Here is a 144,179-nt window from a genome sequence, read left to right on the forward strand (position 1 = left end):
AAATGAAACCATCACGTAGAAACTCAGTTCAAAACAGCGTGTTTATTCGGTCCGTGGCCTGCAAATGACGCTTGGCCGTGCCTTTTGAAATTTGATTGCTGGTAGTGGCGGTATGCATGCAGTAATTGCAAGCTTTCAGATACTGACTGCTGCGGTCGGACTGTCCGGAAAAGCGTGTTACAAAGGGGGCTGGAAACAACGAAAACGTCATGTAAAGACGTATTTATTATACTAGTAGTTCGCCCCGAACTGAGAACTCGCGGTTCACCAGAAAGATAGATCAATTAAATGCACCTACGTAGTCGGAAATGGATCGAAAACCGCATGCGATTTATTGCAAGGTCTGTAGAGACCTTGACTGATCGATTTGCCATAATAGAGATGAAAATAAACTGTATCTTTCTAGTCAAATGTCAAATACTTACATATATTATTCAGTATTCAGTCATTTATTGCCTTCATAGGTATTACATAAGAATTTTGATGAGCTATGAACCCTGTAAGGGCACTGCATCTTAATACTCTTCTTCTTCATAATACTTACCTACGTAGTAAGTAATTATATTTATTTCATTTCGTATTTATCTTGATAATTATTTTAAAAACGTAAATTGAAAAAATATTATAAATGTGTACACCGAGCACTTCCATTTGATACCAAACTCGCATACTTTTTTGCAAATAAGATGCAGAATAGCAAGCCCCCTCACTAATAGCTTTTTGGCCTTCTAGGCTTTTCTAGCTCCATAACCCCTTGATCGAGCCTGCTCATAATTTAATGACTAAAATATAATGCCCTCAACTACACGTTTACCGAATTTCATTTAAGTTACTATCCTCTGATAGTTCAGCTTGAAAACATCGAAATGCCGGGACGTGCTAACCTGTGCTGGCTAGGGAGCCAGCTGCTGTGAGTTCCAAGTTAAATGTAAGAACTTCGCTTCGCTCGCTCATTCGACAAACATGTGTGAGAGAAACAATTTCAGATGCACGAGGGAAACGTGTTTTACAACGAGGCAAGGTGTTCTACACGTATAGCACACAAATTCATGAAAACATGAGGTAGAAACTCAGTCCCAAACAGCGTGTTTATTCGGTCCGTGGCCTGCAAGTGACGCCTCACCGTGCCTTTTGTAATTTGATTACTGTTAGAGACGGTAGGTATGCATGCACTAGTAATAGCAGGTTTTCAGATACTAACTGCTGCAGTCGGACTGTCCGGGCGTGTTACAAAGGGGGCCGGAAAACAATGAAAACGAAATGAAGAAATAACGGTCATTCACATTTTGTTGTATGCACTGGATCGTGTCTTTTCTGTAGACATCGCAAAGTTAAGAAAATCAAAAGCTCATTTTTGAACTGCACTTTTATAGGCGGGATACATTTTTAGCAGACAAAACTAGGTCGTTTTTTTTTTACTTTTGATAAAAAACAATTACAGGTCATATTTTTCTGACATCTGTGTGAAACCAGAAACGAGTGTCGATGTTATAAAACGCGAGCGGATGAGTGTTTTACAACAACAGTTTTGAATTCCTTTATATATTTGCAACTATTTGTAACGCATTATGCGACTTGAATAAAATTATGTATAAAAACAGCGTTCGCCACAAATTTGTGTGAGTTTTTCTTATTAATAAGCACGTGAACAAGACACGACATTTTTCTACTACGAGTAATTTGTGTGTCGAGTTTTCATTAGCAAGATCGAAATTGTTCAAGATTAATCTAAATAAATATACTACTCGTAAGTTCTTAAAAAAACACGTTTTATAAAGTCACTTGAATTATTTTTAAAATAAAATACTTATGTACTTTCGAGTAGGGTATTTATAGAGAATGTAGAAATAAATTACCTCGTCTATCTCATTAACCTCCAACTCATTTTGAAAGTATTTTTGTCTTCATTTGTATTTTACGAGTTGGTTTCTAATAATTAGACTTTTAACTGGCTATTTTCATCCAATTACGTAAATTAAAATGTATTAGGTTTGGAGTGGAATTCTATCAGGATTGAATATTAAATAAAAAAAATATTTGTTGCACAGTAAAACTAGATGTATATTCATTTGTTACCAAAACGAAAAAATATAAATTTTTACTACACAATATTCGCCAGCTAATGGCATTGGATTTAAAACCTGTTTGGTTTATATGTTCTAACACTTACCCTTAATATTGTCTTCGGTTACCGCGATAGTTACTCATGAAATAAAATTATGAAAACGGATTATATCGCGTATATTGAACCCTTAAACCAAATAGTAGTATTTTGAACTTACCCTTAAACCAAATAGTTTGAACAGAGATTAGAAACACAATTAAAATGTTTGTCCTTGCCTAGAGGCTTTGTCAAAACATCCGGAGGCATTTGATCAGTAGACAAGTATTCTAAGTTAATAATTTTATCACTTGTCGGGATCAGTCTGTTCTCCCTTTTCAAATTTCAAGCCAGTCTCTAAGGTGTGTTCACAGGCTTGCAGTCCGCCATATTAAATTGTTCTTATACTTTCTGTATATATGTAATTATTCTGATCAAGAGTAATTTTATTTTTATCTCGAGTCAATCTCATGCCCTATACATGCGAAGCACGACCAAGATCCTTCATTTCAAATATTCTCATCAGTTCTTCCTTCAGCTTTTTCTTCTTTGGTGTATCTTTACTGAAAATCAGAATGTCATAACATATAATGCTAATATAATGATGTTACCATTATCATCAGATTTTATGTAAACACAGGGCTCGCTGAGTGATTTTCTGACCTTGAGAACCTTCAGGGCATTATCAATTTTATCATACCAGCCGGGCTAGCACATGATTGGCGCGAGAGTATCTCGCCGCGACATAGACTACCCGTCTTTAATTCATACAGTTAGTAAAAGACGGGTAGTCTATCTCGCGGCGAGATACTGTCGCGCCAATCATGTGCTCGGGCTACAGGCCTTAGATGCCTGTTTCACTCCATAAACTGCTTTGTTGTTTGAATACGTAGTTTTCTTTACCATTTACTTTATACCAGCCAGATGGCTGTTCCATATTAAATCACCATTAAGAAAGGGTGTCTTCACCATGAACGCTGTAAAGGGTTTGAAACGTTGGGGTGTATTATAAATTCAATATACGCGATATAATCCGTTTTTATAGTTTTATTTCATGAGTAACTATGTCTTGGGAAGCTATATATTATATGAATCTCAACCTAAAAATCATGCAAGCATACGAAAATCACACAGAAAAGTAGACTCAATTCCCATTCCACTAACGTCCGCTTTCAATTAAAACAAGTTCAAGGGATAAGTGTGGAGAATACGTATGCAAGTTTTCACCTTATTCCTAAACAATAGGGTATAATTTTGTAAACATAACTTTGAAGTCAACTTGCGAAGTTGGACGGTGAGCTTTAAAAGACGGTAAGTGCTAAGAAAAAGGGTTTAATTTCCTGTGCAAGATGGAAGTTATAAGGCATTTCCGGCTGTTAATTGAATAAAGTGTGGTTGGATTTTGTCGCTTTTTTGCTCCACTCACAGATCATTAACCAATTAGACAGAGCATAAAGGTAACATTCTAATTGCGTCAGTATTGCAGTGCAGAGTAATTGCCGATTGCGTAGCACTTCTTCTTAATTTTTTTGCAGGCAGCAAGAAATGTAAACTATCCAAGACGTGGCCATTGAAATTCACAGTCACAATTAACTACTGGTTACCATACTTGTTTAGTATATTTCAGTATTGGAGTGCAACGTTTACAGCTTATTGACGCAAATTTCAAGTATATGCCAAAAATCGTCTTCTAGAGAGCAATATGGGTTCTTATTCAACTGGGAAATATAATTCAAGTATATTATTACAGTACAATATAATACAAGTAGAATAAATTTTCACATGCAAAATAAGAATAGGGTTCCGTACTTTTTAGTATTTGTTGTTATAGCGGCAACAGAAATACATCATCCGTGAAAATTTCAACTGTCTAGCTATCACGGTTCCTGAGATACAGCCTGGCGACAGACAGACGGACAGCGGAGTCTTAGTAATAGGGTCCCGTTTTTACCCTTTGGGTACGGAACCCTAAAAACTAGTGCTAATACAGAGAAAATGCATCAGGAGGTTTTACCGCTATTAAATAATGTACTCTTCCACAAAATTTTGTGACCTTACGAAGTACGTTTGCTGCTAGTTTTCGTGATCGTACATAACATGCGTTGTCTAGAGAGGTAGTCTAAGTCTCCACCATAATTACTTCAGAGTGCTGATGATATCAAAGGGTTTTGTTTTAAAGGAACTCGTTAATTTCTGTACATTTAGGGGTGTTTCTTCAAAAACGTTTCACTTAACAGGTGTTTGGGAAGGCAATGGGCAGTACTTTGTTTTAGAAAATTGAATTGCAGATAATCTGGTTTAAAATTAACCCTTTATAAGGCATGGGTGTCAGAAATTATACAAAAAAGAACCCTATCACTTTAAAATAATTTTCAAAATCATGTGGGAAAAATATTCCCTCTGTCTTACAAACAGTTTAGTCCCCGGCAAGCTCGGTTCTCCATACAAACGTAGTTACGCTCTCATTTTAAAACGACTAGCTATAGGTAGATTGCTCTGAAACTTTGTACTTAGAATAAGATAAGGTATATTATCTACTTCTTCTTCTTTAAAAAAATACAGCGAATTTAAGTATTTCATACAAAACTTGTTTTTGCTCTATTTGGTTTGTTTTGTAAACTGGAGCTATATAAACTAATTACAGACCTAGATTTACCTCATGTCATTGTATGTGCAAAGTTTCGTTACAATCCAACACGTAGTTTTAAAATGAGAACGAAACTCCAATTGTATGGGTAGGTGAAATTCGGCCAAACTTGCCGGGGACTCTTAAGTATGTCGGTATCACTTAACAAGGACTACCTTATACTATCCAGTAAAATCAGCCTCAATACAACTCCTTATCAAATATAATAAATTACCATAGTCCGTGAATGAGAGCAACCGCGGGTCTGTGTTACTACGCGTGTTTGCCACAGGTTCATGAATAACGTCTCGTCACAAAAATCTGTTAATAAAATTTGAACTTACTGTCAAAATGAAAAGTCATTTAAATGACAAATTTTAGAGGATGGATTATTTTCGCTAAAGCGTCTCTGATTCATAAGAGCTGTCGCAAGATTTGAACTGAACTGTCAAACAAGCTCAATTGCTCATATAAAATCCGCGCCAACATTCATGAATCAGTATTTGATTCGTAATGCGAGAGAACAATCTCACACCTGACGATGCCGAAGACCGGGCAAAGTGGAGAAGATTGAGTAGGAAAGCGGACCCTGGCGCTGGGCCGGGAAAACGCTAGGTCGAAGAAGAAGAAGAAAATGTGTCCATGCAATTTTGCGGCTCGCTGTACTTAAATAAACCATCAGGCAATCGTGCGAGCTACCTCAAAACGATTTGTTATCATGAAGCTAATTTGAGAGAAAATTCTTTGGCGCCATAATAAATCCACCTCCTTAAATGAGTGACAATTTCATGATAATTGAAAACGATAAAACATATTTCAATTCGTTTTTCCATGTATTTTTAACACCCCTCGCATAAAGAAGGATGTTATAAGTTAGAGATCGACCGCTGTGTTTGGGTCTGTCTGTGACACCGTAGCTCTTAAACGGGTAAACTGATTTCGAAGTTTTTATTAAAATTTGAAAGCAGGTTTTCTAGTGCTGGTTCCTATACCTACATGTTACATCAAAATCGGTTCATTCGTTTTATTGCGTTGGGAGTTTTTCAAATTGTTGATTTATATGAAGTTATTTAAAGATTAATTGACCGCTGTGAAACAGTTAGTTTTGAAATGAAACCTGAAAGCTTGTATATTCTACCCGACTGCAGCCTATAAACGGTCGGCCGGTTATTGGCAATTTACCCCGCCGTTTGAAGCGACAGGATATCCTAGTTTGTTTTTAGCGCGTTAATGCGTACATTACCTCGGTAAGGAGGAAGCGGAGCCGACCCGCCCGTACCAAGACGTGGAGGTCAATATATATGTACTGCAACTGATATTAAGAATGAGGAACCAAAAAAGTTTATTGTGGGCGTATGTGTGTTTGTGTTTCATTTTAGATTCTTGCACCACTAGTTGACTTTTGATATTAAGTTCTTCATTTCCTGGTACCCAAAGGTCCTAATTATAATAATATTATTTTTAATTTATTTGTAATTTTACATATGAGATGTAATATTATCGGTACAATAATAGTACATCACGATACAAGTGCGAAAAATAGGAAATCCGCAACGAGTGGCGATAAATTAAAACACGACCGAAGGGAGTGTTTTAAATCGACACGAGTTGCGAATTACCTATTCGCACATATATCGTACAACGTTTTACAGTACATATGGCCCTTTAAATTTTCGCCATAGTTACGTAATGTGCTAATTATCGCACTAGTGCGCTAAAGTAGCACCATATGTACTGTAAAAAATATTAACTTACTTATATAGATAAATTAGAAAAAGATTGTACATTTGCAACATTGATATTTTTTTATAGAGGGATTTGTATAGCCGTGACCTACCAGTTTTTAGGTACAAACAGCAACACTCGTAACTGTATATCGGTGGACCTTATTACAAAAGGCATCCTTATCCACGCTCCACGATGACGCTTGGTTTAAGACACTCGCAACTCTCGCAAGTAGAGCCAAGCGTCACCAGCGCGACATCTGTTCGCCACGGGCACACTACACCTGCCTGTCTTGCGGTCGTGGTTGCCGCTCCCGTATTGCCTTATACAGCCATGAGAAACGAAATGTTTGTATACTCTGCAATAGGACTGAAAGGGTTATGATGATGATGAAGGTCTACCGATGTACAGTTAACGGTGTGGGCGATGGTACATCAACAAAAATTAGTGTTATTTTCTTATCGATTGAAACGCCTTCTGAGATTTGTGTTTGAATGTTTACCGTAATTAGAAAGGGTGAATAACGATTTTTGTCTGTAATTCTATTCGTAGAGTACCGATTAGAATATTATCAATGATTAAACTGTATCTTTATCGCGTGCATCGTTCGAATGTGGCTAAAATTCTATAGGTAATTTTGTACCTATGTACATGAGAGTTATAATATATATTACACTCATGGAAAAATATACAAATGTAAAAAAAAGTTTAACTACTATTTTTAAACTACTTTAACTAAGTATTTTTTTTTATTTGCGTTCCTCTAAATTTGTCCATGAGTATAGAACCAATCCTATGATTTGAGTTTAGAAGTTTTTGTATGGTTGGGACAGTGTTCGTTTCGTCTTAAGTCGACTGCTCCACAACGACCTTGAGAATCGAGGTGGTTGCCCTCGCACGTTGACATTAGATATTTCGGGTTAAAGTTTTCAAAATCGTAAACGTACAGATTGAAGATAAATCAATTACCAATATTTTCTCAAAGGAGTCGAGAAAATATAGCTTTAAGATTAAGCCTAAGGGAATTTAATGCTAATAATTTTTTTTTTTTGTAATAGCGTACTTTAGTGTCCCACTGCTGAGAAAAGGCCTCCCCTCGTTTCCTCCACTCGACCCTGTCGTTTGTAGTGTCCCGCCAATTCGGATAAAATGCGTCCAAGTCGTCCCGCCATCTCCTTTTCGGCCTGCCTGCACCCCGGCCAGCACCATCTATGGTGTTCCGTGGGTCCCACTCGGTAACCATTTTGGCCCACCTTTCAGGGTGCATGCGGCAGACATGCCCAGCCCAGTCCCACTTAAGCTTAGCGGTCTGGACACCTACATCTACAACTCGAGTTCTGGAGCGCAGTTCCGTGTTTCTGATTCTATCAGTTCTGCGAACACCTAGTATACTGCGCTCCATCGCTCGCTGGCAAACCTCGAGTTTGGACTTTAACGCCTCAGTTAATGCTAATAATTATGTTGTATTTAATATGTTTAAAAGCTTTGATAGAATTTTTAAACATATTACCTATCAAAGATATAAGCACCGGAGGTTGTACCTATATACATTTTAAAACGTTTAAGGCAAGCTCAATAGTTTTAGGGAATTTTCATACTGTTTCTCTTGCCCCGAGCAACATAAACTATATTCCTCTTACCCGAAATGACTTCAGTACGAGTACAATACACATTACACAGTACGAGTACACCTGTATTCGTCACTAAGGAAGTCAATTTTGAGTTCTATCATCACAATACATTTTGTATTAAATCACATTTAGAAACGGGTCTATCGCGAATTTATTTTGTTACCTTTATTTACCGACGTTTCGACACAGGTTTCACTGGTCGTGGTCGCGGCTAACTGACGTCCCAGCAGAATGTCAAAACAGAGATTTGTGTGACTATCCCACGAAAAGTGCATTTATTCGTGGGGTAGTCACAAAAAGTGTGTTGTTTTTGGCTGTTTGTTTCCCAAAGGTTTAAATAAATAAATAAATAAATAAAACTTGTCAAAAATAGATGAAAACCTCGGGTAAAAATAAAAAATAAAAAATTAATTACCTCCAATCACTTTTTAACTTTTCAGAAAGAGACAGGCACTGTCATTATCATGCTGTCACGTAGAAAAGAGGGACCATCGTAACTGTACAAGTCTCAATATTCACTTTTAATAACGAAGCAACAATGTTAGCCTTAAATTGAATTAGTAGTCACTGAACGCTGTCGCAAAGTAATAAAGCTCCTCATAAAAAGTAATCTATCCGAAGAAGTATAGTTTCTTGAGTGTTGATTAGCGATTGCTGCTCAGTGTCGTCTTTACGACTCTAACAGTACAAGGGGTACTAGTCGCAGAGAAAACAAAAAAACCGGCCAGGTGCGAGTCAGACTCGCGTTCCAAGGGTTCTGTACATTACACAATTTAAACAATGTATTTTGTATGTGAAACGTGTGTGAAATGTCTTTAAAAAACCCGTAGGGGTCGGATCAAAAACTAAGTAATTAAGTCCGACTCACGCTTGACTGCAGTTTCTAATAAGTTTTCCTGTAATCTATAGATAAAGATCTATTTTGTGTATTTTTTTCAAACTTTTTGACCCAGTAGTTTCGGAGATAAAGGGGGTGAATGGTCATTTTTTGCCTATTTTCTTGAATAACTTCTAAATTGTTTATCCTAAAATTATAAAAAAATATATATTTGAGATTCTCACAATGAGCTCTTTCATTTAATATATAACATGATATAGTTTGAAAAACTTTATTTTTTAATTTTCTCATTTACCCCCCAAAATTGGCCCCCATGTTTAAAATTCATTTGTTTACGGTACATGTCCGTCTTTGGGTCACACACTTACATATGCAAACCAAATTTCAACTTAATTGGTCCAGTAGTTTCGCAAAAAATAAGCTGTGACAGACAGACAGACAGACAGACGCACGAGTGATCCTATAAGGGTTCCGTTTTTTCCTTTTGAAGTACGGAACCCTAAAAAACCGGCCAGGTGCGAGTCGGACTCACCCACCCCGTACAAATTTAACGATTTTTTTACAAATTGACAATTTTCAGATTTTATCCTTGTATTTTTAGTATTAGACGATATTATTGCCAAATTTCATAGTTCTAGGCCAACTGGAAGTACCCTATTAATTTTGATTCCCTTGACAGTGTCGAAATATACGTTTTTTGTGGCATAACCGGCCTCCTCAGTACTTTTTTTACTGAGACTCCCTGAAATACGAGTAGCATAGCACGTTCGTTTCTGTAAAAAAAGCATGGGAAAGAATTATGCACTACATCTGTAGTATACCCAATTATGCGATAAAATATTCAGAAAGATTTTTTTTATAATATTTTCCTAGCAACTTAGGTGACCAGAGGGCTGGCAGCTACCTCGGCCAGAGAAAAAGCCATAAGGCAACCTTAAAGGTAACGCTGTCAGTGCACCATAACGCATGACCCGGGGAGCATTTGTTTATTTATAGGTTTATTTTAAGATTTATTTGTCCTATATATTTTAAAGTAATTTATTTTGTTAAATAAAATATTTTCACGATTTCTCATGAAAAATTATAAACAGATTTATAATATATCTAATCTTTTAGTTATTATTCATTTTAGATTTTACTTTATTAAACTACTAAAAACGGCAACATTTAGATTGCTGTTATATTATGTTCTATTGATAAAATAATCTTAACAATTATGGAAAATCTAAACAAACTACAATAGTACTGTTCCTATTTTCTAAAATTACGTGCCTATCTAGCTTTTTTCACGCTCAGGTTAAGGTTGCTTATAAAAAAAATACAGGTACTTTTTAATGTTAAGACGGCATCAAAAAGACAAAAAAAAAACTTTTTTGTACAAGAGTCAATATCCCTTGTAAAATGTATAGTGATTTCAATTTAAAAATCGACGGTTTTACTAACGGTACAGAGTAATGACATTTTCTAGATCACAAAGCACAGTGCGAGCAGTGCCGCCGAGGTGTTCATTACATTAATCTGTCCGAATGACGCACCGTTCTTACATTGTCATGGAACTTATGGACTCCTAAACGTAAATAAGTTATGTGTGTATTTGTAATAAATCCGTTCTAGTGTTTAAACTACACAAATTGTCGCTGAAAAGAGAACGAGAGAGAGAGAACAAAAGTGGAAGAAATAAATATAGGTACATAATTACAGCGTGTATTTTTGATACGAGCACATATTCGAAGGGTTAACCCAGGCTCAATTCACTGCGGCTCAAAATGTTGCTTACTTTCAACCAAAGAGGATATAATAAGATAGAGCGGTACTGTCATATAGATATAGTAGACAAAATAACCTTCGCAGTTTACCCAATGAACCTAATTTCATGACTACTAAGAATAATAATGTATATGGTAATAGGACTTGGTCCTCATACGTGCCAAAAATTCTAAACAGCTTTCCCAGAGATGTAATTGAAGATATAATTAAGAAACCTAGTAATATTAAGGCTATTGTTAAAAAAGCGCTGATAAACATAAATGTATAAATATGTAAAATATTTAATTAAAATTTAATAATGTAAGCAGGGGTTGCATCCCCATATCCCTTAGCCCATATAATCTAAAAAATATAAGATTGGAGCTAGGAATGTTGTAATTCTTGTTCTTTATAAAAAATAAAGCTAAAATTTTTTTTTTTCATAGTAAATTTTGTAACCACAGTAAATTCACTGCCATCTATCGACGCACTTTTAAACTAAAAATGAAGATTTATAAAAATACGATAAAATGTATTTAAATATGGATAAATGTTTTTTTTTATTTGCATTAATTGTTTTTATGATTTTGACCATTCTTTCACTGATATGCGTATAATTGTTAAATAACAAACGAAACAGTCAACGCACTCTATACGAGAGTAGGCCAAAGGTAGTGGCGCCATCTGATCGAGAATCAAATTTTCGTGATTTTCGAGGCACGTTTTTTCCTTAGACTGTATCCATCTATTACGGAGTTATATCTATCTTTGCTTTCAACTAAGTATGTGGCGCTGTAATAGGTCTTCAGGCCTTCTAGCTGGTTTTGCCCGCAATTCTAATGTCAGAATATGACATGAATAATACAAAAATATTACTTTGTTAATCCGCAAAAAGATAACGTGCTAGTCAGTCAGTGCTAACTCGTTATACTTACTTGCGTATTTTTACAATTAATGTTCCCACCCTCCCACCGCAAAAATAAATACGCAAATAAATTTAACAAACAACCACCAAAAGAACAATACTCGACACGTGTTTCGCCTCTACGAAGCATCCTCAGATGCTGGAGATGTTGACAGTCTGACGCCCGGCAACAGAATGACTGAGTAAGCCAAATGCTAAGTAAAGTAGTAAAGTACCTTAGATATATAATCTGTGCTACTACGCCGTACATTTTCTATGCAGAAAACAAATTAGCGTTGTGTTCCATATTATTTCTTGTGGGTAGTACTTCAAAGTTAAATAAGAAATAAGCAGTTTTGACTTATTTACAATATTAGTGGTGGTAATTGCTATAACTGTTTCAAATTTTAGGTATCTATGTCAAACGGTCTCTGAGAAAAACGCATTTAACTGATTTGCAAGACCGAAGTGATCCCATAAGTGTTCCGTTTGTCAAAACAAAGTTTTGCACGGAACACTAAAAAACGAACTATAGGTGTCTCTTGACGCAGGTATTTTTTACTTAAAAAGAGGCACCAACCTGATTCCTGTAAAATAACTTGTGCTACTGAATAAATCATTTTTAATTTTTTAATTTTAATAGTTAGACCTAGACCAAACTAATACGCTTACTTACCCCCAATAACGTGTAAAACATGTTAAAAACCGCAGATACAAGTAAATAGACACACTATGAGGAAACCATCTCTCTAATTATGAAGAAAATGATTTACGTATTTCCCGTCTCCGACACTCCGACAGCATTATTATTATAACGAATGATGGGAAAAGGTCTCGCAGGAAAAGCTTAAATATGTATCCGGCTATTTTTGTTACGGAATAGATGGTATTAAATTATCTCCTTAGACCGACGTCTCCGTCACCGACGTGAGGAATGTATTTTTATTTTATTTTATTTCATTTTACCTGTCCTGAGGCTGGCGTACAAATATGTAGCCATTTTCTAACGGTTGTACTGCACACGCATAACAGCCGTAACCTCTGAAACCGTAATCGTAAAGCGTAAGCCGTAATCTGAAATAGCTGTACTACTTGTCTTAAGGGGCTCACTGATTATCAGTCCGCCGGACAATATATAGTTAGAATTTAGAACAAAAATTTGACAGTTCCGAACAACTGACAGGCTGATATCGTCCGGTTGACTGGTAATTTAGGCTGTGAGTAAAGAAGTTGCGCGGTTGGTAATTAAATAGTGGCTCACGCTATGGAATATTCACAAAAAATCCCTAAACAAATCTGTGCCTATATTTATATTCCCTTGATTCCCGTCCGAACAATGATAAATGAATCTGTCAAGAAGCGAAAACAATTCCCCATACAAATTTTCACCCCCTTTTCACCCCCTAGGGACTAAAAATTTCAAGTTTTTGAATTTTTTGTTGTTTTACGCAAACAAAAAAAAAGAAGTAAGACTATCTTACATACCAAATTTCAGCTTGCTGGGACTTCGGGAAGTACCCTAAAGGTTTTGATGATCATCAGTGAGTGAGTTTAAATATTGAATAATCATTTCTCAGCATTACTGTTTGCTATTTAATCAATCCTCATTTAATAAGCACACCATAATGAACACACCGTTCATTTACTGGTTTGAGAACATTTGATAAGCCAGTAATGGAACTATAAAAAATAAAGACTTAATCTCGGAAAAAGCCAACAAAATGTACATTTATAGAAGTTTAACTTTTAATCTAACCAAATAACAAAACTCTAAAGGTAAACATTAAATAAGCACTTCAAATTATGTTGCTCCAAACACTGTTCTTACTTGGGATCTAATTTTTCCATACAAAACCTCAAAACCAGCACGTAAACTTCAAACGCCAGTCATATTCGAACTGGTCGAAAATAAATTTATCACGTGTTGCTATTGCGTAGGAAACAGAGTTGTTATTAAGAAAACAAAAATACGACAAGTGATAGAAATGGCTATATTTCTTATTTAGACCAAAAACGTGATTTTGTTCATTCACTGGGGGGTGTTCATTCACTGAAGGGTTTACCCTACCACGGTTTCCCGCGGCGATTCGTTCGGTAATCTCCATCAGGAATAACCCCGGATCAACGCCACGAACTGACACGACCGGTTTTATTCAGCCTAGATCGTTAATTATTTTCAAAACACCCTTTGAAATTTGAAAACCTCATTAAGATACGCACGAGCCGCGCCACATAAAGGGTTTTAGAATAATACAAAAGGTAATTTTCGCTTATTCATTAACGTAATTAAAAGGGGGGAACGGTAATGATGAAAGCTCCGCGAAATTAATAGAAAAGTTTCGGTGATCGAATGTTTTACGATTTTGTCGCGTAGCCTCAGCTTATTGTGATTTCAGTCATATACCTACATCATCATTGGCCACATCATCTGTTGTAGATGCTTGTTGCGGCGCTTGTGGGTTTATGGGGTCCTGCATCGCCGTTGATGGCTGTAAAGTCCTATCGCAGCGCGGCATTTCTTGCCACATCGATCGCACACAAAACGCGAGTCCGCAGGAGGTGGTAGAGCACGACGAAGACTTTTCTGCTTAAGGTTCTCCAGCCAGTCATCGTCGTGCTTTGATGTTCCGACCTTAATGTCGTGACGCCATTCCGGTCTCATTTCAGCACGTTTCTCCCAACTGTCGGTCCGAATGCCAAAACTGTCCATGTCCCGCTTACAGGAGTCCTTAAACCGTAGAGCTGGACGCCCAACAGGTCTTTTTACGTCCGCTATCTGACCCAGCATAACTTGGCGTGGTAGTCTCTCAGGGTCCATGCGATGTACGTGACCGAGCCAGCGAAGTCTTCTCTGCTTTAACATAGCAGTTAGGCTGCAACAATGCGTTCTTGAGAGCACTACCTCGTTGCTAATCTTATCTTGCCAACTAACTCCAAGAATAGTCCTCAGGCAGCGCATGTGGAAAGCGTTGAGATTGCGTTCTTGTTTCGCGTATGTAGTCCATGTTTCCGATGCGTACAGCAATACACTTAGTACGCAGGTCTGGTATACAAGGACTTTGGTGTAAGTAGTGAGCATACGGTTTCTCCATACGCGCGCAAAAAGCTTCCCAAAAACAGTTGATGCTCTGCCTGTCCGAGTATCAATCTCCTTGTCGCTAGATAGAGACTGCGTGGTAGTAGAGCCAAGATAGCAGAAATGGTCCACAGCATCGAGTACAGCACCGTCGAGTATGATCCTCGGAGATTGGCTTACGCCTTGCACCATGATGACAGTCTTATACCTACACAAGTACAATTATAACGGGTACATTACCAGGAAAAATAGACCGTCCCGACTTCTATAGTAATTCTAGTTTGGCACGTGTCGTGCTTAATTTTTGCCGTAGGTACATACATCTGCTATACAGATTTGACCAACAGATGATCTCCATATATATTGTGTCTAGTCAGGTGGTAAACGAATCAATTGACAAATTATTATTCTTAATTAAAATGGACTAATCTCGACGCAACGGTGGAACACATAACACAAATGCAAAATGATTCTGATCTTGATTTAATCGGCTCAAAACACGAACACAACGTAATCTTAATTTTCTTAGTATTTTTAAAAGAAAATCTCGTCGGAGTGTCACGGCACAAATAAAGATTTAAGTGTATGAGGAGTAATAGCCTCCCCAACGAGTAAATATTGCCAAATAAATGTAGCTTAGAAATTCTTTACCTTAGTCTATTTATTGTAAGCGCATCGTAGGTAAAGTAATGTCTAGTACAACGATGCGCGCAAAACAGCGACGGAATATATATAAATGATGATCTCAATACATTTTCTGAAACTGTCCACATGACTGACGCTTATCTGAGACATGTTACTTAAATGTATCCTTTCTCATAAATATACTCGGCCGCAGCTTTGTATATTGCCCAAGCCAAATACATAATTTACCGCCATTAAAAACAGTTAGGAAATTACAATAAGTTTTGATTGGCTACAATAAATTGAACCTCTTGCGCGGCATTACAATACAATATTTACCTATTTGACGTTTTCAACTCTCGAACGGTATTAGTCTAGTAGTGTGTTTCCATGGTAACCCATACGATTTGACAGTTCGTGGACTGTTATTATAAAGGCTGGCGTCCACTAGACTCGCCGAGGCGAATCAAATCGAATCGCAATAATTCGCCTTCTATACATTTACTATGAATGGTAAATTCGATTCGACGCGCCGCGGCTCTTCGTCAATAGATGCAGATTCATAGTAAATGTATAGAACGCGAATTATTGCGATTCGCCTCGGCGAGCCTAGTGGACGCCAGTCTAATACCGTTTGAAAAACGCCCAGTTCAGTCACAGTCGCGGCCTTAGAGGATATAATCAAACGGAGACGCCTTGTCTGTAATTTTCTGTACAAAACAGTCTGCCGAGTTTGGCGCGGGAGGGGCACGTCAAATGTATACGTAACGTAAAAATAGCCATGTCAGATAAACGTCAGTTCATACATTGTGTATGACCATTGGCCGCCTATTTTCGACAGAGGGGAACGCCTGTTAATGGCTACTCCGTTTGGTTATATCCTCTAAGCTTGCGGGACAATCTCAAGGAGGGGAGGGTCGAGGGGGTGGGAAAATGATTCATAATGACTAAAGTCACGTTAGACGTCAGACTTCTAGCTTCATAGTGCAAAAATTTAGATGACACAATCTTATTTATAGAACCGTAAGATATATTTTTGCAAGGTTTGCAGGTGACTGTACAAATTCCGTTGGGAACAACAGTCTTGTTATTTCTTTTAGCAATACAAGTTAATCTTACTGTAAGTCTAAGGAGTAATTTCTTATTTATAGGTGACTTCTGCAATTTTCGCTTTTGAATAATATACCTTATGTAATTTACCTTTACTTTTTAAGGTCTGTAAAAGATCTCTAAGAGCAAATGTTGACACCATAATCGTCATTATATTGACCGACACACGTCTATTTATAGAAAAAAGGCTTTTAAGGATGTGCACGATGACGGACCGTGTGCCATCCATCAAATGGTTTCTTTGCAATTTTGACCATAATTATGGTCGGTCTACCTTATTGGTGACTTTTTCTTTTTTCTTTTTTTAGAACTAAGTGCCGGGGTGCAGGTAGGCCGAAAAGGAGATGGCGGGACGACTTGGACGCATTTTATCCGGATTGGCGGGAAACTACAAACGACAGGGTCGAGTGGAGGAAGCGAGGGGAGGCCTTGGTCCAGCAGTGGGACACTAAACTAGGCTAGTCAAAAAAAAGAACTAAGTACTTAAGTGAAACTACGTAGAATCATCTCAAATAGTACAAAGTGCTTGATAGAGGGTTGGGTAAAGGATGACTCACGTTAAACAGCCGTGTGTCTCAACGATCTAAACAGTCGTGTTAAATATTTGGGAGGATTATCAGAAGGTAATGATTATGATAAATCGTGATCGCACGCAGTCTCGGCCTCTTGACTAGATGGTCAGCCCGATGTGTTGTGTTCAAAAATATTCAACATCACCAACCTGTGGAACGCGGATTCACAGGCCTCCTATTATTTATGAGAGGCCTTTAGACTCCAAGTCCAAACTACTGTCCAATGCTTCACGCGTCTCCGCTTAACACGTGGGTCAGCCAAGCTTCTAACTCTACAGGCCATTTTGTTACATAAACAATAATTTATAGTGAATACATTTTTCACCTTCCGCCCATGTGACACTTGTGACAGTAGCGAAACGGCTAAGCCACATATTTTAACTAAGGTGTAGAGTTTGTGAAGTTAGGCCCTGTAGAGTTAGAAGCTTGGCTCTACAAAAGATCTGATAACTTTTTGACAGTGCGAGCCTTATGGTTTCGTCTTGGCAACATTTTACATGAAATGTTTTTGGTGGGATATTATGATGTTCTAATAGTCTCAATCAATGATTTTTGATACAGTGGAAAACCTCACGCCTTTGGGCTAAATTCGAACTCTCGTTTCTGAAACTCCCGGTCTACTACTCCACCAATTAAGCTACCGAGGCTTACCCGATTACAGCAAATATATTCATGATGTTACTCAGGAGTCGCTACCTTACTTCACAGCTCCCGTTGCTTCAACGCAATGATATGCAAATATAACATCTCTTAATGTACAAATACAACTTATCAACAAAAACAACCTTTTATTTATCATAAAGGTAGTTTTTAATAGCCACTTAAAAACTTATGGGACTACGATAACGAGAGACATCCCTTTTAGCGTTACAAAATATGCACCAAACCAATGCAAGCGCCATGCGAATTGCAACCGTATCACGAAGAAATAAGGTTCGCAGAGAAAATTTTATAAGTACTAGCGCACACTAGCTAGGTCTTAAGTGTAGTCTGTGAATGCCGACTTCTCATTAACTTGTCTGGTGGTTTTAGAGTAGTGTAGCCACAATTAAAAAAATACGGGATAATGTAAACATGGTTTCGTCGTGGTTGTTTTGTATGTTTGAGAAATAATAGGTTTGTTTATTTCATTTTGAAACACCAATTACCGTAAAACCACCAAACTATAGTCCAAATCTCTGAAATACGGTCCAAAATTAAACTCGAATATTTTAATCTGGGTGTGACTATTATTTGAATGACGCATTTCTTAGCCAAATTTTTTCATCAATGAGATAAATAAATCGGAAAATACGAAAAAGAGCATTCACTTTGATAATTTATAAATAAATATTAAAATAAATAAAAAAGCCTTCTTTCTAAACAATAAACCATAAATTTAAACTTTACAATACATACTTAACTATATAATATTTCAATTAGGTAGAAGTCGCCTCAGCGGCGTAGGCCTCCCCCATTTCTTTCCACAATTGCCTTTCTTTGGCCTTTCGCATCTATCCTGGCCCAACCCGTAATGTAAAAATGGTTCGCCATCTTTTCCTTTGGTCTCCCCCTTTTCTTTTCCCGTCTCTAGATATCCATTCGCATACTTTTTTCGTCCACCTGGTATTATGCATTCTACAAATGTGTCCGGCCCAGTTCAGTTCCTCAAATGGAACTGGTTTTGATACTTACTTGTGGGCCATAGCCTGTAGTATTGAACTAAGTTGGGTTGCTCTAAGAACAAATCGCCTCTATACTTACTCAACCTCGTAACTGCAACACTCATTTGATGACAAAAACACCCGTATTCCGAATAAAAGAAAAGCGACATTTCCATCAAATGATTGTTGCAGATATGAGGTTGAGTAAGTATAGCGACGAAATTAAATTACTTTCTTATGAAAATATTTTATTTATTTCGTTTAAGTTGGGTTGTTTTACGGTAACGGATGAACGGTATCAAAATACAGAGTCCAACCTCCAAACAAATATGTAGCAGTAATACCGCCAATCATTTATCTCTAAATGGCTTGCATTGTGAACGAAAAGACAGATTAAGGCAATAAATTCCTTTGCTTGGTATAATTTTTTCCCGAATTATTGGATTACATCTGAGACATGAGTAGCAAAGAAACCACAAACAATTTATTCATTGAGAAATTGACAAAGTCCATTATTTCTGTTTCTTTCGTATATTTTAAATATTTGCACATCGTAAGTATCGTAACCACCAGTGTTTACATTCATAAATTGTTGTTATTTTTTTGTAATTTGTTGTGTGTTTTTGGATTGTTTGTTTCTCCTTGCACCATCTTTTAGTGTTTCTGTTTGGCCCTATGGTTGATTGATAGAGAATGCCTTTTGGAATTAAGTCCGCCATTTGTACATAATTGTATATCTTTGTGCAATAAAATTTTAATAAATAAATTAATAAATGTCAATAATACGTATGTAAAACTTGTGTCGATGGACTTCCGTTTGCGTTTTAATAATCCCTTTATTACCCACTAAAGGATGACTTCTGGGATAAAAACTACGTCCTTCCCCGGGACTCAAACCATCTCTATACCAAATTTCAACTAAATCGGTTCAGCGGTTTAAGCGTGAAAAGGTAACAGACAGACCCACTTTCGCATTTATAATATTAAATATGGATCGTGGTTTTGAAAGAGTTTTTGCCTTACGAGTGATATGTGGAAACCCTACATTAAGGGCTCTTACCAAACACGAGCTTTAATGTGACACTCGGCTTGCAATCCGCTAAAGAATTGTAGATCCAATTAAATAGTGAATGTGTCTACCCTCGAAATTTAGACGCCACTGTGGAATGCAATTTCTCTTAGATTACATTCCGTTATCTGAGGTGACAAAGTGTAAATTCAAACTTTTACTTTTAAGTTTTAAGGCCAAAACACATAAGAATGTAGTACGGTTCCAGTTCGGATATTGGTTGCCGTTATTGACATGATAAATGATGATGATTATTGAAATTTAACGATAGATATGTATTTAAAAAAGGGGACCGCTACGTACTGAATACATTATAATAGTTTTTATGTTGCTGGATTCGTCAATTTATGCGTCCAAAGTTAAAACGGTCATTTCTGTTTTGAGTTCATAGATCGACGAATCCAGCAACATAAAAACTAGTTTGATATATTCAAAAGGTAAATACAAAATACAGTACGTAGCGGCCCCCTTTTTTAAATATCTATCGTTAAATTTAAATAATCACAATTATTAAGCAGTGGCGCTAGTGAGCACGTTAATGGGTTCTTAAGGCAATGAAATTATATCGCGGTAGACCCTTTGTATAATTAAATATGTATACAAAACGTGAGAGTTTAAAGTCTTATATGATAGTCGTGATTTGGATATTTAGCTAAAGGCCAATTCTTATTTAACAATTTGTTACGGTTTTCATCTTGTTTTGATACTACCGTGACGATAGCTCACGCTGATTGAAAGTCGTGTCACTAGACATCTTGCTCGCGCTTATTGATGAGCGTAAGATGCACTATAAGTCGTGTCAAGGTCGTAACATAATAAGATCAAAACTATATTAAATTGGTAAAGAATCGGCCTCCGAGTCAACAGTGAATTAGCTTTAGACTACAATTATTGTAGTCTAAAGCTGACTCATTATAGCTCCAGTACTGAGCAGCTGGGCTATACTTCTGTTCTAACTGATTTCCGACCAGCAGCCGTCCGTTCAGTAGGGAACCGAATCAGAGGGCCCAGCCAAGGTGATAATCGTTGTTTGAAAACTTAGTCCTTCGTAGCGTCTGTCATCCTGGTATATTATGTCTTTTCGTTTGGCGTTAGTCGATGTACGATTTTCATCATAGTTAGGCCAGGCAGGTACAGTGGAAACAAAAAAATTGAGCAACGCTTTATTCGAAAAGTATTTTGTTACCTATACAAATATTTTTTTTAATCAACATTTTCAACGTCGGTCGATTTTTTCCCTTCCTGATCTTTCTTGTGTTCGAAGTAGAGCCATCTGAAAATAATAGAACTTTTGTATACCAATATGAATAGGATAATAATATTTAATTGGCGTAAATTAATAATAGTACATTGTAATACAAGTGTGCTAAGTTGGTCATTACACACGAGGCGATATTGTGCGCACGAGCTGTAAGTGAGCGCGCAATAAGAAAGCCGATGGGTGTAATGACCAATGCACACGCGTTTCATACGACGTTTTTTAACACACTTTTGCAAGGAAAAAAAAGAAACTTTCATATTAAACAAATTTTAATTGTTAAGGCGGTTCCCTGAGCCAGAAGGCGAAAAACCTCCTTATATGATCATGTTTTTCTAAGAGGCGTTGATATTAGGAGACGTGGAAAAAATATATGTAGTTCTTGGCTATATTATCTTTAACAACATAGCTTCGGATACACGAATTATGACACTTCGCTCGATACAATTAATTCCCAAAGTAACCTCTAACTCGGACTTTTAATCCGACTTTACTCGGTTATTTATTATGTGATACTGTAAACAAAAAAAGAAGAAAAAAACAATCTTAACTTAAATAGTAATTTCATAACAGTTAGTAAAAGTTTAAAATCTGTCATCGCGGGCGGCGGGCGGGTCGGCCGGGACGCGGCAGGCGATCGGGCGCACCGGTGCCCGCCAGTCCGACCAATATTAAGAAGGCTCCGTTTCCATGCATAATTATTAGCAATCAGTTACCTTCTTAACTCAGTCGGATAATATAATTAAAAAGCACGAGTGTTATAATATACTGAAAAAGCACGCGTGTTTAATATCTAGGATTATGAGCCAAAAATCGGTGGAATAAAAACGTTGTTTTGAGCAAGTGTGTTGAAAAATAATATTATGTATTTTTTTATACTGAAAACTTAATTTCACTTGTGATTATTATTTTTTCTGTTACAAATCATATAGGTACAAACCTAAAATAATTTATTTAATAAACATATAAACCATATTAACTAAACTATGTAAATAAGTTAAAAGGATAAGAATATTAGTGAAGTTGGTAAATATGTCACACATAAATCGTAAAACAAAAGTTATATTATCTCGTGGACATAATTTACCAGTTTGTGTGCATACTTATAAGTAAATAAAGCTATTACACAGCTTCGAGACCTCTATATATTATTTGTATATCTGTCTGTCATGTGATATTAACGCGACTGGGTATAATATTGAAAATACTAACGTAGGTATAGTTGCTGAGCAATTTGAAGTATCGATTTTACGTCAACTAACATTTCCAACGAACTAGCTAAACAAGTAGAAGTCTGACGCTGCGCCTTACGTAAGCGAACAACTCGCGAACGCGAAGCGAAGCGGCGCGGCGGGCCCTCGTCGTTGGCGTTCGCAACGAGATCGCCCATGTAGGACATTTCTATAGGTATCAAAGGATGGTTCACCCCGCGCGGCACCGCTCTTCGCGTTCGCGTGTTGTTCGCCTACATAGTACGCTGCGTGACTTTCTGAGTCTGAAATTTATGGAGAAGGGATAATTGTCAGCGGTACTTAGCCAATGTCATTGGCATGTTACGTGCCCAAAAAAAACGTATTCCGCAAATCCGCATTTTCATTTAAAAATCCGCGTTTTGAAAGCGCAGCTCCCGCTTTTTGTATTCCGGCATCTGGCAACACTGGCCAATGATGATGTGTCTATGATTTCACAGAGTGCTTACCCAAATATGGCGATCGAAGGTAGTGTGAGGACAGCGCCGAGCAGGAACACAGCTCCTGGTAGAATGTTCAGCGTGGCCATGTATACGCGGGAGTAGAGCGGTCCGTACACTAGCGGCATTATGGCTTCTGCTAGCCCGAAGAGGGAGTTCATTTTGCCTGCAAATGTAAAAGTAATGTAAGGAATGAAAAGGATGGACTAGTAAGGCGCCTAAGACGGCCCGATTCTTAAACTTGCCTTCTTACAAAATTTTATACTTTTTTAAGTTCCAATTTTGCGTCCATTTTCGGTAGAACCAGACAAAACTGCAAGTTCATATTGAAAATAAGAATGACAAGGCGCCAGTAAGTACCTTACTCAGTTTAAAACAATGGAGCATTCCACGGGCTGTCCCGTACATACGCATTTTATGTCGTGTGTTGCGACTTTTTTTTTGGCATTTAAAGCAGGCGAAAAGGAAACTTATACCTGCAATTCTTCAGAAAATTCGCGTTCGTACGGGATAACGGTAGACAATTTCATGAAATGCTCCAATGCATTTCGATAAAAATCAATAAAATGTTGTTATTCCACTACGCTGGTTCGAAACATGATAAAAAAAGCAAAAGCTTGATAAAAATAGTTATTTACAATACAAGTGCGGAAAAGAGGAAATTCGAAACGAGTGGCGATAAATTAAAACACGACCGCAGGGAGTGTTTTAAATCGACACGAGTTGCGAATTACCTATTCGCACGTGTATCGTACAACGTTTTACAGTACATATGGCCCTTTAAACTTTCGACATATGCACGAAAAGTGCTCTTTACGCACTAGTGCGAGAAAGTAGCACCATATGTACTGTAAAGCATATTTTAACCGATATAATGTGTAATTGTATACCGACTGACGTATGAAATGTAAAATTTTATAAATAAATTGAAATTGAAATTGATGTTTTATAAACAGCCCTAAAAATCAGAATATCTAGATGCGCGGCAGAGAGTCAAGCCAAGTTCAAAAGCGGAGAACTGGCGACTTATCGGCCGTGTGTTAGATTACACGCACCATTTGCAGCCACGTTTGACCCCTACGTAAGTCAAAATTTATTTAACATAGCTCAACCGGTTATTAAGATACGAACATCTAAAAAAATTCTCACTGACTGAATGACTCACCTAACATCAAAAACCTAACTCACTTCCAGATGACCTAGCAAGTTGATTGGCACCCAGCTGGGCAATTGTGTGGTTACAAACCTAAGCTAAAGAAACAGTGTTTTTTTTTACCATTTTTAATATTTTCCAAAAAAACAGTTTTTATTAATAGACTAAGCGCTGAATTTGTAATAACAAAAATAAATTTCAGTTTCGAAATCAACAATGATGATGAATACTCATAATTTCTGTACAAACAGTAATGATATTCCATCAAAAACATAAATGTGAAACAATCTCTGGTGTTGCAGGCGTCCATAGGCTACGGTGACTGCTTACCATCAGGCGGGTCGTATGCTTGTTTGCCACCGTCGTGGTATAAAAAAACTAAATTTTAGAAAAATAACATCTTAGACAAATATGTATAACATAACCTTGTACGTAAAAACTAGCCAAGTTCATAGTGGGTCATAAAATTGAGCACCTTCAAATATTTATTAAGGAAACTAATTTTAACATGAAATTTTATTATCACGCATATTGTAAATGACCGTTTGTTTCTGAATAAAAAAATAATTATTTCCCCACGGTTATAAATACTAAATAAGAACTAAGTCATATGATTGCCATTTTTAAATCGCCAATTAAATCATATTGGTCATATGTCATATAATGTATTTAAAATAATTATAAGCAAACCTGGGATAACTCGGGGCACATTCTAGGGATTTGATGTCGATAAATAAGATGTCAAATTGTCGATATATATATATATATATATACATGTGCTCACCTAAAAATCATCGATTACTAAAAAGAGGTTCGATATCATGTCTGATAAAGAGCCTCAAATTATACCGATGTAATTTAATTTCCATCAAAATATTCACACTATGAAATCAATTTTAAAATAAAAAAATAATACACGTTTTAATTTGATGTGTATTTATTTTAAAATCCAGATAAAATAATAATATATATTTGTGTTGAATAACATCTAGATGATTCGATATATTTAATTGTCACAAAAATATTTTGCTGCGTCACTTTAGTATAAGTGCCCCGAGTTATCCCAGGTACGATTATAAGTGTAAATTCTTGGTCTGACGTCTAGTCAAGTTCTCTAAGGCCACTTACCGAATTCTTCCCCGCTCACGAGTTTCGTGGCGATCGAGCGCATGGCAATAAACGAAGTTCCGTTCAGGATCTCCAGCAACGGCGCTGTAATGGAAACCAATTCAATGCATTAGGAATTTCGCAAACTCAAAACTGATTTAAACTTTCAGGATTGTTACACATTATTATTTACGAAAACGGGACTTGATCGCTTATAGTAAGTTTTAAAATTACCTCTGACGTTTCGAGGACGGCATTGTCCCCGTGGACTTGAAGAAGACCCTTCAAAAGGTCGGAGATAATTTAAAACTTAATTACAAGCGATTTAGGGTCCCCGGCAAGCTCGGTTCTCCATACAAACGTAGTTACTCTCTCATTTAAAACGACTAGCTAGTTTTCTCTGAAACTTTGTACTTACAATAGGATAAGGTATATCTATGTCTCTAATTAGTTTATATAGCTTCAGATACTATAGTTAAAAAAATACAGCGAATTTAAGTTTTTAATAATGAACTTGTTTTTGCTTTATTTCGTTTGTTTTATAAACAGGAACTAACTATATTATTATAATCGAATTACAGATACCTCATGTATGTGCTAAGTTTCATTACAATCCAACCCATAGTTTTAAAATGTGAACAAAACGCCGTTTGTATGGGAAGGTTAAATTCCGCCGAGCTTGCCGGGGACTCGTCCCGTTTTCGTGGCAAATATGTAATGTCAAAACTCAAACTCAAACGTATATTGAGTTAATAGGCCACAAGGGCACTTTTACCCGTCAAGTTATTTCACAAGCAATAAAAATAAATTATCAACAGAATACAACAAGTATCAATTCAATGAAATATATTAATTACTTAGAGATACACGCACTTGTGTGAAAATCTTCATGTTTTGCCTCCTTACTTTACTAGTAATCCTCTTACCTAAATATATTTCCAAGTCGTTCCTAGCAAACGCATAAGCAAACGCAGCTACAATTTTGCTCACATTGGAAATGATGCCCAGGATCGTGTCATCCAAGTTCATATATTTGCTAAACAGGCTGATTGAGAATATTGTACCTGAAAACCACAGCTAACAAATAAAACGACAGAAAAATATACGACTATATTTATAAATAAACAATAAATAATAAAACTTGAGCAAAATGTTACGATTAGATTAATTTATGCTGTAAAGATAAGAAAACGGCCAAGTGCGAGTCGGAGTCGAGTTACCATGTAACCACTGTCTCGAGTCGTTTTACGTTTAATGGTAAAATACAATATATTCTTTTTTACTTGACTTGAGTACAGCTATCTATGTGGAACCGTTGTACGTAGAAATAATTTTTTTTTCCCCTTTGAGCCCTCCGCTATAAACAATTTTTTTTTGCAGTTTTTACATTAAGACATTTATGTCATTGAAGTTCCCTTATGTTTGCCCTTACATTAAACATATATTTAAATTTTCCACTTACCTAGCAAATTAGTTACAATACTGTATGTCGACCAAATACTGAATTGCATTTCATCCCAGTTGAATCTGTATCTCGTAAAAAGGTACATTATGGTATATTCACCTATAAAAAAAGTACAATCCGTCATCGAGAAGTCTGTGAGAGAGCTATTTTGTGACGTCATAAATATAATTGTCTCTCGCAAATTGGCGAATCAAAACTTTTAGACGGTCTCTGGAGTTACCAATTTAACATTTGTCTCAATGTTAGATCTAGTATAGAGCAAATCGCTTTTTTTAATGTATAACATAAAATGATAAAAAAGTAAGTTATATATTTATGTAAGTTACAAACGTTCAAGTTAATAAACAAGGCCAACCGGGTAGTTCGAAAAACTCGCGCGCCTAGAATATGTTGATGTCAACTTTAGCCAGTTTCTCCGAGACCACGGGGACAACGCCGTCCTCGAAACGTCGGAGGTAAATTTAAAACTTAATTTTACGCGTTTAAGTCCCGTCGTTGTGAATAATATAAGTTATATATTATTTATAATCAAAATTCTAAAAGTTGATTAGCCCAAATATGTCATTAGTTACTGTAAAATACAAAACCGTATAATTATGAATGTTAATTTTGTTGAGTAGGTATTAACATGTTTTTATTTATTACAGTCCTTTCGAAATGTGATGTTTACCTTTCCTTGTGATCTGATAGTTCATTTTTATATGGGGTAGCTATCATGTAAAAAGTTTGTTATGATTTTTTGGAAGTCTAGCATATTAATATGGTAAAAACATATTTTATCGATTATTTTAAAATTAATCCCAACCAAAAGACACTTGAGGCAACTGTAATAGGGACCATCATTCAACGCGAGAGGCATCTTATCTTATCTTATGGTTTTCGGGGGCCCTTGCGGATACACTTCGACCCGTAGGGATCTTTTGTGCGGTTACCCCCTAGGAAAGATCCGTCCGCTACTCAAGAGCTTTTCCCACCATCTCCATGTGCCGGATGATGGAGCTCATGTGTAGCATTTTGAATTCCTTTGGTTCCAGATAGCCTGTTCCAAAGTCCTTCTCTCTTTGTCTGGCGAGGGCGTGTCATTCACACATCACGTGTTCTACTGTCTCTTCCTCTTCGCCAAACATACGACAATCGGTGTTGTCAGCGTGTCCCATCTTGGCCAGTAAACACCCCCGTTATTATTTACGCGAGAGGCATAGTATCCTAAATATAAACAAGATGTAAACCATTGGTAAGCCTATTATTAATAAAATAAAAACATGTTCAGTAATCTTTACACAACTTACCGTGCATTGGACCAAATATGACGCAGACAACGATAAGCAGTAGACAGACTCGAAGCCGTCTGTTGCCAGCTCCCTGCTTGAACACAACTCTAAACGTTTCGGACACCAGTCTCACGTCGAAGAATTCAGTCACATGTTCTTTACAACTTTTTGGTTTCTGGAAATTTTAGTTATCATTCTGAACATTCCGTTTTCAAAATCTTTTTGAAATATTTTTTGATATTTTTTTTGGGCAAGCTTTCAACTTTTTAATTAAGGACAAACAAGTTTAGTTAATTTAATATAATATACTAGTTTCTGTCCGCGACTTTGTCTGCGTGGGACGATGATAATGATTCACTACCTCCACTTTTACGTCCACGTTTGTCCTTAAACTATCTCCATACTAAATCTGACTTAAATTGGTTCAGCGGTTTAAGTGTGAAAAGGTAACAAACTGACAGAGTTACCTTCGCATTTAAAATATATTATACATATAATAAATAAATATTATAGGACATTCTTACACAGATTGACACGATCTCTCTGCTTTGCCTTATGGTTGACTGGTAGAGAATGCTTTTGGCATTAAGTCCACCTTTTGTACGATAAGTTTTTCTTTTGTAGAATAAAGATTAGTTAAATAAATAAATGGATTGACTAAGTCCCACGGTAAGCCCAAGGAGGCTTGTGTTATACATAATAGTATACAGGTATGTTACATATAGTAGGGATTAATAGGAATTACATGTGTCAAAATGTGTTCAAGTGGAAATCTTTACCTTTTTCTCTTGATTTTCCCTTTTCACGTCTTCCAAATAGTAGTATCCATAAACAAGGCTAAATAAATAGAGTAAGGCTGATATTGAAAACACCCCATAGTAGCCTACCCAAGTTAACAATACACCACTTAACGCACTAGCGATAGGATAGCCCAGTGACATACAAAGATTCACAATTCCGACTCTGTATGTTCTGTTTTCTACCGAAGTTATATCACCTATATAGCTGAAGACACCTATGAAATTAGTGAACCACCCTCCAGTGATAGCAGGAAATATAGCCTCCGTCAACGCCGCCGCTTCCACAGGCAATTCATAAAAGTAGTATGTGTTTACCATGAATCCTATACAAGTTAGAAGCTCGCCTACTATGGGCAAAAGTATGCATGGCTTCCTTTTACCAGTTTTGTCGCTCCAAGCACCGACGAATAAGATTAATAATACTGGCAAAGCTGTCTGTATCACGTTCTTCCAAGCTTGCACACTTGCTGTTAACTTCTGGACTTCTTCTTCATAGTATGTGTAATTTTCTGTTTGTCGTAAATACAAGGCGTCACAAATTTCATCAGTAAAATTCAAATTTACACGACAAGCTTTCTCTAAATTTAAATTTTGTGTTGCTAATGAAGCTAATACACTTGGCATTACATAGCAGGCCATCACTGGCTCAACTGTTGTGTTATCTTTTATTAATTTTAGCCTTTGTCGAAACGTTAGTTTTTTTTTTGTTTTGGATGCATTTTTACTTTTATCTTCTGAATCAATTTTAAGAGGTGATGTTTCATTAGATTCGTTTTTATTGCCAATTTCGCTGTTATGTTCTTCTATTTCTTTTATTTTTTTATCCATTTTGGAGTCTGTTATGTACTGTTTGTCACTATTGCGAACAATCTCGACTAAATGAAATAATTAAATTTTCCTCAATTATCTTTGTTTGTATAATATTAATCTGTAATACCTATAAATGTCAGTATAATTCAATATTGACATAATAGCGTTTATATAGCGAGATAAGAGAGATTTCTTAGTATTTGTGTACACGAACAGTTATAGGACTGTATTATTTAATTGTTCAAGTCCCTTGTCTCAGATGATAACTGTTCTTTGTTGAGTGGTATGCATTTACTATCAAGGTGAACAAATAAATATTGATATCGTCTGATATTTTTTATATTTATAATAAAATTTAAGTCCAATTTTTATAATTTTTAGATGTATTCTTCAAAAAGATTTAGATGTATTCAAAATAGGACAACATCATGAGCTCTTTTTTGTACAACAAAACGCATCAGTCTTTTTCAATCTGTCAAAAATATGCAAACAACGCCAACCTTAAATAAACCTTATTTCGTTGAAACAAGTGTTACAATGGTCAGTTATCAATCTGTTCAATCTGTATATTGACTTCCGAAGAAGATCAAAATATAACTTTTTAATGATTAATGTATAATATACGATTTCAGTTTCATTTACATGGCAGATTTCGTCTATTTCCTTTTAAAAATCCGCATAAATTTTATAGAATACTCGTAGTGTGCGCTTTATTTATACAGGTTTTTCTTGTCAGGTTCTAGTTTTTATCGCAGGGTTTCACAAAATTCCCGTTATATTTAGTGATTCTGTTTTCATCTTAATAATCTGGTCACTATAACGACGTATGTATATTGTATATTTACGTCCGATTTCATGGAGCGGGCCCAATCACATGTTCTTATAATTATACGAGTATTATTATCGTACACTGGCTAACATTGATGATTTATCTTAACCTATTTATTATTACCTTTTTGCTTCGATCCCACGACGTGGATCCCACTCCCACTTTGACCTTGGCGAAATCATAAACAGTATCAATGTAGTTATAATACATACTCAGATTGATTAATTAAATACAATATGTATCCACAAAACTTCCTCGTTTCAGGTTGCTTTAAATTCGAGACTAATAAACACTTAACTTTGTCCAGATTTAACTAATTCATGTTCAAAATTAAACCATAAGATATCCATAACTTAAGTGCAACTGCGCTAAAGTTCCGAGTTTGGACTTAATGTTTTCGGCAAGTGAGCTTAGCTTAGGTATAAAGTCCGCTATCCATTATATACTGACATTTATAGCTTTAAAATCCCTTTAAACGCTAAGGTTTGGGTCACAATTTCACAAATTGTATGGAGACGTGTATTTATTATGTTTTGAAATAAGAAACATGAAATTGCATATACCTCATATGTCGCCATTTAAATTAAATTAGGTGTTTCCGGAAATTAATAATTCAATTGCGTTAAGTATTTTTTTGTACACACAAGGCAAGTTAAGTGGCGCTATGGGATCAAAATTATTTTGATATCTGAAAACTTGCTTAAATATTCCTTGATGGAAACCTAAACGATTTGGCAGTTCGTGTAATATCTGACTATGATGAAATTCGAATGGCAACTGCACCTGCATTACTTTGTACCAGAACGGCAATGATGCAGCCGCTGTCACTGAACATTTTCTTTGATAAAATTAATGAAGGATTGAACGTTACATAAAGTAGATACTGCGGCAACGAACGTCACTCCATGTATCAGGGACATTGACAGTAAATGCCGCAGCAGTAACGTTACAACAGTAATGTAGCTGCAGTTGCCATTCGAATATCATCTTTAGTCAAATATTATACGAAATGCCAAATCGTTTAGGTTTCATTAAAGGAAAAGGTTACGCCAGGAGTTTATGAAGCTTTTAAAAACGTAAAAACTTACCTGGAATTTTAAGCACAGTTTTTTTTATAAAATGGGAAATATAGCTTTCTACTGCTCCTATTAGGGTGACTCTTTTGTTATTATGTCTCTGTAGCTGATGGTTACTTTCATGGTAATTGAAATCCCAAAAGAAGAATCCCGCAAAACTCTTTCTTTTCTTTGTCTCTACGAAGAACATATTCAATAGGTAAATAAAATTCTCTTCAAGTTCATCATCTACAATCTCCAGTCTGATCACAAAATTATTGCTATGGTCACATAATAATTAATGGTGTTTCATACAGAACGGACATGTTCTACCCGGTTATGCATGGCGAAACCTCACCCCACGGCAGCAGATTCTCAGATTGACAGAATGTCCGTTCTATTAGCAATGCGATGACGGGAAGTACCAAATGCAAAAGTTCATACTTGCACCCACCCACCCATGCAAATATGTGCTTGTCAATGGCAGGTAAATAACAGTCATGGTTACGTCGAAACATTGTCAACTGACTGCGCCACAGAGCTTTTACACACAATTTGATGCATGTCGTGTACACATACATGCGTATAGTATAGTCTAACGTCCTGCCTCCAATGAAATATGAATCACCATTTTATAGAATAAAGATGCTTTAGTTTTGTTTCATTCAATTTTAAAACAAAATTTAATTCTATATTCTAACGTAAATACTGGAGCCACTAGAAGTTAAATAGGTATATACTAAGGTTTTCGCCGTGTGCTAAATATAATGGCGTATAGTGGACTGTGGTCCTAAATGCCGCATAACTAACAGCGCTAATCTCCCTGGGTTGAGCAGAAGTCGGACTGACAGTTTCTGACGGGATTTAAACTGTGCTCTTCAGCTAAAACTTTTAGATTTACCCGATCGGTTACTTTTAACTCTTACTCGCAGCAAAAATTGGGTTCTAGATTTATGCGTCGAATAACAACAACAACATCTTAAATTATTTTTATTTTATTCTATTTCTATTCAAAGAAAATGTTTGTGGTTGTTAAAATATTTTTGAATTTCCAATATTTATTTTGTGTTCATTTGTGTTTGTGTCTGCAGTTGCCATTCGAAACATGACGTGTGATTATTTATTTTATTTATGTACATAATGAACATTTGACTTTCAAATAACATTTCTACAACATAAGTATTTGTTCTATATGTCATTTAACTTTTCAACAAGCTTCATGATTATCTTTATTTAAAGGTATTGCTACGGCACCATTCAGAGGTTCTGTAACCCCATTTTCTTCTCTTTTTAACCGACGTAGTTCTCTTCTGTGTTCATAAAATAGCCAGCTGAAAATAGAGAATTAAAGTTAAAATTTTGTAATACTCACGAGTCAGTTTTCTTACTTAGTTATGTGTGTGATATTTAGTTCTTACTTAGTTATGTGTGTGAGATTAGGTTAGTTTAATTTTGGTTAAGATTTTTATGTTCATAGCTTGATAGCTATTACCACAGTATAACATTTAGAACTTTAGCGTTTTGAACACATATTAATCATTATTATTTACAACGACGGGACTTAATCGCGTAAAATAAGTGTTAACTTTACCTCCGACTTTTAAAACACGTTAATCACATTTAAAATCGGGTCTATCGCGAATTTATTTTGTTACCTTTATTTACCGACGTTTCGACACAGGTTTCAATGTCTGTGAAGTTGGCATAACAAAGTCTAGCAGATCACGTTTTTATTGGAGTTCTATTAGCATGCACCACAGTTCTAGAGTTCCTAATACTTTTTAGCAATAGTTCTGGCGTTTTAATCGTAAAAAGCAACACTATGGAATTTCACAAAATGATATGCTAAGTTCACACACTAGCATATCATTTTGTTACAAATGGGATAAAAAAAATATCCTAGCCTATACACATGGTAAAAAAGAGTTCTTGACACAAAAAAGGCATCTCTGAGAACATTCACTATTTTTTTTATCTATTATTGTAATTATATGATATATGGTCGTGGTCGCGGCTAACAGTTAGCCCGAATTTAAATGTGATTAATATATTACCACAGTGATCTGCGTATTAAAGATATTCATTATTATGTTAGTTATGTATAAACAATGTAATTATACAGGGTGGAAAGACACGACGATCCTTCTCGCAAAGGGGGGTTAGTTTAAGTGATGGAGGATCGATTCGTAATGTTTAGATTTTTGTTACGAACAATTAGTAAAAATATTAAAATTAATTAATCTTCTTCTTAGTGACAACCCTACTACTACTACGTACTATCAACCTACATGTAAGTGTAATTTGACACTTATGTTTACAAAAATATTTGACATAAAATTGACATACGGCTAGTTGGGTGTGGTGGAGGATATCTTTGTCTGTAGCGTCGTAACGTCTCGGCGGCATTATAATTACACTCCCCGTATAACATAAGCAAATTGAGGTAATCGCAGGCTCCCAAGGGCATTTTGAAAATAGGTTTTTTCGCGTAATTTGCAATTTATTTGCGTCACGGTTTTATCACGGGTAAATGTGACAGTCCATTTCCAACCGCAGCTGCATTACTGCTCCGACACTACTGCAGCGGCCTGAACGCGTCGGTGTTATTGTCAATTTCCATAGTAAAATGAATGACTATATCGACTGCACGTATGGTGATTTTAACGTTTTCCCGACCGCAGCTGCACTACTGCTCCGACACGTCGGTGTTATTGTCAATTTCCATAGTAAAATTAATGACAAGGCCGACTGCACGTAGCATGGCCATTTTTGCGTATATAGTGTATTATTGCAACTGCGGCTGCAGACCGAACGTCAAATCTGTCACCTGCACTGAATTGTCTTTGGTTCACAGATACTAGTAGTTCTAAGCAAAGAGGATATTACCATATATGTTACTGAACCTAATGAGGGTTGTCACTTGCAGTATTTTGCATTAAAAGTTAACTGCCTATAACTTCAAAACGGTTACAAATATGAGCCTAGTTTCTTTAGAGGAAATACAGTACTAAATCCAAACCCTTTTGCGGAAAGGATCGTCGTGCCTTTCCACCCTGTATACACGGTGTTACTTGAGCCACTGAAAACCTGAGACACCCCAACAGATTTCTTGGACTCATCTTTAATCCGATAAATATTAAAAAAAATCGGTGTTTAGTTTTCTTAACAATCCTATTCGACTGGTCCTTCGTCGTTTCAGTGACTTCAAACAATTGCTAGTTACCATCGTAAACACTGTTAACTGACCATTTGCATACTAAGGTACTGCAACGAGATAAAGTTTACCAATGGCCAGTTGTTAAGGGTGTTGCTCATTGACAAATAACGTGTCTAATGCTAGTTATTGATATTGTTGCATTACAAACTTGTAGACTGGGCATGCAAAAATATTCGAATTTAAACTTTTGTGAGACATACTAACATTAATCATTAATTAACATGTCGCGCGAGTGACTAAAACAAGTGAGTCTAAACCGTAAAATGATTTAATGCAAGAATATTTAAAAAAATTACCCCCATTAAAATATAGCGCATTCGATTCTCCTATCGATACTGAACAACCGGTTTTAAAGGTTTTCAGTGGGTCATGAAACACCTGTATATTACATAAGCATGATACAATTATTGTGTTACAGTGAAATTACATTTGTGTCAAAAAATAAATAAAGACAGGTAGGTACTTATTATAGTTTTTGTCTTATATAGGTACGTTCCCTAAAGGGGTGAATAGTGTGTAAAAATCCGTTCCTCTGTTTAATGATTTGTTCGCGGAAAAGTTATGGAAAAAAGCAATGAAAAAGGTAGCAATACACGGAGTTTCTTTCCATGTGACCCACTTTCATTCCTCGTGCAAACTTTCGGCAAAATGTGGTATTATTTTAAGCTAAAAACTAGATTTTTGATCGTGCTCGACCCGCTTCTATCAACTTACAAGAAAACAGCGACTGCTGGTACAGACAGGGTAGTTCCCATGAGGAATATAGCGCCTGGCAGTACTTCCATGGTGTGGGTATACACGGTGGTGTATAGAGGCACGTAGATCAAAGGCATTAGGTTCTCCGTCAGCCCAAATATGGAGTTCACTTTACCTGTAGGAATTACATATATTACAGGAGGGTCATAAACAACAAACGCAAATGTTTATGCTCATTTAGGATCGTGACTGTACCTGAAGAGGGCTATTCGAGCAATGTATGAAATGAATCATATTGCTACTTTTTCGAATAGACTGAGTTCTGCAGCTTTTGCAGTGAGCAAAATCCCTCAGTTAACTGATTTGAAAACAGCTCGATTGGTATGTTTTAGTTACTTCCATAGCATTATGTCTATAACTTATCTTTCTCTTTAATTAAATTAATAAGATTTTTGGTGTACCAAAAAGGATATCGCCTATTGTTTACCGACTTCGTAATAGGTACATGCTTATCAATGACATCTTGCAGTTTTTTGTAAAAAATGTTCGTCATTTCGTTCACATCAGTTAAAGGTGGAATCCCAATCGATGTTATTTATTTAACTTTGCATTTATCATGTCGTAGTCCGCTTTAAAGAAGTTAAGTTTTTTAATAATGGTAAAACCTATTACATATTTCTCAAATTTATGTTTCACATGCAATCTCTATCTTATGTAGTTCCTAATTAGGTCCATTTCACCCTGAAAGGCGTCAAATATTATGTCCAAGGTAGATTCCCTTTTCCGACCAGAATTACCATATTGTACAGAAATTACAGAATATTTGGTTATAGGTATTATAACAAACACCTAGCCTCTCCATAAGCAATTACGAGAGCGAACTTACGTACAAATTAAAGCAAGACATGCAAATCTCACGCTAAACCGGTGTATTTGAACGAGGCTAGCATGATGAGTAATCAAAACAATCATAATAATTTTGATTTAATACACGATCTACTTAGTGCTGGTCAATCCTAATTTTAACCTAATCAGTTGAGAATTTTTTACAGCAAATTTTAGCTGCAACTATCTCGACAAAGTAAGTATCTATTATGAAGAAGTAAGTAAGTATTTTTGAGCACCTTCGCCGCTCCTATTACAGCTTCACCTCCACTTCCATCAAAAGTGTAATATGTATTTCGTCTCTCTACGAGGCACCCTTGATGCTGGAGATATTAACGGACTGGAGTCCGGCAACGGAGGCGGAAGAGTTCGGCTATGGCGGTTATCACACTGGATATGATTCGCACGTCGCTCCGATGTGCGAGCGGGGTGTTGCTATAATACGCGCATAGAGTTGTCTCGCTCAAACATCGGAGCCTTGAAAAACATTATATTGATGACCAAAATAATACCAAACTAATAGTAGGCCAGGCAATGAATGCTCAAAAAAGAGGGAAATGCTAGGAACACAATTTTTGACTTCATAACTTTGTCCCTAACTTTGTCCATAACTCCCTTCCTGGCTCAAGGGCTACGGCCGAGGACTTGATATGTTCACCTAACTAGTCCAAAAAAGTTACTAACTCCAAAATTGTATTCCAAGCATTTCCCTCTATACCTTTTCGTTGCCTTGGCAATTTCCCAAAAAAAATTTTCTCGTCAATCTTCTGCCAATTACTTTCGAACCTAACCTAATGGTCCCGCCCTCTCCATATTTGTGCGTTCTCTTCTACCTGGTGGCGTAATTGTCGCGCGCGCCACCCCACATCTGCCTAAAACTGACCGATATGACCGCGACATTCGGCTTGCGCCGCCCCGCCCCTCGTAGCGCTTAACCTCGGGCCGTGGCACTTTTTGGCCCCAGGGTAAATAGCCCCAGCTGCTTCCGGTTATTTAATATATACACCTACTGCTTCCCAACCTTTTTTAAGCATGCTAGCCACGCTTCCCGTAATCTGCCTTCCAAATATCTATCTCAACCCCCAAAGATATCCACAATCAGGGATCCAACAACAAATCTTGAGTTTTAGCAATTACCATGTAAATTTGAGAAGTTGGCGAAATAATTTAAGCCGGATTCAACAACCAATTTATATGTTAATAATTCTGGAGGTGTGGGCCGGAGTGAATTAGTCGACTTGCGAGATCGCAGGGCAGGCATTCTGTACTTTATACTTGAAGTAATAAATAAGGTTAGGTGGGTTAAGAGAAAGGGGGTGGTCTGTGAGAGAAACTATGGGACAAGAGAAACACTTGCAGGGAAAATATAAACAGTCAGAGATACTTAAATATTAAAAAACCGGCCAAGTGCGAGTCGGACTCGCCCACCGAGGGTTCCGTACTTTTTTAGTATTTGTTGTTATAGCGGCAACAGAAATACATCATCTGTGAAAATTTCAACTGTCTAGCTATCACGGTTCATGAGATACAGCCTGGTAACAGACAGACGGACAGACGGACAGTGGAGTCTTAGTAATAGGGTCCCGTTTCTACCCTTTGGGTACGGAACCCTAAAAACTAAATTAAATGATAATACTACAAGTAAACGTAATGCATAAATAAAATTAACTTAAAAATACTTACATAAAAGGACTTTCCTCATACGGTTTATCTTGCCCCGAGCAAAATAAACTATGTTTCTGTTTAACCCACCGACCTTACATCTAAAACCTTAGTTTACCATATTTATGTAGGTACCTACAATTTTAAGTCCAGTCAGTTTTCTTATCTTTATCAACATTTTCCAAGTGCCACAAAATGGTCATAGACAAAGAATACAAGTCCAAATTCAAGAAATACATATACCACGTCCTACTTTCAACGAAAATAATATTAATTATAATAAGCACACTTTAAACTCAACAAAAACATTTAATAAAAGATACGTCACCGTGTCCAACAAATCAAGTCGTACTTAACGATCTCATTTTGTGATTGTTTCTTGTAAAAGAAAAAATGCCCTATGTGGAATTACAAGCATCTAAGTATCGGTTCTCCATATCACGCCAATATTGTTCTGCTAGTAACTCTAGTAAGCGTCAAATATTCGGTTTTAGTGGGTTAATTTATTTAAAAGTTTCAGTTCTTAAACACACTGTACACACTCGTCGAGAGACACCGAGACAGGCCGAGAACGAGTATGTACATGCTGCTCCCTCCTCGTCTCGCTCTTTCTTATCTCCTCTCGCGCTTCTCCGACTGGATCGGAGCGGTGCCGAGAGTCTCGGTGAAAGGCTCTCGATGAGTGTACAGCCGACATAACACATGTGACCATTTTGTTCTTTATTAAGGCCCACAACAGCAGCCAGTTCGTCCACAAAAAGACGAAGACTGACCTCCCCACATCGGTGGGAAGCGACCCGCAACAGCCATCGCAGCCGGAAGGCGGACACGGCCTCTCATACCTACCTTTGGGGAGGTATCGAATGACATCCAGTCCAGTCTTTATAAAGGACTCGAGATCCCAATCTTTGAACACCTTGGCCGCTACGATGTGTTGATAGCGATAGGACTAGACTAGGTGGATACACACGAAACACTTGCACAGCTTTATATGTTAAAGCCTGCGCAAATAGTTTGGAAGCTCAGACTGAGCAGGGCTCTTAAGACTATCCATTGGAAATACTTGCAGTAATCCGGTAGATTTGGATTTGGGCATGCGTGGCATCTTACGAACGTGACCTTGCTGAGACATCTAAATATACCTAAAATAATATATCACATATAATAAACTTAATTTTACAATATGTTTTTAAATGCAAGTATATAAGGAAGATTTTCTCAAGAGCCTTTGGCGCAGCACATCCCACACAATATTGATTTAAGCGTGGGAATATCCCTGTTTACTGAATAAATGTGGCTATGGTCTCCAGTTTTTGTCTATAGTCTTGGATGGATAGTTGTTTCTAGAAGTCTTATGATCTTGCTAATTGGTGTGTTGTTACAGTCACTGCCTCTGCACATTATAACCAAACACTTTTCTTAAAATCAGCGAGTTTTTGGTGAACGTTTTGTAGGACCCGTACCGTTGTTCCGTGGTGTATTATGTTAGTTGAGAAATCATAATCATTCCTTCTTAATTTGGAGAGGGGACGCAGTACGTCTGATCCGTGGTAATCGGACAAGAGCTTCAGCTTGTGTGTATCTGGCTTCTTAAAGGTATTTTATTTATTAATACGTTTTCTTCTTCTTCTTGCAGATTATTTTGGTCAGGTGACGGGCGATGTTTTGTCAGATCTGGGTGGTATTTTTTTTACATTATGATCTGTACTGGGAAAATCCTAGAACTTTCTTTATTTTGAATAGAAAACTACAATGAGGCTGGGACGTTTATTATTTGTATTTATAAAAGGTCACTTAATCGAATACAGCTCGATATTTCAATCCGTTTCGGAGATCTTATTCATTTGTGGTAGGTGTAAGGCTGCGGCATTTTTTTTTATAATTCTTTAAAAGCGGGGAGCGCTGCTATTCTATAACCATTACTCCTAAATTGCTGATGGATTAGAAAAAAGGTACTAAAATTATCAAGTAAACAACAGAAACGAGCGAACCTTTATTGATCAAAGTTAATTCTATCAATTCGTCGTTAGTAATTTCATTATTAAATCCCTCCTAAACCATTCTGAAAGACTGCCCCTAAGGTCCGACCTAATTGCATAAATATGCTTTGAATTTTAAATGCCTGGTAAGGTTTTTCAAAGGTAAATTTATATTATTCTTTCATTATCAACTTTGGCCATTAGTTCCCGCTGGGAATGCCCGGATTGGACTGAGGGACGTTACCAAAATCTCTCATACCAAATTAGACAATTTTATTGTTATTCGATACAAGCTTTATTTTGATTCACGTTTTGTATTGTTTATGTTTTTCCTATTGCGTAATTAATATGTGATTTGCTAGACAACTTTCTTTCTAGGTACAGCGAGCTGCAGAATTGCATGGATACAATATGAATAGAATTCATTTACAAAGTGGCCATGCCCTTTTGCAGCTGGGTGTACAGGCAGAAACCTGCTGCTACTTAACGGAATAATTATTATACGTGCTATTTAATTTTGAATGGTGATTAAAGTGGTGGACAGTAACAGTCATCAGTATGTGTGGATGTGTAGAACGTTGAATGGGGCTTGGGCTTCTACTTTGTTTCTTTCAGTAGAGTAAAGAAACTGTAGCTGGTTTTTATTATCTGAAACAATATTATACACGCTTTATAACTTCATAATATTAAGCTTGGAATGGAAAGCGCAATTATTTGATAATGTAAAACAATATTTTCGTCTTTCAGATGGATTTTGTTTTAAGTAGGGTAGGACGGGAACTATTGAAACACGTTATGATTGAAACAAGTAAAATTTCTTGAAAATTATAATACCTATGCATGTGACGCAATACTCAGGCTATGCAGTCAGTCATTCTTAAGTCCCCGGCGAGATCGGCCGAATTGCACCTTCCCATTCAAACGTAGTTTTGCTCTCATTGTAAAACTACGTGTTGGATTGCAATGAAACTTTGCACATACAATGACATGAGGTATATCTAGGTCTGTAATTAGTTTATATAGCCCCAGTTTATAAAACAAACGAAATAGAGCAAAAACAAGTTTTGTGTGAAAAACTTAAATTAGCTGTATTTTTTAACTATGGTATCTGAAGCTACATAATTACAGACATAGATATACCTTATCCTATTGTAATTACAATTTTTCAGAGCAATGTAGCTAGTCGTTTTAAAATGAGAGTGGAACTACGTTTGTATGGAGAACCGAGCTTGCCGGGGACCCTTAAAAATGATTAAAATGTGTCACATGCATAGGTATTAAATTTTCAATAAATTTGACTTATTCAAATCATAACGTGTTTCAATTGTGCCCGTCCTACCCTACTTCCTGGTATAATTTAAAGTTTTTTTTACTTACTGCAATAAAGGTGCTAAGAGACATGTCATTACATGGTCCGGCTTTGAAACAAAGCCGTTTGGACGTGGTGTATTGCAGCAAAGCTACTTCCTTTTGTGTTTTCGCATCCATGATTATCCATTTGCTTTCAAATATACCGGAGCTAACTGATAAACTCTGTAAATAATTGTGAAAAAAAAAACGATTAACGGATTAATATCTTGTGCCCAGCTCTCGAAACAGTCGTATTTGGTCCTTCATAAAGGACGGTCGGTGCTTTACATTTTTTTGCATTTCCCTATAATTATGTCCCGTTTCAACTGGCGTGGTATTTAATCCTTTGTAAAGGCCTGCGCAAACCGGCGGACGCTAGGGGAGATCATCGAAGAGGATTTCTTCCGTGCAACGCACACTGACGAGGGAACATCCCCCACGATACCGCGAGCGCCCGCCACGCCACCGCGAGGCCGGCAGCCGGCGCGCTCGGGAGGACTCCGGCGCATGCATACTGGGTGATGCCGTGGCATGCCGGCGCCCACCGCCGCGTTATCGTCTATCAAACGGTATTTTTTGTGTTTGTGATCCGTGTGCGAGTGTCCGCTGTGTTGCGCTAAGCCTTCCCCTCCCGAGGCCCCGCTACCCCGGCGCACTCGGGAGACTCCGGCGCATATCGATGAATACCGAGATTTCCGAGGCATGCTGGCGCCTACCGCCGCGGGCCGCGGTATTGTCTAACATGCTCCTCAATGCCGCAAAGAGAAATCCTCCGTGATTCGTCAACGTTGGCATTAAAATTTATACCTTATTGTAATTAAAATAGCAGAAAATATACATTGATAAAAAAAAAATATCCTCTGCGCTCCCGTCCGCTGGTTTGCCCAGACTTAAGGCCACAGGATTGACAGGATGCCTCGAGAGGTACCTATGAAGAGTATTAAAACTAGTTCAATTATATATGTTTTTACTAACACAATTTATTATTTATTTATTACTAACCTCTTCTGTAACTTCATTGCTGAACCAATAGAATATCAAAAGTTGGACTAAAATGCCAAATACGAATAGCATGGCTGCCATCATTGCTGGTAAATCGCCTGACGCCTGAAATGATAAAAAAACTATTAAATTATATTACGTTTGTGTTTGGAATAGGTAAATAAGTAAGAAGATAGGTAAGGTTCGCTGTCGCCACTCAAGAATCTTTCTGCCCCATGTGCAATGCGTCCCGCCCACTACCACTTAAGTGGCAACTTCTTCTTGATCTCCTCGTTTCACATTCGTTCTTGCAGAGAAACCCCGAAGCATTGAGAGACCACGTCTTTGTTCCGCAACACACACTGGTTGAAAACCTTCTTTTTTAGTCTTTATATCCAGTTATAAACGACATTTAAAAATCAAAACTATCAAACCTTAATTTACACACATCTGCGAGCTGCGAGTATAGAAGCTAAAGATAATGTAAGTAGGTACACAAATAGCGAGTGGGTTATTTTATTCTGCGTAGACTATGATACCCGCAGCACAAAATGTGTGTGCACGAAACGATTAAGATTGTAGGCACTTACATTTGAGATATCTATGATGCTGGATCCTAGGTTGATTGATACCGCAATTAGGTATATAAACATCACGGATGATATCAATTTCTGGAATAATTTCTGGTGTCTGCAAATAAATGTGACGGAGACAAGAAAAGTTACAGGGCGTTGTCATTTTTCTAACGAAAGCTAACTACTGTAGCAGCAATAGCAACATAATCATGGCTACTTTATTAGAAACTATTGGCCATTATGACCTAGCAAATAAGACAGCACAGCAAGTTGGCAGCAAGAGTAGAAGGCAAGCAAGAGTACAGGAATAGGTATCTCTAAAATATCTCTTATAAGACTATAAACAGTTTTGGCTTTGTAATTCATTACTATGTAAGTACTATGAATAAGCATGCTTAATAAAATTATATCTTACTTAATGAGAGTCGTGTGGAAACGGTGACATTCTATAATATTCTGGTGACTTCGCTCTTTGCTCTCAGGGTCTATAGCTTTGGTACAATAGACGCGAGAAATCTTGAGTTGACCGGCGAAAAATATTAAAGTAGGCATTACCAACGAGTCCCAAGAGATGACGTATGAACTCATTATATTACCTACAATTGTCTGAAGAACCATAGAATAATAGTATCCTGGAGGAACCTCTTGGTTGAAAGGAACGTAAAAATGGAAAACCGGTACGTAAGTATCCGTTCCATTCTCCACAACTTGATTTTTCTGGTACGGCTCAGTGAACAAACTTATATTGCAACAGATAGCCATTAACCAAAATAGATAAATGACTCTTCTACTCTTCCTAATATACTCGTCCATAACGTCGATAACTTCTTCATCTTCGTCAGAGAGCTGTCGCCGCTCTGTGCGTGATATATAGTCAATCAGTTTCTGCCAGAGATGATGGTCCTTTCGGAAATAGATGCTCTTAGGTGTGCCCATGTGAAATGGGAGGGTTTTTAGAATGAAAAGGAGAGCACTTAGACTTAACCCGATCACACACTTTAAATACTGGCTGAAGAAAAAGGTCATGGTAATGTAAAATACCAACTGTTTGAACTGAGTGGATTTTAATTCCATGTTCGGGTGCCAGTTTCCCGTGAGGTTTATAAAGCGGAGAAACGGACCCATTGACGGGTGTTCAGGGTCTTCAAGACACTTCAGCATGTTTTGAAGTGAATAACGCGATGATTTTTTACTTCTTATTCGTTTATATCCCTCTATCGACATTTTTTAACGTTGGATGGCTTCCAAAGATAAGTCTAATGCTGTCTGAACCTATCGAATAAATGAACAACTGTCCGATCAAATATATTGAAAATTGGCGTGAGAATTCTAGTAGTGAATTGCAATACCCTTGCATGTTTGATGGCGAATATTTCAGGCATGTGATTTGTATTACGTATAATAGCAGTGCAAGACTTCTCTGATTGTAATTGTACTTGAATATTTAATTGCTATAATTTCCTTTGCCTTCTACAAAGATTATTAATCTTCATGTACAGTTAGTTGTAAATGGGTGTGCAATGCTTAATATAATTATAAAAGAACTCTCATACATTTGTTATAACGCCATTTGATATATTATTATATGTTATAATGTAATTTTTATTGTTTGTTATATTGTGATTTCATCTAAATGGTTATTAATATAATGCCTATTGTAGTACAATTTTTAAATAGTATAAAGACATGTCTTATAGTAAATTAATATCGTTTTCAAATGTTGTCTGGTGTTTTTAATGTAATACTACTCATAGAATATGTATTTCGGTATATCAAAAAACATTTTTTCCTTTTTAAATTTACAGAGGTGCAGGTATAGAAATGAAATGTTCAAATAGGTTAGCATGTAACAGATAACAAGTTCTGAGTAATGACATTCAGTTGTTTTGCTACAGTGACTTCAGCGTCACCATCTAGGAGCTACATAATTTATTGCTAGATTAAGATAAACTGCGAACAAATGATGATGGGGATTGCCATTGTAATGCTATTTTAGGTTATCTTTTGTTATTCATGTATAATATTTAATTTTATTTTCAGTCTAGATATAAAGAATGAGATAATCTTAGTTGCTAGTTTTTGTTTAGGAGATATTTAATTATCTATCATTATACTTTTCATGACTTGACCGTTGATTGGCGTTGAAACAATCATACAAACTAAGTATAGTATAGCAAAATTGAAGTAAGTAAAATCAAAGTTAAAACAAGTCGTCAATCGATTTGTTTCCAATCTCAATTCTATTAGGGGCAAAATATCGAAAAAAAATACTTAATTGCTTGTTTCCACCTTATTTTGTTGTGTCTTTTTTTAAATAGGAATCGTGCCAAAATAGTAAAACCACAGACATAAAGGAACCCCATTCTATTAAAATTGCTACTCACCCAATTCTTCTGGAGCCACTACTTTTGACATGATGGATCTCATGGCTAGAAGAGACGTTCCATTTAATATCTCCACCAAAGGAGCTGTGAATAAAATCATTTTATTAAAAAAATCCTTCACATGCTCCTCTTATGAGCGATAGGGCTTGGGCTATAGTCCTCACGTGGGCCCAATTAGGTTGGGGGACTACACATACACCTTTGAATTTCTTCGCAGATATATGCAGATTTCCTGACGATGTTTTCCTTCACCGAAAAGCTAGTGGTAAATATCAAATGATATCGTTTTATTAAGAAGATCAGTTTTGTCTGTCCGTATTTCACAGTCATTACTAAAAGTAAAAATAAAACAAGTAAAATCGACGTGATCTAATGATGCCAATTAGAGATAGGTCTTTAAAAATACTTTGTTTGTTAAGAACGGTTTGAGCATTATCGGATGAGTCATAAATGGGTTTATGTAAGTGCTCCGAAGATACGCCTGTTTGCTTGCAGGTACATGTCTTTTTGTATTATACATATTAAAGTACGGAATCCTTCATTATGCGTGGGCGGCCACGCCGTTGGCTGCGGCTTTTCTTATTTACATCTTATTGTAAACAACATACCTAAATATAGCTATCTAAAGTGGAGTTTAGTAGAAAAGACAAATAATGTAAACAAATATGACAGATTTTATTAGCATTTGACGTTTTAGCTTAAAGTTTTACGATAGTTGTTTTCATTGAAATATTATTAAGTAACATATATTTTAAATAGTAATTGTTATAAATGAAAGGTACAGAAACTCGCACTTAAACTATCGTGAGACATATTTCAAAATATTTATCAGTACGGTTTTTACTCACTATTATTTTTAGTCGCTTTTGGCGACATGTTTCGGATTCTTTGGGAATCCATCCTCAGGCACGAGTGTCCGCGGCGGTTGTTCGTCATGCACTGCCCGCGCCGCCCGCCTCGTCGCTCGTTGCGCACGCGCTGATGGGGCGGGGGCGGGGGGCGCGGGGCAGTCCGCAGATGGAGTCGTCAAGTGAAGGTCTGGTAGGGCGGCTGTATCGAACGAAGTCAAGCACACTGCACTCACTATGTCCCCGCGATCGTCACAACACACTTGCCGCTTGACCCTAGGTATTATAGGCTTCCATGCAGGTGGCAACATCCAGCCTCCGTCCCGATTGAAATTAGGGCGGCGTGAAATTTCAATCGCCTCGCGAATCTTACGCGGCACAAAACATTTCTCCCGTACCAGTAATCTCGCTTTATCGAAACGAATGAAATGGGACGCGCCTATATCGTTCGCATGCTCTGCCACAGCTGAGTTCCTGGTGTCCATGTTCTTTACGCTGCGTATGTGTTCCGACAACCTAGTGGAGACATTCCTTCCGGTCTCACCGACATACGCCCTACCACAATCGCAAGGTATCTCGTATACCCCCGGGCTCCCCAGCGGGTCCTTGTCCTTTGGAGAGCGCAGCAACTGCCTGACTTTGGTATGGGGTCGGAAGATTGTCCTAATGCTAAAACTTCGGCGTAATAGGCGTCCAATTCTATCCGTTATCCCCTTAATAAAAGGCAAGACGACAGGTGCTCTCTCGACCGTTTGTACTTGCCTTAATGTACCCGTACTTGCTGCTCGCTGACTCTGTCTCCAATTGTACCCATTGCTCTCTAATACCTGCCTTACATGCTGCAGCTCCTCTTGCACGTACTGCGGGTCACATAGCCGTAAAGCCCTATTGATGAGCGCGCGTGGAACCGAAGACAAATGTGCGGGGTGATGGTGTGAGTCAGCTTGCAGGTACCGCTCAGTGTGTGTGGGCTTCCGATACACTTTATGAGTCAACCGGCCATGCTCGTCCCGCTGCACCAAGACATCCAGAAACGGGAGTGCCCCATTGCACTCCCTCTCAATGGTGAACTTAATCTTGGCATGCCGCGCGTTCAGATGTTCGAGTAACGGGTCCAGATCCTTGTGTGGCACCACAGCAAACACGTCGTCCACATATCGCAGCCACAGTCTGGGTCTATGTGGGCAACTCTCCAAAGCCCTTTGCTCAAAATCCTCCATAAAAATATTGGCCACCACTGGTGCTATCGGAGAACCCATTGCTACCCCTTCTATTTGCAGGTAGTGTTCCCCCCGCCACACAAAGTATCCACTGGTGAGGCAAAACTCGATCAGCCTCATGTACTCGGCGAGTGAGTCGTCGCGGCTTGCCATTCGTTTTATAATCTCAATCGTTTCCGCTACCGGCACATTCGTAAATAAGGAGGCTACATCGAAACTCACCATCAACTCGTCCTCTTGCAACGTAACGCCTTCAAGTAGCTGCACAAAATGTGTAGAGTTTCGTACGAAACTGGACGTTTTACCCGTTAGAGGTTGCAAGAGTCCCGACAAGAAACGGGACGCCTTGTACGTGGGTGAATCTATCTGGCTCACAATGGGTCTCAGGGGCCAGTCGTTTTTATGGATCTTAGGTAGCCCATAAATCTTTGGGGTGGTGGGGTTTAACTGACGCAGCATTTTAGTCTGATCCTTGGCCGATATCGCACCGACTAAACTGTTGAGCCTCGATGTTACACGCGCTGTAGGGTTATACGATACTTTCTTATAAGTGTTTGGATCTCCTACTAGCTGTGTAACCTTCTCCTCGTAGACCACTGTGTCCACGACTACAGTAGCATTCCCCTTATCCGCCGGCAACACCAGAATATCCTCATTCTTTCGCAGTACTGAGAGTGCTAATTTCTCTTGCTTACTGATGTTGGGCTTAGGCAGCTTACTTCGTCGCAACAGCGAAGATACATCCTGTCGGAGGCACTCAGCTTCCCTATTCGGCACTCTATTGCGACTAAAAATAATAGTGAGTAAAAACCGTACTGATAAATATTTTGGTACAGAAACTGTTGATAAAATTATGGTTGTCCACAAAAATTGCGCGATTACGAAGAAATGAAGGTAAATTGGTTTGCCTACATTATTTGTCTTTTCTATTGAACTCCACTTTACAACAATTATTGCATCGTATGAAGGTTAAAATTATTTGTATAATTTCTTGTTCCTGGTACAAGAGGAAACATAATTTGCAAGTAAACATAGTTGCAGATAACCGACTAAACATGGATTTCTCAGTTTTTAAAGCTTAAATAATATTTTGAAACATAATTATTTCCTCATAGGTGATGTGAAAAGCAGTATTTGTCACATGGTAGCAAGATTATTTCCATCTTGGGCGTTAACACTTGAATCCCTCACTGCGTTCATGGTTCTATTAGAGTATCTCTCGCTACCGTTCAGGATTCAATGTACGCCCACGCCGTAAATATGTCATTTTGCTCACTTGTGACACAATCTACTATTACACACCCATGTAGAATATCGTTGCCGTGGCCGCAAAGCAGTATACGAAGGAGCCAAAGACCTTGCTGATCGTTGAAATGATTCCCAGCAAAGAATCGTGCCATTTCAATATCTTGCTGAATACAACGAGGGAGAACACCGTACCTGAAACAGTTGTGCCATTTCAAGCAAAAGGGTACTTATTGTCGCTTGTCATTAAGGCGTTATTTCCATATAGCTTCAATTAGAAATCAACCTTATCAACAATCGACAATGTGGTACCTTTTGGTTGAAAACGTCACAGTTATTGAGTTGAAGGCCAATTCAAACTTACATTTTGATGTCAGAATTTTGTATTTTTGACACGTACGAACGTCGAACAAGTGCGAGCCAAATGCACGCGAGAATTATAACAAAATGACATCGTCTGGATATCAAAGTGCCTGTTCGAATGGGCCTCCTGGATACACAAGTTGAATTTTATAACATTACCTAGTTAAATGAATGGAAGATGAGCAATTAGTGGGAATAATAAATTCATCAGTCATCACCTAAAAATACAATTTTCTGATTTGTGTTTTTTGAGGTTGACATAATACCACTTTATTATTTATAAAAGATCACTTACATGACATAATTTTTTTTGTTTCAGCCTATATACGTCCCACTGCTGGGCACATGCCTCCTCTCATGCGCGAGAGGGATTGGGCTATAGACATTAAATACTAAATAAATAATAATCATACGTCAATTAATCAATCTTTAAGTAGTATGGCTCCATCGGTACTGTCGATGATTTCGCCAACGTCAAAGTGGGATCCACGTGGGATCGAATTAATATTTCTAGATTTTCTTCAGCCAGTGTACGGTAAATAAAATTATGGGCCTCTAGGGCTCTAGCCAGACGCGGTTAGAGGTAGAAATACCAAATGCTCTTAGAGCACGACGCTGTTCGGTAGTTCGTTGTTGTTGTCTCGTAAAACCGATAGCTGGATTTTACGAGAAGCACGTAGCCTACCGGCCGTTGACTCCAAAATGGTGGTTAAACACGCTTTGAGATTAATTCTCCATTCACTGCACACTACCAAATTAGATTACTGTTTAATAAAGCTATCGATATTACACTTTAAACAATATTAATGAACAAAAAATAAAGGAATTAATCACGAGGCTACTATCAAGATGGCGTTCGAACCGGAAGTCTAATCATACGTCGCACTACAGCGGGCATTTTGCGGGTGTCACTTCGTAAGGTTCACAAATCAATTTTCGAGTTGTCAGAATAAAGTATTTGTACTTAGTATTTGGTACCTAGTATTTGTAATGTGCAAAGTTGTAAGTTGTGGACTAAAGTTACCTGAGTTTACTGTACTGATAACGTGATATGATATCAGTCTGTTAAATGCATGTTGAGTACATTATCATTTCACAATGTCACTTCGCAATGACTTTATAATGATGTCTGTAATGACGATACCTGTTTGCTGATTTATGGTTGTACCCACCTGACGAAGCCTAAGTTGCGGATTTGACTTTGTCAACCTTGTAAATTACTTAATTAGCTCCCATGCATGAATTTATTTTTATTTTTAGATTCATAATTTATATCGTTGGAACACCGGAAATGATAAAAATACTTTTGTAAACCTTAACATTATTTTATTAAAAAATATTTAAAATGTTGAAAATTTTTGAGCGGTTGAAACGCTCATAATTTTTGGCGCGAATTCGACAGAGCGTGATGACGTCACACGTTGGGCGGCCCAACTGACGTTTGCTACTAATGACACTAATCTGTCGAACGCGTGACGTCACGTGGCGTTTCGAGCGTTTCGCTCACTAGCTTTTCGCGGGCAAATTTTTGTACTTTTTATTTATAATTTTAAGTAATTAAATGGTAATTTAAAAACGGAAATGCATTTGTAACATGATATAACGGTAACAAAAATCCGAATAAAACATATTTCGTTCAAATATAAACTTCATGCATAAGGCTAATTGTAATGCTGTTTCGTAAACTGATTGTAAATATTAATGGATTTTGAGTCGCCAAGGTCATTGTACTTTTAATAGGACTGAATATATCGAACAAGTGTCCAATCTTATCTAACAAACATTGATCAGGAATTAAGTAGCTAAGTCCTTTTTGTTTAAATATGAAAATTATATAAGTGAGAACCTGCTAAACGTGTGCGAACTGTGTCATATTATTAACTAGCTGTGCCCGCGGCTTCGCCTGCGTGGAATTCGGTCTGTTTCAGTAAGCGGCTAATTCACCCCTAATTTATCTCCCTGTCCCCTGGAGACAGAACTTAAAGTAAAGTTGACAGATGGATACGCTAGAGGACTGTAGTCCAGATAAAATATTTTACAATTAGGTACCTACCACCAAAGATAGATATAACTCCGTAATAGATGGATACAGTCTAAGGAAAAAACGTGCCTCGAAAATCACGAAAATTTGATTCTCGATCAGATGTCGCTACTACCTTTTGCCTACTCTCGTATAGAGGGCGTTGACGGTTTCGTTTGTTATTATCTAACAATTTTAACGCATATCAGTGAAAGAACATGGGTCAAAATAAAAAAATTATTAATGCAAATAAAAAAGATCATTTATCCATATTTAAATACATTTTATCGTATTTTAATAAATCTTCATTTTTAGCTTTAAAGTGTGTCGATAGATGGCAGTGAATTTACTGTGGTTACAAAATTTACTATGACAGTACCGTTCTATAATATTATATCCTCTTTGCTACCACTAAATAAAATTACACTACAAAATGAATATTTTTTTGCCCTTATTCAAATTATATTATTTTATTTCGAACGATACAGTACCATTTTTGTTTAACGTCCTTGACTGTACCTATGCAAATCGGGTACACTACATAATTCCGAAATTTTTTATTTCGAATTTTAGAATGTCGAATTTTATCATTCCGATTTTTAAATGCTCGACCCATCAAAATTCCGACTGTCATAATTACGAATGATGAAAATCACGAAGATTTATATTTCCGAAAACCCAAAAAGCCGAATATTATAAATTCCGAACTACATAATTCCGACTATAACAATTCCGATGGTGGCAAACACCGAATTTAACATTTACGATTTTCAAAATCACGAATTCGGAATTGCCCTTATTCCGAATTAACGTGATTCCTATTTTAAATATCCCAATTTTTAAATTTCCACTTTTCTGGCAACAGTTCGTTTTCTTGGGGGTCGCAGTTCTAACCTAACCTAACCCACTTTTCTGGCAACAGTTCGTTTTCTTGGGGGTCGCAATTCTAACCTAACCTAACCCACTTCTGGCAACAGTTCGTTTTCTTTGGGGTCGCAGTTCTAACCTAACCTAACCCACTTCTAGCAACAGTTCAGGTTCGCAGGTTCGCAGTTCTGTCTAATTTATTTATGCCGAATTTTTATGCCAAACATATTTTATGCCGAATTTAACATGATGCGGCACGACAGGTACCCGTAATAATTACTAAAACGTGAGTCTTCATTTGAATATCACGGATTTCATTTTTCCGATCTTGTAAAAAACCGAATTTCTGAATACCGAATTATTTTATTTCCGATCGGACAATGATTTTTCAGAATTTAGGAATTCGGAAAAAAAAATATTTTCGGAAAAGTGTAAAATCGGAACTTTAAGCTTTCTATCAAGTGACAATCGGATTTTAAGTTTTCGGAAATAGCACATTCGTGATTTTATTCCATCGTGTTTTTAAAAATCGTAATTTTGATATTTCGGACTTATAAATAATCGGGATTATGAAAGTCGTGGTTATAAAAATCGGAAAAACATATTTCGGAATATGTGGGTGTTCCCATCAAAATCATGTCATCCAAATCGGTCCTCCAGTCAAATCAGTCAAATGACGCCGGCGGCGGGCAGCGTCTGCCCCTTTTTTTTTTCGTTTGAAATGCATCTGCCCCTACGACTTGTTGATGGTCATAGCGAAGCAGACGCTCACGGGGACCTGTAGGCGCTTGAAGCGGAACGGGAAGTTGCTCGGAATGAGAAGGATACGCGGGATGAACACGGCTTCTCCGGCGCCACACTCCGTCAGGATCTGCGCCTACATATGTATTACGTACGATATATTTGGGATCACAATCGAACTCGCGCAGGCTTGCCGTTTCAGCCGAAAGCGAAGCGACCTGCCTGGCTAGAGCGCCACTGAGTCTCTCACCGTGGTTTTTCTCAGTCTCCTGAGACCGTGCCCCTTGTGGCCGCAATGCATTGCGAGACTTTTGCGAAAGATTCGATTTTTTTCGGCAAGGCATGGTAACGCGTTTAAGTCCCAAATCGTTTGACATTTACTGAAAAATGATTTTTTTAAAGTACCCACCTTCGTGACCATTATTAAGAGGAAAGGGCACGGCCGCTTCTCCATGCCAACGCAGTCTCCATTTTTTTGGTTAAAAACTACCCTATGTTCTTCCACGGGACTCAAACTATCTCTATACCAAATTTTATCTAAATCGGTTTAGCGGTTTAAGCGTAAAGAGAAATTAAAAAAAGTTTTTTTATATTTTTTGTGTTTTCACTCGGGAATGGTGTCATTTTGATATCATAAATGAATTCGGCATACCCGATTTATACAAAATCGATACCTAACTTGGCCTAGTAGCTAAAATGATATAGTTATCAAGATAAAGTTTTTAACCGCTTTTTCACCACCATGGGGGATGAATTTTTAAAAACGCTGAAAGTAATTTTCTTGCTTTTTAATATAATAACGTTTTGCAAAGTTTTAAGTTCCTAGCTTAAAATAAAATTTGCACCCCAAGACAAACTTTCATCCCCTTTTCAACCCCTTGAGGGGTTAAATTTCCAAAAACGTCAAAATTAGTTTTTTTGTAATCGTCTATCATACCTTTCTAAGAAGTTTCAAAGCATTTGTAATGGATTCAAACTTTCAACCCCCTTTTAACCCTGTTAGGGGACGAATTCTTGAAAACGCTAAAATCACTTTTCCTGTATTATAATAATATGCTCATTATACAAAGTTTCAAGTAACGCACTCAAAAAAAAATTGATCTCCATACAAACTTTCAACCTCTATTTCACCTCCTTAGGGGATGAATTTTCAAAAACGCTGAAATTAGTTTTCTTGTATTTCAATAATATATCTTCTTACGAAGTTTCAAATTGCTAGCTTAAAATAAATCTTGAACCCCATACAAACTTTCATCCCCTTTTTAACCCCCTTAGGGGTAAAATTTCTCAAATTTTTATAGCCTAAAACCTGGCCGTGGATTTTTTCGACAGATTAGTAAAGTTTGCATCAAAATCCGTTCAGCCGTTTTCATTTGTAGCGCGGTCAAATAAACAGACAAACAGATAAACAGATAAACAGACAAACAGATAAACAGACAAAAATTCTAAAAACTGTTGGAATGTGTTCTGTTATCGATTCTAAGTATCCCCAGGCAATTTTTTTTCGAATATCTTCCATGTACAGACTTTCGACCCTCTTCCGCTTTATTATATGTATAGATAATAATAATATTCTTTATTGTGCACAATGAAACATGACAAATACAGCAAATTAACATAAAAAACTAACCAGCAACAGGCGGTCTTATCGCTTAAAAGCGATCTCTTCCAGACATTATTATGAATTAATTAACTAATAATAGCATAAAAGCATACCATCTCCACGTTGAATTGTAATAACTTCAATTTTCACAAAAGAAGAATTTTATTTTGACAAATAACTCTTTATAACTAAATATGAATCGACTAATTATATGTGAAGCATCATCACTATTTTAGCTTGCCCCCAAACTGAGCGTTAGATAACGGGGTTTAGAGTAATAACTTACTTACCAAGGGTATGAGTGACAAAATTGTATGTCTGGTAGATGCTGAACTGCAATTCATCCCACCCGAACCGATACCTCGTTGACATGTATATTACGGATAGTTCGCCTGTATTTAAAAAATGTTATTTATATTGATAGCAAGGGGCCTAGCCAAGATGTCAATCGTATATCGACAAACGCCAAACGATAAAATGTATCGGGATGACAGATGCTGCGAAAAGTCACGTGACTATTTTCGTACATTATTCAAGTTTCAATTGGCGTTTTCAACGATTGTCATGTTGGCTAGGCCCCCAGTATTCTGAACGTAGTCTAGCTGACAGCGCGGCTGTCATCGGTGCGAGCGGCCAAGAGTGCTCGCGCCAACAGTACTCTCGGTCGATTGCATTAAACTTAAAAATAAATAATTTACCCACGACACTGCATTAACTGTTATTTAAACTTATAATTTTATAAACGTAGGTATATTATACGTAGTCGCCGCTTACTAATCGATATGATTCACTGCTAAAAATGTAAGGTTCAATTAATCTTTGCACTCTAGATACTGCGACTATCGAAAAAAAAAAAACAGAATAGGAATAGTAGAATGTTATCTTGTTCGTTTAAAATATCTATTGAGACCCGTTTCTGATTTGCGCGTTTATTATGTTTTGTTATTTTATTTTCCTTTCAAAATGTATGAAATAAGACCCCAATTATATAATTATTGATTTAAACTTTCACGATTTTTATTCATTATTATTCACAACGACGGGACTTAGTCGCGTAAAATAAGTTACGCGAGTTAGTTATTAGTTACTTATTTTACGCGATTAAGTCCCGCCGTTGTGAATAATATATAATATATAATTATTGTACAGAAAATGAAGAAAATTGAATACAGAAATTTCTTTTCATATAGATTATAAAACAATTGAGTATAAATATCATAGGCTCACCATACGCAGGTCCAAATAGGACGCTTACTATGGCCAACATGACGCAAATGCGTATGCGCCGATTATTCGGTCCCTTCTTAAACACGACGCGCACCGTCTCCCTGATGTTTGTGAAGTCAAAGAAGAGGCGGATGAAGTAGACGAATCCTCGGCCGTCATGCTGGAATCAGTTTGGTTACATTAAATCTTTATCGTTGGAAACTGATAGCATTTCATGTAAAAGTTAAAAGTATTCGGTAGGTGCCTTTTCTCTGCAGCGGACTGTACTTCATTAGTTGGCATAATAATACATATTCTTGTCTACTTATAATACATAAAGCCACTATTAAAAATTTCAACCATTCTGATGATGCCTGGTATACGCCAAATAACAGTTAGGATTTACTGTAATCATAGATTTATTCAATTAAATGGTTAATTTAATGACATATTCACAATTAAATTACGCTTTGTCGAAAAACAGGTACTTTATTAGTAGAAACCGGCTTTGCAACTATCTGTGTACCTACTTTTACAGAGTGCTGAATCAAGCTTTTCAATCTCGTACCTTACTTAAGCAACTCAGCAAGCTCCGTTGCTTAAACACGGTACTCGACTGAAAAGCTCTCTATTATATCACGATTGTATAAAATACTATTTGGATTTTAGGATTACTAGAATATAAAGATACTTTTAATTTAAATAATTATCAGGTTTTTTATTATTACATTTTCTGTAGGAGTGATAGGCAGCTTTTTCCTTGCGCATTCAGGGACAGCTTTTTACGGAACTGTTTTTCATATTTGCCTGCACCATCCCAACACCTGCTCGAGTAGTAAAAGTTTTTTGGCTGTTTTATCCTTCTCTTTTAATAGACTTTTGATTTGAGCGCATTAATAGTCGAGAGAACGGCACGGCAGGCAGGACGTATGGTGGTCTTACTTTGCTCACCGTCTATTACAAAATGCAACTTTTTGTACGAAGGAAATTGTATGATTTTCGACTTGGCCTAGAAATTAATAACGCAAATTTTCGGTTACTTTAGCTATACTAACTTTTTTACGAATACTATGTTTGTTTATAGTTCGTTTCACTTTAGCCGCATATGTACCCGAATTTTTCACGATAAATATGACGGACATACGGGGGCGGGGGGCGAGCGCAAAAGTGTGTGTTAATATATTTTCTTTTTTTATTGTGGAACGTACCACATTATTACAGTCTATAAATTATATATACAGATGTCAATCACAATGAAAAAATCAACGATGATCAACTCTGGTCAACGTGGGACTCGAACCCACATCCTTGGATTGCCGGTCCAATGCGTAGATCATCGTTGATTTTAAGTGTATCGAAAGCAAGCATGGAGGATGTTGAAAATTTTCTTGCCATTTGGAAAAGTCAAAATTTCAGTGATCTCTTCTATTTACCGGTGTAACGTCGCATAGCGTAAAACAAGAACTATTTATATTGGAATATTTAATTGAATAATATGACTTTTAACTGCTGTAAGAAAGCCGTCGTCGTCTTGCTTAGGAATAAAATTACAGCCGTTTGAAATTTACAGTTTTTTTTTCGGCACAGGCCTTTTTGTAAAGCTATTAACGAATCGGTAGTATATTTTTGAGCCGTAGTCTCAGCCGATACTTGTGTTATGTTTGCACAATCAATCAATGTGTACCGGATTTATTACATTATGATGGGTGGAATTGACTTTATACACGTTGTAAACTACTACCTAGTTCGGCCTGGCCAGCCACATTCGAGCCTATAATAGCTGAGGTCGCCGTCATCGAAACCGATGAGGAGGACTATATATATAAACTACTACCTAATTTAGAATGTTACCTGTTTCTGTTCAATACTTCTTTTCGCTTCTTTGATCCAATACAAGTTGTACATAAAATTGATGAGATTTAAACATCCAGACAAACTGTAGCACCAGTAATAACCATAATGTTTCAGCAAGGGGCCACCAATCGCCAGACCCACTGGAATAGCTACTGAGTGAGAAAAGTACAACAGACCGATCCTAAACGTTCTCTCTTCTACGCTCGTCACTTTTGCCACGTAAGAAAAGGCTGTCATCAGCACACACGCGTATCCTCCTCCCAAGCCTTCCAACAAAGCTTCAGCCATCACGAATCGATACAGGCCAGTTTCTCTCATAAAATAAACTTGCACCAAATTATTCACGCATATGAGCATCTGTGCCACTATTTGGATCATTGGTATAATCTTTCTATATCCAGTGTTATCACTGAAAAAACCTGTCAAAAGTAGCAGGATGCACGGTACACTAAGTATCGTGTACGTTCGCAGGGTGACACTGGGTGCTACGTATTTCTGCAGAATTTCTTCGTGATGTTTGAGGTTTTCACTTTGGTTTTGAAGTCTGAGAGAGGTACAAATATCGTCACCAAGGTTTAAGTTCACTCTGCATGCTTTCTCTAACATCACATTTTGGGAAGTTGCTAATGTTATCATGTAACACACTTGATATAAAAATACCACAGGTTCGTATGTGGCAGTCTTCAAATTCCATCGACATTTTTTTAATCCAGCAATTTTCTTTTTTTTAAGTTGACAATTTTCGGAATTATCTGACTCATTATGGTGTGACTTTACAAGATGTTCCGCCATGTATGTTCACTTTACACTTGCACAAACAGTACTGGCAAAAAATGTTATAGTAGGTTCTTAATGAATTCATGGTCACGCTTATGTAATGGAATGAAATAACGGCATATTGCGTTTATCTATTTATCTACACACAACCCTCTATGATGCGTTCAAAAACCGCAAATTACTTACATTACCTTACCTTAAATAAATAAATTTGAAACTATTGTTAAAACATTTTTTTATACTTAGGTACGTTATAATTTTATTATTGCATAATAATAACGTCTATATCGATGTAATAATAACATTCAAATTTCTAACATTCCTGTAAAACAAAGGAATTTGATTTGATCTCATTTCTACCCAGTAGCCAGGTAGCAAAGTGACGTCAGCGACGTACAAGTGACGTATTAGTCGAGATGACGTTTTATTCAGAATGAAATGTTAACTGCACAGTGTAATCAAGTGCCGCATTGGCGGTCGTAACATTGTTGATAAAACAGTGTATGTAACTGTACATAATTCAGCTCGTTTCATAAACCTACGCGTATTTTAATGCCTTTAATTATAAGTACTTAAACTACTATTACCTTTTTTCCGTGATAATAAAAAGGCAATAAAGGCACTGACGTGATAACGCCAACTCTCTATAAGTAATAATAAACAAAAAACCGGCCAAGTACGAGTCGGACTCGCGCACGAAGCGTTCCGTACCGTTACGGAAAAAACAGCAAAAAAATCACGTTGGTTGTATGGGAGCTCCATTTAAATATTTATATTATTCTGTTTTTACTATTTGTTGTTATAGCGGCAACAGGAATACATCATCTGTGAAAATTTCAACTGTCTAGCTATCACGGTTCATGAGATACAGCCTGGTGACAGACAGACGGACAGACGGACAGACGGACAGACGGACGGACGGACGGACAGACGGACAGCGGAGTCTTAGTAATAGGGTCCCGTTTTTACCCTTTGGGTACGGAACCCTAAAAATAACGTACTACAGAGTACCCATCAATAAATAATTTCACATTGAATTTTTAAACAATTTATTTATTTATTTTAACATGTTTACATGACATTACAGTGTAAAACTAATGCGCCTGGAAAGTTAGTTACATTTAAATTACAACTAGTATTATGATACATTTATAAGACCAAAGATAGATATAACTCCGTAATAGATGGATACAAGTCTAAGGAAAAAACGTGCCTCGAAAATCACGAAAATTTGATTCTCTATCAGAAGGCGCCACTAGTTTTGGCCTTCTCTCGTATAGAGGGCGTTGACGGTTTCGTTTGTTATTTATCATTTTAACGCATATCCGTTGAAGAACATGGGTCAAAATCATATAAAAATAATTAATGCAAATAAAAAAAATCATTTATCCATATTTAAATACATTTGAACGTATTTTTATAAATCTTCATTTTTAGTTTTAAAGTATGTCGATAGATTGCAGTGAATTTACAGTGGTTACAAAATTTACTATGACAGTACCGCTGTATCTTATTATATCCTCTTTGATAAGACTAAATTATTACAGTTGAACAGTTGAACACCTATCATCAATCCTCTCACAAAACCTCAGACTTTCACTGCACACAGCCGTCCACCGCCACGCAAACATATCGCAGTCAGTAGCTGATGTCTGGTGCGCAGTCAACAGTATGAGAGCACGAAGAAATGGCGAGTCCTACGTGGCGTCTGGATGACTGCTTTTATGTTTGACACGGCGTCGAAAAGGTTAAACTAACGTAAATAGTTACATCCAAACTTATTAATTTATTTACATAAAACCTACTATTGTCTTTTTATGTTAGGTCTCTACACTGGTTATAATTGCGAATATTCAGTATTCAGTAGGTACTCAGTAGACAGCTATATGATAAAAAATAAAATATATTTTATTAAAAACTGTAATGGATGTCATATATTAAAGAAAAAGTGACGAAGCCCTCCAGTGGTGAAGGCTGGATTCGAACCGGCGTCTTTAGCTATCGCGGCTAACGCCATGAACCCCTAGGCCACCCCGCCACGGACGTATATATCTCGGGCGGTTATATATTTTATTATTACTATTTATTCGTTTCAAAACTTAAGTACCTACGTCTTTCATTCAAATAATAATCCAACAATATTATTCTATATGGCACTTAGCTAACTAGTTTCAGTATTAACTATATTTAAAGGGATTTCCACGGCCCCGTTAAGAGGCTTTGTAACCCCATTTTCTTCTTTTTTTGTCCGACGCACTCCTTTTCTGTGTTCATATAATAGCCAGCTGAAAAAAAAAGTTTTGAAATAGGTACTACAGTCGAGTTCACAAACACATTTACAAGCCAACATTCCAAAAATATATACGCCTCTAATACACGGACAATATAAGGTCATGTAAATATATTTTCAACACACTTGCTCGTAACGTTTAAGTTATCGAACCGCTTTTGGGCTCATAATCTGCCGCTTTTAGGCTATATTCAACACGCGTGCTTTTTCATTATATTATAGCACGTGTGTAATGTATGATAATCCGACTGAGTTAACAAGGTAACCAATTGCTAATAACATGTATAGAAATGGAGCCTTCTTAATTGGTCGAGTAATATTTTATAAAAGCGGTTTTAGAAGTTCAGAAGTTTTATCTCGCAAAGCATAATTTATATATAACATTCTCTCGTAAATTATATTAATGAATAAACAAAACTTTTGTAGTGTTCCGTACAAAACTTTGTTAACGGAACACTTATGGGATCACTTCGGTCTTGCAAATCGGTTAAATGCTTTTTCTCAGACCGTTGACGTAGTTAGCTAAAATTTGCAACTGTTATAGAAATTACCACCACTAATAATGCATTAAAAGTTGCAAGTTTTCATACAAAAAAAAATCCTCTGCCCTGGCGATTTTCGCAAAAACTATAGCTAACAGGAAGCTGGCCAGACAATCACCAACTAAAACGAGCATGGAGATGGCGGGAAAATTATCTAGATAACCTTATATTTAATAGCTTTCTGACTGCAGCCTGATCTTAGGTCACTTACCGAATCAATACTAAGTAAGTCACTACTTTACAGTGGTTGTCCTCGCTTCGCGCACAATATCGCCTCGTGTGTAATGACCTCGTGTGTAGCACACTTGTATCATAATGTACTATTTTGGAACGATACTCACAAGAAGACAGCGATCGCTGGTATGGACATGCAAGCACCCATGAGGAACACAGCGCCCGGCAATATCTCCATGGTGTGAGTGTACACGGTGGTGTATAGCGGTACGTAGATCAAAGGCATCAGGTTCTCAGTTAGCCCAAATATTGAGTTTACTTTACCTGTAAAAAAGGTTCGGCATTTTAAAAACCAGGCTAATTTATCGAACACTTATATCCAAGGAAAACCTGAATAGTTATTTGATTTATTAGAAGGCAGAGTCGTTGTTTAACTCCTCGTGCCAATTGATGCTCAACTCAAGCAATCGGAAAGGAGAATCTTGAGCATTGCCCTCGCAATGCAATTTTTTTTGCAATAATTACGTGTCTATCTATAAAATTAAAACAGTTATAAAAATATTCAACATCCCTATTATTTCACTCCGTGGCGACAGATTGACAGAATCTTAGCTATATTAGCAGCGCAATTGACGGCTTTTTTCGACCTCATATTGTTTTACACTGTTCGTACAAAATTTTAAAAAGCTTAATAAAAAACTAAAGACAGAACAGGTAGGAACGTTACAATGAGCTAAGAACCCCACACTACTCAAATTTTTAGTTATTACTCAATACTCACCCAATTCATCAGGAGCCACCAGTTTTGACATGATGGATCTCACCGCTAGAAGAGACGTTCCATTTAATATTTCCACCAAAGGAGCTGTGAAATAAAACCATTTATAAAACACTTGACATTTTTTTATTAATAGGGCGTCCTTGAAAGCTTATCATCTAACTTTACACAATTTAATATAAGTGCATATAATAAATTAGTGCATTTTTTTGCATTTTTCGATGGCGATTTTTCTGCTTTATACGGCACGACTGAGGGGTCATTAAAACAAATTATAGAATGAACTACTACTACTATTATGGTATCATTAATTCCTCATGTTATAGCGATTAGAATTTAAGTATAGAAAAAAAAATACCATCCATGAAAAAAATATATAACCAAAAATGTGTGCCCCATTTTTGGCGTGTTCAACCTTTAAAGCTACAATGTTTATATTTAAATAAATAAACGTCACAGCGACGTAGTTAGTAGAAAAATACATAATGTACGGAGCTTTATAGCGCCATCTACATTGGCTGTCACATTCGGAGCACGTACAAGTCTAATATAATCAAGAAAATTAAAATTTGAACACATACTCTCACATTTACAATCAGGACTATCGCGAATTTATTTTGTTACCTTTATTTTCTGACGTTTCGACACTTTTTCACACACTTTTCGTGGGGTAGTCACACAAATCTTTGTTTTGACATTTTGCTGAGACGTCAGTTAGGCGCGTCCACGACCAGTGAACCTGTGTCGAAACGTCGGTAAATAAAGGTAACAAAATAAATTCGCGATAGAGCCGATTGTAAATGTTAGAGCCGATTGTGATTTAATTGTTCAAAACGGGAATTTAATATTAGGCATAAAACAGGATCATTTTTGGATATTTAGCCATTCACCATTATCCAAAGAGAGAAGGTCGGCATCGGATGGGTCATTTCTACTTATGCGTTCACAACTCCTCCACAAAAATAAAGGTACATATTTATATAAGTATAGGTGTACGGATCAATGGTAAACAAGCTATGATGGATTTGCCACCACATCATTAATCGTTTAATGCGTGAAATAACGATTATCTGATAAGTGATTCAATTCAGTATAAAGTCGCGAGGATAAGGTATAAGTGCAATAAATTCAATAAATACCTATTGACAATGATAAATGCATATAAATATTACAGCTTAGCTAGTAACTCTCGTCTGTCTGTATATCACAGAAAAACATAGTTTCTGATAACAAACTGAAGAAATAAGTATTTTTCTCACCGTTGCAGCGTTCGATTAAGCTTATCATCACCCAATGAACTACGATAAAACAATCAAAGTCTAGCCGTCAAAAGTCGACTATATAATATTCATATTTAAATAAACAATATATCTAATTATCCAACAAACGTTGCCATTTACCGTCTAGCGCTGTCAAAGTGGACAAAGCGGTATGAATGCTATAAAACGGTATACATCTAGACAAGTGTAATTCCTATCATTTAACATCCACTTATTAACTAAGTTTAAGTCAGAAATGTAGACAAATGACATATTATCCAACGACCATATTATGCAGTAAATCGTTTAACGACTATCGCTGTCGACGTCAAATAAAAAAAACTGGATAAAATGTTAGTTATATTATCATTTATATAACCATATCATTTATAAAATCGACCATCATAGCCCTGCTGGAGACCTTAAAATAGCCGACTACATAAAATAAACTAAAATGATTTATAAATAAATATAACGTGACTTGGCACGTGTGAAAAAATTAGGTAAATAAAGATGGATATGTGGTTGGTGAGATAGTGAAAGCACACAATTTAATTGAATACCTAATTCTTATGTAAATATCAGTGGTGATGCGTCAATAATAAACGAAGGCAAGCCGGATATAATTTGACATTTTTCTTGTGGAGATGTAAGAAAAATGCTGTATCTGAAAACTAGGCAAGCTGGTGGAAATCGAATTCGAAGGACGCTCCGCCACTAGTAATTATAAAAAAACGTCTAGGTATACCTACTTCTTCAATTAACACACTTATTACCAGATGCATGAATTACAAAGATATTATAGACTTTTCATTTCTATACGACACTGCGTTTTCATATTCACAAAACTAAAATGCAAACATAATAATTAAGACATCTACCATCAATCATAAGTCACCAGCCAGTATGGAGATTAAAAGTATTTGTATAATTTCTTGTTTATGCTATTAGAGGAAATGCTTGAAGCCTAAAGTTAGTAAACGTAGTTCTAGATACCTACCTACTAAGAATTTAAAGAATTCAGTGGGTTCCTAACGTTTTTAATTACCAAAACATCACAGAAGACCATTATGACTATCAACCGTTCCATTTGACAAGCACTTTGAAGAGCCTGCCCTACCACGCTTAAACAATTCAATGTGTTCCATTGCGGTTAAGGCTGTTTTGCGTCGTGGATCAGAAGTAGCATAAGTGGTATTTTGCATCGCAGAGGCCTTGTGAATTAAAATATGATATAATGAATAATAATTTACTAACCGATGTAGAATATCGTTGGCGTAGGCGCAAAGCAGTATATAAAGGAGCCAAAGAGCTTGCTAGTCGTAGAAATGATGCCCAGCATCGAATCGTGCCATTTCAATATCTTGCTGAATACGACGAGAGAGAACACCGTACCTGTAATAATTGTTGGATTGGTGACACATGTTTATTATACTCTACCCCTAACACTAGCATAACCTAGTTAAAAAGTTTTTGGTACCACAAGCTATGGCAACTAATACTCATCGAGATAATTCTATAAACCCCAAAACCAATTAGGTTGCGTTGTTTTATCACAGAGTTCCTATGGCCACCTCCTGTCTCCATCATCAAATCAGCTCGATGGTACCATAATATTACATTGTCACCCAATTTACATATGTATGCAAAATTTCAGCTCAATCGGAAACCGGGAAGTGGGTCAAATTTAACTTACAAGTTTTGATTACAGACGCACAGACAACGGGACAGGTGAAACTAAATAAAAGATTGTAATTTATGAAAAATTGCAAGCAAAATCTAATGAAAAAGAACGTTTTTTTATTTCCACTTTATAATAAAGTGGAAATATAAAGCGTTCTTGTGTACTGATAATGTGATATATGTATATTCAAACACGTGAGAATGATTATTATTCGTAGTAGATTATCATTTTGCATTGTCATTTTACAACGTTCGATGAATAGGCAAATTATCGACTAAAGGAGTTTGGACTCCATAATTATTAATTATTACCTATGCTCTTTTTTTATTTTATGTACGTGTATTTTTAAGCATCTACGCCGTGAGTTTGTTTCTGGTGTTCCTTTACACGGGGAGGCGGTTTGATCAAATACATTTACATTCTTGTAATTAGATGGTTTTAGAAAGAAGACTGACTGGTACTGAAGGCTGTCAGGTTGACGAATAATGACGAAAATAATGATGATGATGAAATTTAATGATTAAAGAAGACCACGGACTGTCAGGTAGATATGTACAGTCTGGACGGGCCGTCAGGATAATAAGTAGATTATATGGTTAAAATCCGTGTCAGTTTTCGTTAATCGACCTGGCACCTGGCACTCGACTATAACACAAAAAAAGCTGTGTATGCAACAGTTTCCCGAGTAATAGCAACGTTTAACTTACCAATGGTGTGAGTGACAAAGTTGTATGTCTGGTAGATGCTGAACTGTAGCTCATCCCAACCGAATCGGTATCTCGTTGACATGTACAGTACGGCTATTTCACCTGGAATGAACAAAAAGCACGTTTTAAATAAAATGGTACCGCGGGACCAAAACGTGAACATAAAATTTTTATGTTCACGTTTTTTTTCCATTTCATTTAATGTGTGTGGTTTCGCATCTTTTAGTCAGGATCGCTAGAATGCAAATCAAGTTATTTTAGTCACGATTAAACGACAACTTGTAAATAGGTTTTCGACTGTGGTCGTAGTTAAGCGACAAATAAGTACGAGTACATATCAAAACTAGTGGCTTTGTGAGCTAAAGACTTCACGAGTCACGAGCCCCCATGGCTCTGCAATTTTTAAAACTTTCAACTTGAATTGACAAAAAAATTCAATATAAAATTTCACGAGAATTAGATCAAAAATGGGACATGTACACAGGGAGGAACAGGAGGACATAGGGATCGTGCATGACTGCGAAGTATAATGCCATGTTTAACTTTTGCGTGAACTGTAGGAAGCAGCATTTAATTCTTAAAATGGGCAGTTGCAGGTGGCAGAACCTCCGAAAGCTTTTTTGTCCAAGCTGGAACGGAGACGCCTCGGGCTGTCTTGGTCATGGAAAATTTTAACAGATTAAGGACAAGTATCGCCAATCAAAATATCCTAGACTCACCATACATAGGTCCAAACAGGATGCTCACAGTGCCCAGCAGGATGCAGATGCGCATGCGTCGATTGTTCGGTCCGTTCTTAAACACAACGCGCACCGTCTCCTTGATGTTCGTGAAGTCGAAGAAGAGCCGAAGGAAGTAGAAGAAACCTCGTCCATCGTGCTGAAACCAGTTTGTTTAAGTTAAAGTAGTGTCCACAAAAAATACAGCTCTGCTTTTTATCTGCGACAAGGTCAAAGACTTGACAACCGAAACGATTTCAGGTATATTTGGTATAAAAATGTACCGTAAAAAAATACCGTAAATTAAACGACGTTGTGATATAATTTTCATAACTAAAAATTGTTAGAGCACAAATATTATAATTGTCTCAGTGGGGAGCAAAGTAGGTACATTTTACGGCACTTACTGGTAGCAGTAAAAATAAAGAAATCTAGGAGTAGATAGTTACAACAAATTACACTGTTCGGCAAACGCAAAGAAGGAAGACCTAACATTACATGCGATAGTCGTACGACATTGCTAAAATTGCTGGCCCAAAGTGGACTCTAACAGTACAAGATAGATCTATCTGGCTCTCTCTGGAGGAGATATTCAACCCGGAAGGGGTTCTTGCTTCGTAGAAATATACTTAGTGTTATGAATCCAATTTTTTATTTTATTTAGTTCATGTAAAAATTATGACATTTAAATTATTTTTACTATCATATGTACCCATATTCCATATTCATATCAATTTCATAAATCAGAAATAAAACGGCTTTTTATTTTATTATGACTATGATTATTAAGAAGTGTCCCAGCTGTCTTAGGGCTAACTGTAATAATTGTTATAAGATGCACTTTGGTCGTAAATAATTTTAATAGCATCTTAAACTGTAAAACTGTAGAAAAATACTAATTTATGTTGTCTATAATTATAATTTTTGCATAAACATTAAAAAAATATCGAAAGTAAACGTTCAGAGACTGAACGAATCTAATTTCATTAAGAATCAAATTTAATTTTTTTTTTAACAATAAACACAATTTCACAGAGGCACATTGCAGTGAACCCCGCACTAGGCATGGCCTAAGCTGTATCGCGGTGGTCAAGGTCATCACGAGTTACCAATATTATATTTATGTATATTAAGCATAAGGATAGGAAAAAAAGAGGAGTGTGAACTTGTATGTGTGTAGTGTAAGCTTGTTGTAAGGAGGGAGTGAAATGTGTCTGTGTGAATTCCAAAAGTGTAACGTAATGTAAAAGTTTGTTTGGATTTAATTGTGTTCGAGCGTTATAAAAAAGTGAATAGAAGAACTCGAAAAGGAACGAAGAATTAATCCTATCAATACGTAGTGTAAGGAATCTCTTGGGAAGGTTTCAGAATTTCTTCTGATTCCTCGTAGTTCCACGACTTTAGCACTGATTTAATTTAATGTTATTTTATGATATAATTTTATTGAATTTTAAAAGTCAGCTCGTGCAATTGTATCTTTACCTAGTAAAGCTTTTAAAACTACTTCGAAAGGCATCCATTATAAGAATGAAGTAACGTCTTAGTTTACATACCTTTTTCTGTTCTTTTGTTCGATTTGGATCTTTAATTTTGTAAATAAAATATATTGTATTTAAAATATGCATGGTTATTGAAGTGAAGTATACTGCATAATAACCATATCTCTTCAAAAACACTCCAGAGAGACTCAGGCCAATCTCATTCACGCAGAGGGATATTCGGCCAGACGGCATTCCAGCACTTGTGCTTAAGCAGTGTGCTCCTGAGTTATGTTCCGTGTTGGCGCGTCTTTTCACACTCTCTAGCAACAAACGGCATGTTCCATCTTCGTGGAAGACGGCCCTTGTGCACCCTGTGCCTAAAAAGGGTGATAGATCGGATCCATCGAATTACAGGCCTATCGCTATTACCTCCCTTCTCTCTAAGATCATAGAGCGTATAATCAACGCAAAGCTCCTGAGATTCCTAGAAGAACACGACCTGATCAGCGACCGTCAGTTTGGTTTTCGCCACGGTCGCTCGACTGGTGATCTTCTAGTGTATCTCACTCACCGCTGGGCCATTGAGAGTCAAGGTGAGGCATTGGCAGTTAGCCTAGATATAGCGAAGGCGTTCGATCGGGTCTGGCATCGGGGTCTCCTGTCGAAGTTACCATCTTAAGGATTGCCTTCTGTGGTGCTGGAGAGTCGTGAAAAGCTTGTGTCGGATATTGAGGGCACTCTATCCAGAGTTTCGGTGTGGGGCCGGGACAATTTAGTGCGATTCAACCCCACCAAGACACAAGTTTGCGCGTTTACCGCTAAGAAAACCCCATTTACTGTGGTCCCACAGTTCGAAGGTACGGCCCTTACCATGTCAGGGAGTATTGGGATCCTCGGTGTCGACATCCAATTCTGTAGCCACTTGGAAGGGAAGGCTGATCTGGCATCCAAAAAACTCGGTGTGCTCAATAAAGCACGGCGATACTTTACTCCGGGGCAAAGACTGCTGCTATATAAATCGCAAGTCAGACCCCATATGGAGTACTGCTGTTACCTTTGGGCAGGAGCACCTGGATGCCAGCTTGGACCCTTCGACTCAGTCCAAAGGCGCGCTGTACGAATCGTCGACGATCCCAAACTCACAAGCGGTATTGAACCTTTAAGTCTAAGGAGAGACTTCGCCTCCTTATGCGTGTTCTACCGCTTGTACAATGGGCTGTGCTCTGAAGAATTGTTTGACATGATGCCAACGGCCGCTTTCTATCACCGCACCGCTCGCCATCGGCAGGGTGTTCATCCTCACACCCTAGCACCTAAATGGTCGCGTACTGTGCGGTTTAAGAGGAATTGCCTCCCTCGTACGCTTCGGCTGTGGAATGAGCTCCCTGCCGAGGTTTTCCCGAGGGGCTACAGTATGGGGTTCTTCAAAAAAGGAGTGTACAGGTTTTTAAAGGATCGGCAACGCGCGTGTAATATCTCCGGTGTTGCAGGCGTCCATAGGCTACAACTGCTTACCATCAGGCGGGCCGTATGCTTGATTGCCACCGACGTGGTATTAAAAAAAAAAACTGCACAGGACAGGACCAGTGGCGAACTGTCGTGTTGGAGGCCAAGACACACTTTGGGTCGCTGCGCCAGAGGAGTAAGTAAGTAAGTAAGTATTGCCACGGCTCAAAAAAATATTGATAAGATAGCCGAAAGATCTGATTTCGCCAGCGTAAAGTCTGAAGTTCAAAGTAACTGTGGTCATGACAATCTTCTTCTTTTTCTTCTTTTTCTAGGGGCTATGTAAGGCTCCAGAGCCTATGTATCACTGCGACCATCTCTGGTCTATTGTGATCGCCACCTACTACAACTCTCGATCCAAACCTGCAACTTCAAACAGCTGCAGGATTTTTTTGGTTTCGAGAGACTTTAACTCCTCCGGGCGCAATATATGTCCACCAAGGATCAAGTCACGAGTGCGCATTAGGCAGGTGCACTCTGTGAGGATGTGTAGGGGCGTCTCCTCTGCCTCCATAGAGTCTGCACCGCCCCATGTCACGTTTCCCCATAGTGTGCATGTGCTTATTCAGGCCGCAGTGCCCGGTAAGCACCCTAACCAAGTTGCGCAGTTGGTTCCTAGGCAGCGCCAAGGCGCTCGAAGACGCCTTTTTGCTGAAGGCCTTGATAAGCGCTTTGGAATGGTTCAAACCTGGTTTTTCCCTCCAGAGTTGAATGGTTTTGTAGTGACAGTAGGTCTTTAGGGTGAGCCGCGTTAGGCTTCTGGGAATCCCACAAAACGGCTCAGGACTGTAGTTCTTCCCCTTAGCCCCTGCTCGCGCGAGGTCGTCGGCCTTTTCGTTTCCAACGATACCCGCATGCCCCGGGACCCAACGTAGAACAACCTTGTTCCTGGCTCCAAGGTTGTTCAATAATTGCCTGCAGTTCACAACCAGCCTCGATGTGGTGACATCAGAGGTTAGGGCTAAGAGTGCCGCCTGGCTATCCGAATGGATATAGATAGTATGGTTGCCGTAGTTGCTTTGCAGATTGATTGACGCACATTCAATAATGGCGTATACCCTGCCTGGAATATAGAGTAAAAACGCCCTAGGTTTAAGCTGATGCTTTTCCTGGGCGCTTCACCATATACTCCGCAGCCTACTTCAGATCCGGATTTGGAGCCATCAGTGTACCACCTCAGGCTTCCTTCTTTCCACTTAATTTGACTGTTTGACCAGTCCTCCCTTTTGGGGAGTTCCACTGAGTAGAGTTTGAGTGGACAAAATTTGGGTGCCATAGTGTCGGACGGCATCCCAAGAACAGGAATATCGTACACTGATTCCTTAAACAGTCTCAGAGTTTGCGATAACCAATTACCTCTCCTCGCGCCCGCTATTCTAAGCATACTAGATCTCGCCTCCAATTCCAGATGCAGGTGAAGGGGCGGTAGATTTAGTATGGCCTCTAGGGCTGCCGTCGGGGAGGATGACATGGCTCCAGTGACGATGACACAGGCAGTTCTTTGCAGGCTGCCAAGCCTCGTCACTGTTGCCTTCTGCGTCGTTTTCCTGTACCATGCTACGGAGGCGTAAGACACTATCGGCCTCACTATAGCTGTGTACAGCCACAAGGCAATTTTGGGTTTTAGACCCCATCGGTTGCCTGCTAAACGACAGTACATGCCAATACATGCAACGGTATAATTTTCGTTTGCCTGTGATTAATATCGCTAGTTTAGATGGTTCGTATTTTAAGTCGCAGTTTGTGTGTCACTCATTCACAGTTCCGACAGTGTCAAGCCGATTCACAAATTTCACTATTTGAACTCTTATTTGGACGGTGAAGCGGCTCAGGTGATTAGTAACTTAGAAGTGTCGGACAATAATTACGCTGAGGTTCTGGTTGTCGTCGAATATGACCGTGTCGTGCTCAAATCAGATACTCTTACCTATTGCGTATATTGACATATATAGCCCGGCTGACACCTGACAGAACTGGCGAACTTATAAAGATGAAACGTGGAATCCACTGTCACCGAAATTGAATCGTAGTCTCGACGAGTTTCTTATTTAGGTAATTATAACAATAACCGCGGTTTATAAATTTCTGAAGTATAGTTTTAAGTATTAGTTTGTCAATGCCATTTATTTATTTTCAATATCTTCGTATAAATGTTAGATATAGAGATACATGTTTAATATGTTCGTATAGAGTACTTGTTATTATTAGACAGTACTTGTAGGTACATATTCACTTACCTTTTTTTGTTCATGTGTTCGTTCTGGATCCTTGAGTTTGAATGTAACATAGACCATATTACATATATGCATAATCAATGCAATGCTGTACACTGCATAATACCCAAATCTCTTCAAAACAACTCCGGAAAATCCCAAGCCTAAAGGCATGCCGATAAACGTGAAAAACTGCACAAATCCCAAGCGATGAGTTCTGTTCTCTTCCGTAGTGATGTCTCCTATGTAACAAAATAGGCCTAGAAATAAAGTGGCCCAGCCTCCGGCCAAGCCCACTAAAATGACGTCTGAAAAAATTTGGACTTCCACAGGCAGTTCGTAGAAAAAGAAAACGTTTACGATGTTACTTATGCAGTGTAAAATCTCTCCTATCATAGGCACTGCTATTATAATGATTCTTCTTCCAGTTTTGTCACTCCATGCACCGATGAACACAAGCGTAAGACATGGTAATACAGACTGGATAATACTTTTCCACGCCAGTCTCCGAGCTACGTATTGCTGTACTTGCTTCTCATACATACTGTTGTTAGCCGAGTCTTGATTTCTGAGTGAAGTACATATTTCATCTCCAAGTTTTAGGTTTACTCGACAGGTTTTCTCCAACTGAAGTGTTTGAGAGCAAGTCGCCACAAAGACACAGGCACAAAGAAAGATGGCACCAGTTGGTTCAACTGTAATGTATTTGAATACTTTGAAGAAATTACTTATACGTTTGTAACCATTATCATGCGTTTTTACTTGCTTTCCAGCCTTTAAAGGTTCACATTCCTGAGCACTGGGATCAGCCATGTTATTTTTTATTATTATTATTTTATATCCGACATTGATAATTGGTTATTGATTACATTAACCAGTGTTTCGATCCACGCGCCCTATTTATCACTAAGTAGCATTGTATTTTGAATCATGCGCCGAAATTATCACATGATTAAGTGTAATCAGTGACTATCTTTTCATTGACATGCCACTCGTTAAATGAACGTATCTATCAGTAATATATTATTACTAATAATATACGGTGCACGAGTATTTAATTGAGAACGGCTGTCCTAGATGTAGCATTATCATTATAGCGCTTACTTACAAATTATCGATTGATTTTCTTATGAGGGTAAAATAAACCAATTACTTACAAAACTTACCGAGGAGATTAATGATCTCTTCTTCTTTGTCGTGACCTCATGGCTGATGGACGTGACGAGTGTGGACACTCTTCACCAGTGCTCTCCAGGCCGCTCTGTCTTGGGCCCAGTGCATGCCACACTGCAGGCTAGCATGCACTGGGCCCAAGACAGAGCGGCCTGGAGATTAATGATATCGATGGGGAAATATATAGTTGATGAAATATAAGTAATTTGCACTGAATGGTCGTAAAACTTTATTTTTACGAATACAAAAGGATAAAAGAGTGGCAAAGCACGTCACATCTACATATATAGATAGTACGAATATATAACTACTATTTTTATATAAACCAACCCTTTCTTAGACACAGGTCATATTTATTTTATTTGAAATGAATATCTCAGACATCTCAGTTTTGCAATAGAATTAATTCCATTTTGGTACTAATAAAACGAAATAAATTAGATATAGTACTTATTTAGACCTAATATTTAACCACGTGACGTTGGTTTCTAGATGATTCTGACTCATGTTTCTTTAGATTAAATCTTTCACTTAATTTAACAGACCATGAATTGAAAAGTTGGAAAACTAGGAAAGAAAAGCTTACTTTTTAAGGAGGAAGGATTAAAATTGTTTAGCTCAAGTACCTATACTTTAAGCTAAACCGTACTAAGTAATTGTTTTACCGGGCGCTAAGTAATTGTTCTATTGTAAAAGAGCCATTAGCGATAACATTGATCGGTGCAAATATTATTTTCCCTCACTAGCTCGGAAAGTTGTCTTTTAACCTTGAAAACAAGCGGGGAAAAACGCGTTTTATCCACTAGTGGGGGAAGTAATTTGACCTTGGATGGAGCGTGTTTAAGTAGCTTGACAGATAACAAAACGTAAAACGCTCATGATAATTCGTTCGATATTAATTATCATTAAATAAATGGTTTGAGAATCTAATAAAAAATATCAAGTTTAGCTTTATTTAATGATTTTAAGTCATAAACCTTAAAATTCCATAAGAACCGTTTGTTTTTTATAATGATGTTAAATATAATTCTGAACGCACAAGTTGAGTCGATGCAATTTCAAAACGCATCGTTGACATTTCATATGTCAGAAATGTTAACATTCTCAACAAATTTTTAACTTAAAAACTTTTCTCACCGACTCGCGTAAAAATACACAACTTCCAGAGTTTTCTGTTATATCGTAAAAAAAAATTAGTGATTCCAGTGATGGAGATGATCTAATTCCTGTGGATAAAAAATAGATTTAAACTTAGAAAATGTCGGCGTGGGATAGAGACGACTGACGAATATATTAAACAATATTTTCATCTCATACAAAGTTTAAATACATTTTTTTGGTTTACTGATGTTTCGGCGAAAATTACTTGACAAACTTTCAGTTCCCAAACTATTTATCCCATATTTTTAGTTGGGCGAAATTTCATTTCGCAAATTTACATAATCCAACATAACCTATCCCAACCTAGTACGTCATTTTCATTTCGCAAGTATGGGGTTGGGAAATGAAATGGTTGCGAAGTAAGGTTATGCCAACGATTGGTTTGCCAAATGAAACTTTGGCGAAAAGTTGATTGCCAAGTAAAATTTGGCGAAATAAATTTTGCCAAAAAGGAAGTACACCCATTTTTTATAGTAAGTAGATGTAAAAAGAAAGTAAATGTTTCCCGCCAAACATTTTCTATGGAAATATATTTAAAAAGAGTATATGTGATAGGCCTCCTCTTTGTTTCATATTTGTCTATTGCAAAACTTATCATTTTAGTGTTCTATGACTGTACTGTGTATGGACCGGGCCGGGCTGCAATGCTCTTGGCCCAATAACTTTTTGCGATTGGCATTGAAAAAAAATTCAGTATTGTTGATTTGTAATTTATGTAGACTTATTTGAGTTAACACATCATAATTAGTAAGACAAAATAAAACGAAATCCACGAAAAAGGTTTCTCAAACGTTTAATTTATAACTTATGACAATAACATAATAACGCACATTTTGTGTGACAAATTTTGAAAACATGATCATACTCGTAATAGGAACATTTTTGCTTAATTTTAACCACCTCACTTTTGTGAAAACCATTTTGTAATTATTAAAAAACGCAGTAAGTTTTGCTGACAATTTGGGTTCTCTGGCAGAAGTATAGGGTACTAAAAACCCAACAAAATTAATAGTTAATTCGGCCACAAAAGTGAGACGGTTGAAATCCATATTCTAATGATCTATTCAAAACCAAGAAAAAAACTACAAAAATACTTTTGAATACTCTCAATATCAGTCTTCGAAATAATTGAAGCCAATTCTTCTACTTTACATTCAGGTCGAGATTAAAAATGAATTATTTAATAGTTTTGTTTTACAAGGCGGCAAAGTTGTTGTTTAACCTCTTGTGATAATATTGATTTGATACCCGAGCAAGCGAAAGATTGTAAAATTAAACCACGAGCGTAGCGAGTGGTTAGAAAAGTGGAATCTTGAGCGTTGTGAGGGTCAAGGCACGAGGGTTAAACAAAATTTTGCCACCGAGTGAAACACAAAATTTTTTTCACCACACCGATGCTACGCAAGGACAATCATCATTTAAAAATCAAATCTATCAGCCAACATAATGAAACAAATCAAAATGTGCATTTGATTACTTTGCCACACATGTGGATAAAATGCAACTATCTCATCAGTTTTCGGACAATCAAGAGAGCCTTTATCAGCTGGTGTGGTGAAAAAAATATTCTTACATAATACTATTCTCACATTCTTATTCTTACAATACCTAAATAAATATGATTTTTTGCCAAATAGCCAAATTGGCCATATTTTATATCGGCACACATCCATTATTTCTATGGTAACAAAGGTATTTTACGTTACTCGAAGCTTCCTGTACTAATAAAGCCAAAGGGTTAAGCTATTGTTGTTTAAATCACCATGGCTACAGGTAATTGATTAATTGCTTCTCATGTGGCAATGATTTCTTGTTTCAATTCGTTCATAGGTCCCTTAATATTTTAAATATTGGTAAATAGTTTTGACAGCAGACTATAGCAGATGCTATGATTAACAATGGTACAGCATGAAATGTTTTGTACAAATAAATAAATAAATATTATAGGACATTCTTACACAGATTGACTAAGTCCCATGGTAAGCTCAAGAAGGCTGTGTTGTGGGTACTCAGACAACGATATATATAATATACAAAACCATAGAAAACATCCAAGACTCAGGAACAAATATCTGTGCTCATCACACAAATAAATGCCCTTACCGGGATTCGAACCCAGGACCATCGGCTTAACAGGCAGGGTAGTGACCCTAGGCCAGACCAGTCGTGAAAAAACAACAAACAAACAACAACAACAAACAGGCGGGGTGGCCTAGGGGTTCATGGCGTTAGCCGCGATAGCTAAAGACGCCGGTTCGAATCCGGCCTTCACCACTGGAGGGCTTCGTCAGTTTTTCTTTATTATATGACATCTATTACAGTTTATAATAACAAACAAATTCTTATATAATATTGATTTAAACTGAAAACAATATCTTATACTTAATAAAAAAAGTTGATCAAGCACTAAACTGAACATACTGCTACCTATATGCCATATATTAACAGTATCTGCAGTTTTAACGTTCATGTTAACATTTTAACTGTTCTTGACAGTAACATTTGCATCTCTATTAACATGTTTAAAATCAATCTATTCAAACAAAACTGTCCATATTTTGCCCAATCACTTCTTAAAATGTGCGAGTTAAACCCAAAGTAGTTACTTTATAACTTCTGCATTTTCAATTGGTTCTATATTGGGCCTCAAGAAGTCCAGAGGCTCTGTTTTTTTCTCTTCAGCATCTCTTTTCTCTTGTGATTCGAAAGCAATTTTTCTTGCACTCTTAGATTCCATCTTTATCTTGACATAGAACATTCTGAAAATAAAAACTATCAATGTAAGATTTTCCTATAAGCGCCTACGCAAATTACAATGTTAAGAGGAAACGTGACTAAGTTGTTCTCATACTTTAAGTCCCCGGCAAGCTCGGTTCTCCATACAAACATAGTTACGCTCTCATTTTAAAACGAGTAGCTAGTTTGCTCTGAAACTTTGTACTTACAATAGGATAATATGGTATATCTATGTCTGTAATTAGTTTATATAGCTTCAGATACCAAAGGTATAAAAATACAGCGAATTTAAATTTTACTTACAAAAGTTGTTTTTGCTCTATTTCGTTTGTTTTAGATATACCTACCTCATTTCATTGTATGTGCAAAGTTAATTACAATCCAACACGTAGTTTTAAAATGAGGACTAAATTCCGTTTGTATGGGAAGGTGAAATTCGGCCGAGCTTGCCGGGGGCTTAAAGTCTGCTTCGGTCTAAATTTAATAGGACCTCAAAATCGATGCTTTAACATGAATAAAGACCCTGTCTTGCATTTCGGCTTAATACAATACAATAAAACGAATGATTTTTTCTAGGTATGAGTCGAAGTTGATAGTTACGCTTACGAGTTTATTTGTTTTGCTTTGCTCTTGTAACGAATTTTCTATATGGTTGCGTTCGTTATATATGAATCAACACTTAGCTTATTAATATTATAATATAATAATACATTTATAAGTAAGATACTACGGTAAAGGTGTCAAGTAGTCTTCAAACCGATTTCACCATTAGTAAGCCAATTTAGTCAATATTACCTTTTCCGCTGGAGCTATTTTAAGCTGACCTTCTCATTCAAGATACTGCTCCTACTAGCCACTTTTGCTAAAAGTGGCGAAGTTTAAGTGTTGACGATTAAATATAAGTTAAGTATCTAGAGAAAGATAAAATCTGTCACTAGTACAAGGAAAATGTATACAAGTGATTTTAATTCATTAATATATTTTTACAACGTAGGTAACACGGTCATTTTAATTTAAGCACGCTTATGTTCGCGTCAGTTTATTCCCTGATTTTGGATACAATTTGTTACCGATTAAATTTAGATACAAAGCAAATTTTGTTACATTTTTAAATATAAGTTGCGGTACTTTAGAGATTATCATCAATATACATATGGGTAAACTGTAATTACTTTGATTCGTGGGACAATTATTGATCAACTATATACTTCATATACTTGGGTCATCCTCTGAGAATATGTTTGCGGTTGCGTCTAATTGCCACGACGATTTTGTATTGGACGGTATGGGTCGCGGAAATTAGAGCATATTTACCATATATTTTTTTTGAATGACCAACTTAAACTTTAAAAATCGATGATCAAAGTAAGGCTCAAGTCAACGTGCCTACCCAGCGCCTGCCTGCCTGGCGTGCCTGGCGTGTGTACCTAAATTATATATTGCCATAATTTTTTCTTGATCGATTAAAAATTGAGGAGCTCACAAGACAGACATTGACGTACCTAATACCTTTTATATTAGGGTCATTCTCTAAGAATATGACTGCGGTTGCGTCTAATTGCCACGACTCTTTTTATACATTTGGTATGAAAATATATGGGTTTATCGGATACAGCAAACGTGATTTTTTTGCCGTTTTTTGCGTAATGGTACGGAACTCTTCGTGCGAGAGTCCGACTCGCACTTGTTTTATTTATCTAACGTAAAATTGATAATTATAGTGACGTATTGATAATTAATTGAAATTACTTATAGATAATGATTAGACCAAGGTCTTTTACTACCTTGATAACCTTAATTTCATTTCATTAGGTACTTTATGCCCGCATCGCGCACGATATCAATATTTTTATACTTGTCATAAAAGTGGCTAATATTTTTTTTAATTAAAAAAAATTCTTTAACAGCTATTATTTGCTTATATTATCGCGCAAGAATTGCAAAAATATTATTTAATTGTAGTTTTGGTGGAGTAAATTATTAATTAATTATACCAATGAAATCGTTAGGTATTTGTTGTTCAGTTCGCCTTGAAAATTATTTGTGTCTCCTCTAGTTTTGTGAATGAATAATGATAACATTTTTTTACAAGTATGTTCCACTAGCTAGAATTATTTTCTCTAATTTATTTATCAGCCACACGTGTCCACTAGTGAACAAGTGAACATAGCGTTCCCCATCTATCGCTACTAATAGGCCAATTCGAAGGTACACTGATATCCAAATGAGGTCATTAGTTACATGTATTGGCGCAAGCGAGACGCACGATAGCTAAATGACATCATTCTGATATCAGTGTACGTTCGAATTGGCCTGAAAGTGTAATCCTGTGGTCCGTATCTACCGGCTATTCGGCTTCCGACCAACATGTAAATTTTGTATTTTTTAAAAGAGCGACCTTTAAAAAAGCTGTACAATATCGTTAGAGCAATCACTAAAAACGAAAATAACAAGCTTATTAGCATTTTAGAAATAAATAAATAAAGGAAAAAGATGATCCACGTGGAATGGTGGAATGCTCCTACTATAAGTGTGTTGTTCCATTTTCTAATGGAGTCAGTCCATTAGAAAATGGAACAGCACACTTGCAGCAGGACGATAATAGCGGGTATGATGAACGCCGCATTCATGATGAAGACTGATCCTGGGAACACGTTCAAAGTCCGCATGTAGCTCCATGTTGAATACTTACAGAAGACTTCATTAGAAAATGGAACAACACACTTACAGCAGGACGATAACAGCGGGTATGATGAACGCCATACTCGTGATGAAGACTGTTCCTGGGAACACGTTCAGTCCGCATGTAGATCCTCGTGGATTACTCGTACTTACAGAAGACTATTAGAGAATGGAACAAAACACTTACAGCAGCACGATAACAGTGGATATGATGAACGCAGCACTTATGACGAAGACGGTTCCTGGGAACACGTTCAGAGTCCGCATATAGATCCATGTGGAATACATACAGAATACTCCATTAGAAAATGGAAAAAAAACACTTACAGCAGCACAATAACAGCTGGTATAATGAACGCAGCACTCATGATGAAGACGGTTCCTGGGAACACGTTCAGAGTCCGCATGTAGATCCACGTGTAGAGCGGATGGAACACTAGCGCGGCTACTGTCTCCGTGAGGGAGAACAGCGAGTTTACTTTCGCTGGAAGTTAAAATAAGTTTTTAGGACAATAGCAAATTTTAAACAGTAAGTATTTAAGGTCAGCATTGAGTAATGTTATGTTGTTGATATGATACAAAATGCGATATGATGCGCTTGTTGGCGCGAGATGCCCTGCGTGTGTTGTTAAGTTCGTATATGAATAACAAACAAGTTGGGATCTTTAAAGTTCGTACAGGATTCGAGCAAGGAAAAGAGCCGGGAGGTGAGAGTACCCCCCCCCCCCATAATGGGCCCACCTCAGATCAGGAGGACGATGCGTAACAGCATTCCCACACTGACAAAAAAAGGCTTCGAGCAAGGAGTTATTGATTATAATAGAGAGCTTAAGCCTAAGAAACAAATGTGCCCCCTTGTTTGCCAGCCGAACCAGATGGCGCTGTACTACGCCATATGTTCCGTGGTCACTGATTTGTCAAACGTCAACTTTTGAGAACTAAAGTTACCATATAATGAAACTATTAATGAACGGAGCCCTACATGGCCATCTACATCACCTGTCAAATTCGAAGCACGAATTTGTCTTAAATTTTCCACATCTTCCACAATCAATGGATCATTGCCTCAATATGTTTGCATCTTTTGACATCGGTATTAAATCAGATATGCAAAATGTTTAATTTTTGAAACATTTTGCATATCTGATTTAATTTAACAGCAGTAGCGGTAATTGGTGTCTTGATTTTTTTTAATCATACCGATGTACGAGTCAACAGTGAATGATGCAAGCTATAGGAATATGGTATGACCATTTGTATGTATACCTGTCTCATCCTTTTCAACCAATTTTGAAATAATTGACCGCAGCGATGTGAAGGTACTCGCATTAAAAAACTCGACGACAGGAACTGTAACATATAAGCAACGAATTTAAGATTTAAAAGCAATCTCTGGAAGTATAAGCACATTATGCATGCAATTTATAAAGGATTATCAAAATTACACAAAAAAAAATTACAGACAAGGCACGGTTTCAAAACTCCAGAACGGTGTTTTTGAATATGTTGGCAAGGGGCAAAGCCTTAGAAAAATAAATAAAAAGAAAAGTTAGGAGGTGGCGAAAACTGCTTTCGTTTAAAGTGAGGGACAAAAATTATTGTCAAGGGAGTTAGTTATTGCACAATACACATAGGGTGAATTGCAGAAAATATGTACCTTTTAGCGTTTTTAGTGTCCCGTGAAAACACGGAGGATTTAAAAATATATTTTGAGGTTAAGACACATCGGAGTTATGTTAATTTAATAAACATCGTCACATTGAATTTTTAAACAATTTATTTATTTATTTTAACATGTTTACATGACATTACAGTGTAAAACTAATGCGCCTGGAAAGTTAGTTACATTTAAATTACAACTAGTATTATGATACATTTATAAGACCAAAGATAGATATAACTCCGTAATAGATGGATACAAGTCTAAGGAAAAAACGTGCCTCGAAAATCACGAAAATTTGATTCTCTATCAGAAGGCGCCACTAGTTTTGGCCTTCTCTCGTATAGAGGGCGTTGACTGTTTTGTTTGTTATTTATAATTTTAACGCATACCAGTGAAAGAACATGGGTCAAAATCATATAAAAATAATTAATGCAAATAAAAAAATCATTTATCCATATTTAAATACATTTTATCGTATTTTTATAAATAATTATTTTTAGTTTTAAAGTGTGTCGACAGATGGCAGTGAATTTACTGGGGTTACAAAATTTACTATGACAGTACCGCTCTAGTATAAGTTACTCTATGACTACAATATAATCATGTCCCAATGTCCAGCGTATTTCTATCAAGGAAGTTTGTTACGATTTATATTAGTTTCTTAAAAGTTTAATTGTAAATTATTCAGTCCTTATAAGTTCTTCTTTATGCTCAGTACAAATATATTTCCTTTTATTAGGAATTATTATGTCATTTTGGTATTAATACATATTGTCCCAACTTATAGAACTTTCGTCACTAAGGGTTAGTTACGGAGGATTAATCCCAAAGATTGTTTAAAATATTAGTAGAATTACTTCTCATTATTCTGGCAACACAGTGGCACAACTGTCAAAACGTTAAACACAGCGACAGCCTTTTTTTTAACGAAGTGGCTCATGGACACAGAATAAGTAATAATATGTCATCGATGGATGCGTGGTGTCAGTGGTTTAAAAATCTCAGGGTGATTAACGGCGAGTTTCCCTGGTAATAGTTTGATTATCGTACACAGTTTTATTCATAAACGATTGTTTTTACTCTGCTTCCTACAAAATTACAAGGTTTTAAAACAATATATGACACGTTTGACGATAAATATTTTTTGAGGGTATGATTTCTCATATATCCTTCTCAGTTTCGTTATTTTTCGTTACGTAACGACACTGATAAAATATAAGGCTTAGTCCATACAGTTAAACTTTGTGTCCTACCTACCTACTTAATTTAAAACAAAACACGATTAAAGTTGTAAATTTATAATAAATATTGTTGATTGGAATTACAATGTTTCATTAATCATTATTTTCTATTTTTATGAAACCAGGCAAAAGATTTTTTTTGCTTACAAACAAGCCGCCGTCTGCTCGCCTCGCGTATCATAAAAAAAACTTTATTTTACTTACCCAGATACATCTCAATATCTGTAGTCACGAAAGCAATCCAAATGGAGCCGACGAACTTGCTCGTGATGGAGATGGTGCACAGCAACGAGTCTTCGACCTGAAGCTTCCTGCTGAGTACTGTTATTGTGAACATTGCACCTGGGAACAATAAACATTAAATAAATATTATAGGACATTCTTACACAGAATGACTAAGTCCCACGGTAAGCCCAAGGAGGCGTGTGTTATGGGTACTCTAGACGATATATATATTTATATATGCAATGCTGAGTGGAGACCATTTCAGTCTCACGTCTTTATCTTTATCTGTGTTTTGTATACTCCTTCTTTCACATTTTTCTTTAAATGCATCTTGTAATGTAACTAATGATGTGTTGCCTGAATAAACATTATTCTATTCTATTCTATTCTATGTAAATACTTAAATACATAGAAAACACCCATGACTCAGGAACGAATATCTGTGCTCCCCACACTAATAAATGCCCTTACTGGGATTCGAACCCAGAACCATCGGCTTCGCAGGCAGGGTCACTACCCATGCTCATGGCCGCCAACGTGTTAATTCAAGTATTGAAGTGAGTGAGATTATACTAACCAATAGAATGTAATACGATGGAGTAACTGGTAAAGACCCCGTATTTCACCATGTCCCAGTTGAGTTGGTTTCTCAGGTACAGGTAAAATACTGAGTGTTCCGCTGAAAACAAGAAATGTATCATCATTAGTTTCAATAAAACAAATCGAATTTGCCTCCTGTTCCTGCAGGTTTTTGAAGAGTAATGAAGAGTTAACCTGAATTTACATTAAGAGTCCCCGGCAAGCTCGGCCGAATTGCACCTTCCCATACAAACGGAGTTTCGTTCTCATTTAAAAACGACTTGTTGGATTGTAATGAAACTTTGCACATTCAATGACATGAGGTATATCTAGGTCTGTAATTATAGCTCTGTATATATAGCTCCAGCTTATAAAACAAACGAATTAGAGCAAAAACAACTTTTGTAAGTAAAATTTGAATTCGCTGTATTTTTATACATTTGGTATCTGAAGCTATATAAACTAATTATAGACATAGATATACCTTATCCTATTGTAAGTACAAAGTTTCAGAGCAAACTAGCTAGTCGTTTTAAAATGCGAGCGTTACTACGTTTTTATGGAGAACCGAGCTTGTCGGGGACCCTTAAGCTACTTGTTTGTGCCTTATTTGCTCAGCCTATGATTTTTTTTTTAATGATTTTACTTACACATGCTAGGTCCGTAAAGTATGAATACGCAGAACAAAGTGAGTAGTACTTTCGTTCTTCCGTTGCCTTCGCGTTGCCGATAGGCCACAACCACTGTGTCAGAAACATGCGTTACATCGAAGAAGGACACGTTTTCTTGCTTTTCTCGTTCAATCTGTTGGAAATAAAAAAATGGAGTTTAAAACGAGTTATGTGTAGATTTTTACGCGGCACCTATATTCAACTAACTTTTACCAAGTACTCGTCAATTTAACGATAGTGATTTATTGCATATACTTGTAAGACACAGTAACTTTATACATTTAGTTCTGATTTTTTGCAGACCTGTTTATGATGTTGGCCCAAAGAATAGGTAATCCAAGTTTGAGACCTCGAGCGCCGAACGCAACTTTGTCAAAAATCGAAAAAACCGCGACAATTTTTTTTTAGATTTGGCCGATTATAACCCTAAAGGATTAGTTTTTGATAGTATCTTCTCAAGACGTTTTTAAAGTAGACTAAATTTTCTACAATACTTGACTAGAATTGTCTCTGTAGATTTAATAGATTCCGGGATAAAGCCTTTCAAAATGTATAATTTTTTGAACTTGAATTTCTTTCTACTCTTAGCAACTAGGGCAAGTTTTATATATTTTAATTTTTATTTAACATTAATCGAATAATTTGATATATCCCGTGGTATTTCAGACATTTTGTTTTAATTATGACTAAAACTCGACTAATTATTAACGTATTTTTTCCGAATACGTTATGAATCAAAAGGCGCCAATAATATGAATTAATAATTATAGTTAGAAATAATACACAAAATAGGGAATATTACGCGAAACTCTTCGTAGGGGGCGCCGCTACCACAATCTAAGGGTCTATCGCGAAACAAGAAAATCGAAATTGTGTTATCTAACATCTCTGTCACTCTTGCATATTCGAGCGATAAAGAGGCACATAGCGAAGTTTCGTATTCGCGTTTCCCGGTAGGTCCTTTGTAAACAAACCGGCTTGATGCATCAATGTCATATTTTATTATCTCTGAAAACTTGTCAAAGACTGTTAAAGGCACAGTATGTATAAGTTACTCTATGGTTTACTAAAGAGGCTAGTGCGCCACTCTGGTGGCAGAACATTGCAGTAATACTCCCTATTATCAATCTAATGTCATTAAACTCATTAAACAACATAAATGCACAGTCATTGGCGTAACAGACAAATATGTAATAGCTATCTAAAGTAAATACTCGTCTATGACAATTGTTTATTTCCTCAAATTTGATTTGTAACTGCTAAGTTTACTCCTACAGTCAAACCAAGAAAAGTATGCAAAGATTTTGATAGCACAAGCAGTGCAGGTGTTATTTTAAACGTCAAACTTTTATGAAATTGTGACGTATAAATATCACCGGCACTGCGTGTGCTGTCAAAATCTCTGCAGACTTTTCTTGGTCTAACTCTAACTAGGAAGGTATAGTCCATAAATGGTGCTTAAAATACATTAAACAAAAAAAAAACGTGCCTTTAATATTCGCTAATAACTGATATGTTTCACGCGGTGCCAGTCTGGAACTAAAGGTATAAAATAATATATCGATAACCTTCTCCTTTTTAAGAATTCGGTTAAAAACAACGCGACTCAGATGTTCAGGTAAGTAATTAAATAGTTCCAAAGTTATTAAATCTTTTGCCATGGCGATATAACCTAGTCATTAACGCATAGGACAAATGTCCATGTGTAAAATATATAGAATATTAATCCCCAAGAAAAACACAGTCACCTTATCAAATCATTTCTATTGGTGTTTTAAGGAAACAATAAAAATCAATCACTTATACTTATATTTAGTGTCCTCTAGACGTCATTATCGTACGTATAGGTTATTGATGTTAATGTAATTTAATTACTGTTAATACCTTCAATTGTTTTTAAGATAACAACACTACTAACCCCTTTTTAAATTCCGACAATCTCATTATGCGCCTGTATTGTGTTTAGGTACTTAAACAACATAAGACCAACGAGTGGCTATTGAACCTGAAAGTAGGTAGTAGTAATAGCTAGTGGGTAAAAAACTGCCTATTTAATTTACTCCCTAGTATAATAAAACTTTGTGGGTTCCCACCAGGAAAGTCCTTCCTATCTCTTATAAAATCTTTGTAAACTTATTTTGGGTTAGTCTGTAGATAATGAATGTAGGTACGGTATATACAACATCACTTACCACAGGAAGGCCTTTGTCTCGTAACCACTCTTCCGGCTCTTTTAAGCAAAAACATCCGTATGCAAGAATTACAATGAACGCCACCAAAGTCACACTGAAAATACCGTAGTATCCCATATTCTTCAATAGATATCCACTTATACCGATCCCAAGAGGGAGACCAGCTGTCATACAGAAGTTAACAAGACCCACTCGAAAAGTCCTCGTTTCCACTGAAGTGATATCACTGATATAACTGAATACGCCAAGAAACATAGTCACCCAACTGCCGGTAAATGCTGGGAATATAGTCTCCATCAAAACAGTAATTTCAACCGGGATTTCGTAGAAGAAGTATACATTGATCAGGTTGCTGATAGACGTCAGTATTTCTCCGAGAATGGGAAGCAATATACATATTTTCCGTTTTCCTGTTCTGTCACTCCACGCTCCTAAAAATATTATGATCATACACGGAATCGCTGTTTGCACCAGTCCTCTCCAAATGTCGATAGACGAGATCAGTTTCTGAACTTCTTGTTCGTAAAATGTGTAGTTATTGCTGGTTTTCTTTACCAAAGCGTCACAGATTTCGTCACCGAACCCTTTATTGACTCTGCAAGCTTTGTCTAAATTAAAATTTCCCATTGCAAACCTGGAGATCACGCTTGGTATAATAAGTCCTGCTAGCATAGGTTCAACGGTTATGTTGTCTTTGATATATGCAAGCTTTTCTTGGAATGTTTTGTCTTTGAACTGTTCATTTTGTGGCTCGCGTAATGGATCATCTTCTAATTTTTCTGTAGATTTATTCTTTTCTTCCGCCATCGTGTTTCGCCAACTGCTTATTATCTATCACTACTCTTTTGAGTGTTGCATTGTGTGCTGGCACATTATTGACTGATTAGCTAGTTCGATATCAATTACCTCAAAGTCGGAGATAATTATAGTTCTCCCTTTGATAGCAAGATTTGTTTTACAAATAATCGTACGCTACTTACTAATGATAATTATGAACGCTTTATTGATAATGTTGTTACCCTTTGTATTTAACAATACATTGCAGCCTTTTGTGTCATTAGATAATGAATGCACGTGTTTAGTATTTGCCAAGTAGTGAAGTGTTGTTTGTTTTGTTATTATAATGTTCGCTTTCCTTGTTGAATTAAATACATGTCAATATTATATAATTATCTGAAACAAACAAATAAAGCCAAATTAATAACGCTAATCTAATCGCACACAAATTCTATACAAGTAACTTGTTTACAAAATTCACGTTGTTCTTAATTAAAATTTCAATAGGTAATTAGGCTAAAAATAAGCGATTAAATGTATTTTTGTTATCAGGAACTGGAAACTGCTGCCTAATTAGTGATGGCATGGTACCTACAAGGAAACAAGATCTGTTGTTCCCGTGACATCACGTAACCAATACTTCTTGTTTCTTGTCAAGTCCTATTCGAATTGTATGTTTTCGACGTGTTTATTTAAAGATACTGACTCTTGTTGATGGTAAAATGTTGCCAGTGTTAAAGAACGGATGTTAAATTACTTATTTTAAAGGATTTGAGGCTTACGTCTCATTAATGGTGCCAACTCGTTACTCGTAATAGGGGTGTTTATTTAGGTACTAACACAATAAAGTGAGAGTTAAAATTCGATGCTGCCTCCTCTTTACTCTAGCTATTTAGGAAGAAAATAAAATGATGGTTAGTTAGACTGTTTTGTGACATATATTTTTTTGTTAGAAATTATATTTACGTTTACTTTATTATAATAAAAAGTTTCTCAACCGTGTAACTGCGCATGTCAGTTGCAACTGTATTCCTGACCGTTGCTGTCTCATTACATATCATTAAACTGTGCATCCAACTAAAACGTTCGTATCATGACGAGGACGTACCTGAACTGTAGTTGCAGTTGGTTTGGTAACAAAGCGCAAGTCAGCCGAACGGTCAGAGGGCCTACCGCGAACCACGTTCGACGTGTTGCCTCTGTCGCACTTGTAAATTCGTAAGTAAGTGTGACACGGAGGCAACACGTTGAACGTGGTTCGCAGTAGGCCCTCAGGAACGGAATTTGACCGATGTGTCTTTTAGTGACCAATCCAACTGTTTTTAACAGCGGGAAATTGTATATTGGGTAATATGGGTGCTATTACCCTATTCCGGGTCCATGCTGTTACAATTAAAATGATTATAACACCTATATATACCATGGATTGCAGTAAATAAATAAAATGAAATGAAATATCGAAAGCTGCGGGCGGGGTAGGTATGGAGAAAGGATAACAGTCAGTGATACGCGTTAGATAAGTGTATGTCATGTGGACCGTTTTTGGAACATAAAACTTCGTCTATTCTGTCGCTGCTCTACTCAAAATGTCATTTGAAAATTTCATTCCATTCCAATCACATATAATATTATACTCTTTTTATTCATATTCAATGGCAATGTCATTCTCACTGATTGCCATGCCTGCAATACCTACGCGATAGTTGGTCCAATTGTCGTAAAGCAGTCAAATATAATCTAGTCCTTTGTGTGGGACCTTTTGTATGCGCAACTAACTCGTTTTACTATTATAGGTAGGTCTCGGTCAATAGAACATCTCACGTGGCAGCTATTCTAGAAATCTATCTGTATGTCTTATGAATATGGTTAGTGTGAGTTAGACATTCGGATGGCAGCTACTCCCATGACTGCTGCGGTATTGACGTGGGTGGTCACTGTAAATTTCTAAGATAAAATGAGTGACAGATTGAACGTTCTAATCACGGCAGTAATGCGGCGACGAAGAACTATTTAAAGTGTAGGTTATTTCAGCGTGACGTCACTTTTTCTGTTTGATAATGTATAGATTCTGTAGTGGCTAATCGTTTTGATAGTTCGAAAAAAGAAACTAATTTAAATAGTCAGTCAAATACCCTATTGTTATAATAATGGGTTTATTTGGATATAATCGTAATATAATTTTTCAAAAAAAAATTGCCATTTTTTTCTGTTAGAATCTTCGTTGTTCTAAGTAAAAATTATACTTATAAAAAAATCCAAATAAAAAAGATGTGGACAACTTGACCTAAATATCAGTCTAATTTTCAAAAAACTAATAATCGGATGGAACTGCATTTTTTTTTAAATGACATGAATTATGTATTTAAAATATGCCTTTGTGTCGTATGGAATGATGCTTGGTGCTTGGTGCAGCAAGGTAAAAGTACAAAATTTATGAAAACTCTCTGTAAACAATAGCATTGTATTGACAAGTGTTGCCTCTGAATTGATATTTAATTTATCTGTATAAACTTTAATTTTTTTATGACTATAATTTATTATTGTGTAAATTATCTACACCAGTAAATGACAATGTACTTATGATTACCTACTTGATACCTATAATCTTTCGCTGGATGCACGTCTCTACATAATGCATTTATTACGCTTTTGCGTCTGCATCTATTATTGGCAAAGGTCATAAATAAATTAAAGTAGGGTAGGACGGGGACAATTGAAACACGTCATGATTGGAACAAGTAAAACTTCTTGAAAATTACAATACCTATGCATGTGACGCAATACTCAGGCTATGCGGTCAGTCATTCTTAAATCCTGGACCAATAGCGCTCGAGCGCGCGAGCAACGCAGTAGTCTTGAGGAGCCGTTCAAAAATTTCGCGGTATAAAGTAAAGGACCTAGTGCTCGCTTACTTTTAATTATGTATCATGTGATGCATATGAGTCGCTTTTCGGTGAATGAACACAGCGTGAGGACTAATCTAAAAAAAAAACGTTTAGTTTCCCTTCTGAGTTGATAGGACAGATGTCAGTCACTTTTATAAAGTATGTCTACGCCAATTCTTGGGATTAGTTGCCAAAAGTTACAATATACAACATAGCCTGTCAAAAATCTGAAGCGCGACCAAAATCGGAAAGTTGTCTAGTGTGATTGGAAGTAATGACTTCAGAATTAATTTGTGCGCGTATTTTTTTTTCTAGCAGTATTTTCCAAGATATTTAACCATCCACCGTATCTCATAAATGCAATACGAGCGACAGCGTGCCTGCTCGACGCTAATACCGACCGCCATACATTTGTTTAAAAAAAAAATCATTTTCAACACATTCCTTTTAGTATGGCATCTATTAAAGGAATGTGTTTATTTGTTTGTTTATTTTTTTAACTATTATACTTGACATTTTTTTTATGGAGTAAATAACAAAAAAACTTTTTTTTTTTCATTATATTTTCTATACATTTTGGCGCAACCGTGCCTGTGACAACACAGGCCTTACGATTTTTGTATGTGTCGTTTTTACTCGTAATGCGCGTGCGCGTGCACGCAACAAATTTCTGGGGCACAATATTATGTCTAGTTAAATAGGAATATTTGAATCTTACGTGTAATTGAATCGATTGACATGTTTCAAAAAAATCATGCATGTAGCTAATTTTAAATTAAGGACGATCAAATAAATCTATAGCTTGAAACTCCACCTGTGCAGTCGATCTCAAAGTAACTGAAATACTTAATGTAATACAAAATAAGTATATACCTACCTACGTATATATTATACGGAGCAGCATTCGAGTCTTATAAATTTGTTCATGATTTGACATCGTTAATTTGTTATGCATCTCGCGCCCACTTAATATAAGTGGCCGCTGATTGCAAAAATAACACTCTTTGTGCTGTCATTTAGACGGTATTTATCACTAATAGCGAAAACCGCATACTTCCGTCTGTAGCATAAAAACAACTTCTAAAATACTATGTTATTAAGTTTTTTTCGCCATTTCATATCCTGTTTTTGCAGAATTTACATGTGTGACAAATTATTATAATCAAGAGAAATGAATAGCGGTCATAGAAAAATACCAATTGTTATTACTTATCAGTGTAATTTTGACCACTTTTAAACTAAATGCACCATATAAATAAATATTATAGGACATTCTTACACAGATTGACTAAGTCCCACGGTAAGCCCAAGGAGGCTTGTGATATGGGTACTGAGACAACGATATGTAATATATAAATACTTAAATACATTGAAAACACCCATGACTCAGGAACAAATAAAAGCTTAACGCGGTCACTTTTACAACAATTCTGCCATAAGAGATTGGCATCCTTTCTATACCATCCATTTCAGCTGTAAATAATAGTTCCTAGTCTCTCCGGTGGCGCTAGTTAGGCTCTGGGACATGAGTATAACATGAACCATGTAAGGCAACAAATAACCCGACCAAATTACGTAGGTTGTTTTTGGTAGTATTTCGGTGTATGGTGGCGCCGCCTAATTACTGTTTTTTGATGGACACTTTTCATACATAGAGATTTGGCTCGTTTATATAGTCTCCATGATGTGCGGTATATACTTATTTTGTATTACATTAAGTATTTCAGTTACTTTGAGATCGACTGCACCGGTGGAGTTTCAAGCTATAGATTTATTTGTTTGGTCTTGAATTAAAATTAGCTACATGCATTTTTTTTAGAAGCATGTCCAATATTCATTTACCCGTACGATTCAAATGTTCGTAATAAACTTGCTATACATAATAATAATAATGTGCCCCAGAAACTTCCAGATTGCGAAAATAAATGGGGCACGCGCACCACAAGTAAAAACGACACATACAAAAACCGTACGGCCGATGAATTCAGGTGTTTTGAGTTGATTCGGGGGTCTAATCATGGCAAGTGCCTACCGATAAAAAACTTAAATGTGCAGTGAATTTTCCAGCCCGTTTTGGGCCAGGTCTGAGCCTCAGCAGTGGGAAGAGTATTATACCGTTATTATATTGTCAAATTATACCTATACTTTTTAAATATATTGCTTCTTTCGCGTATACGGGACAAATGTCAGACATTTGAGAGTGACGGCACCCGCCAGGACGTAGACTATTGAGGCTGAATGGAATTTAAAATGTAGATACAGTTAGCATCAAATGTAACGGATCAGACTACGCGGCAAAAGTATCTACCATACTCTAAAGCGAGGTTTAGACTAGCAAGAACTTGCATGCAAGGTAAACTGCATTCAAAAGTTTGATCAGGTATCGCAATGTAATGAGAATTGTATGCAAGTTCTTGCTAGTCTAAACCTCGCTTAATAAATGAACAAAAAGACAATTAAATTGTGACAAATATTTCTGAACGCAAACTGTAGAAATATTGTCTCTATTTGGAAGAGTGCTCCAGGGTGGCAGATAGTTTGGGCGCGTTGTTTTATCCGCGGCCATTGATGCTGCACTCAGCATCACTTAGCCCACCACTTTCAACCTATTACCTTAATAAGCTATTGGATGAAAGTGGTGGGTTATTGGATGAAAACTTAGGTACCTATTATTTGTTATTAAAACGTTACCTTCTAACATAAAGCACTTGTTTCAAGAGGTTTATCGTCCTTATTACAACAACCACAACCACTTGTCTGGTCGTTATCACTCACAGTGCAGGTGCCTGTTTTGTAGAGTCTCTACATAATGTCTGAATACACATTCAATCGATAAACTACTTGACCGTGCGTTGGGCAATTTCCTATCTTGCACCGGCAAGATAGGGTCTTGTAGGCGACGGATCCCAACTAACATTAGGCGCTAAATGTAAGGGTTAAAAAAGATCTACATAAGCGTTTGTTTACTCCAGATGACTCCAGAGGTTCTATTGATGTTCTAAAAATAGGAGTTATAGCCGGCTATAACTCCGTAATACCAATTTTTATCACCTTAGGTTGCAAAACGGCGCAACAATAATAATAATAAAATAAAATGAAATAATAATAAAATAAAATAAAATAAAATGTAATGGCGGATAAATAATAGCAAATAATTATTTTAGTTCACTAATGGCCGGCGTTATCTGCGGATTTATGATTGTGAAATTAATTACACTGTCAATGACTATACATATGTATTACCATTGTATTACTAACAAAATTTTAAAGGGCCTCTGATCCTGAGCATATTTATCTAAATATAATATTTTTTTATTTGTGGTTCACCGCATTTTATTTCCGAAAAATTACACAATATACCTGAAGTCCGGTTTTAAATATAGAATAGAATTTTATTCGTAAGCACAAACAAACGAGACATTACATAATATAGAATAAAACACAGAATAAGATTAAAGTGCCACGAAATGGCCTCATATCAGCATGTTGCTGGTGGCTTCCAGCGCAGATCTTCCGATGAGACCATCAAGTGAGAAGAATCACGGAAGGTAACAGACAAGAAAAAAAAAACAAAAATAACATACAATTGTAGCTGCTGCGCACATCTCCGCGCAGGATTGTCTGCGCGGTTTTAAAAAAGTCTGCGCGCCTTGTCAATCTTTTCTTAGAATAATAAAACTGAATATCAACGAATTTTCATATTTTATTTACGGGCCCTAAACAATGAACAAATAGTTAAATAATAAAAAGTTACACAGCAAGAAGATACAACATAACGACTAAATTAAATTAGGATTTTCTATATAAAACAAGCAGCGTACTCATAGCATTGTACCGGTCCGGTCCAACCATACCTTGGCTGAACATTACAGCATATGCAACTAGCGCCAACGGCAGCTACACGAACTAAAATGCGATGACAGACCAACTAACATTAGGTCAATATTGAGTAAAAGTATCGATTTTTATGGAGCGATGATTCTTTATTTCAAAACAGCAAATGACATCTAAAACAAGAAAAACTTAAAGAGAGTTTGGTTAATGGTGGAGTTGTGGGCTATGGCGGCCCCGTTCGTCAAAGCCATTTGAGGAGCGAAGACTCAGTCGACGGATTTGACGAGAGGGGTGAATGTTGCGTGACGTTTCTCACAGGCGCTACTGTATTTTCGTGTTTTCTCCTCTTCTAGGGATTATAAAACGAAAGCTACCGGGCGTACGATATACGAGGGAGCATTGTCGCCTATAGGCTTAGGTTGTAAGTAACTTGATTGGGCTGCGCAAGGCTCCAGGGGAGTACCTGCGGTTAAAAGCTCACAGGACTTGGGTGCCTGACCAACTGGCACCCAAAATGCTCACGGCCTGCAGGCCGCCCGCCGAGGCGCACGCTGTCGAATGCTGATAGCGACCCTGCGGCACTCCATCTACGGCGGAGTCGGCACTCGTTGGTGGTTTTAGACGGTAGTCCTCCACTGGTTAATCCATCATCCCCCCTGGTTCTCCCGGACCAGGTGGCATGCGTAAACGCATTTCCCCAACGTAAAAAAAGGTTGTAAGTAATAAGTAAGACTCTAATAACAGTATAAGATGTACTAAGGTATTGAATAACGCTCGTCTGCCACTACATTATCTATAATAGTGACTCATAACTTCTCTTTTCGACTGTAAGTGATACAAGAGAGTTAAGTATGGATTTAATGGATAGTAACCTCCGTTTCGAAAATCACGTAGCTGAAACATTCCGGTACTGTATATACCGTCTAAAGGTTTTATACAACGTTCGTGAATTTCTGAGTCTATGCGTGTCTATGTGTATCTGCGAGTGAGACTATGCGAAGGCCTTATTCTATCGAAATTAAATTACTGTATTATTGTATATGGGCCTTGCCTCTTGGCACGCTCGCAGCGCTGCATTCAGAGGGTCCTAAATGTATGTGCCAGGTTCTGTTACAATATTCCCCCGCGGACTCATGTCACTCCATTTATAAATAACGGTAACTGTCTCAAAATGCTACCACGTCAGGAACTAATGTTGGCATGCTTACTGTTTGATTTAATAAACACTCAGACTCCAAGCTATCTATACAAAAAACTGGTTTGGTCAACAAACAGAAGTCAAATTGTATGTTGCCTTTTCTTTTTTGTCTCTTGTTAACTTTCTTTTTGTCTCTTGTTATTGTTTGTGTCACAAAAGCATGTAAGTTGTATGTTGCCTTTTCTTTTTTTGTCTCTTGTTAACTTTCCTTTTGTCTCTTGTTATTGTTTGTGTCACAAAAGCATGTAAGTTGTACCTATATGTTGCCTTTTCTTTTTTTGTCTCTTGTTAACTTTCTTTTTGTCTCTTGTTATTGTTTGTGTCACAAAAGCATGTAAGTTGTGGTTGAATAAAGGTTTATCTATCTATCTATCTAAGTAGCTATTGCTATACACGGAAACATGGAGCCGTGAAAGACTTTTTATCGCCTATTTAGAACCTTAAATGAAAATTGCAGCTGCTTATTACTCATAATAGATGTTAAGGTTGTACAATTCACTTTGAGCTATAACAATAGCTGCTTAAAATGCATTATGGGATTTGGGTAAAGTTGTAGCCGTTGATAAAATAATAAAATGAGGAACGTTCGCCGCCTATGACTGCCACGATTATGACGTTCAATCCGTCACTCATTTTTAGGGTTCCGTACCCAAAGGATAAAAACGGGACCCTATTATTAAGACTCCGCTGTCCGTCTGTCCGTCCGTCTGTCCGTCTGTCACCAGGCTGTATCTCATGAACCGTGATAGCTAGACAGTTGAAATTTTCACAGATAATGTATTTCTGTTGCCGCTATAACAACAAACAGTCAAAACAGAATAATATAAATATTTAAATGGGGCTCCCATACAACAAACGTGATTTTTTTGCTGTTTTTTTTTTCGTAATGGTACGGAACCCTTCGTGCGCGAGTCCGACTCGCACTTGGCCGGTTTTTAGTATTACAGTAGGTAAGCCAATACAAAAATAGGTGCAACTAATGATGACTGGCAATATTTAGGTGCTTACTAATTTTGTGTGTGATAAGGATTAATTATGGCCATTAGATAAAATAAATATCCCAGAAGTAAGGAAAAAATAATTCCTTAATTCGGACTAAGTAAGTTTAAAACCTCTTCGGTTATAAACAAGCGTACGGTTCACGTGATTAAAGTCTATTAACACTTTTCAAGAGCAAAATATGATTATCAACAAAAACAATTTTTGGGAATACGGTTCGACTCGACGCCGTAGCGAACGAACCGCTAGAGTATCTTTCTGTAACACTAATATGGGAGTGAAAATATTTAGTATACTAGATATATATATTGATTATAGCATTACATACGAAACAGAATATAACAATCCATTAGGATTAATTTTTAACAAGCAGAAACGTCTGCGATCGATGCTATTAAGCTTAGAATAAATTTAAAAGTGGAAATATTACTGCCTTGGGTGAGACTTGAACTCACGGCCTCTGGATCGATACTCCAGCGCTCTGCCAACTGAGCAACCAGCTCAGTTGGCAGAGCGCTGGAGTATCATCGTGTGGTGGAATAGCATCGATCGCAGACGTTTCTGCTTGTTAAAAATTAATTTAGAATGGGTAGCACATCGTAACTGGTGAATTTCCAATATGACTTGGAATTCCGGTGGCCGTTTAAGAAGTGTAACACTCTTACGGTAGATGTCGCTAGGGTCCCCTAGACCCATATAGTGGGAAGATTTGCTGACTATGGATGAGGTCTTGGTGCTCAGTTGGCAGAGCGCTGGAGTATCGATCCAGAGGCCGTGAGTTCAAGTCTCACCCAAGGCAGTAATTTTTTCCACTTTTAAATTTATTCTAAGCTTAATCCATTAGGATGTCCTAAACCCGACCCACTTAAAACGACCATAAACTTTGTGCAAAAAATGCCCTATAAACTGACTTCCGGATGAAAAGTTTGTAGGATTCTTGCAAATATCATCTTAAAATATCGAATAAGAATAAAATAGATAAAAAAAACAGGTAATATAATTTAATGTTTTGCGAAACCGTCTCTTTACTGGGCTACTAGCTACTTTATTTATTTTATTTATTTAAACTTTATTGCACAAGCAAAGAAGAATGTACAAATGGCGAACTTAATGCCAAAAGGCATTCTCTACCAGTCAACCATTAGGTCAAACAGAGACATAAATGTTGGTGCAGGATAGATACATAAATTATAACGAGAAATAGAACCAAAAAAAAAGTCAAATATTATGTATATATATATATAAACATAATAAACTAAACTAACAAAATTATGATTAAATACTAATACTTATATGATATACAAAAGATAAACTAATACATATTAGTATATACAAGATGGAGAACATTATTTAAATTCTTCTGACAGAAGATGCTTGCGGAGTAGACGCTTAAAAACAGGCTTGCTTGGGGCTTGTCGAATCGAGAGAGGGAGGGAATTCCAGAGACGGATTGCTTCAACGGCGAAAGAGTTGGACATAAAACCAGTACGGTGAGAAGGGATGGAGAGTTTGAGTGAGCGGGAGGAACGCAGTTCACAGCCTGGACGGGGGGCGACAAAAGTGAATTTACATTTAAGATATCCTGGTGTAGAAGGCTCGTATGCCATTATTAATGAGACGGTCAAGTTTATTGAGGTATTCCTGCGAGATATTAGTCATGCATACGTTCGCATAGTCAATGACTGGCAAAACTAGAGCCTGCACTAGTAGTTTTTTGGTACCTACAAATTCTTAAATTTGTAGAGATTACGCAGCGTCCAACAGACTTTCCGACTAACTTCTGAGATTTGGTAATTCCAGGTAAGGCTTGGCTACTTTCATGAAGAGTGTGACATAAAACAGTAGAAATTAAATAAAATGGAACTTACAAAAAATCCATACTAAATTGTTGCCATGTTTAAGCATTTTACGTCAAAAATGTGACAGTTACGTAGGAAGTGGCGCCCTCAATAATTTTCAACAATTTCTTGCCGGACTACACCAAACCTTTCAAAATCGGAGCATTTACGCCTGGTATAGACTTTTGCTTGCTGAGAATCCCATCTTTGTACAGCTAGTTTATTTCTCCCCTAGTGCGGTAAAAAAAGATTACTTACATTTTTACATTTCCAATATTACTTTTTTCTTATGACACTAAAATTGCGTACGTTGCAGTAAGCCGTATCGACGTCGACTGGTGGTTGTGTAACGCTTGATGTTCAAACAGGTTTGATGCGGACATTGCGGACATAGTAGAAATAGAAAAGTAGGTCTTCAAATAAAAAATACAAGTTCGAAATTCGAACTTCGAATGCGATGCGACTTAGTTATAGAAATTCATTTCATTTCATTTATTAAGCATATATAAGCATTACAGTGTTATACCAAAGCGTTTACATACTCGTGCTAGTCACATCAAATAACATTAAACAAATGTGAAATGGTTAATTTTTAGGGTTCCGTTTTATACGGAACAAAAAACAGACGCCCTTAAAGGATGACTTTGTCGGCCATCTGTCCGTCTGCGAAGATCCTTTTTCTCAGGAACGCGTGGTTATCAAGCTGAAATTTTAATTCGGAGTATTTACTCGGGTCTGATACCCTTTGCAACAGTAGAAAAATTAGACGTAAAGATAAGGTCATTTGCTGCGTTTATGGCGCAGTCCCCATTTCCAATGCCACTTTATTCTGCTATTAAATAAGGTGAAATAGGGGGGAAGTTTAGAGTTTATAATTGCTCCTGTGCACATTTATACACGCGCTTAACTTAGTAAATCTTTAAATCTCTCTAGATTTGTCTCACATGGAACCTTTACTGTGCGCTTCCTTAAAGTATTCAATTTATAGATGCATACAAAATTTTATTTGGAGAGTAACTACTTTTTTGTTTGTACTGTGGTCATGCTAACTGTTGCTTTGGATTAAAAGTAGTAACTGATGATGCCTACGATTGCAGATCCGTGAGAGAGCTAATCTATTAGAAAAAATATCAAGTTACATTTTTAGCGACACGCGACTTATACGCTTTTATTTTTAGGTTAGAATTTAAATAATATGTTTTTTCTGAAAATATAGTACCTATGTTGTCAGAATTACTTAAAATAGGTACATCGCAAGTAACTCATTGAATCCGTTTTTGGAATATAATAAGCAAACAACTTCGCATTCTCGATCTTTATAATATATGTGATACCGCCCCGTCGGAAGACGTAACGATTATTTTCAAAAGTGTGTTTATATTAGTTACATGAACAATATTTGCGGTTGGTTTGTTATAATAGTTAATGTGACTGCTACATAATGCCTAATGTCCAGTTAAGGTGCAGCGGGACCATTTCGACTAGTAAGTTATAAAGTACAACTTTGGCTACCGAAAACAACTATCTATAATCAAAAATATTTTAGTTAGTTTTGTAGTTTATTGTTTAATTCCATTTTTTTTATACACTGTAATGTCATGTAAATGTGTTTTCTATAATAAATAGATATATTATATATATTACATAGTCAGTACTTTTACTGATTATTAATTGGCTTTCCATTATGCGTGATCTTCACGTATTCCGGTTTTCCTTGTCCTGCCACAACCTTGTCCTAATTGATAGTAACCCAAGAAAATTAAAGAAATCTGCGGAAATAATTCGTGGTTTTGAAAATTGGTATAGTTGTACCTTGTGGTGTCCAGATGAACATACTAAAAGTCCTCGGGGGTGGGGGGTGTAGGGGGGGGGGGGGGTGAAGGTATATTTTTTCAGATTTTTGCTCGTATCTCGAATATCTGTACGAATAGCATTATAATCACTTCGAACAAAACTTTCTACATAAAATTTTATACAAATTAGGTTATATTTATTTTTACTCTACGATCAATACTTTAGGAGCTACAGGCTGTTTAAGTTGACAAAGAGATGAAAAATAGACGACATAAGAAAACGTCGTTTCTTCGTAGTTGTTCATCATAACTGAAATTTTTAGTATAGAATAAGCAAATTGAGTCACCTGCTGATAAAAAATAAAAATAAACCGGCCAAGAGCATGTCGGGTCATGCTCAGTGTATGGTTTCGTACTTCCGTAGTTACCCGCCCGGCAAAATATACTTTTTGCAAAAACTCAAAAATGGCTTAACCGATCATGTTTGCTGTAGTTTTCCTTGAAAGTCTTTAATAAGCTTTACTTTCAAGATTTTTTTCATATTTTTTGGACCCATGGTTCAAAAGTTAGACCATGGTCGAGAAGTGGGGATGTTTTTTTCTTTTTCGCTTCAACCCTATAGTGTGGGGTGTCATTGGATAGGTCTTTTAAAATAAATATGAGTCTTTAAAACATTTTTTTGATAAACGTGATATTTCCGGAAAAAATCGCTATGAAAGAAAAAATAATGTTTGTGAGTCCCCCTCTAACTTTTGAACTACGAGTCCAAAAAATATGGAAAAAATCGTGAAAGTAGAGCTTTGTAAAGAATTTCATGAAAGACCAATCCCAAGCCAATCTGATCGGTTAAGCCGTTTTTGAGTTTTTGCAAAAAGTATAATTTGACGGATGGGTAACTACGGAACTACACTGAGCATGGCCCGACATGATGTTGGCCGTTTATTTTCATAATTGGTCAGCAGGTGACTAAGCTTGCTTATTGTAAACTAAACATTTGAGTTATGATGAACAACTACGAAAAAACGACGTTTTCTTAAATCGTCTATTTTTTATCTCTTTATTAATTTAAACAACCTGTACCTCGTAAAGTATTAATCGTAGAGTAAAAATGAATATGACCTAATTTGTCGAAAATTTTATGTAGAATCTTTTGTCCGAAGTAATTATAATGCTTTTCGTACAGATATTCGAGATATGAGCAAAAATCTGAAAAACATTACACTTTTTGGGCAGTCGTGTAAAAAAGGTACCTTCAACCCCCCCCCCCCCCACACCCTTAGCTAACCCCCCACCCCCGAGGACTTTTAGTATATTCATCTGTACACCACAAGGTATAACTGTACCAATTTTCAAAACTACACGAATTATTTCCGCAGATCGCCCATTTTCGGCTTAATTTGACGTAGCGTGCTTTTGTCGTATAAAGGTACTGGAATGGATGTCATTGTATTTGGAGTAGCATTCTTCTCATCATATATTAGCAATATTATATTATTACAAACCTTAATTAGAATAACATTCGTCGCATAAGTAGCAGCAGCATAGCTAAAGAAGTTCGGCACGTTCTCCAACTGATTGGAGCATAATCGTAGAAATTGTAATAATACTAGTTAGTTGCTCATTCGGTCTGGTAACTGCAGTCGCTATTAGATATATCGGGGCGGCCAAGGTGCTCACAAATATCTGAATGCGCCTCTATTGTCAAGGCGCTAGAGTGCTTGTTCAGATAGCTTTGAGCACCTCGGCCGCTCCGACATATTTATCTTAATGCGACTGTACTGATTTTAACAGAAATTTTACTATTAATTGTACGTAATAGATGTCATATACTAAAGAAAATGTGACCAAGCCCTCCAATGGCCGAGGCCAGAATCCAACCGGTGTCTTCAGATTACGAGGCTAACCTTTTTTTTGTTTTTTGTTATTGTATTTTTTTTCAAGGGGGGGGGAAATGCATTCCGCATACCACCCGGGTGCGGGGGGTGACCCGATTGGTTATGTGGGACTCCCGTCTAGGCTTATGAGGCCCACGGTGTACCCACTAAAACCACGCGGCTAACCTAACCTAACCTCTTGGCCACCCGGTCACGGCGATACGCTGCCCAAATTCTCGAGCCTTTGAAAGCTTTTTTTTCTTTAGTATATGGCATTGGGGGAGTGTCTTTTCAAAAGGGCTTATTTTTGTATGGTGTTCATAGAGAAACCTTTTTGAAAAGACTCTTCAATTTATGTGTAGTGTGACAACTTAAAAACATTAATCAAAATATTTAATCAAAATAGTTTAATTTGCTTCCTAGTAAAGTTGTAATATTTAGTGTAGTAGTAGAGTAGACTAGTATTTTTTTATCAATTCTTTCCATGATCTTTCATCATTATTAGTAACGCACATAATGTTTATTAAAATATATATTCCATATATCCCCAGAGACGGCATACACTGCCCGTCCAATTTTGTTAGAATTCGTTATACGAAAATAATTCGTTGATGGCTTTTTGATGCAAATTCAGTTTTTAGCACAAAGCTTATAAATTTATGCGTTATTTTTTATTCGTACATCGTAGCGGGGAAATGCGAGTCGTTTTAGAAATTGCCGACAAACTAAACGTCCTGTATAACTGTTTGAAATGGCAGTTATTATGATTTGAAACGATATGAATGGATGTTTTTGAAATAACATAATCGTTTATAATTTGCAAAGCATTTCCACCGTAAACTTACATTATGGCAGGTGACACAGGACGTTATTTTATTTTAAATATCTTTATAAAAAATATATCATACTGCTGTTTATTCTTTTGCCACTTATTATAATATGTGATTGCTAAAAAGTTGAAATATAATGAAATGCGTTTATTGCGTGAAGTTTCAAAATTCCATGATTGCAATTTCTGCCATTCGCATTTTTACCACTTTATATTTTCTCAATACCTTCCTTTCCCGAAGGCATCTCTAACCAATTTGCATATTTTCCTATTATATTTATTTTTCAATAAATTATTTTCCAAACAGGATTTCTAACCATTTGCATAATTTTCCACTATATTTCATTTGTTGCCACTCTCTTAAGAGTGTCATTTGACAGAGCCTAGTTAGGTGCGACGACGAGCGAAGCGAGGAGGAGTGTGTTAGGTGAACTGCGACCAAAACAGTGCGTGCCAGAACCAAAATATTTTATTGTACAATATTGATTGACTTATATTGACCGGGATAAAGACCGTGAGTACCTTTTGTATTGTTTATGAGCTCCCGATATTTCGATGCAGTAACAGTTACATGCATCTTGTTCACGGGTGACTGAAGATAGCGGGTGGGTGTCAAAAAAAAGGGAATCATTCAAAACTCTTAATACTGATTGACCCGTTGACATTACAGTACAATAAGAAAACTTATCTAAATTATACGAATGGTTCGAAAACGTATCAGGAAAATGAGCAATTGAAAAATAAATATAATAGGAAAATATGCGAATTGGTTAGAACTTATAAACTGAAATAGATGACACTAAAGAAAAGGTGACCAAGTCCACCACCGGTGGCCGAGGCGGAAGCGAACCCGCGTCTCCAGCTTGCGCGGCTAAACTTGGACTTGATCACTTTTTCTTTAGTGTATGATATCTATTTCAGTTTATAATTTATTTATAGTAGTCTTGACTACTTAAAAAAAACCGGCCAAGTGCGAGTCGGACTCGCGTTCCAAGGGTTCCGTACATTACACAATTTAAAGAATGTATTTTTTATGTAAACCTGAGTGAAATGTCTTTAAAAAACCCGTAGGGGTCGGATCAAAAACTAAGTTATTAAGCCCGACTCACGCTTGACTGCACATTTCTAATAGGTTTTCCTGTAATCTATAGGTAATGATCTATTTTGTGTATTTTTTTTTCAAAATTTTAGACCCAGAAGTTTCGGAGATAAAGGGGGGGATGGTCATTTTTTGCCTATTTTCTTGAATAACTTCTAAATTGTTTATTCTAAAATTATAAATATAAAAAATATATATTTGAGATTCTCACAATGAGCTCTTTCGTTTGGTATGTATCACGATATATTTTGAGAAACTTTTTTAGCTTTGGTAGTTTTATTGTACCATCTATTACCAACAACTATAATCGCGTTCTTGTGAACTCTTACAAACTATCGCCGAAGTATTTCAATAGGTCTAACAGCGACGTCCAATCCTGGATATGGGCATGTATGACACGTTGTTGTTGTCCTGTCCTAAGGCACCCCAGAGCTGCAGAGGGCCTTCTTGAACTCGCGCCACGCCTCTATCTTCAGCTACTCTTCTAATCTGGCCTCAGTCCAGTTCAGTCCTACTGCTCGTAGCTCACTGGACGGACCGTCTTTAAGAGTGTACATGACGCACGGAGACACGGCTTCCGTCCGAATTTTTCCAACCCAAAGCGATGATTGCGTTTCGTTTCCCCTCCCAAATTTTATGTTATGTTTTATGTTTATGGTGTCTTTCTTACGATAGACAAAAGTTGCGCTGTCATAAGATATGTTAGATAATATATGTAAGATATGTTTCATCGAGAATCCCTGAAGCTAAATACTATTTTTGTTTTGTACAATAAAGTGATTTACTACTACTACTACTACTACTATTTTACTTTGTTATAATTACTGTCTCACTTTGGCAGAAAGCAATTCTGTGAGGATTATGAAGGACCTAAAAAGATATCTGATTTACTGAAGTTGCACCAGAGACAAATAGATTTAAGGTAAAGTCATAATAGGTAAACTTACAGTCTAGCGAAGATTACTGTTTTGTGGATGCGTGTCAGTGATGGGGGCAGATTCATTGGATTAATAAAATATTCCACATAACAGAGCTAAAGCTTTAATCATTTATATTGAGTTCCTAGCGTGACGTATTGATATCTTAGAGCGAGAAGTTTGATAACTTTGACCAAAAATCCTTTAGTACCGTTTGGTAACCAAAATTTCGTAACCAGCTCCAGGATGGGAATCAAGATTCCCAGTTTGTAGCCGGTTACGTACTGGGCCAGCGTGTTACCGTTTGGTAACTCGCTACAAAGCAGGAATCTAAAATTATTCTCTGTATATAGCCAGTTACGAATTGGGCCAGAGTGGTACCGTTTAGTAAATAAATATTTTTACTGGCTACAAAATGGGAATCCAAAATTACATTATATCAATAGGTAGGTAGTAATAGTTGTTAAGGAAATGGTTTTTTGAAAAAAAAAAACAGTTCGACGAACTCCAGCTAACTCCAACAACCGTGGCTACGAATCGGTAATTCAAACGTCCCATTTTGTAACCAGTTACAACCCGGGATTTATTTTTCCCGTTTCGAAGCCGGTTACCAAACGTGGTTACAAATCGGTAATGGAAAAGTCCCAATTTGAAGCCAGTTACGATTTCTCCGGTGCAGGAGTACAAATGACATCAAGTTTCTGGATTATTGTTTCAGGTTTTTTCTCCTTTACTTCTTTGCGATGTTGCCTGAAGAACCATCTGAAAAAATTAAAAAGAATATTTATCTACATAATATAAGTACCCTTTTGAATACTAAGTATTTGAAAAATAACCTTTGAAAAAATTCTATTTTCATTTTCAATTAGTTTTACCTACTCATAAAACATGTTATATTTTCGAGATGACATTTCAAAAGCCTTTAACAGATTTTGCGACGACAGCCTCATAAGGTAACCCTACATAATACAGACGTAACTGCTTACTAAACGAAAACCAAAAATTGCCAATCGGGGGAAATAATTCGTGTATAAGCGTAGTTATTTATTTTATGCCGACCGGTCTGGCCTAGTGGGTAGTGATTTATTTATTTTGGCATAGTTTGGCATAGTACGGTGAAATACACTTTCAATGCGCTGACCAAGTAACCAGTGTTAGTAAACCCCAATTCTCTGGCTCCTACATTTCAAACATTAAAATTTATCCCTATAGAGTGGTCATCCGTATAGAGCTACACAGTATAGATTAAAATCAATTGAATCTAATCCAAATCAAACTGCATTCAATAACCATAGTCTTATTTAAAGTAGCGTTGTCGACTGCCAACATAGGTACCTACTTCAGATGGACTTGACTCCTTGGTGCTGCGTCGCTACGCTATGTAGCCTCACTCTGCGTTTTCTATCGCATGTAAGTGTAACGGGGAGTGCTCTGAGAGATTGTTTGGATTAATCCCTGCCGCTTCTTTCCGCCATCGCTTTACACGACAACATTTCCATCTTCACCGCTTCGACGGTTGGCAGTCCTCACCTGTGCGTTTCTCCAGAAACTTCCTGCCTCGCACAAGTCGCACAGCTAAACTGTAGAATGAACAGTGCGATATTTCCGGACCGATACGACCTTCAAACTTTCAAGGAAAGAGCGTCCTAGTGTTGCGGGTGTCAATGGGCGACGGCATTTGTTTACCATCAGGCGATTCATTTATTCGTTTGCCTAAAAATATGACTTACTCTCATCTCATATATGACAATCTAATATTCTCAAAACTCACATTAATATTGATATAGCCGGTAAGGTGTTGCACGCACTGTAAAGGAACACGGCGCCGGTGAATGTCTTCATAGTAGCCCCGTACAACGTCGTGTAGGTGGGATCGAACGCTAACGCCGCCAGCGTTTCCACGAGACTGAAGAGAGAATTCATTTTTCCTGGAAATGGCCAGTGACATTGTTAAACGTGGGGTTTTAACAACAGTGTCATGAAGGTATTCCTTAGTGATCATAGATACGATTTTGCTATTGTAATGTATCTAGTTACTGGAATTCAACTAAATAGTACCTAGTCACGATATAAACTCTTGCAGTTGATCATGATAGGAAAGGTCGCTTGAAAAAGGAGATGGCGGTCGAAGGAAATCGTAATTGCGTAACATCCGAGAATGGACCGGGATTAAAAGGGTGGCCGAACTCTTTAGCCTCGCCAAGAACTAACAAAAAAAAAACAAATAAAGATCTCTATCTCTATCTCTCTCTAAAATATACGGAGCTGACTGCTAACCTTCACTTAGTTGGAGAGGCACCTCAAGAAAAAGAAGTCAAGATATGCAAACAAATAAAGCACGACCAAATAATATAATAATATATTGGAGTTCAAATGACAAATAATATTTTGTTAACGTTTGACGTAAGTACAACCTAAAAGTTTTACGATGGTTGTTTTCATTGAAATATTTATAATTAACATATATTTTAACTAGTAATTGATATAAATAACAGATTTAAGTATATAAACTATAGATGAAATATGGTTGTCCAAAAAAAAGTGCGAAATTACCAAGAAATTGAGGTAATTTGGTCTGCATACATTATTTGCCATTTCTATTGAACTCCACTTTACTACAAAATTAAAAGAAAACTTCAAAATGCTCGAGTATGCCCCCAGCGTACAGGTATTCTCCAAAAAAAATTAATTCGACAATTTGTGGCTTTTCATCACAGAAGGGTCCTTAATGCTTCAAGTGCAATAAGGTCTGTTGTATCGGATGTTCCAACAGAAATTCTGATAGAAAGGAGAAGCATAAGGACCACTCTCTGATGGAAAACCACATTTCTTGTTCTCTCGTTTAGTAGTTTTTTGAGCTATGATAATAACATTGTCAAATATTAGCAAGAGCCGCAAGAGGTGATAATTAAAACGAGATTTTATAAAATTTGTATGAATTGTTAATTTTGAGAAATCCCTACCGGGCATTTCATTCGTTTCATAAACCCACACTCGTATTTTAATGCCTCTCGTTATGTAGCAGTCATATAAACTACTATTTCTGTCTATGTATAACCCCGTCTAGATAATTAAGTGTTTTTCCTTTTACGCGTATTAATATTAAATTGTATATTAATATAAAATGTTTTCAGAAATCCTTACCCATTTCTTGACTGGGTACTAATTTTGAAGCCATTGATCTTAATGATGTAAACGTCGTGGCGTTTAGTACCTCAACCAGTGGAACTGTAACACAAAAATAAAAATAAAATAAATTTAGAAACTAAGGAACAAAACAAATTACCAATTTTCTAAATTCAATAAAATTGTTATTGTTTGTGCATGATAAATTTTATTATTTTTAAAATAGTGAAAGGATATGTTCAGGGGTTATATTATGTACAATTTTAAAGCTCAACAAAAAAAACTACTACAATCGAACTAGAGGCGTATTTTAATTGGGTTATGAGTCTGATCTGGAGTTTTTTATGGACATGATCTCTCAGTGTCAGAAGTGATGTTTCTGGTTGAAGAGATTATCAAATCCAGATCAAATGCATAGCCTGTTATTACAATCAGAATACGCTTTTTAATCATAAAAATAGATGTATTTTTAACCGACTTCAATTTCATAGAAGGAGGAGGTTCTGTATTCGGTTGTGGCTATTTTTTTTTGTTTTTTTTTTTTTTTTATGTATGTTCACCGATTATTCCGAGACCCGTGGTCCGATTTGAGTAATTCTTTTTTTGTTCGAAAGGAGCTACTTCCAAGTTGGTCCCATATTAATCTGGTTCTGATCTGATGATGGGATCCCTGAGGAATTGAGGGAACTCCTCAATTTTTAAAGGCACATGTATGGTGATTTGGGTGTTTTCATAAGCAACTTGAGCATTTTCTCTCGAAAACGACCAATTTGATGAAGTGGACCTGATGATGATGATTATTTTGAAGATAGTGATGATGATTTTTTTAATGTAGGATGTTCAGCGATTACTCCGAGACCCGTGGTCCGACTTGAACAATTCTTTTTTTGTTTGAAAGGAACTACCACCAAGGTGGTTCCACATTAATCTGGTGCTGTTCTGATGATGGGATCCATGAGGAATTGAGAGAACTCCTCAATTTTTAAAGGCACATGTATGGTGATTTGGTCGTTTTCTTAAGCAACTTGATCATTTTTTCTAGAAAACCACCAATTTGATGAAGTGGAGCTGATGATGATGATTGTTTTGATGATAATGATTTCAGCGATTACTCCGGCACCCATGATCCGATTTAAGTTATTCTTTTTCTGTTTGAAAGAAGTTGCCTCTCCAAGGTGTTTTCGTAATATTTTTGGTTTTGATCTGATGATGGAATCCGTGAGGAATTGAGGGAACACCTCAATTTTTAAAGGCACGTGTATGGTAATTTCGGTGTTTTCTAAAGTAACTCAAGCATTTCCTCACCAATACCACCAATTTGATGTAGTGCAACTGTAGCCTAACCACGAGTTTGGCACTAAATATTCTTCGTAACTTACTTTGTACACTAATACGCCAGTACGAGCGAGATGCATAAACAGTAAGTTACGCACACGATAGCGAATATATCAATGTCAAACTCGTGGTAAGGCTACTGATAACTTCCCTCGTATGTGTATTATTTTTGATGTAGGTAGTGTTGGAAACAACCAAAGAGACTGAGAGGTGAAGGTAGAGGGTATTAGTGTTTGGGGGGTTTGAGGTTGGGGGTTGAGGGGAGGTGAGTTGATGGGTCGGAGACTGAGGGCGTTAGGGTTAGGAGTTTAGGGGTCTGGGGTTAGGGGTCGGGGAATGGCGGTTGAAGGGTTGGTGGTTTAGGGTCGAGGGGTTCAGTGATCAGGGGTTGATGTGCTGTGAGGTTGAGTGATCGGGGGGTTTGAGGGATTGGGTCAGTGGCGGGGCGGAGAATGGATTTACTGACAGGAATGATTTCCCAGACGGACTCGAGGAAAATTCTGATTATTTAATAAAGTTTACGAATTTACAGATAAACATGATTATGTTTTTCATTCATGCGTCACGCTCTTAACAGTGTCTTAAAACTAAAAATGGAAAAATAAAAACTTTTATAAAAAAAAGATAAACCGACTTCAAAAAGGATGAAATAAAATATTATCCTTTTTAGGTTTCGGTGTTTAAGTATATGCGTTACCAACTGATATGTTTGAAGTCGGTGCCAAGCCAAGTACTCCAAGTAGTAACAATACCAGTCAAAAATAATCAGCTTTATGTCTATAAATCCCATTACAACTGTACAAATGTTATAAACGTGAAAGCAATTATGTCTGCCTCTTTGCTACCTTTTCATGGCTAAACAACTGAACCGCTTTAGCTGAAATTTTGCATGAAGGTTCCTTGAATTGTTTTATATTTTGAAATGTAGTCCTCTGGATAAGCGACAGAAAATAACTCAGTCCCAATCCCACACTTGCGTGCTATGACTGTTTAAGAATTAGTAAGAAATACTCTTTAAAAAAATACGACGACAAAACGTATTAGATTTACACTAACGTGCCGACAAGCATGGTACGAACTGCGCCAAGAAGGTTCAACCGTGTGTTCTGTTCTGAGGTGTACAGGAAGTTCGTTCATTGTCGTCGTGTAACGCTGCGTCTTACATGGGCGAACACTCGCCAACACGAAGCGAAGCGACGCGGCACGGCGCGGCCGGCCCAATTCGTTCGCGTTTGCAACGAGATCGCCCACGTAGGACACTTCTATATAGGTATCAAAGGATTAATTAAGGCGCCGTGCCGCGCCGCTTCGCATTCGCGTGTTGTTCGCCTACGTAGTACGCTGCATTAGGTAATCCAACGTACATACTTATATAGCCGCATCTTTATCGAATTGCACCAAAATCCCTATGAATATATGGTTTAAAATTTGGCTTGGCACCGACTTCAAACATATCAGTTGGTAACGCATATACTTAAACACGGAACCCTAAAAAGGATAATATTTTATTTCATCCTTTTTGAAGTCGGTTTATCTTTTTTTTATAAAAGTTTTTTCTATATTTATATACCGGGAGTCGCCTGTAACACGAGCAAAAAAATTAACTGTAGGCTGTACTCAAACTGACCAACATATTTTGTTTAGCGATTTTTAAAAATAACGTATTTTGATTTGTAGCACACAAAAAAAAAATCAAAGATGCATTTTATTGCGGATTTTGTTACGTTTAAAGCGTGACCAGCAACGTCAATTACACTGATGACGGCGTACATTGAAGATAATACCTATTTAATTTATACGAAAAATAGGAAATCTAAAGACTTCATAATTTTTAGAAGTTATTGAACAAAAGTGTCATCGTTTGAGGAGTAAAATCTATGCTTAAATTAGGTATTTGCTCATGTTACAGAACACATCCGATTGTGCCGTTTTGAATAATACATTATAATTGACTTGACTGTAATACTCGTAGCAAATGCTCGCTTCTTAATACAGCAATTGCCTTATCACCTGCTTTAAAAATAAATAATTTGCATTATGGACTATGGAGTGATAACAAACTTACCCATAAACATTTGGAAATCAGTGGCGACAAATGCAATGAACATGGAGCCGACCATCTTGCTGACGATGGATATGAGGCAGAGCACAGAGTCATCCCAGCCCCACCGCTTACTGAACACGCTGATCGAGAACAAAGCTCCTGGGAAAAGCAATAGGGTATTTTCCACATGTTGAATTTTATAATTAAATCTAGTTAAATAGATAGAAAATGAGCAATATATCACAATAAATTGGGAACTAAAAAAAAGGGGATTTAATAAATAAATACATAAATAAATAAATATTTTTTTTTAAACTTCCAAATAGGAAAAAAAATAATGGTACCATTCGATTCCTTACCAACAAAATCGCAATTTCCTTGTTTTCCACGGCTTTTAACTTCTAAGCGGTAGCGTCGTTACATGCTGACGTCACGATGTAATGTCATTTTGTAAGAAGCGTTTCGTCAGTAAAGTGCGGGACCCAGACTTTGATCATCATTTGTGACTTTTGTATTGCTTTAAGACAATGGGTCTCATACAGTCATTTGATCCTCAAAATAAGCCAGATCGACTAATATTATTTATAAAAATTCTAGAATACCCTATTATCTTGAGGTGCAGTAGGCTCAGAAAGTGAAGTTTTCAAAAAATTATAGCGCTTTTTTGGATCACAATACGACTGCCATAAATTTAATTAGCAATCACGAGGCCTTTCTCACGGGACTGCACCAATTCGAATACTGAGTTTTTGACTTTCGCTCCATGGAAAAGAATCACGAACATAGGTCTAAAATACACTTTAAAAAATTGTAACAAATTATGCAGAAAAGCTAAAAATATGAAAATTGCTTCTAAAAATCCACAATATCGTGTTTGAGGGAACGTATCGATTATTTTTTTATTTATTTAACCGTACAAAAAATTTAAATTAAAAAACGTGATATCCTCGCTCCCGGGCACGCATTTCCATCTCGCTCACGCTTATGCTCAGTGAGAGTAGTGAGAGAAGAACACGAACTTACTGGGCCTTAATAAAATTACATTATTTGAAGCAGCAAACGACTTTACATGCTCTTTATATGCTCTTTTATTGTTATTTTTATACTTGCTTTTATTTAGTTAATTTAAAATTTAATTTATATTTCGTATTTGTATATTATGTATATGATCGGTTGTCACTAGCTAGGAATATGCTGGAAATGAGCGGTGCAGTGTAAAATTATTAACCTGAAACTTTTTGCAATTTTCTTTGTGTGGATGCAAATCAGTTTATCTATTCTTTCTTTCTTCCTTCTGTGCAGCTGATGTATGTCTGATGAGCTTGAACTAAGGAGTATCAACACACTAAAGATGCAGAAAAAAAAACAGTGTGAGAATGCCTCAGGACAGGAACAGTTACTTTCAGCTCTGAAGGAAACAGAGGGCCTACCGCGAACCACGTTCAACGTCTTGCGTTCCTGTTAAACTTACGTACGAATTTACAAGTGCGACAGAGAGGCAACACGTCGAACGTGGTTCGCGGGAGGCCCTCTGGGCGGAATGAATATAACAAGCACAATCCACCTGTTTCTGGCAGGGCGTCCATGAACATCATCACCGGTATCTTACTTACTTCTTACTTCCGTTGGCGCTACAACCCTTTGTGGGTCTTGGCCTCCTCCACAATCTTCCTCCAGTTGTTGTAGTGCCTGGCGACCTTCTTCTTCTTCCTTCTTCCTCTACACAATCCATCCAACGCTTCTTAGGCCTGCCATGCGGTCTTTTTTGTTGCGGCGTTCACCTTGTCATTACTTTTGCTGCCCTCTTATTCGGCATCCTTTCAAGGTGCCCCGCCCATCTCAGCCGGTATCATTCGCTTAAAAGTTGTAAATTAATCCTGCTTACCTATAGAATGCGTGATGATGTTGCACGTAGAATAAATGCTGTACTTTACTGCATCCCAATTGAGACGGTAGCGCAGAAACAGATATAACACTTTAGATTCACCTGTAAGTAATTAACGCAAAAGATTAGACTGCGACCTCTACTTATAAATTAGACTAAAACTTTTAAATAATGATTATTCAATAATAAAAAAAAACATCTGCCACCTATTAATTGCAAGGATATAAAATGTTGAAATAAGGAGTTTCGCTGGTCACCGATCTTTGTCATTAAAGTTTCATAACATTCTTCTTTATATCTTATGTTTTACCTATGGATCTATGGTAGGGAATAAAATTGATCGTAACTATGTTATTATTATTTTATCAATGCAGTAAACTAACCGTAGGTATCGAAGTGCAAAAAATATACGAGTTTAATCAATACAAAAAACTAAATCCTCCAGATTTCAAGTGGGTAGATATAATATTGATGAGATTTTTGTTTACTGCACTGGTAACAAAAACTATATTGGAAACTTCATTTTTTTTCTGTAGTCTAGATTGTGAAGGAACATAAGCACAAATGGATCGCATCATCAAGGTCACTTATTAAACCAGAACAAATTACTAACTAGAGGAAGTAGCATATTATCAAGTGTATCACGCACGTAATCGAATACAATAGGTACCATAGTTTCATGATATTATCATGTCAGTAGCTGTACCGTGAATGGTACCTACACTTCATCGCGGTACACCTAATCCTTTGGCGTTTAGAAAGCTGAGGACAGTACCTCATAATTTAGAGGTCTAATAAATAAATGAAAAATCAATATAAGTATCTAAAAATATTCAAATGCCGATGTTTTCCATACCTACAAGATTAGTGACGATCTAGCCGCACCTACTAAACTCCTAGTGGAATTTGCTATTATTTCGGATAACACTATGTTTAATCTATTTTTCCAAGGGCTCAAACTTTACTAGGTATTTTAAATAGTATTTAAGAGTATTAAAAGACTAATTTTCGCGTATGCGGGTGGAACCCAATGTATGATCAAGGGCGGTGAAGTAGGGGTGTGCATACCTATCAGTTGTTAGTTAACGCTGTAGATATAAAAGGACCTTAATCTTACCATGGTTCGGGCCATAAGCCATCGCTACAACTATGAGCGTTAATATGATCTTCAGCCTGACATTGCCCTCCCGTTTTCTGATTACAACTGAAGCTGTCTCCTTCTGCACCGTTATAAGGTATTTGGCTGTTATAGGGTCCTTCTGCAAAATAAAAACAAAGAGACTAACAGTTGAACGAAACTTTTTCTCTTTTTGTAGAACAGTAAAATACTTATATCAGTATTTCTTAAAAAAATAGGTACCTTCTCATTTGAATCTTGATCAGGTTTAGTATTTTTCTTTAAATACATGCATCCATATGCAGCAATAGCTAATTGTATGATTCCAGTTGTAAGAAATACTCCATAGTATCCTCCAAACCTCAAGAGGAATCCACTTAACGAAGTGCCAACGAGAACACCACACGTCATGCAAAGATTAGCTAAGCCAACCCTGAAAGTCCTGCATTCTGCCGTCGTAATGTCACTTATGTAGCTGAAGACTCCAAGATACATCATGACCCATCCACCAGTAATAGCAGGGAATACAGATTCAAGCAACATCGTCACTTCTACAGGAATCTCGTCGAAAAAGTAAGTGCTCAGAATATTGCTTGCGCAAACCAAGATCTCTCCTGCCACTGGTAAGAGAATGCAAATCTTCCTATTTCCTGTCCTATCACTCCAAGCACCCATGAAAATCACAAGCAAGGTAGGCACTGCAGTCTGTATTATGCTCCTCCACGTTTCGATTTGAGATATAATCTTCTGTATTTCTCCTTCTTCTTCAGTATGGTTACCTTTTCTTACAATAAGTGCATCGCAAATAACATCCCCATAATCTTTTTTCACTCTGCACGTTTTATCCAAATTAAGATTTTGTATGGCTATTCTAGAAAGCATAGATCCTATAACTAGTCCAGCGAATATTGGTTCAACAGTGACGTTACATTTGATATAACATATTTTCTCATACATCGTTTTGGTTTTAAATTCATTTTTATTATCTTTTAAAGGTTTTTCTTCCACATTTGTTTTCTGATCACTCATTTTACTATCGATGCTGCCTGTTGATGAAACACTCGCTTGAATGACGTTATAAAAGTTTATTTGTACGTAGATAACTCCTAATTTGCTTTAGTATATAGCATGTTCCATTACATATAATATTTTACTGAGGAACCGCAAATTATCTCGAGCAAAAAAATCTTCGTGAAATTTGGTTGTGTTTTCATTTTTATTTTGCAATTGTTCGTATTAGTAAATAAAATGTTTCGTGGTTATTCACTACTGTATGTCACAGACTATGGCTTTGTTAATGCCACATGACTCTGTCGTTGAATGCAGACGTTTACAAATAGAACCAATGTGTACTGTGTTATTAGTGACCGTTACAAACAAGTACAGAATAGGCTGTCAATCTTAAAGCAGCTCTTTTTAGATTTACTTTTTAATGCGTTTGTTTTTTAGTGATTTCTCTTTGCTACAAATAATTTCAAAAAGTTCAGTTGATCAAAAAGCCTCTTCAAAAGTAGAAAAAGTTATACTATAATATTCTCTTCAGTTACCGCGATAGTTACTCATGAAATGAAATAAAACTATAAAATCGGATTATATCGCGTATATTGAATTTATGATATACTACTATGTTAATCAGTTCGTCGTATTGATGTTTGACCCCAGCGGTCAAAAAGCCTATAGATTCGCCATCCAGTGCTGTCTCGGGAGTAGCGGACGTTTTCCATTCGGCCGCCCTACTTAAGATCTCACCATTCGATAGTATTCTATTCTATCTAGGGGGTGTCTGTTATCAAGATGGTAATTGTTGATAGAAAACGCCAATCAAAACTTGGCTAGATCCCCTGGTGTCAGAGTCAGCAGAGTCGAAGTAACGAAGAGTCAGTCTTTCTTATTTACATGTCTCTTTCGATCATACACAGTAGTTATTCATTATGTTCGTCACATAATTGACGCACACTGTAAGTGAGGCGTTATCAATTTATATGATAGTTAAATAATGCTGTTTACTATAAGTATTTGTGCGGCTCCTTGTTGTTTAAGCTAATACAGTTCTCGATATGGAATCACATTATTTAAACATCGTATATTATGAGGGATTTGCCACTTATTATATTTATTTTTAGGGGACAGTCGGTTACATCGTATCAGTTTTACTTCAACGTCGATATTTTGATTATGAAGCAGTTACAAATGTGTTTGAATCTGCATATAAAAATTCAGTATCTTGGCTACATTATTACTGGTTAAATTTACTTAGTTAAAATGTAATTTATCGAAGGTACTGTCATTGTCATCGGTACGATTTTTCCAACGTGTTGTTTACATCGTACCATCAAAATTAAAGTTGAATAAATAAATACCAATGAACCATTTTATTAAAATTAACCTATAAACAAATTAAAACAAAAACTGTAATAGATGTCATATATTAAAGAAAAAGTGACGAAGCCCTCCAGTGGTGAAGGTGAAATTAAAACAAACAAAAATAAATTAAACTACGAACTAAACAAACTAAACTAAAACTACCTAAAAAGTCCTATAAATAAAAAATTGGCCCCATGTTAATTGCTTATACTGTCGATGCAAACATTAGGTCTTACACACGTCTGTCGTACAAAATATCCATAAAATCGAATATTTAGTAATCAACAATATTTTTAGACAAGCAAAATAAAAAAATCTGAACGCAGTTTTGTTTCTTTTTAAAAATAAAAGAATGTTTCCTTTAAGTAAAATGAGCTAACGTAAGGTTTTAAGGCACTTTCCCTCCAGGGCCAATTATTTTTTCCATCTTGTATTGATTTACTATAATTACTATAATTCAATAGGACCTCCAAGTCTCTATATCTAAAATTTCAAACGATATGAGCAACTTAAGATATGAGAAGAAATATTGCTGTTTCAATTACCGTCAGACACAAGAATGGAATTTAATCGATTTAAAAATAGAACAATAAGACTGCTTAGCATGACGCGCTTCCATAACTATTTGCAGTCGCGCTTAACATAGGTATACAGTCACGAGCGATTAGGCATGTCATGCTTAGCTATACTTTTTGGCACTCGTTGCCGTGATTACAGTCAAACTCTTTAAATCCTGGTTTTATGACACTTAAATTAATTAAACATGCATTTCTGTGGTAGTAACGATAGTACAGTAGTGGTAACTAACTGTCGCCATCTGTTGTGAGCACCGTCAGTCGCAGGTTAAAAAGTGACGTTCGGATTCTGCGGTTCTGCAACATGCGGCTGTAGTTGACATTCGAAGGTCAACTTTATGTATATTTACACTAGGTTGTAATTACGTCTACTTCTACACTAAACTTTGTACTTACAATAGGATAATTACAGACATAGAATTAGTTTATATAGCTTCAGATACCATAGCTAAAAAAATTGTGGTTTTTCATACAAAACTTGTTTTTGCTCTAGTTCGTTTGTTTTATAAACTAATTACAGACCTACATATACCTCATGTCATTGTATGTGCAAAGTTTCATTACAATCCAACACGTATGTTTAAAAAATGACTGCAGAACTACGTTTCTATGGGAAGGTGCAATTCGGTCGAGCTTGCCGGGGACTCTTAATGAAGTACATTAGTTAGTTAGTTAGATATTTTTTAAATGTTCCATATAAATTGTAGATTAGGTTTATTTGCAATAAAAAAATTAAATTTTACTTTCTAATTTTGTATTTCTAAGCCGGGATCTACATTTGTAGTTACATTTTCTTCATTCTTATTCATCTCTTTACGAATATCCTTTTTGTGCTGAATGAAAACCCATCTGTAAAAAATAAAATAAACATCTTATTTCAAAATTAAAGTAGTTCAATAAATAAAATAAGACCCTTAAAACACTAACATAAATCGACCTGCGTGTAGTTAAATACGGAGATAATAGGCTAGATGGCAAATTTTTATTAATGGTTGATACCATTAATAAAAATTTGCGATCAGGTTTATTTTTAGAATTTTGTCTATATGGGACCCATTGCATTAAAGCAATACAAAAGTCAGAAATGATAATCAAACCCCGACAGTCGTACTTCACTCGCGAAACGCTTCTAACAAAACGATAAGTGAACGTGACGTCAAGTTCACTGAGAGCCCATTTTGAATGTATGGACAAAATAAGAAAATTGCGTTTTTGTCGGTGAAATATTGCGTTTATGTATATAGTTGCTGTACAATATTTTTTTTGGATAACATTAAGGAATCGAATAGTACCCTTACTTTTTTCCTTTTTGAAAGTTGAAAAATTACTTAAACTTTGAAACTTTCAAGTCCTGTATTTTTGTATTATTTCCATATATTATGTTTATATCTTCAATATTGTGATAAATCGCTCATTTGCTATCTATTTTACTAGATTTTGTTATTAAATTCAATACGTGTAATCATCCCTATTATACAAAAACATCGAAATATTTGTCTTCGGTTACCGCGATAGTTACTCATGAAATAAAACTATGAAAATAGTATAGTTTAATACTATAGTTTTATTTCATCGAAATATTTGTTCAAAAATCATCAGTTTATTACATTTCAATTCATTTATTTATTGCAGAACCATGGTTACATCACGGTGTTAACATGTATTAAGTGCATGCATGGTTACCCTGTCGGGACATAGTTTATATTCTAAAAACGATTGACTAAAATAAATACACAGGTAAACATAAAATAGCATTCAGTTTAAAGCTAGTAATTCATCACAATGAGCTCCATGCATGATATTTTAAAATTTTATATATATACAGGGTGTCCTTAGCCATTTGACAAAGCCGAAATGTACATATATGCATTAGGGTATTTTATATTAAGAAACGAATTTAGAATCAGTATACAAAGTATCATAATAACCGGTGTAGCGGTTACGATGAAAGTAACAAATTCCGAATTTTTACTTTGGAGCAGCATGTATGTGTTAGTTGCTCCTGAGGTAATAAATAGTATAAAATTCTTTGACCTTATCGATTATCTTTTTTATTTATGACATTAATAAGATTCAGACTTTTGACAAATGTCATCATTGCCGCACATTTTCGAACAAATTGTCAAAAACACTGCCAATGATTAATACAGTATGTTTCTTTTTGTTGTCGATCATTGGAATTAATTTTTGTTAGAATTTTTTTTTTTAATCTTTTGTTTTAATTAAAAAAAATATTAACGTTAGAGCATTCCTGAGAAGTAACCCTACGTGGTATTTCAGGGTTTGTTCAACAGCTAAGGTCGCCCTGTATATATTAACTCTGCTTTAGTTCTTTGATACTTACACAAAAATTATAATTGGAGGTACAGTGAAACCAGCACTGACGTAATAGATGATCCCAGGGTTCACTGAAAGGGTCTCTCGATAGAGCCAGGAGTATGCAGGTCCAAACACCATGTTCGCCAGTATCTCTGTCAGGTTGAATACTGATGTCATTTTACCTGTAATTTTATGATACAATAACTATCTAGTTAAAGCAGCAAAAATATATATTCATAATTGGACGTAGTTTAGGGAAAAATATCCAACATACAAAAGTATGTAAATAAAATTTGTTTTTTTTTTTTCATTGTCTTTTAAACTTTCTGTCAATAAGAAAATGCCAAAATTTTGAGGATGGATCCTTTTCGCTAAAATTTGTTTGATTAGAAAAAGCAAGCTGTTCTTAGATTCCAGCAAGAAACAAATTCATTTTCATAATACGAGTATAAGTATTACCCGTATTTTATGAAATGATACAAAGCTTATATTTTAATAGAGTTACAGGTTGATTTAGGCAAAATTTTATAAATTTGAAAGGTTACGTTAGAAAGTATTAAAAAAAAATATGATTATTTTTTAACCAATGGTTTACGTTCGCACATTATTATTTTTCATTTAATTTTTTTTTGTATTTGCCAGCCATCGGGCATCAGACGGCACAGATCTCGGTTTTTTTTTGTAGACATTTAATTTTTAGATAGGTTTAGTTTAGTTTTGTTTAGTTCATAGTTTTTTTTAATTAGCAACACCAGAGAATGCAAGTTTTGTCTATCTATACATTATTAATGAAAGCAAGATTTTAGTATGAAGCAATTTCAGGGTAATAAAAAATATGCATTTTTACAAAAATGTATGGATTAACAAAAAATAAAATTTTAAGTAGACATAAAACCTAGAGGAACTCAGCAGTAAAATTATGATGCAAATATGTTTTGAGTATCAGTACGTCTCGTCTTACACACGGTTGTAAATTTACGAACATCAGAAAAATTAACTAGTTACCTAATTCATCGCTAGTGACTAGTTTAGATGAGATGGATCTCATTGCTGTGAACGATGTTGCGTTGAATGTCTCCAGGAGCACCGCTGTAAATTATTATTATTATTAATTCTTTATTTCAGATAAATTTTATCCATAGAATTGTTAGTTTGGCTTATGACTACGTTAGTTACTTAACTACTACTACATTATTTAACTATTTACAATTAGTTTAATCCAAAATTTCAGGAAGGTACATGTAGAATCCACCCTGTCTGCTATGACCTTGAGTATACTGTTGTGACTGCCCCGAACCCGATACAACAGAGACGTTATTCGCTTACGCCGGATAGCATAGAAGTCGTCAGTTCGTTCCGCGGCGAAAATAAAGATAAATTATTACTCAATAATGCCAACAGCGTGTCGGTACATACATACCTAATTAGTACATACTAAATTCATACATAGTCACAGTCGTGAAAAAACAGTAATTAGATTAGTTTTCAAACGTTTGACTTGGATTTTTATAAATAATCATACCATTTTGGCGTTGCTGTCCAGTGCGGCAACGCCGCCAGCCTTCTGGGCACCGGACGGCACATTTCTCGGGTATTTTTTTTATTTGTAGACATTTACTTTTTAGGTAGCTTTAGTATAGTTTTGTTGAGTTCATAGTTTTTAGGGTTCCGTACCCAGAGGGTAAAAATGGGACCCTATTACTAAGACTCCGCTGTCCGTCTGTCCGTCTCTGTCTGTCTGTCTGTCCGTCTGTCTGTCGCCAGGCTGTATCTCATGAACCGTGATAGCTAGACAGTTGAAATTTTCACAAATTATGTATTTCTGTTGCCGCTATAACAACAAATACTAAAAAGTACGGAATCCTCGGTGCGCGAGTCCGACTCTCACTTGGCCGGTTTATTTATTAGCAATACCAAAGAACATGTAAGTTTTGTGTAATACTAAGGCAGTACTTATCACATATGCAACATATTATACATACCAATATACATATCTAATGAGGTAGTGGCGCGAGCAACGGCTATGCCGCCCACAAATTTGCTGCAAGTCGAGATGATGCCTAGCACTGAATCGTCCCACTTTAAGTAGCGACTGAATAGGCTTATTGAGATCAACGCACCTGCAACATAGTACTTAAGAGTCTCAAGTCTTAAGAGGCAAGCTCGGCCGAATTGCACCTTCCCATACAAACGTAGTTCTGCTCTCATTTTAAAACTACGTGTTGGATTGTAATTAAGTTTTGCACATATAATGACATGAGGTATATCTAGGTCTGTAATTAGTTTATATAGCTCCAGTTTATAAAACAAATGAAATAGAGCCAAAAAACGTTTTGTATGAAAAACATTTTTTTTAACTATGGTATCTGAAGCTATATAAACTAATTACAGACATATATATACATTATCCTATTGTAAGTACAAAGTTTCAGAGCAATCTAGCTAGTCGTTTTAAAATGAGAGCGGAACTAAGTACGTTTGTAATTTGTATGAAGAACCGAGCTTGCCGGGGACCCTTAATAAAAATCTTACCAATAAATATCATAAATGAAGAAATGATTTTTCAGGCCGCACCAATCTACAAGGTTTTTACCAAAAAATGCAAATATCCAGTTAATCCAGCTTTGATGATTCATTTGAAGACGTCACATTCCCCGAAAGTCCAAATTAATTTGTATCTTAAATCAGATCACTAAGGTTGAAATTTTATTGGCGCGTACGTGGTTGATAAATCGTACTATGCCTGGAAAAGGGTTAACGGAGGTGCAGGAAAAAACGAAGACAGTTCATTTGACTTTTTTGGCTTTCAAAGCGCCATCATTCTCAGGTTGTATTACTACAACTTCGAAATTAAAAATATTTGGGGAAAGGATAAAAATTTAAGGTGCAGTTTTAAAGGACAAATCTACACGAAATGTGTCCACAAAATTGACAAATCTTGAAATAATGGTGCAAAAAATTTTAGACTCAAATAATGGCTTTTTTCAGTATTTAGACTTTTAAGTATTTTCCATTTTGATTTAAACATAGGTACTTAATTAATTTAAATTAAAGGAAATGTGAAAAAATTCAACGCTTCGGATAAGATAATTAATGTATCAAAAACTTACCTAGAGCATGCACCACGATGTAGAATGTGTTATAGAAACTGTACTTCAGCGCGTCCCAATTAAACCGATATCTTGTGAACAAATAACGTACTGAGTATTCCCCTGAAAATATACGGAATTAATTTTATGAATTATCAACCGGGCAAATGTGACATTTAGATACCTTACAGTTACAGACTAACATATTAGTACATAACATGTAGGTATATGATTTGATATTTGATTATATTATTGTGATAAATTTAATAAATCTTAGAAATATGTTTGATGTTTCAATTCGCAAAAAAAAGTACATACAATAAATCTTAAAAAATGAAAAATAATTTTAGCGACAACAGTTTTCTGTTGAGTCATCTACTCCGGCAGAGTAAATACCACGGAATAGCCGAAATGTCTAAGCTTCTGTTCAAATGTTTACATTGACAAAACCTATTTATAAATCCGTATGCATTTCACAACGAAATATGTATGAAATGTATTTTGCAAAATACCACCCCATATTAAGCAACAAAATAAAGTATCATACCATACCACGGTCCGTGTATAAGAACGATGCAAGTCAGTATTAAAATGGACTTAGTCTGCCTGTGATTAGGTCCCTTTTTGAATGCCACAGCCAACGTATCTTTCACGTGTTTCGTGTCGAAAAAGGATTTGAGGGAGCCCCATACGTCGGCTGACTTATTCTGTAATTGTATCTTAGATTAATTGTGGTTGTGCTAAAGGGAAGCCACGTAAAAATCCTTCGAGGAAAATGGGCTTTATGAGATTGTACGTGAAAGTGTTTTCCTTGAAAAAGCGAATAGCTAGATTTAGGTTCAACTGTTATTGACAGCTGAGCATATCGGGCCTTTTCAAAGAGTAATTACTTAATATCAAACGTATCAAACAGTTATGGATATTATCTGGCAGCTGTCACCAGTGTCATTTTTGGTTGTAGAAATTTCACTGTTGGCAGATCAATCATATAGACCACCAAACGAAGGAAAGTCTGGGGAAATAATTCGTGTGTAAGCGTATTTTGGCATAGTTGTAGATAAAGGTGCCTGACTCAACTTACTATAAGTACTGGGACGGGGGCGTGAAGCTTACGGGTAGAGGGGGGGGGGGGGGGGGTGTAAAGGTCCCTTTTTTTTAAACGGTAAACGGTGGCCCATAGCAGAAATACAAATAAACATAAAAATAGACATAAAATTTTCTACAAAAAACATTATTGATACTTTTCTCTAGGCTTAATATATTTAAAGCGATATTAAAGGAATAAAGTTAATTACAATCAATTCACATGTCACTTTTTTAGGGTTCCGTACCCAAAGGGTAAAAACGGGACCCTATTACTAAGACTCCGCTGTCCGTCTGTCCGTCTGTCTGTCACCAGGCTGTATCTCATAAACCGTGATAGCTAGACAGTTGAAATTTTCACAGATGATATATTTAAAAAAAATAACGTGCCTATAAAACCATAACCGTATAAGACCTTTTATAAAAAATATATCTAAGATAATTTGTTTAAACATTAAAAGTCCCCGATTAGTTCGGCCGAATTTCACCATTCCATACAAACGGAGTTTCGTTCTCATTTTAAAACTACGTGTTGGATTGTAATGAAACTTTGCACATACAATGACATGAGGTAGGTAGGTCTGTAATTGGTTTATATAGCTCCAGTTTTTAAAACAAACAAGTTTTGTATGAAAAACTTAAATTCGCTGATTTTTTTTAACTATGGTATCTGAAGCTACATATTAAACTAATTACAGACATAGTTACCTTATCGGGTCAGCCGCATTCGAGGGAAGCCAGTGCTGTCAAACTGGTTTAACTTGGCAGATATTCTGAATCATCAATTTATTAAAATACATTAACTTCAACACAATGTCTTCGGACTATATACTATTGTAAGTACAAAGTTTCATAGCAAACTATTAGCTACTCGTTTTAAAATGAGATCGTAAGTACGTTTGTATGGAGAACCGAGCTTGCCGGGGACCCTTAAGCCGATTTGGATTGTATTATAAATTCAATATACGCGATATAATCCGTTTTCAGTTTTATTTCATGAGTAACTATCGCCGTAACCGAAGACAATATTCCGATTTGGATTATCATAAAATTTATTTACCTCAATTTCCTTTTCAGAGACCGGTCGTTCAGGGTCTTGGATAAAGATGAAGCCGTAGCATATACTGAATAAAAACAGTAAACCGCTTACTGTAAAGACACCATAATAACCAATATTATGCAGCAGAATTCCACTTAAAGCGGATGCTATTGGTCCTCCCGCGGTTGTACATAGATTTGTCACCCCAATCCTGAAAGTCCTCGTCTCAACACTTGATATATCACTTATGTAACTAAATATACCCATGTAAGATGTGATCCATCCTCCTGTTATCGCTGGAAAAATTGCTTCTAGAAACATTGTTAACTGTACTGGTATTTCATAAAAGAAATACACACTCAAAATATTACTTAGGCACATGAGAAGATCTCCAATGACTGGCAATAGGATGCATATTTTTCTTTTTCTCGTCCTGTCACTCCATGCGCCTAAGAATAGTATTAGAAAGCTTGGTATAGCTGTCACGATCAAGTTCTTCCAAACTTCCATTGACGCCACAAGTTCTTGTACGGCCAATTCTTCTTTTAGATACTTGTTGCTTTCTCTAGCCAGCAAGGAGTCGCACACAGCATCGCCGTACCCCAAGTTAACCCGACAGGCTTTATCTAAATTAAGATTTTGCGTTGCCAGTCGGGCTAGTACTCCAGGAATTACAAAACAAGCTACAACAGGTTCCACAGTAATATTGTCTTTTACATATTTTATTTTCTCTTTCAAAGTTTTCCTTTCTTTCTGATTTGCTTTGTAGTTTGCTTTCAACGGTGCTTCTTCGGGAGAATCCATAGTTTTAAGAGTAGGTTTAAAATATACAATTTTGTTCTAAAACTGGTGGAAATTTTCAAGATACGTGCAACGCGATCAAATATTGGTACGCGTTGTACGATAAGTTATAACTCTCTGTATCATTCTAGAGCGTCTTATTTTACTAAACAGAGTAATACTGTTTATCACGAATAGAGGGTGTTTTATTAGTGATAAGAAAAGCATATAATTGCATTAATGTCTAGTTTATTGTTTAATCATTTATTTATTTTAAATTTGAAATACTTCAACTGCATATATACATAGGTTACGAGTTAATAGGTATAAAAAAGTAAGTAGATTCCTAAAGGCCTCTTTGTGAAATGGTAAACGCAAAGTGGTAATAACCTTACAATGTTGTATATTTAATACAGTTTTTATATTTAAATTAAATTTGAACGGGAATAAGATTTGCTGCACAAAAGGCTTGCCCAATGCCGCGGGCTGTCTGGTAATAGGTTTGAAATTCTCGTTGAAATTATAAAATGCACTGCATAATATTTTTAATTACATTTCAGAACCAACACACATATATATATATTATATATTGCGTCCGCATAAAGCATAAAATCAACACATTCACTCTCATGTGTTAATTCTAAATCATGACTTGATATAGTATTTTTGAAACTCGATGGGTACGCAGACAGGTGGTATTTAAATGTACAATTTTGCGAGTTTTTAGGTTATAAATGACACCTGTTACCCTACCCATCGAGTTTGAAAAATCCTATAGTATCAATCACGTGTGGATAGTTAAAGTCGAATTTTGACACATGTGTATTAGTTGAAGGTATGGGTTTAGGTACTAGGATTAAAAACATTTTTACCCAAACCATATATATTGCTTGGGGTTCCCCCTACTCAAATAACTGAATTATAGTTGGTCGAACCAAATTGTCAGTAAATAAGAACAAAAAAAACTATACTCAACCTTTTTTTTGGGTGCTAGTACTAGTGTAAGATAAAGATAGTATGATTCTCTGTCTATGTTTGAAATGAGACAGTCCTTAAGGCAATTTTAGAATCGACCATAGTTTTTAAGCATACAGGATGCCCTCAAATATACTTTTCCATTTTTATATGCTAATATTATGTTTATAAAAGGTAATTACTAAGTTACCTGTACCTAAATGAAGGATTATGATGTAAAAATATTTTTTAAAGTTACTGAGTCGATTGTTGCTATTGCCGACCCATAATAATGGCTGTGAAGTTACCGATCGTAATAAGAAAAGGTATGTGCCCAGCAGTGAGACGTATATACCTATGCTGGTGTGGTGACAGTAAAGTTTCCATAGTAGATTAATTAGAAAATTTCTACTATTTTTATAGGGAGATTAAAATTTTCTATTTCCAATATGAATGAAAATTTTCCAGAATTTTCTAGGAACTTTCACGCTTTGCTTAGTTTGGAGCGATTGATCTGGGTCAGTTTGAGTGTGTGTATTTATAATAATAGGTACCTCTCACGTCACAAAAGTAAGTTTGAAATGAGATTACCTATATATCTACGATCGGTAATAGCTTCTTATGGTTACTATTACCGATTTCTATGAGTCGGTGATAAAATATGTAAGTACAAACATAAAATGCATTACCGACTCATATCATTCGACTCATATTATTTTTATATAATTGACCTTGTAACTACAAACCAGTTTGTAATTATGTATCATAAAAAAATATAAGCATATGTTCGCAGTTTCAAGTAATAAAAAGTTTCACATGAATGTTGTACTACACAACATCGGTGCTCCAAAAATATCATATTTGTGGGTAATTTTACAACGCTAAAATAAGAAAACTAGATAATAATGTGTATGTCGGTAATAGATATTTTAAAAGACTAATTGTTTGAGTTTAAACGGGTCCATAAAAATACTTGTGTTGATATGTTATAATAATATTAAAATAGTGAAAAACTAAACATTACGTTGTGGCCGTTACCGACTTACGGATCGTTGTTGCTGCTGCAACCAAAAGTGGTGAAGCTATCACCGTCCTATTTTAATTTAAAGTTTTATGGTTTCAAAAGTCTTTTTTTAGATAAATTGTAATGTAAAAACAAGAATTTACAATTGAATGAATACATTTAGCAATAAAAAGTAAAGTACAGTGGTCTCATTTTTAACTTTATATAATTTTTGTTTTTCCTATGTACCACAACAATGTTTAAATGTAAAATGTATCCACGAATGCAGTGTCGATACAAACCCGATAGGGTTTCACTGCCCTTTTCTGTCTGATGTAATGTAAGATTTTAATATAGAATAAATAAATAAAAAAGTCAATTATTTTCATATCAAATAAAAGAGCTCACTGTGAGAAACTCAAATATATTTTTTTATAATTTTAGAATAAACAGTTTAGAAGTTATACAAGAAAATATACAAAAAATGACCATTACCCCCCCCTTTACATAAACACAGAAACAACATAAAAAAACTCAAAAAGCGCGTTTTCCCAGAGATAAGACCTAGCTAGCTAGCGATTTTTTGCCCCCGAAAACTCCTATATAGCAAATTTCATCGAAATCGTTAGAGTCGTTTCCGCTGCGTTTCCGAGATCCCCGAAACATATACTTGTATGTATGTATGTAAACACTTTATTGTACATAAGACAGATTACAAACACAATAAAAGAACATAAATATATACAATGTACAAAGGCGGACTTATCCCTATAAGGGATCTCTTCCAGTCAACCTTTGAGCAATTGAGAATGAAACAATAAACAGATCAAGATAGACAAACGAACACTATGAACAGAAAGTAAATTATGGTTCAATTATTACAAACGTAAATAATTAAAACCTGTAATCTAGAATATAAAATAAACATATATATATACATATATATACAATATATATCCATATAAACACAAATATATACCCATAAATATATATATATATATATATATATATATATATATTATCACAACTAAATAAATAATCTTAGTACTCAACTAAGTACAACACAAGTCATTAGAAAGCCACAACTTATGTAATTTTCCCTTGAGTGATGCTACCGACTGGGACTGTCTAAGGGATAATGGCAACTTGTTCCACAACTGTACAGCGCGCACTGTGAAAGACTTCGCATATGACCGGGTCTTATTACACGGCACAGCGAGAGTCAGGTTTGCACTCGATCTCAAGCGATGACCACTACCATCTGCCAGATAAGTAAATCTCTCAGAGAGATATGGAGGGTAGGTCGGATGGAATAGGACGTTGAACAGTAAGGACAAGACATGCACATCCCTGCGCCGACGGATCCGAAGCCAACCGAGCTGAGAACGGAAGTCGGAGATGTGGTCATATTTCCGCAAACCAAAAATGTAACGGATACACACATTTTGGAGACGCTCCAGCTTGTCAAGTAGTTCCTCTTTGAGGTCCACGAACGCAATGTCACCATAGTCCAGAAGTGGCATCAAGAGGGATCGCGCTATAGTCAGCTTGGTGTGAACAGGGAGGAAGTTTTGGAGACGCTTTAAAGAGTGGAGAGATGCAAATATCCTCCTACTCACCTCAGCCGTATGGGCCGACCAGGAAAGCGTCTCATCCATGGTGATACCCAAATTCCTAACAGTAGAGGAGAAAGAGATGGGAATTCCATCAAAAAGAATGTCGGGTACCACCATGTCTGAGAGCCCACTAATATAATAGGGACTACCGATAACAATTGCCTGCGATTTCTGTGCGTTAACCTTTAAACCGAAGTTACATGCCCATCTGCGAATCAGTTCTAAATCATCATTTATTTGACTGACTAGCGAAGGGACATCATCAATGCCAGCCGCTGCATAGATCTGTAGGTCGTCCGCATAAAGATGGTAAGAGGATTTAAGGGACTCTGTGATACCATTAATGAAGATAGAGAAGAGCAGAGGAGAAAGCACTCCTCCCTGTGGAACACCAGCTAAGAGTTCGCGCCAATCGGAAAACTTGTCATCGAGCATAACACGCTGGCGCCTACCATACAGGTAATCGCGGAACCAAGATAAGCTGTTGTGGGAAAAATTTAAAGATTGAAAGATACCGAGTAAAATATCAAAGTCCACTGTATTAAATGCGCTACTAAAATCTAGAAGAACCAGAACAGTCCGTTTTTTGCTTTCGATATTAAGGCGAATGTCGTCGGTGACTTTAACCAGAGCGGTCACAGTGCTATGCCCGGGGCGGAATCCAGACTGGAAGGGATTCAATAGGAAATTACTATTAAGGTGGGATAGGAGTTGACGGTTAACATGGTGTTCTATAATTTTTGACAGTACAGGCAGAATGGAAATAGGGCGATATTGTGAAAAAGAGATAGGATTGGAGGTTTTAGGAAGAGGGATAACATGTGCGAACTTCCACGCTAAAGGAAAGGTACCCGAGGACAAGGAAAAATTTATGATATCGGATAGGATAGGAGTAATGAAGTCCGCAACGAGCATGAGCATGTCCACGCCCAGATTATCTTCACCGACGGCCTTGGTCTTAATAGATTTAAGGAGGGTTAGTGTTTCTTGCGGCGATATTTTGCTAAATTCAAAATTAGGTAAGTCAGGACGTACAGAGTTGGCAAGAAGTGACAATGTAGACAGCTTAGTATATGGGTCCAGAGAAACTGAAGATGTACTAAAATGTTTATTGATATCGTCTACATTGACATCACCCAAACAAGTTGGTTGATTTTTGCCCACTCCGAGTGACTTCAAAAATTTCCACAGTTATACTTATAGTTATACTTATATATATCGTTAGAGCCGTTTCCGCTGCATTTCCGAGATCCCCGAAACATATATATATATATATATATATATATATGTATATATAGGAATTGCTCGTTTAAAGGTATAAAATAATAATAAGATGTTTGCCTGTGAGCCTCCTGTCAACAAAGGACAAATGAAGGTTGTGTTATCAAACGATGCATTTGATAGGTAAACGCAAATAATGCTACTGAAATCCTTAATAATAATATAAATGCGAAAATAACTCTTGTCTGTCTGTTACATCTTCCCTCTTCGCGCTTAAACCGCTGAACCGATATATACTATATATCGGTTCGGGTCTACAGCTCACAGAGCCACTATATATTATATAGTGGCTCTGTGAGCTGTAGACCTCGCGATAAGCTTAGAAAATGTAAAAGTAGTTCGTTACTATCACAGGGAACTTACAATGGTATTATGTGCCATAGACGCTATTGGAGGCATATTTTAGTTTTTGTCAGATATTGATAAAAATTGGTAGGTTTGAAAAGCTCCTTATTCTGGTCGGAATAAACACAAAATCCAAAATTAAGACAAAAAAAATGTATGAAAGTTCCCATTGAGTTGCGGAAAATTCCAAACGTTTTCCGTAACTCAGTGGAAGATTTTGTAGGGCATACAGTGAAATTGCGCTTGTTGTACAAAATAAGGAACTAATATCTATCCCCCAAATTTTATCAAAATCTAAAAAAAATGAAAAAAAAAAAAAAAAAACCGGCCAAGTGCGAGTCGGACTCGCGCACGAAGGGTTCCGTAGCGGCAACAGAAATACATCATCTGTAAAAATTCCAACTGGCTAGCTATCACGGTTCATGAGGTACAGCCTGGTGACAGACAGACAGACGGACAGCGGAGTCTTAGTAATAGGGTCCTGTTTTTACCCTTTGGGGACGGAACCCTAAAAATGAGCCATTGGCGCTTAAGTCCTTAATGCCAATTTACGAATTTTGTAAATTTTTCAAAATCTGGATCGAAAAAAAAATCTGTTTAATCATGGAATTTGATCACAAAATTTAACGAGAATAGGTTAAAAATTGCGACCCGTAGAGGTTCTCATAAAAGAGGAGTACTAATTAGACATCTGCTACGACACGATTGTTCCTTAAGAACATCATAGAAAGAAGAATAGAGGGAAAGAGAGAAAGAGGAAGACCGAGAAAAAATTATTTCAACCAAATAAAAGAAAAGGAGGAGGTTAAGGAGTCGGCAGTTGCTACAATGTAGTGTAATGCATGCATCAATTTCATGAAAACAAATCGATTTCGTGTCCTGCGCGATTTTTTGGTGACATTAGTGTCATGCAACTAATTTCGTAGTGTAAATGCGACTTGAAAACTAGTGTCACGAAAGTGCCTGCGCTGTGCGGACGTGTAGCCTCGATGCTGATGGGGCCACGGTCACTGCGATACTGTGGATTTCACGACACTAACTATTTGATCAAATTTAAACTATCGTAAGACATATTAACTTAACTAACTTAGCGGTTTCACTCACGTATTTTTAGTCACTAATTATTTCACGAAATTACTTTCCCATTAATCGAAACTACTTTCGTGAAACTGGTTTTAACATGCATGACACTAATTTCGTAATGTAAATCCCGCTTAAGGTATCATGACTACACTCAACTAAGTCGGTACGTAGGTAGGTAGGTGGGTCAGTTATCTGGAAGACTGGGAGATATCGCTTATACAGGGTGGAAATGTTAATGTTTCTTTTTAAAAATAAGATATTGTTTCCTTAAGTTAAGTAAAATGAGCTAACTTAAGGTTTTAGGACAGTTTCCCTCCACGGCAAATATTTTTTTTGAATTTCAGGTAACCCGTTCTCTAAGGCAACCCGTGCCGACTTTCATGCGATTCTCCGATATAATGTACCTACCAATAAAAATAATTTTTCTTTTCTTTTTTTTATTTTGTTTTTCATATCAACCTTGTATAATTCAATTCAATTCAATTATTAATTCAGGCAAATGCCCATATAATTTGTTAGTAATACTGCCGTATACTTAAACATTATTTAATAAAAAAATCTCGATGCGAACACAAAACCAATGAAAAAAATATCAAATTAGAGTTAAACCAAGAAAAGTCTGCAGAGATTTTGACAGCACACGCAGTGCAGGTGTTATTTTAAACGTCAAACATCTATGAAATTATGACGTAGAAATAACACTGGCACTGCGTGTGCTTTCAAAATCTCTGCAAACTTTTCTTGGTTTAACTCTACCGTCTGACCAAATTTCTCCATAGTATATTTTGCATGGGAATTTCAATTGCAAGTCGGCACGGGTTCTAATCTGTTACAGGAAAGTCCTGATTTTTTTTTCAAGGTGTTTTGGGTAAGTGCCATTATATTTAGGGTATGCGTTGTTAATTTAAAAAATCGGAAAAAAAGGGACACCCTACCTAACTGATATTCCAAACTAATAGTCACATACGAGTACAGGTAAGCATGAAGTCATACCTTTGCTGTCACCCGGGAGTATGGAACGCGAGAAATACGCGCATATTTCCTTATTCTGTCATTTGTTACGTGACTAAATCCACTCAAAGGAGCTTAGTACGTGTCTACCAAAACAGTTGCATTTGACTAAACCTTTATTGCCTAACTTATAAGGTTGAAGATTTGGTGTGTGAATAATAAACAGTAGTTGGGCAGGGTAAGCCTGTGACTTCTATTTTATAAATCCATTTAATTGAATGTATAGGTAGATGTGTGATTTTTACCTTTGTGGATGCTGTGTTCTGTTTATTTTTACTTTACTTCCTTTGTTTTTACCGATGTCGGTATTGTAGATGCTTTTTATTCTCATTGTAAAAAAACGTACTGCATATAGACGTACGTTTATCGTTGGCTGAGAATACGTTTATACCCTATCCCTATCTATTATTATTATTATTGTTTGTATTGTATCTCGTATTGAGCAAAATCGTTTATCAATTAGGTATTCCTAAAATAACAAAAAATATGCTATAACTGACACTAACCAGTTTAAAAAAATAGTTTTTAAAAATGTGGTGCCATATGTGCATTTCCACTATGGGATAATTTACACTTTTACCAGATTTTTTTTTTCAAAAATTGTGACATAGGTACTTATCCAAAACTTTGTGTCATGTCATACATTGTACGTTTAACATTTACTCATTAAGAACGGATATGGCAATAATAAAAAATGGTTTTTTAATACAGTTGCTCAAAAAGTGCTACTTTTCGTGGCTGTTTAGCGTGAGGAAAGTTGGCTTTCGCGAACTAGTGCTTTTTACTTTTCCAATTTTTTTATTTTTTTACTTGTTCCAATTCATGACTACTTATTTATGAGTTTTAATATTAGTTTCCTTTAAACGTCGTAATCAACATAAAAACCTACTGTTAATGTAAGAATACGAAAAATATGCATATTTCATATTTTATTACTTACCTCTTCATCGTTATAAGTATTATAACACGTTCATTTTTTAATGTTGAAAAACCGTTCTTAATAAGTTGTCTGAATGGAACGGAACGCCTGTCAAAGAAGAGGCGTATTTTCTTACTGCAAAAATGTTTTATAGTTTCCAAAGGCAACATTCGATATTGTTTTTATAAATATACGATACACAAATAATCACAAATAACGATATTTAGGTAATAATAGTACAATGTTTTAATATTCACAATTGTTTCTGTCTTATAGAAAGAGCATGCATTTGAAAAAAAAAAACTCAATGTAGTGGGTTCAATAATAATAACAAAATCTATTCTAGTCGAATAAAAGCTAGAAAAACACTTCTTCATAATGTCAATGTCAATGATGTCACATAATTAATAATATAAAAGTTTCGAATTCCATTCCTTACTTGTTGCTTTTCTTATTTTTTCGCAACTGTATTAAGAAACGTCGTTCGATACACGTGCGGAAATGTCATTCTTATACTTTCCGCACTAGCATCGAAATGACCCACTATATTACAAATATTTGTACGGTACTTTTAATGGTAAACATATGTGCCTAAATTTTAAATAAGTTGAATATTTAATATTGTCTTCGGGTACCGCGATATTTTCTCATGAAATAAAACTCCGTAATCCGTTTTCATAGTTTTATTTCAAGTTGAATATTTCTTAAATATGAAACTTTTCGAATAATGTTTTTTTTTTCCTTCTTTTCGCTCTCCTGCAAACCAATGTAAGTGGCGTATGGCACAAACGTATTCTCACCCGATATTATATAAACAGTATAATAAAAACCGGCCAAGTGCGAGTCGGACTCGCCCATCGAGGGTTCCGTACTTTTTAGTATTTCTTGTTTTAGCGGCAACAGAAATACATCATCTGTGAAAATTTCAACTGTCTAGCTATCACGGTTCATGAGATTACAGCTTGGTGACAGACGGCCGGACGGACGGACGGACAGCGGAGTTTTAGTAATAGGGTCCCGTTTTTACTCTTTGGGTACGAAACCCTAAAAAATCAGTATATGAGGTATTACATGTCTATTAAGTATTAAGTACTAACATGTATGGACCATTATGAAGTTTGAAATAATCGAATTTTATTTTTATCTTATTTTTATAGGTACTACCTTTTAGAGTTAAGTTTATTAATGGTATCAGTCGAATAGTCGATCAGGTTTGTTTTTAAAGCAATACAAGTCACAAATCATGGTCAAAGTCTGGCACCCGCACTTTACTGACGAAACGCTGTAACAAAATGGCAATACATGGTGACGTCACTATGTAATGTCGCTATTGCTTAGAAGCCGTTTCGATTACTATCGATGTAAGTATGGCAAACAAAGAAATTGCGATTTGGTCGGTGAAATATTGCGTTTATGTATACATATTGTTGTACTATATTTTTTTAATAAAATCTAAGGAATCGTATGGTACCACAATTGTTTTCCTATTTGTAAAAAAAAATTATTGAAAAGGCTTGTATTTTTTTATTATTGCCATATATTTTTTAAGTTTCCAAATTATTGTTATAAATTGCTCATTTTCTATCTATTTACCTAACTAGATTTAGTTATAAAATTCAACATGTGTCAACAACCCTATTTAGGGGAGGCCTAAAGAGATTATCTTTCCACAGTTACTTCACATCTATTACCAGGTGTTGGCGAGCATTCGATGGTGAATGGCCAGTTTTCGATCTTCTCGAGTAACCATTGTTGGGAGATTCTTAGTTGGTAGACAAAGGTACCTAAAGGTATTTATAATAAAATACGAAGATTCGCTAATTATTTGTTTGAAGTTTGCAAGAGCTTATCTTACATATGTTGACTTGGTTTAAACAAACTACTCATGAGCTGTAAGTACCTATATTATTTTCACATTTGTTATAACAGATTTTGTTTACATTAGTTACTGTCAAAATTGTGGTTCAATAAGCGCTTTTATAACCTAAACGTTGTGTGGAAGAGATCGCGTTTTAGCGATAAGACCACTTGTTGATACCTGGTTAACTGTATTTGATTTTCTGTATATTTTTAACTATTTGGTGCACAACAAATAATATTTAATTATGTAATTATAACTGACTGTTAATGTAGGTACTTTCTTTCCTTCGCCTACACATATCAAGGATATTTACATCTCATGAGGAAAACGCTCGTTTGTGCACAATAAGCTTTGTGAATACAGCTTACGCCAGTTTACGCAGCAGATAGCGGGCCTTTAAAAATCTTACGCGCTCTTAGTCGCCCGCTCACAAATATTGCGCGGCAAAATTGCAGGTATTACGCCGAATTACAGGAATTACGGCGTAATTACAAGTATTACGGGGGATAACTGGGTGTTGCGGATATACCGGGCACTGATATACCGGCAAGTCGGTATGAGAATTTAAAATGGTGTTTGCTAAATTGAGTTACTTTGTGATAAAATACACAAGAGAGTAAAGAGGTTATCTATTCATTATTAAGATTTTAAGGATTATTGAACCTCTCAATCGACACGTTAAGATACATATTTCTTATATTCTCGTTTTCTCTAGTTTTACCATTTCTACCTAGCTTTCTACTAATTAGACATCACTTAAAATAAATATAACACTTCATTGGGTATTAAAATTGTATATTAGTAATTAGGTAATTAATAAACCTCCCGATTGATAAAAATTCAGACGTATAAAATAGTCCGTAAGAATAGAATAGATGTTGATCTCATTCGAGATATGGACAAGTAGAGATTTCGACTTCCCCTTTGGATCCGTGCGAAATTATGAGAGCCTGGGGTCCGCTTGGCAACTACTTTCAAGAATTGCTTTCCCAAGAACTATTCGAAAATTCTACGAATAAAAAAACCAATGAAAATGAAGTAGGTATTTTAAAGATAAATTCCGAATTAAAAATAATAGTAATATTTCTCGGTACAATCATAATGTTATATCATGTTTGAGAAAATAAAATCATTGTTTTAAAACAATCCGTAAGTGATCGAATATCGTATACAGTCAGCATCTATTGATGCAGCGTGTGAAAAACGCACCAAAAGTATCCACCACCCTCTAATACTCGTACTTTTCCAAATAGAGATACAACTCTACAATCTTCGTGGTAAAATATTTTCTACAGCCTAATTATTACACATGTAGAGACATGCACTCTTTTTTTAGGCTATTAGAAATTTTATTTATACTTTTGACTCGTACGGCCTGATTCGAATTTTAAGATACGTTAAAAATTTGCTAAAGATAAGATATGGCGATCCATATCGTATCTTTAGCAAATTTTTGACGTATCTTAAAGTTCAAATCAGGCCGGTAGTCGCTACTTTTGATGCTCCCTGAACAAGACTGAATTAATCGTATTTTTTCGCTTATTATTTCAAAGTTACAACGAACGGGAAGTCTCCACTCAATTTTAAAATTCAATTGTATATTTGACTTAATTAGAAAATTGTTTCATAAGGAACAGGAGAATTTTCCTGTTTTATAAAATAACACAGCCATTAATTTAAATGATTTATTCAACAGACTTTTAAAAACAAGTTGCCATGTTTGAGCAAATTATTTCAGAACATGAAATGTCGTATAAAATGTATTCATATAATTAACAACAAAAAAACTATTCTAATAGCATTTAATAATAAAACGATTCACAAAATCAATTTTTAATAATAGAATACTAACAACAGTGTTCGTTATTTCCAATAGATTCTTATAGAAATATTGTCTACTTCATTTAACTAATTACATACAGTTATTATCTACAAGTCAAGTTTTTTCATAGTTATAATATATTTTATTATTAATATGAGGTTCTTATACATGTACACACAGTCAAGTAATTTGATTTTATAATTTTTGTTATTCATTCTAAAGTACCCACCTAATCTTAGTACAGACGAGCGTTTAATCAACGCGTATAATATATGCTTGTTTTTGTAAGCGCTTATAACAGATATGTAACTCATACTAGGGCCACGAGTCACGCCTGAGGGCCTGCCGCCAATATCTCTATCGCTCTTGCATATTCGAGTGAAAAAAAGGCAGATAAAGAAAAGTCGAATTTCGTTTTTCGTAATAGGTTCTCTATTTTAAGAGCGGCGGTTATGTCAAAATTAGTATATGCACGCAAAAGGTAGCGTAGGTATTTATAAGGGTATATTAGACCTGACATGGGCTTTATGCCTGTGTAGCGTTGAAGCCATTTGGTCAAACTCTTGAAATCTTGAGGAACCTCCGCGGGAACGGGAACGCTCCTACATCCGTGACATTCGGATGGCATCTGCAGGTGCATGAGTGTTGCGGCATTACTGTTGCGGTGTGGGCGCGTACGCTGTCACTTTCAATTCCCTTGCTAAAAGTGTCACTCATTTCATTACGGAAATTGGCAGTAATGCCGCAACAAAGCAGCGACAGTTGCCATCCGAATGTTACCTTTAATTAACTACATTGAAATACTCTGAGATAGCACTCCAGTGACTTCTGTTCAACCCAATCAGGAGTATTGAGCCTTAGAGCATTTAACATTTGGAGACGCCTTGTCTGTATTTTTCTGTACTAAACAGTTTGCCGATTTTTGCGGGAGCACGTCAAATGTATGGCTATTTGTACGTAACGTACAAATAGCTATGTCAGATAAACGTCAGTCCATACAATGAGTATGACCATTGGGCGAGGTTTTCGTCAAAGGGGTAAGCTCTTAAAGGCGACTCCGGTTGTTAAATTCTCTAAGGTTTGAGCCGATGTCGAGCTTATATAAGTTTATCTGCTCATGGAAAATAAGCGCTTATGATAAAACAAGTTTTTATACGCGCATAAAACGCTAAGTAGATATTTATAATTTCGAAGAATAAAGTTGTTTAAAATGTAGGCTCTTTTTCGTAAAAATCTAAATGAGAAATCCATGAAATTATAATTAAGTTAATTATCTACATGATTTTGAAATAAAATTGTAAAATATAAAACACACCCTTATGTCAGTTTATTCGTCGTTATTCAGAATATTTGACTCTTCAGTTTATCTTCGAGTATACTCGATATTTTATTTATGTTAGTGAACGTTACTGGAAGCTTTCAGGAAAGCCGAAATGAATATAAACTACAGATTCGTAACACGAGTTCCTAGAAATCTCTATAACATGTACGCGAAACGCCGCGCTGCATTTCAATTCTATGAATTCCTGCGTATAATTTACAATAAACAAGGAATTCTGACGAGCTGAGATACGTATTTCATATTAGTCCCCCGTCCCTCGTGCGTTGTGAATAGATTATACGTATTAAACAGTAGGTAGGTAGTAGGTTTTCAAACAAGGAAGCTAATAAACCGGTTGTAAATATAATTTAGTAATATGGTATTAGCAATTTGGGGACAGATCCTGTAAGTAACTTTTGCATAAAAAAAACTACAGATAAGTATCGGTTACAGAGTATTTTGTCAGTTTGGGAGTAAGTAAGTTCTTCATTCATTAGAATTTTAAAAGTAAAATTATACTCGTAATTCATTTGGCCAGTTGTTCTTTTGTTAGGACGTCAAAAAATAAAGAACGGCCGATGATCAATTAAAAGAACAGTCCTTTTTAAAGTTCGATTAATTAGTAAATTGTCCTATTTTTAAAACTCTAGGTCGTTACTTAATTTCATATTGTTAAAAATTATTGAGCCTTACGAAATTGAAGTGAAGTAATGGCACAAAAGTAATTTTGTTTTAATTCTTTTATTACAATTATTAAATTGTATTACTCTAATAGTTCATCTACTAAATAAAATCTACATATCACACATTACTTACGTAAACATTTATAATATTTTACATATTTATTATACATATATAATTATTATTCACCTAACATTTTATTATAACAATCATGACCACCATGGTCCTATGTAATTTACTTATAATTATAATTAAAAGGATAATTATTATATACAATACTTAGTACATATACAAATCGCGATGAGTACATACTTATACAAAAGGGCAGGAATAATAAATGTAAAGGTTAAAAAAAACTTCGTTAAATTTTATTTCGATGTTATCCATAAATCTTAAGAGGGCCATTAAATTAATACTAGGGTCAAGTAGATCCTACATAAGTTCTCGAAAGCGGACCCTTTGAATGCTAAGAATCTGCATATCAAATAGAGCGATCTTGTCTCTTTGTTTAAGGTATATGTTTGTGTTTTGTTACGCTATCAAAGCAAAATTACGTTTTTAAATAGAGTTCATAAGCAGCACTAATAGCATTAATAATACTAATAATTTTAATTGAAGCACACGATTTTCACTGATTATTTAAAGTAAAACGGGACTTTTAATGTTTCTCCTGACGGTCGAGGGTGTCATCATAGACCAGGCCAGATTCGATGGCGAAGCGATAGCGATTGTCACTTTAGCTAGGCCGCCAGGCCTGCCAGTGACCAAGAGCGTGATGTCACATTCATAACGTCAGGACTACTTAATATGTCGATATATGTGTTATAAAAATATGTCGAGTTACGCGACTATGTCTGATTTAATTGAAATAGTGAGCAGGGTGCTGCCTCTGCGTGCGTCCCATGACACGGGTAAGGGCAGCATCCGCTCGGTGTACCCCTTACATTTTATTAAAGTGTCTAAAGGGACTCTACGTGTTGGCTTCGGCTCCGTGCACGACTCCCAAAGGTCCGGAACACCATTGTTCCGTGATAAAAAAAAGTCTATTTAGGCGACTATGTCTGGTTTAATTGAAATAGTGAGCAGTATTATTTATATTGACCGGGATATAGACCGTGAATACCTTTTGTATTATTTATGAGTTCCCGATATTTCGACGCAGTTACATGCATCATGTTCACGGGTGACTGAAGATAGCTGGTGAGGGGATAATACAAAAGGTAATTACGGTCTATATCCCTGTCAATATAAGTCTAGTGAAACTAACCGTGAATCATTCAAAACTCTAACAGTATTATTTAGTTGCACATGCAACGTAATTCTTTTAGCGTACTGCCCGAATCGTGAAACAAGCGCGTATGTTTAGGTATTTATATTTATACAAATCAATACCGAAAAAATCTACATAAAAAAATAAAAAAAGTCACGTAATGTGCTGCGACATGTACATCAAATTATTTTCTACTTAATTTATTGTAACACAAATACTCATTCTCTTAGATGAATCATATTAAATTAACGATAACTACTACATACAGTGAATTTTTTGTCACTTTTTATCAATTTTTTGAATAATTTTCACAGTTATTTTTGTAGTCTGTTAGACCCACTCTCATCGTCCTATACAATAGTTCTAGTTTCCCGTCTGCACAGGAAAAAAACAATGAATGGTGTCCCAAAAAGGACGCAAGATTTGAAATTGATGAAAAACATATTTTTTTTCGTTATAATACATTTGTATATAAAATCTTGAAATACATAAAATAGGGTTATTTGTGGAATAATACGTCAGGCAAATGTCCTCCTAGGCTTTGCTGGCACATACGCACTCTTTTGTCAAAATTTTCTATGACCATTTTGCATAGATGCGGCTGAATTTCTCCGATGCGGCGTCGAATTTCCTCTTTTAAAGCATGAGTGGTTGTGGGCTTATTGGCATAGACTTTAGACTTTAAATAAACCTAAAAAGAAGTCCAAAGGCGTTAAATCGCAAGATCTAGGGGGCCAATTCTGATCACCGAATCGAGAGATCACACGACTAGGAATTTTCGAACCGAACCCGCCATTTTTCATTACTTTTGAAATATTGTTCAATAATAAAAACGCGTTGATCTTTCGTATAACCCGCCCTTTTACAAACCCTAAACATTCAGCTGTCAAATAGTTTTTTTTAGGGTTGCCAGCACTAAAATACAAAAATGGCGGCAAATTAAAATCTTGCGTCCTTTTTAGGACACCCGTTAGTATGTATAGTTTTTCTGTCAGACAGTTGGACAGAATGGAAGACTGAACAGGAGCACATTCCAATGAATTTAAATCCAAATGTAATCTTTTTTTACATAAAGTCGATGCACATTTTTAATAACTATTTAATACTTGAATCGCTTAACTTCAAACTCGGGTAAATCTATCTGTCAGATTATGCGATTTTGGTATTAAGAAAAGATTCCATCTAAAAGCCAATAAGGCGCTATTTCCATATAGCGTCAATTTGAAATCAACCTTATCGACAAGCGACAATGTGGTACCTTTTGGTTGACAACGTCACATATTAAGGTAGCTATTTGCTGAGAGGATCAAATGGATTTGATCCTCTCAGCCTCTGACCCGAGTTTGAAGTTAAGCGACACACTTATAAAATATATTAATGTATACACTCGTTTTAGGCCGAAAGGGAGGGTTGGTAGCTGGTACTACTTATTGAAACCAATAATTCTTATTATATTTAATTTCAATTGTACAAATTGCTCCATAGCTAAAATACTCAACCTGTTCACACAAATTAGGACGCATTATCATTAAAATAAAAATGATTTGAAGCGAAGACGCAGCTGTGCTGTTCTGTACCAAGTTGTAAGTTGACATGAAACAATAAAACTTACTTAGGTATTTTATTTTAAATAAATTAGGTACCTTTTCCAAAGATTAATTCTAATTTATTCTTTAGAACAGTGAAACCTCAGGAATGGATAACATAAGAATTATTTTCAGATTTTATAAAATATAATATATTGTATGGAAAACAAATGTATATCGCCATTTAGCAAGCGGTAGCAGAATTATACACACAAGTAAAAAACTCATTGACATATACTAGACTAAAGACTGGCCTTACGGGCACTAAGAATGATGCTAGTTCATCGGTGTCACACGAATTCGAGCCAATCGTGCAGTCTAACGCAACTATAGTTGCGAGTGTTGCGACCAATCGCGCGCGTGATGCGAACTCATCAACCAATCGCGTTGTGGCATTAGACTGTACGATTGGCTTGAATTCATGTGCGTGAAACCGTTGTACTGGCCCCATTATTAGTGCCCGTCTTTAGATTATGTCAATGACAAAACTATGCAGATGAGAATTCTAAATTTCAACTGAACAGTATCAAGTCTCCGAGTATACTCGGCCGCTTTCTATGGGGCGAGACCAATTATAATACCTGGTTCATAATACTTTAAAGGACAAAAGAAGATCGCGTGGCTATAATTATGCTATGTCCAGACATCGGAGTTTTGGTGGCAAAATTAAATGCGGTAGGGAGTTCCTACATTGACAAACTCAATTATCGATGGTACTTCCATATACATAGTTATCGCTCCCAGCTTTGTTTGGAAGTGTTTTTTGTATTATTTTGGAGACCATGATAAAGTACGTTACACAAAACATACTTCAAATTTACCAGGTTATGAGTATCGTTGCATGATTAAATAGTTATTATATATAATTAATAGCATAGCAAAAAATAACGCAATTATGAGTAAAGTTTTAAAATTCCTTTCATAAAGAAGATAAATGCTGTTTTTATTTTATTGAATTATCATGCTTTTAAATATTATTATATTTTTTCAAGCAAAACTAAGAGCAATCTTCTGGTACATTGGTGAAGCATCGATATTTGAATTTATCGATAAAAATCCGATGTCTGGTTAAATCATTCCTAAACTTAAGGTAGCAGAGTAGTTATAATACAACCGATTCTTATAATGGTAGTTCTTATTAAAATTCTTTTATGTACAAACTGCGAAGGTTCAGCCGCCCGGGGCCTGACATCATCGGAGGATTCTGAAATATTAAAATAAAAGATGAGGAATGCGGAAACACTAGGAAAATGGAGCGAGGGAACGTTCGAGCTCCAACACTTTCCTTTATTTTGCGGGGTTTAGCGGAGAAAGAACACCGTTTTATTCACTTTTGGATTGCTTGGATGGTCTAAGTAGTCACTATTAACTACATTATTTTTCTTGCAAGTATACTCGCAGGTAAATTACAGAACATATATATATATATATATATATATATATATATATATATTTGAATTATGCAGTATATTTTGTGTACGGTAATATGTAAATACTTTATAAAATATTTCATTACTTTAGTTGATTAATTAAGTTTATAAACAAAATGATATTTCGTTGAGACTCCTGCGCAAATGACGGGCCCGGTTCTGAAGTTTGACTACATTCAAAATTTCATACTTCTATATGTGTGAATGGGTTACAAATTTGCGTCCATTTTCGTTAGTATGTACACAGAGAAACAAAACTGTAAGTTCATTTAAACAAGAAAAATAAAAATAAAATTAACGATAGCGCATAACTTCTTTAGTGCAGACACCTTAACTATTTAACAAATAAAAGCTTGTAAAGATAGTCGATGATATACCAATACCAATCTCTTTCATAATGTTTGTTTTATCTAGGTATGTTTCCTTCTTTTTACTCTGTGCCTGGCATATTACTGTAAGTAACTTATTATATATGTAGGTACTATGTTTTATAGCTGTGTTAACGTGTATCAAAGTGGATGACAAATTCTTTTCCCGTCTTTTAAACCAACTTCTATAGGTTCTCCGAAAGAAATTGTTATCTGCGTCTACAGAATATGTATTTAAACTATTGTTTTTCTAGTGTATCTTTTTTAATTTTGACTGTTTTGAATTTTAATTGTAAAGTTGATGATGATGATTCCTGAACTCACCTGATTATTATCTCGTAAATAGATAGCGATGTGCAAAACAGCGTGAGCGCCAACGATGAAGCGACTGCACCTGTGTACAAGTAAAAGGTTTACTATTAGAAAAAGTCAATTCATCATTTCCAAAAACATCACGCAGGTAGATTTCATACAGCTTGTACCTATGTTAATGAACATAATATTTCATAGAATGGTGAGAAAAATAGTCAACACGCCAATAAATACATCATATTATTATGATTTCAATTTGGACATATTTCAAGGCACCGTTAGAAATTTAAAAAAGCTATCACCAGTTTGCAAAAAATAAATGTCCCGGCAATATGTTATTGCATTAATTAACCTCTCGGTCGTAATAACAACAAAGAAAATGTGACTAACTTTTTGTCTATCGGATCGAATCCATACCCAATTTTTAGTCATTTTTCTCCACTACGAGTTTTTCTGCTCTAAACAACACAATCAAGCTTTGAACCTACGATGTTTGACAAGCACACATACGTATGTTAATTGTTACATCAAGTGAAACGAACCCCATTTATAAGAAAACCTTCAATATAATAAGTAATTTCAGTAGTAAACTATCAGGTAATTTAGGGATAACATACTCGTATTTGTAATTGAAACGCTTAATAGCTGCCAGTGTTGCGATAGCGATTGTGGTGCTTCGCCCCTATTTAGCCATTATAGAGCGTATCGAACCAATCCGCGTTTAGGCTGCGTTAGTTTAGATTACATAGCATTGACGAATAATTTGGTGTTATTGTATATGCTTATGAATTGTGCTTGCTGATATGTTCTTCAAATATGGTATTTTTACCATCTTTAGATTACTTAGTATCTTTTCCCATTATGTTTGGTGGTCACGGAATGCGTTTGTATGAAATTGTAACAAAAGTAAGTATAAATATTTGTAGAAGTTGCGTTAGTTTAGAGTAATACCTACAAATTATTGACCCCTAATTAATTACTAATGTTATATATCTATAAACTTTGCCTGGTAAAGAAGAATATTTTGAAGATAGTGTGTATTTCTATTTAAGGATCATTCTCAAAAAATGCCTGCGCTCTAATTGCCGCGACCCTTATATTTTCATACAAAATGTATGAAAATTAAAAGTGGCTATTAGACGCAACTGCAGACATATTCTCAGAGAATGATCCTTAAAGTTTTACCCTACCCCCAACTTACATTTTAGATAGGCGAATTTTTATATTATTTCCACTCAGAATCGCGAGCTCTTTCGATCCTAATA

General features: G+C 36.2%; 8 protein-coding genes across 10 annotated transcripts in view; all 8 read right to left on the reverse strand.

Moving 5' to 3' along the window:
- Nucleotides 1-20,850: 20,850 nt before the first annotated feature.
- LOC134742651 (proton-coupled folate transporter-like) lies at nucleotides 20,851-29,435 on the reverse strand. Its single transcript, XM_063675833.1, has 7 exons — nucleotides 28,389-29,435; nucleotides 27,628-27,784; nucleotides 26,336-26,437; nucleotides 25,800-25,937; nucleotides 24,895-24,978; nucleotides 22,623-22,779; nucleotides 20,851-20,938 (listed from the first exon to the last, which is right to left on the reverse strand). The coding sequence occupies exons 1-7, from the start codon at nucleotides 29,235-29,237 to the stop codon at nucleotides 20,869-20,871; spliced, it is 1,557 nt and encodes a 518-aa protein (XP_063531903.1). The 5' UTR covers nucleotides 29,238-29,435; the 3' UTR covers nucleotides 20,851-20,868.
- A 2,825-nt stretch (nucleotides 29,436-32,260) lies between these two features.
- On the reverse strand, nucleotides 32,261-57,530 carry LOC134742660 (proton-coupled folate transporter-like). The gene is made up of 7 exons (XM_063675846.1): nucleotides 56,797-57,530; nucleotides 54,967-55,126; nucleotides 54,030-54,131; nucleotides 48,203-48,340; nucleotides 44,833-44,916; nucleotides 35,035-35,191; nucleotides 32,261-32,434 (listed from the first exon to the last, which is right to left on the reverse strand). Exons 1-7 carry the CDS (start codon nucleotides 57,433-57,435, stop codon nucleotides 32,311-32,313), a joined length of 1,404 nt encoding a protein of 467 aa, XP_063531916.1. The 5' UTR covers nucleotides 57,436-57,530; the 3' UTR covers nucleotides 32,261-32,310.
- LOC134742666 (odorant receptor 49b-like) lies at nucleotides 40,047-43,816 on the reverse strand. Its single transcript, XM_063675854.1, has 5 exons — nucleotides 42,864-43,816; nucleotides 42,464-42,563; nucleotides 41,895-41,999; nucleotides 40,920-41,075; nucleotides 40,047-40,190 (listed from the first exon to the last, which is right to left on the reverse strand). Exons 1-5 carry the CDS (start codon nucleotides 43,670-43,672, stop codon nucleotides 40,140-40,142), a joined length of 1,221 nt encoding a protein of 406 aa, XP_063531924.1. The 5' UTR covers nucleotides 43,673-43,816; the 3' UTR covers nucleotides 40,047-40,139.
- Nucleotides 57,531-59,375: 1,845 nt separating the features above from the next.
- Nucleotides 59,376-71,933, reverse strand: LOC134742652 (lysosomal proton-coupled steroid conjugate and bile acid symporter SLC46A3-like). Of its 2 annotated transcripts, none has more exons than XM_063675834.1 (7): nucleotides 70,954-71,933; nucleotides 65,730-65,889; nucleotides 65,011-65,112; nucleotides 63,877-64,014; nucleotides 61,364-61,447; nucleotides 60,750-60,906; nucleotides 59,376-59,861 (listed from the first exon to the last, which is right to left on the reverse strand). In XM_063675834.1, the coding sequence occupies exons 1-7, from the start codon at nucleotides 71,740-71,742 to the stop codon at nucleotides 59,738-59,740; spliced, it is 1,554 nt and encodes a 517-aa protein (XP_063531904.1). In that variant the 5' UTR covers nucleotides 71,743-71,933; the 3' UTR covers nucleotides 59,376-59,737. The 2 variants fall into 2 exon arrangements, with proteins under 2 accessions (XP_063531904.1, XP_063531905.1); XM_063675835.1 differs by lacking the exon at nucleotides 70,954-71,933 and adding an exon at nucleotides 67,283-67,420 and having other exon boundaries at nucleotides 59,389-59,861.
- A 2,103-nt stretch (nucleotides 71,934-74,036) lies between these two features.
- LOC134743267 (proton-coupled folate transporter-like) lies at nucleotides 74,037-86,419 on the reverse strand. Its single transcript, XM_063676675.1, has 7 exons — nucleotides 85,253-86,419; nucleotides 83,040-83,193; nucleotides 82,388-82,489; nucleotides 81,790-81,927; nucleotides 79,948-80,031; nucleotides 79,009-79,165; nucleotides 74,037-76,022 (listed from the first exon to the last, which is right to left on the reverse strand). Exons 1-7 carry the CDS (start codon nucleotides 86,057-86,059, stop codon nucleotides 75,866-75,868), a joined length of 1,599 nt encoding a protein of 532 aa, XP_063532745.1. The 5' UTR covers nucleotides 86,060-86,419; the 3' UTR covers nucleotides 74,037-75,865.
- Nucleotides 86,420-103,897: 17,478 nt separating this feature from the next.
- Nucleotides 103,898-113,938, reverse strand: LOC134742657 (probable peptidoglycan muropeptide transporter SLC46). Of its 2 annotated transcripts, none has more exons than XM_063675843.1 (7): nucleotides 113,046-113,938; nucleotides 112,803-112,941; nucleotides 111,686-111,787; nucleotides 109,822-109,959; nucleotides 106,440-106,523; nucleotides 105,067-105,223; nucleotides 103,898-104,057 (listed from the first exon to the last, which is right to left on the reverse strand). In XM_063675843.1, exons 1-7 carry the CDS (start codon nucleotides 113,829-113,831, stop codon nucleotides 103,955-103,957), a joined length of 1,509 nt encoding a protein of 502 aa, XP_063531913.1. In that variant the 5' UTR covers nucleotides 113,832-113,938; the 3' UTR covers nucleotides 103,898-103,954. The 2 variants fall into 2 exon arrangements, with proteins under 2 accessions (XP_063531913.1, XP_063531912.1); XM_063675842.1 differs by having other exon boundaries at nucleotides 112,803-112,944; nucleotides 113,046-113,936.
- Nucleotides 113,939-116,487: 2,549 nt separating this feature from the next.
- LOC134742858 (proton-coupled folate transporter-like) lies at nucleotides 116,488-124,172 on the reverse strand. Its single transcript, XM_063676044.1, has 7 exons — nucleotides 123,293-124,172; nucleotides 121,697-121,856; nucleotides 121,171-121,272; nucleotides 120,043-120,180; nucleotides 119,066-119,149; nucleotides 118,086-118,242; nucleotides 116,488-116,590 (listed from the first exon to the last, which is right to left on the reverse strand). The coding sequence occupies exons 1-7, from the start codon at nucleotides 124,073-124,075 to the stop codon at nucleotides 116,488-116,490; spliced, it is 1,527 nt and encodes a 508-aa protein (XP_063532114.1). The 5' UTR covers nucleotides 124,076-124,172.
- A 17,589-nt stretch (nucleotides 124,173-141,761) lies between these two features.
- LOC134742673 (uncharacterized) overlaps nucleotides 141,762-144,179 on the reverse strand; it is a 294,576-nt gene continuing 292,158 nt past the window's right edge. Inside the window, exons 8-9 of the mRNA XM_063675862.1 lie at nucleotides 142,927-142,996; nucleotides 141,762-142,008 (exon numbers count right to left, since the gene is read on the reverse strand). Coding sequence (XP_063531932.1) covers nucleotides 141,996-142,008; nucleotides 142,927-142,996 — 83 coding nt within the window. The 3' untranslated portion in view covers nucleotides 141,762-141,995. The remainder of the gene's footprint in view (nucleotides 142,009-142,926; nucleotides 142,997-144,179) is intronic.

This window comes from Cydia strobilella, chromosome 7, assembly GCF_947568885.1.
Source record: "Cydia strobilella chromosome 7, ilCydStro3.1, whole genome shotgun sequence".
NCBI classification, from domain to species: Eukaryota; Metazoa; Arthropoda; class Insecta; order Lepidoptera; family Tortricidae; genus Cydia; species Cydia strobilella.

Bases quoted from the DNA above. Each gene is read 5' to 3' on its own strand.
- LOC134742651 (XM_063675833.1), bottom strand. From the start codon at position 29,237: ATGGATAAAAAAATAAAAGAAATAGAAGAACATAACAGCGAAATTGGC. The intron at 24,979-25,799 runs GTAAGAGGATTA...TTTCCATTACAG, and splicing joins CGACTTGGAAATATATTTAG to CGCCGTTGCTGGAGATCCTG. The intron at 20,939-22,622 runs GTAAGCACTCTG...TATTATTTTCAG, and splicing joins CCTTCGATCGCCATATTTGG to ATGGCTCTACTTCGAACACA.
- LOC134742652 (XM_063675834.1), bottom strand. From the start codon at position 71,742: ATGGCTGATCCCAGTGCTCAGGAATGTGAACCTTTAAAGGCTGGAAAG. The intron at 65,890-70,953 runs GTAAGTGAATAT...AACTGGTTTCAG, and splicing joins GAACACATGAACAAAAAAAG to CACGATGGACGAGGTTTCTT. The intron at 64,015-65,010 runs GTAAGTTAAACG...CAATTATTACAG, and splicing joins CTTTGTCACTCACACCATTG to GTACGGTGTTCTCTCTCGTC.
- LOC134742657 (XM_063675842.1), bottom strand. From the start codon at position 113,831: ATGAGTGATCAGAAAACAAATGTGGAAGAAAAACCTTTAAAAGATAAT. The intron at 106,524-109,821 runs GTAAGTTTGTTA...TTTGTGTTACAG, and splicing joins TGATTTCCAAATGTTTATGG to TTCCACTGGTTGAGGTACTA. The intron at 104,058-105,066 runs GTGAGTTTTGAG...TAATTTTTTCAG, and splicing joins CCGGCTATATCAATATTAAT to ATGGTTCTTCAGGCAACATC.
- LOC134743267 (XM_063676675.1), bottom strand. From the start codon at position 86,059: ATGGCGGAAGAAAAGAATAAATCTACAGAAAAATTAGAAGATGATCCA. The intron at 82,490-83,039 runs GTAAGTAAAATC...TCTTGTTTTCAG, and splicing joins ACTTTACGGACCTAGCATGT to CGGAACACTCAGTATTTTAC. The intron at 79,166-79,947 runs GTATACATACAA...TTTAACTTCCAG, and splicing joins GGTTGAAAAGGATGAGACAG to CGAAAGTAAACTCGCTGTTC.
- LOC134742660 (XM_063675846.1), bottom strand. From the start codon at position 57,435: ATGATAACATTAGCAACTTCCCAAAATGTGATGTTAGAGAAAGCATGC. The intron at 55,127-56,796 runs GTAACATTCTAA...AACTGATTCCAG, and splicing joins GAAGTATTGAACAGAAACAG to CATGACGGCCGAGGATTCGT. The intron at 44,917-48,202 runs GTGTGTAATAGT...TTTTATTCACAG, and splicing joins GGCAACGATATTCTACATGG to CTCCTTTGGTGGAGATATTA.
- LOC134742666 (XM_063675854.1), bottom strand. From the start codon at position 43,672: ATGTCGATAGAGGGATATAAACGAATAAGAAGTAAAAAATCATCGCGT. The intron at 42,564-42,863 runs GTAAGATATAAT...ATTTATTTGCAG, and splicing joins TTCCACACGACTCTCATTAA to ACACCAGAAATTATTCCAGA. The intron at 40,191-40,919 runs GTAAGTAAAAAA...ATATTGTTTCAG, and splicing joins CTCTTAGCACCTTTATTGCA to ATAATAAAAACCAGCTACAG.
- LOC134742858 (XM_063676044.1), bottom strand. From the start codon at position 124,075: ATGGATTCTCCCGAAGAAGCACCGTTGAAAGCAAACTACAAAGCAAAT. The intron at 120,181-121,170 runs GTAAGTTTTTGA...ACTATGTTGCAG, and splicing joins CATCGTGGTGCATGCTCTAG to GTGCGTTGATCTCAATAAGC. The intron at 118,243-119,065 runs GTAACTAGTTAA...ATAAAATTACAG, and splicing joins AGTCACTAGCGATGAATTAG to GTAAAATGACATCAGTATTC.